This window comes from Amblyomma maculatum, chromosome 8, assembly GCF_055883805.1.
Source record: "Amblyomma maculatum isolate TAMU_Amacu chromosome 8, ASM5588380v1, whole genome shotgun sequence".
Lineage (NCBI taxonomy): Eukaryota > Metazoa > Arthropoda > Arachnida > Ixodida > Ixodidae > Amblyomma > Amblyomma maculatum.
The window spans coordinates 50,227,960-50,372,138 of NC_139351.1; the positions used below are offsets into that span (position 1 = coordinate 50,227,960).

Sequence of the window (144,179 nt, forward strand, 5' to 3'; positions counted from 1 at the left end):
TAATCATCAGTAGATTCTTTGATAAGCGGTAGCTACTGCTCGTCTGTACAGCGTCGTTCGTTGTGACGGCTTCCCACCGCAATAGGCCTTATGCCGTTGCCGGCCGGTGGCGCCCGCTCCTCGCTCGATTTCAATGCCCCCCGCCTCGCAAGAGTTTTTACACCGAGCATTTCACAATAAAGGTTGACTCCTTTGAGGTCGGCAAGCAGGCATAGCTTTCATGTCATTCACAGCTGCTCAGACCACCGTGGAGAGATGAGAAAGTGAGAATACGCCGGTCGTGGCAGGGAGTAGAAGCGGAAACATGAGACGCGCCATAAACGGTTTCGCCCATATCCCCCTATTTCGGCGCAGCAAATATCGCTGCTCAACGCGATCCTCACCTGATCCCAATCTGCCATTGGAACAGATATCTTTCGCTACCATTCTGCCATTGGAATTCAACATAATACTTGGTGTAGCAATAGACTACTTCGATTTACCTTTGCTAGCAGCGTGCTAGCTGCCAGGAAATTCGCTTCTGACAGGTAATGGTATCAAGGCTACATGAGCTTCAGGCAATAGAAACCAGCCAGCCAGGCAAGACAGGTTTCATGGTGGGTGGTGATATAACCAGCTCATTCGTTACGATGTCTGAAGCGCAAAAACAGCGGGGACGTGAGAGACACACAGAACATAGCACTAACTTTCAACTAAATTTCATTGACAGCGCAGAAGCATATATGCACATAAGATAGTACATCAAAAAACAGAAAGATGACACTCATCGCATGCACATGCCATTACCGTTTCACAGATGTTTGACAGATTTTTGATCGTTTTACAGACAATTTGACAGATAAATTGATAGAATACTAACGCACTCAGCTGGTCATGCGTGCCTCTCATTACCACACGCGAGCCTTGATCTTTGTTCCTTGCCTCCACACTGCACTCACTGAACAAAGCTTGCAGGGTTTATTAGGACAAGCACGACAATGTTTTGATATGTTACCAATCCTTAGTTAAGCCACATTACGCTTGCATTCTGCACGTCTATTATTTAAACACCTGCCAGTTTGTCCTATGCATACTGAACCATAAGTGAAAAGAATACGGTATACGACCTCTTGTACATACTGTACACACTTATTTCTATGCCTGTTAGTGCATTCCTTTGAGCGACTTTGAACCGGGTTTGTTATTATTGATACTTTCGACAGCTTTCCTTAGGAAGAGAGAACCAATGTCACATTTTTCTTTAGCCCTCCCATTTTCCTGTTGCCCTCTACTACATAACGTCTTTTTCTCTTTCGCTTCCTTTCTCACTTTCTTGCCTTCTTTTATGGTAGGGTTCAGATTTCAACGGAACAAGTATGGCATATACTGCTCCTTTACTTTCCTGTCAACAAATTAATAAAGCCGCTAAAGGCAAATACGAAACCTGGCAAATAGTAGAAACAGACATGAGGGGCTGGAATATTTAGAGATATTTCTGGTGGTTTTTGTACCAAAAAAGAATATTTTATTACCGAGCGCAAACAAAGATAGGAAGATCAGAAGATCTTTATATGCGGGGCAAATAAAGGGATAAGGCTGCGCTTCAGGAGCCTGGAGCTGCAACAAATAAATATTATAAGGTTTCGCGACAATAGCGTGATCTCAAATTTTGCAGCCACTGTGATACACATGGAACAATATTAATTGAGGCATAATTGTCTACCTTTTTAAGCCTGGAACAACCTTGTAAACATTGAAATCAACATGGTGCAACGTGTTAAAGACTGCAGGAATATATCGCAAAAATTGTGCTGATTTGTTTGCTGTTTTAGGCATTGCACAATAAGTCGTACAGTACACATTGAGGATGAGTGGCTGCATGCTGTCACGCCCAGTGACCGTGATTACGAATTGGCCCAGTTACATTATAAACATATATGAAGCGACAAATGAAAATTATTGGTATACTTGCTTCGCCTTCAAAGGTATGAGGTGGCATCATTAATGGCCTCCACCGGCATCTAATCTTATAAATCCGCGTTGCTACATGCTTAATGGTTAATAGTCTAATTTGTACCTCTATTACCTCAAGCATACTTATCAGCATACGGTCACAACACCCTACATAGTGAAACCTCATAAGAGGACATTTATAAAGCATCGGATTAACCAAGCCGGTCGGACGAGCCTCTGCGGCCTAAGAACTGTGTGCCTTACTAATACACCGAGGCTCCTATAGGTTCGATTTTTATCTCACCCAACCGTCTGAAATGAGAGTCCCGAGTTGGTAGCGCTTTCTAGCGCCTTTCGATTAGGCAGTGTCATGTGTTCTCGTGAGGTCGCACGACATAAATATCACCCTGAGGCAGGCAATACCAATTATCTCCTGTCCGAGCTATACCCGTGATTTTTCTTACAGAACGAAGTTTTATACGTTATCGCACTTATATTACGTTGAGGTTACGACGTTTCAAGGAACGAAGGTTCACTGTAGCAGGCAGACACATTAGGACTGTGCTGGTCTTTATTGCTGCTGTTGTCACATTCGCGTCCAGCAGGAGTAAATAAAACTGTTTAGTTAAAATTACACTCGCCTTAGATAAAACGCATGTTCAGGAACTGGACTATTTACTGGAATTGAGCAGGCCTGAGCGATTCTTGTTTATATTTTATCTTTCATACACGTGCCAGCATCGTGATTATTGCTTCATGAAGGCGAGCAATATGATACAATTGGATGAAAAGAAAATTTGAGACGCTAAAGAAAGCAAATTCAGAAGATTAGGTAAGCAGAAATAAAGAAAACTATGAGCAATGGTTGATGACTGTAGTAGCATAATATTATTTTAAAAATCAACTAAATCACAAATCATTGATTATCATTATGCTTTGATGAACATTCGATTTACCTCTGTGTGAAACAAGCTTGCCCTTTGAACGCTAGTGTTTTTAAGACTATGTGTGCTGCATTAAGGTTATCGGAGAGCATTTCCTACACTTTCTTAAAAACTGGCTCCTGCATTATTACCTGTACAGCGGCAGGCATTAGGAAAATGCTGATCTATGATGATCTAATTAACGGTTATTTTTAAGCCCTCTTTATTGTAAAGCTCTAAAAACGTAAAACAGAATGAAAAATAGGTGAGAGAAAATCCGCATCAAATTAGAGGTCATCGCAACAAAAGCAACTGACGATAAGGAAAATGGGGCTGACACGAAACCATCAAACATTTGAGAAAGTGCAGAGAAAAAATTAGCAGACATGTCAGAAATGACAATTGAGAAAATTAGGCAGGTAGGCCCGAAAATCTAAACCATTATGAACGGAAAGACAAAGAAATCATAAAGCTATATCTAGAGATCCCAAAAACTTGAAATGCGCTAGGAGGTGGTTATCAGAAGGGAAAGTGTGCCGAAGCATTGGAAGGAAAAGTAGTCAAGAAACTAACTCATATTGAAAAAGTCTGAAACACAAAAAAGACAAGGACGCGAGAAACACAGGACAAAGCGCTTTATCCTGTGTCTGTGTCAATTATCTGTCTTCTCTGCGCCTCAGGCGCCGCCATTGTAAGCAAGCCCCACTGATTAACTTAATAAACAGACTTGCTGAACTATGTTCCTAATACATCCATCAGTATTTTTCAGCTCATTCATCAATTGTTGTTTTACTTATCGCATGTGCCTGGTACGGAAAAGAACGCTTCCTTAGCTCTATGTCCTGTGTCTCTCTGTCGTCCCTGTCCTTTTTGAGCTTCTGGCTTTGCGAAAAGGAGTAAACTCTAGCAACTAGCCCTTGAAACAGTCTTGCGGAGTCAAGAAAAGAAGACTATTGGAGTAAACACAAAAATAGGTGAAGCCAAATTGGCTAAAGAAGACAGAATGCTACTGGAGACACAAATGATGGTGAGGCATAATTCAAGCAGAAAATTAACATGTAGAGAGAGCGTAGGATAGACTTTTAACCAGTCAAACAAAAGTCAACAAAAGGAAAAGGTGTCATAGCAGAAGCAAAAATATCAAAGAAAAAGTGAATACAGTTGTTTACCTAACAACCATAAGCACGAGTTATTTTAGAAACAGTAATGAAAAAACAAATTGCGGGTATACGCAGGGTTAGGCAACAGTAAATCTCCTTGTCCTAATTCCAGGGGCAGGGCCTCGGCATACCTAGGTAGCAATGTAGGCCATTTGGTGCCTCCAACCACATACGACATGGAGCAGACTGGCACGTAGGCGTACAAACTGACGAGGGAGGATTGGACACGTATTACAGGCAGGAGTAAAAATTAAAGGCGAACAGAAATGTGAGTAAACCGTGCACGAGAACGAGGGCAAGGCTGTAGAGAAGGAAAGTCCTCTAGGGAAAGAAAGTTTTAGTAGCCGGTAAGCAGCTCTTCAATTGAAAAGGTGGGCAGACAGGCGCTTAGGTAATTAAGAACATCTTCAACAGCGTCACCGTGTGAACAGGCAGGCATAGAACGAAGAGCGAAAAGATGAAAATATGAGGGAAAGCGGGCTTGGTACGTTAGATGAGCAAAAGAACAGGGTCGATAGAAAAAGGAAGCGGAGGACGTAGCGAACAAAACAGACAGGAGAATTTCAGAGTGATCCGAGGTCCAGCTGAATGCCCAGAACCAGAGGACAGTTGGATGCATTGTGTAGCGCACAGACAGAGCGACAGTCGCGGCGACCACAAGAGGCCTCGAATTGAGCCACACAGGTAGCGCTCTCAGAAAGATTGTTGCTGGAGACACCACAATGAGCAGGGACGTAAGGTAGGAATACACAATAATTAAGGCAGATGGTTGCAAGATTGCGTTTATATTTCGGATACGGATGTCTAGTAGAAAAGGATAGACATCTGGAAGGGGACAGACGCAGTAGAATATAAGTGCAAGGGCAAGGGACAGGGAGCACGCTGAGTATAGCAACAGACTTCATGAAACGCAACAGCCTCTGCACAGAAGGCACTAGAGGCCATCTCGAGACGACACTGGGCTAAGGTACGCAGCGCGCACACGACATGAATGCAAATTAAGCAGCACCCACTGACAGGTAGGTATAGGAGCTATCTGTGAAGATATGAGGGCTGGGCGGGAAGGAATGCAAGGTGAAGTCAGAAAGAAAAGACAGGTGAAGGGAAAAGCAGAGACGAAAATTGAATCGGTGCACCATGGATTAATGCATCGGAAAGAGGAAGAATATCAGATGGTAGACAAATATGACTTCCAAAAGTTATGGGATCCGTACCGAGTAAAAGGCTGTAATCCAGACATATGTAGCCTAGCTCCAAGGCGAAAGGAGATACCCGGAGGGGCATCTGAAATCCAGCCGTGTGCGTTGCGTAGAAAGCTCCCACAACGGCCAGAAGAGTGACAAGTTGTATACAAATGACCTTCTCCCGAAAACGTGAATTAACGCGGCGAGACGACCAAGCAGGCACGTCAAAGGTAGAGGCGGGTTGTATGACCTAGAAATGAAGTCTGCGGAGAGAATGTGGGGACGCAGAATACTGCAATAAAAGAAATTAAACGAGGCGCGATATAAGAACCTCTGTCTCGTCTCGCAGGAAATATGCGGTAGAAATGAAAGGTGGTGGTAAACACGACGTCTGAAATTCTGAGTTCCTGTTTATAACACAGCGGCGGGCCTCAAAGCACACGGCGTGATTAGGCTTTTTCATTCTACCTGCGCCATGCGAAAATAGATTGCAAAATGTTCTCTCGCGAGATGGTAACACGAGAGTGCGCTGCCCAGCTTGCAATCATGTTGAGGACACCCGCACAGGGCTGCTTGAGCTCCAGGCGCTTTCTGGCTGGTATCACTACTATGCTGTCATCAGCCTATAAGCCTCTGGTAAGACGCCAGGAGGCGCTGGGAGCCCGAGGCGGTGGGATATTAAAACATTCCAAATCAAGGGAGAAATAGGGTACCCCTGAGGGTAACGAGAGTAGTGCTGGCAGACAACGTTTACCCTGTGCGCGTGCAGTTCACCCCGGTGCTTTGGGTAACGAAAGAACGAGAGGTGATGCCGGTTGGACGGGAGGTCATGGCAAAAAAGTAGAGAAGGAGAAGGTGTGCAAATTCAATCTGAAAATCGAGGGAAGGAAGAACCATATGCACGCAAGATGTGAGGAAATATTAGAGTTGCTCGCAACGCGGCTAGGTTTCACACGCCCACTTCCCAATTGTGTACACCTACACTTGTTAGGACGGTGAAGGCACCTACCGTGCAAAAACGATAATGATGACCGTTTAGTAAGAGTTCTAATAACTTATCGAGTATATAGTTTATTACTAAGGGTGGATAGGAAGTAGGAAGGGTAGATGGACGACCAGGCTTTGGCAGGAAGGCGATACGGCTCTTCTACCATGCGGAGGGAAGACTACAGAGACGAAGGGCACTGTTGAATAGGGAGTGGAAAAATGCCGAGTGGACATAAAGAGGGCTGGTCACCCCGGGCGTCATCAGCGCATCCAGACCAGGAACTGTGCACGTACCAAGTAGTTTCACGAGCAACTGAATCTCGGTATGGGAGAATAAGACATCTGGTGGTATGAAAGGGTGGTAAGGCGACTCAGCCAATTTAAGTATCAATGCAAGGAGTTGGAAAATTATCAAACTTTTAGATTGAGCATATGGCTGGCTACAGCGCATTGAAACGGTAAAGACATTGCAAGAATTTTCGCGGTTACCATTGAAACATACGGCTGTGGTTTCTTGCCTAAATGATGTATATTTGAACGTGATAAATAAAAACGTGGAGAGTAGTATCAATTCAATAATTGACACAGGCGACCTGGGTCCGGAGCAAGAGTACCGCGGACTCGGGGATGGAGGTCGTCAGAACGCCTCCTCCTGTATCCAGAGGAGGTAGAAAAATCGAGCGCGCAAGTTGACAAATATTTGCTTAAATGGTGCACCGGAAATGTTTTTACGAGTCGGAACTCAACATGCCTGCCGTGCCGCCGAGTCCTTCGCCCCCTAATTATCCACCAATAATAGGAAAGAGCAGCCTGAAAGGTGCTGTGGTATATAGACGGGTCTCAGCTGCGCCGAAAGCGCCGGCGAAAGAGGAACACCAAGGATTTAGAACTAGAACTGAAGGAATCCGCAACCCTGCCTTTGTGGCGCTATGTTAGCGTGATAACCTGTGGTGCTAAATTCGCGGCAGAACCCAAGTCTGCCCCAGCGATTCGGGGAAACAACGAAACTGGAGAAGCCGCTAAAATAAAGCATGAAGCGGCAAATCAGCTAATAGTTATGCCTCGTCTTAAAAGACCTTCGCTTTGGTTAGCGACTGGGGTCGTCCATGTTTCGTGATTTCGCAAACATTTTGGATATGACCATTGAGAATAAAAAAAGTGGCACAATCAGATCCTAAATTTCATATCTTCCTTCCCATTAAAAGAATGCCATTATTTTTTGTAAGCTGATTCAGTTTGAGACGTTAAACTTCATAAAAAAACAAAAACATAAGTTTCACCTTCAAAACAGGAAGAGAAATGGACGATATCTTGTATCTTGTTTCATCACCACGCGCCTTGCCCCAAGACACGAATGGTCAAAATAAAAAGATAAAGTACTGCATGAGGAGCACCCGAAGGCTTCTCATTTTCTTAGCAGTTCTTTCAGTATTAGTAAAATGTCTTTGGGCTCTCGAGAAGACATTTTACATTTAGATTTCTCGCTCGGAAATATTTTTATTTCAGGAAACATTGGTGAAAGTTTTGAGAGAATCGGACATAATAAAAAAAAAATGCTTCTCAGCAGTGCAGATGGCCAGGTAAAACTGCGGTGGTGAATTTCAACGTAGTGGTGAAATATGTTGATACATCAGTACAAACAAATGCAGTTCACAAAGCACATTGCAGAGTGCTGGACTAAATGTGTGGCAAGCCTTGTAAACCTTGCAAACATTTTGTGCGTGCGCGCACCAAACTGCCATTTCAATTATTAATAAGTGCAATTGTCCAGCCCTGTACGCGTTAAGATTAAAATTTTACTCTTTTCAAATTCAACGGAGTGCATGTCGGGTTGAAAGCAGCACAGAGCAATTCTAGAACATGCACGACGCATCCTCTGATCATCCTGCTATAAGGGCAAGCCCAGGACTAACTAAATCAAGACAAGCTTTTGTCGATACTCAATATCTGAAAATAGGCAAAAGCCCATGACAGACAGTCCATCTAGTGTAATATGTTGTCACTTTACACAACAATGGATTGAACTTTGGGGATAGTTAAATAATTTTATCTCCAATTAACTCGGAACCGGGTTTATTGGGAAAATGTGGAAGATGCCTTCGCCCTGCCGTGGGTATAGTCAGGCTGCTGCTGATGATGATGGCATAATTTCATCAGATGGGCTTGGTTTCCTACTCCCTTAATGTTCTGTCTCCAAGCTACCGACGTATGATTGTCCATTGTGCCACTTAGTGCGCTTGCTGCTCTCCTGTAAAGAATGTCAGCAAAATGCTAGCGCAACCTCACAGGGACCACTGTTTGACTTACCTTTCGCAACCGAAAATGTTACACTGAGAGATGCGACCACCAGGAGTAGTGCCAAAGAGACGACTGGCATCTTTCTTGGCTTATAAGCTTTCTGTAAAACAAGAATAATAGTTCAAAGCAACACAGAACGTATTTATTTTGTTAAAAACAGTGGTACCTGAACGAAGCAGGCTCAGAAGTTTACGATGCCGACTAGAAAATTGCTTTGCCCTAAAATATATTCACGTTGTTCGTTTGGTAGGTCGTGTCGCAAACACCATGGCTAGCAATATTAATTCAAACGTTTTGTCTCTCGCACCAACACGTTAGCGTCTTTCACATATAAACAATAGAAATTCCACGTTAGTTAGCATCCCTTCATTCCCTAGAATGCAGACGTTGCCGATTTCATTTTAGCTACAGCGAGTTGAACGTAGTGTGAGCATCATGTAAGATATAACAGAGCAATTCTACAGAGACATATATCACCAGCTATCGCATAATCATGCGTTTCAAAATCACTTTTTGTTTCTTAGTTCACAGCGGCTCTCCACAAGCGGCGAGCATTGCTACACAAATCCTGTCTCTAGGCCCGGCGCTTTGCTATTTTTGCGTTTTCCCGATGTATGAGAGCAGTGCGTAAGTACGAGAATAAAATATTGTTTATCACATATACTTACGACTCTTACACCACTATGTGCCTCTTCGTCGAATGACCAGAATAATTCGTCCAAGAGGAGTACATTTTTCAATAAAGGAATGATTAATTATTGCCACCCACCGAAGCGCAGTCTACGGCTATAAAGAAGCCTATACAGCCTCCTCAAAAATTTAACAGTTGACGAAAACATCGTCCTCGTCTGGAGTTGGAACCAGAGATCCCCGCCGATTACAGCGCCGCCAAAATTCCTCAAGAAATTCGTTCGGAATGCCAAGTCTCTATAGCACACCAAATACGCAACGGAGGTGATGCACGACCAATGCATCTTTCGATAGGCTTTATGAGGAGCAGCCAGCGTTCCGATTTATAGGCCATTACTATGTGCGCCTCTTGTGAGGTCTCTGAGAAAGCTCCACACTCACAACAGAATCACCTGCACCGGTATCAACTAGTACTGTCCTGTCGTATTCATCGATGAAAACATGAATATTTAGAACACTGCGCCAATAGGTTTTAATAAGCGTCACCGGAAACGTCACTGAGAAATCGGGGAGAAAGTGGTCTGTCCGCGATTAGGAGCTAGGTGACCTGCATGGAAATTCTTGAACAGGCGTGGGTTTGGCCACGCCACCTCTAGAAGGCGCCAGACATGGTTTTCGTGACGAAATGGAGAGGCTCACCCACCTAATGATACTGCCATGAACAATTCAAATATTTTTGTTCATTTTAAATTCTTCGGGAATAACACAAGGACAGCGGAGACACAACACACACAAAGCGCAATAGTTTTTGTTGTGTCTCCACTGTCCTTGATTTTATCGACCAGTATTGAAGACGAACGAATTTCATCAATTAACCCGCCAGATTTATCTACTAAACTTTGTTTGTTCTCTCCGGACAGTCGCCAGCATCCAGCCTTATCAATGTGATTGTAGCGCACAGATCGATTCTATGCTCTGTTCATGCTAGTTGTCGCGAAACGAAACTTTATCATTTGCTTTTTCGCGCAAGATGCACCGGGACGTATCTTGAAGTGTTGCAGCCATTCGCGTTTGTTTTTACAATTTTTTATGTTATGCTAGTCACCGTGTGTGGCTTTATGAAGTGTTTTGTTTTCGCCGCTTTTCTAGTGAGCATCGGCGAGTGCGACAGACCTTTGTAGTTCAATGACCGGCTAGCACGTTTACTTCTATCGCCGGAGCATGCTCCTTAGTTCTTTTGCGGACGCAAGCAGGCCAATAAATATTCAATTTCAGTGATGCTACGATTGTCTGCTCATTTGTGGCCCCGGAATTTTCACCATCACGTAACATCGGATGGAGTGTCTGAGCCCTGATATCATCACTTACTCCCGAAGATGGATACCGTTATTCAGAAATCACCTGTGTTTTTTATCCAGGCCTGAGAGCCCCCTTCTTTAGACTAGTGGATGACGATGCGGAAGACTGGCTCCACCTGTTTGAACGCGAGTGAATGTAAAACAAATTGACGCTAAGGGAAGTCTACTTTACTCTTCAATGACCTGCCCGAAGCTGGTGCGGAAATAATAACACTTTTGAAGGATTGGGAGACATTTAAGGCAAACTTCCTAATTCCTAATAAAACGTTTGCAAATAAGGGCCGAAAAGAAAAATGCCAGGCGCACCTTCAGTCTAGAAATAAAATCCGGAATGAGTCTCTCCTGTCTTATACAGAAGAGATGTAACGTGGCTTGCACGTCACTGATCCCAACATGGCCAAGGTGAACAAACTGAATTCATGATGTGCGGTGTAAAAGAAAAACATTTTGGAGGTCTCTTACGCCACCACTAAAAATAATTGCGGACTTCACCCAAGAACCAGCGACCATCGAGAAACCACTTGATGCCCGAACCCGCTGGTACAACTGGCCGCTCAGATCTTCCCCACAAACAACTATGACGCATGACCTACATGCGGAGATAAGCTGCGCTAACTTATCCACGATATCGCCTGCGAAGAATTGCGACTCCTGCCATCGTCTCCCCAAATAGCGATGTTGCGTACGTCACCCGCGACGAATTAATCGTGCAATTGGCTCTCCGTTATCGGTGATCGCAACTGAACCCGTAGACATAATCTACGGTAGTGCAGTACGTTCTTCTGCGCTCCGACGCGAGCTTCCAGTAACTTCTCGACGCGAACAGTGTATTCCTTGGACTCCGTCCGTCAAGCCTGCAAACAGCCCTCAAGGCACAGAAAGTGCAACTCGGCACCATTGAATTTGGGTTGCTTCATGGTGAAAAATGCAGATCATCGGATGACAATTGTGACGATGCCATCCCTCTTAAGCCGGTGCTCCTTATGAAGGCGCCCTCGACGACCACACGCTCAGATTTATTTATTTTGTAAAGAAGAAGTTTCAACTACGCGTACAGATCGCGGCGAAAAAGGAAGTTATTTTGCGGGCTAGCTGTCTAGAAGCTAAGCCAACATCGCTCCAGTTCTGCTCGCTACCAGTTCCCGGTACCAGTGCATGGATCCCATCTTAACACTTGGTGCAGGTCGCGGGATTCATCTTTCATTTCCTCGCCCTGGAGCCCCTCAGCCGCCGTATTCCGACCTCAATGACTGATTCTAAAACCAACACTACCGGCGCCGCTCCCTGGGACCATTCTATTCCATGCACAGGGGTGCTTTAACAGCGGGACCAGCCGATCTTCAACTGTACCTACGAAGAGGACGTGGAGAACTGGCTTGCCTCGTATGAACGTGTAAGCACCCACAATAAGTGGAATGACGTCTTGAAGGTGAACAATGTGATCTTCTCCAATGTGGGTCTCGTTCAAATCTCGCTTTGCAGAAGTCTTCGGTGGCTCTGCGGTCTGCAAGTTGCGCGTCGAGCACCGTTTGCGCGCGCGGTTGCAGCAGACAGGAGAAACATTCACTTGCGATATCGAAGATGGTTTAGATTTGTGCCATCGTGTAAATACATCGATGCCTGTAGCCGAGAAGATTCGCCACATCATGAGGGGCATCCACGAAGGCGCACTCAACAGACTCCTGGCCAAAGATCCCCAAGATCCACGCACTGTAAGTGGTGATGTCACACTATGTGAAAGCTACGACGACCTTCTTCGCCAACTCGTCGTCCTTCGACAACGTGAAGCCACGATCGCGACTGTGCTGCCACTGCCAGCTCCGCCCTTATTCAAGAAATCAGACTTCGTACGACAAGAGGTTGCACGGCAACGATCACTAATTCCAAACGTTCCGCAATCCAGCTCACACCTGGCTCCGACCATACGCCAGGTTATTCAGGAACAAGTTGCCGAACCACTTCCGCCCCATAGAAGGCGAACTATCTATGCGACTCCATTCACAGATCCGCTCACGCATGCCGACGCTGTCCCAATACTCGGACCCACAACACTATCTTAAGCGAAGTTGCTGAGAGACAACCCCCTCCTAAGCCTTTTCCATCATAGAGTTCGCCTCAGCGCTCATTCTTCAATCAGTGCCGTCTGCCACCTATTCTACGCCCTTGGCGGACATCTGACAACCGGCCGAATTGCTTTGCATGTGGTCTCCCTGTTCATGTTGGATGCCTGTACCTGTGCCGCAGTCGCCCGGCCCCGTACGTCTTTGATCAGAGGCCGGTCATCTACGCGCAGCTGGCGTCTTCTCCGTGTGCGTCACTTCAGCCCTTGTCCAACTGACCAATGCTCGCCGTTGCTCGCCGTCGCCTATGCGTCGTCGTTCGACCTATCCAAAGCTGTAAAACCACTAGACGTAGTTCCGCAGTCAAGAACTGCGCTTCGTCGACCAGTAAAGGTCCTGCTTCGCCACCGAACAATTTGATCAAACTGACCGTTGAAATATTTGTATTCTTGAGCTTGTAGATACTGGTACTGCTGTGGCGATTATTGACGTTAGACTGTGCCGCTTGCTACGAAAAGTTATTCGACCGTATTCTGGAGTTTCTTTGCGCACCGCCATTGTTCAGCACATCGAACCGCTCGGTACCTGCACGGCTCGAGTCACAATTCAGGACGTTCTCTACGTAATCAGTTTTATTGTTCTCCGTGACTGCTCTCATGACTATAGTTTAGGGGGGGACTTCTTGTGTCGCAATCGCGCCATTATTCATTGCGCTCGGCCTGAAGTAGAGCTTTATCCGCTGTACACCGCCCCGATCGCCGCTGACGTTCTTAGGGATGTCAAATGCCACCAAGCGGATGCTACTGATGTCCCGTTTTCATGTGCTGTGATTGTGCCTCTAAACTTTTCCTCCCTCCGTGAATGTACTGTTCTCTTCACCACATCTTTCCTTTACGTCTCGACACTGTCTTTCCCTGTTCTGCGCAGTCAATTGTGTAAAAAGCAGCCGCACCAAACGGGTCATTAGTAACGATTTGTTCTATCCACTCACTTTGCAACGTAACGAGTGCGGTGAGCATGCTGACCTGTTCAATCAGAACATGTTGTTTCCGTTCCGCTGCTTCTCTGGCAACACCTACCGACGTGCACACCGATGCCAGCAACGCAAGCCTTGGCGCTGTTCGTGCCCAAAGAAAATCCGGTGTTGATGAATACGTTGTGGCGTACGCAAGTCAAATGCTGACCAATGCCGATACCAACTACTCGGTGACAGAAAAGGAATACTTGGAAATTGTTTGGGTGCTCCAGAAATTTCGCTCATTCTAGTATGGGTGTCCAGTCGATGCTGTTACAGACCCCCATGCTTTGTTTTAGTTGTCTCCACTAAAAGACCCTACTGGCCGTCTTCGCTTAGACTACACAATTATGATACCCGAGTCTTTGATCGTACAGGGTGCAAGCATTCCGACGCTGACGCTTTGTCTCGCTCGCCGGTGCCTCCTGACACTCCATTGACCTCTGCCTCAAGCTCCGCCCTGACTTCTCTGTTCATCGACGATATTTCATCAGGACAGCGCAAGCATCCGCGGCTAACGTCACTAGTCGATCTTCTTACGAACTCGTCACTTTCACCGGCTCCTCGCTCCCTCCGTCGTCAAGCGCAGCATTTCGCCCTTCGTTCCCGGCTCCTCTATCGACGCAATTATATGCCAGATAGCCGTAAGTGGCGGCTAGTCGTACCTCGCCACCTCCGTAGTGATATTTCTGAATCTTACAATAACGATCCTCAGTGCGGCCATATGGCTGTATAAGAATTTTGAACGGTTGCGCCAGAGCTTTTACTGACGCGGTATGTATACCTTCGTCAGTACGTATGTGGGTTCGTGCATCAATTGCCTGCGTCGCAAGCCTCCTCCTATCCAACAGCTGTCTCCACTACAGCATCTTCTGTGCCCATACCGACAATTCGATCGTGTTGGCATCGATTTGTATGGACCTCTGCCATAAACACCTGCAGCGAATCGTTGGATCATTGCGACCGTCGATCACCTTACTCGCTATGCGGAGACAGCAGCACTTCAGGATGCCATTGGACCCAATATCACGTCCTTTCTTCTTCATCATTTCATTCGGCGGCACAAGGCCCTTCTGGAACTTCTCAGTGATCGAGGCAAATCTTTCCTATCTAAGGTTGTCGAAGCGCTCCTACGCGAATGTCTGACCGTCCACCAAACAGCCAGCGCGTACCACCCTCAAACGAACGGCCTCACCGAGCGCTTCGGCCGCACACTCGGTGACATGATGTCCAAGTACATCGTATCCGACCACTCAGATTGGGACAAGAATCTCCAATTTATAACCTATGCCTACAACACCGCCGCTGAAGCAACTACCAGATTCTCGCCATTTTTTCTGCTGTATGGGCATGAACCTTCGTCTCCACTCGACAGCATCCTCCCCTACCGTCCTGATATCTAAGGGTTCATATCACTTTCAGCAGATGCCAGGCACACTTAAGAATGCCGCAAGCTGGATCGCTCACTTAATTCGGGCGAGTGAGCCCAGAAGAAAGCGCACAACGACAGCAGCCACTGTGTCCACCAATTCTCTCCTGGTGCTCGCGTTTGGCACTGTGTCCCATCGACACCGCCAGGTCTGACCAGTAAGTTTACTGCCAAGTTTGGTTTGGTTTGGTAAAACTTTATTTCCCACAGTAAGGGTTCAAATCTATCTAGTGCTCCAACAGACGTCTCCCGTCAATTGCCTAAATGAACCGCTAGCCGCTTCCTCCGACCTTCTACGCCGTGGGCGTGAGATTGTTCACGTCGACCGTTTGAAGCCTTATTACGATCGCTATCCTTGAGTCGCCAGGATCGCTCCTTTTTTCTGCGGGGGCCAGATTATAAAGGAGTTCCGATTAAGCGGACAGACAGCCGAGAAAGAAGAAGAGGAAGTTCTTTTGCGGACCAGCTGATTCCAAGTTAAGCGATTACAAATTCTAACTGTTCAGACGTACCTAAGGATACATGAATCAGTTTCACCGATATATGTCTATTTTTTGTTGTCCACCAACCTCCTTTTTCGATGTCCATTGGCCCATATTTCACACCCCGCAGGTAAATGCAGTCAAATATTTTCTAGACCCATTACATTTTTCCCTTCCTGGTATTCTACCCATACAAACCAGCGGGTCGTCAATTGAACTTGTCGTTGATGACATATTCCCGAACAATGCTAAAGACTTATCATCAATAATTCTAAACAGAATATTAGAAGATCATTTAAGAAGCCTTTCTGCTAGTTTAGTAATAGCTACTGACGTGTCTGAAGGTAATGAAAATGTGGGTGTGGGTATATATTGTCCGCATTTAGACTGGTCTTTTCTTGTGCGACCTCTGGACTTTACCCCAATTTTGAAGCAGAGTTTCTGGCGGTGGTACCCGCTTTACGGAAATTAGACTCCTTTTTTTCTAAAGTGGCTATAAATTTCGACTCGTTATCCTTGTGTTCATTCCTCTCTTCCTCAGTGAATTCTGCAATAGTAAAAATCTTTTTCTTCCTAATTCATCAACATTTGAAACTTGTACATAATATATATATATATATATATATATATTGTTAAGCGGGAATTGAGGCACTAGTAGCGGGCACTAGCGAGCAGAACTGAAGCGAAGGTTGTTGTTTAACAATATATATATATATATATATATATATATATATATATATATATATATATATATATATATATATATATATATATATATATAGGGGGGTTTTACTGTGTTTTAACCGGGATAATCGCCCTCTCTGAACAGCAAAGCTAATCATACAAGAACACAGCCAGTCTAGGTACACACAAGCGAGCTCGAGCAGCGCAGCAACACTTCGTCACTCTCATCCTCGTCTTCGTGATATCATCACATAGTTCACTATAATTTCCTCCAGAGCGAAGAGGAGCCACCCTGGCGACCTGTGGTGAGGGCAAGAGGAGCGGATCGTAGTACATTTTTGGGCGGCTCACATGCACAGTTTCGCGGCCGCGACGACGCATGTGGCGTCTGATCTTTGTCGTGATGATGATTTTGACGGCCTTGAGATTCCGATTTAAAACGCCGGGTCAACAGGTGACATTCCTACGCATGTTTGGCAACGTCTGAAAGGGGAGTCCACTTTGAGGATTCGGGACGATATGGTAAAATAGTGTCCATCGTGAACGACACGTCACGCCCGTAAAGGAGGAAGAAAGGGCTAACTTTAGTGCTTGACTGCGTGGCGGTATTATGTGCGTATGTCACAAAAGGAAGAACAGCGTCCCATTTGAACTGATCAGCGGCAACGTACATTGTGAGTATAATTCAGAGAGTACGATTGAAGGGCTCAGTCAGCCTTTAGTTTGAGGGTGGTAGGCTGTTGTGGTACGATGTATGATACGACATTCGGTCAGTAGAGCTTCAACGACGTCGGAAAGGAAGACGCGTTTTTGGTCACTCAGCAGCTCTCGCGGCGGGTCGTGGCGAAGAACAAAATGATGTAGCAAGAACAGGGCAACTTCACGGGCAGTAGCGGCGGGTAAAGCGGCGGTCTCGGCATACCGGGTGAGGTGGTCGATGCCGACGATAATACACCGGTTCTCAGAGACCGTGCTGAGAAGTGGCCCATAAAGGTCAACGCCAACGCAATCAAAGGGACGGGCCGGGCATGGAAGTGGTTGTAAGGGGCCAGAAGCACGAGGTGTGGATGACTTCCGGCGCTGACAGGCGATGCATGAGCGCACGTATTTGCGAATATAGCCGTGCATGCCGCGCCAATAGTAGCGTTGAGAAATTCTCTGAAACGTCTTCACTACACCAGGATGGGCACACTGAGGGTTGGCATGGAAAGAGGCGCAAATTTCTTGTCGTAAATGGCGGGAAATGACGGGAAGCCATCGTCGACCACCGGGCATATAGTTAACGGAAGCAGAGAAGTGCGCCTCGTATTGGGAAGTGTAGCGCTTGACGGCGTAAAGTCCGAGAAGGCGCAGCAATGGGAGAAGTAGACACGATGTCGATTAAACATGCGAGCCACGGGTCTTTTCGCTGCTCTGCTGGCATATCAGCGATGGTTAGAGATGAGAGGGTGGAACCAGTCGTCGAGGAGCAAGCAGCGTCGCTGGATATGGGAGAACGAGACAGAGCTTCGGCATGTATGTGTTTACGGCCACAGCGATATTTAACGCGAATGTCAAATTCCTGAAGGCGAAGGGCCAATTGTGCGAGGCGGCCGGACGGGTCTTTAAGGGAGGACAGCCGACATAACGTGTGGTGGTCCGTGACGACGTGAAACGGGCAACCGTACAGGTAGGGTCGGAATTTTGCTAGTGCCCACACAATGGCCACACACTCCTTTTCCATAACTGAGTAGTTGCATTCAGCTTTAGAGAAGACCGACTCGCGTACGCGACGACGTATTCGTGAAGGTCGTTTTCCCGTTGAGCCAAGACCGCTACGAGGCCAACGCCACTCGCATCAGTTTGGACTTCGGTGGATGCTGTGGAGTCGTAGTAACGAATGAACCACGCAGTTAAGTCACTCTCTCCATAGAGCAGCTTCGTCAGGGGTGCAATTAGAAAAGCGAAATTCTGCACGATGCGCCGAAAATATCAGCATAGACCTATGAAGTTTCAAAGTTGCTTGAGCGAGACCGGCTTGGGAAACTCCGCCAGTACGCGCAGCTTGGCCAGATCAGGGCGAACACCTTCCTTAGAGGTGATGTGCCCCAAAATGGTCAACCCCTGGGCACCGAAGTGATACTTCTTGAGATTCAGTTGTAGGCCGGCGTCAGTAAGACAAACCAAAACTTGCCGCAAATGCTCTAGGTGCGTTGCGAAGTCGGTGGAAAAGACAACAATGTCGTCCAGGTAGCAGAGGCAGATATGCCACTGGAACTTCCTCAAAATGTTATCCATCATCCTCTCGAATGTGGCGGGCGCATTGCATAAACCGAAGGGCATCACATTAAATTCATAGAGGCCATCCCGGGTCACAAATGCGGGCTTAGTCCGATCTTCGAAGAGGAATTAAAACTAGTTGCGACGCATCAAAGGGCAGTCTCCCTGTAGCATTATTCCAAGGATACAAGGGTGAATAGAGGTCTGTTCTATGCGCATCTTGTGTCTTAACGCAATCTGAGAACTACGCGCGAATAGAAAAAAGAGGCACTGGGGATTTGTTTGGGCTGCGAAGGCTACCACCAATTTGTGTGCGTTCTAATAGTGCAAATAAAAATTGACCACAATCCGCTGATAGCGATCGCGCAAAAAAGACATCTCTGATATGCCACTGCGACTCCTACTATTCATTTTGCGTTTGCTCAAATACGACTCACATTATGTTTAGGGAAGCAACTTGTTCTCGCTGGAATGTCTTGTGCAATGGCACATCAGACTGACGACAAAGTTGGCAGAACATATGACGAGTTTGTTTGCTGTGCAGTGCTTAGGCTATGTGGTGGCCTAATCACACTTTGTAATAACTGAGAATGAATATCAAGGTTGAATTTAGGTACAAAAGTGCACTTAATATCGCCTCTAGGTAGCTCTTCTGGTTCCAAATTACCAACCTGAAAACAAGCTTGTCGTACTCTTTGCGTATGCTGTAATTGTCACTGAAGATGTCGTGCACAGTGATTTTTGGGAAAAGGAGAGTATGTGCTATCTTCTGCACAAGCACTCGACTGTCAGTGTTAAAACAACTGCGAATTCCAAACACGTTTTTCTCACTTTTGCTATGTGATGGCACTCTAGAACAAGATTCACCAATGATGTCTTGCTGGCCCGCCTTAAACGCCTGCAAACTACGATGGAAGATACGTATATGACAACGAATTCCCGTAGACTTACTGAATCTTGTGGTATGTGTCGACAAGCTCTTATTAAGTTTATTACAGAACTTTTGCGCAAGCGACCTATCAAGGGTACTATCAGTAGGTACACGGAAAGAATGCCCCGGTAGCTCCCTGAGCTTACAGATTGCGCTATGCAGTGATGCAAAGTTGAAACTGCGTCAGCAAATACTAATAGAGAAGCTATTCTTACTACTACGTCTTTGGCAGCTTGTCGTGTGGCAAGCTAAAAAATCTCTTTTCTTGCACTGCGTCCCCTGCAAGCCTATGACCCTTCGGGCCAACTTTGCAATCGATGATGACACGAGCCTGTATTGGTCAGATAAGTTCGGTGCAAAACTAGCACCTTGTAGATTTAGATGGTTGGCCAGTGTGACAGAGAACTTTAACTTAACCTCGTTTCTAACTTTCGCTCATAAACGCAGGATAGTCCTGATGCAGAAATCCCAACTGTGAAATGGCCGCGTCTTACCGGCAAGCAAAAAGGCACAATGTATCCAATGAGAGATTTTTCCGTCGCTCGTGCTTACAGGGTAGAATGAGCTCCTTAGCTTTTATACAAGTGCAGCCATCAAGCTAAACAATAACCCTTTGGAAATATCACACATAACATGGAATGAACTTTAATATTAGCAATGCTTTTGCTATAACAAACCGCCGTTGCTTGGTGCACTCCTGCTCTATAGTTAGCGCTGCCTTGTTAAAAGTATAAAATAAATACCTATCAGTTGTAGCAATGAACAATATCTTTTGGAAAACGACGACCTGTCTATACTTACATTTATTTTTTATTGTTAGTTTCAATCGCTTCTACTCTTCGACTTATGTAAACAGTTGACTGCAGCATGCAGAAAAAACGTGCTTACTTGGTTGTTTTAACAGATGTTGCGAAATCGCTGAATCAAAGAACGCTGCTTTGTTTTAGTTTAGTTTTCATAAATGTGGCTGCAAAACTTTGACGCTCATTCGTAGCAACAACCAAGATAAGGGCAATGTAAGTGTTTAGAAACTTGAGGTCTTTTAATGACGGAGAGGGTATTTATTACTTAATCCTTACAAAAACTTTTACGTCCTCGTCACGGTATGCATCGTACAACTAAGAGCAAATCACTATACATAGACCTAAAGTTAATGTTTTAAATTTCCGCCGCATATTTGAGAAATATTAAGCAATTAAAAAAATATAACACAACATAGATTCCAACACAGTCTCAATTCTAAACTGGCACACGAAAGTTGGAAGCAAGGAAAAAAATGAACTTTCTTCGAATGTGAGCCGGCCGAAAAGCAAGAATATTGAGAATAAGAACGGCAATGAAATGGAACCAATACTTATTTTGCCCCGAATGTAGACTCGCTAATTCCTAATATTTGTAGATAAACTACCTTCTGGTCCCTCTGAAACTCATACGCTCTCTTTACTTCGCTCAATTTTATTCGAAAGGTAACACTTTCTGAAGGAGTGTGTGACCAAGAGTTGTGGATGTCATCCGAAGAAAAGGCTAACCGACTTGCTGCTTTTTCAAGCGACGCACTCATCATGCGGCTGGTTGGCGTTATATCACGCATTTAACGAACAAGTATGCAGAAAATATTTTAGTGGATTCTTAGGATGCTTGTTGATGCTCGCATCAGCGGCAATCTTTAATGATGCCGTCGTCAGTAGAGAAACCTTTTAGAAAATAAAAAATTATAGGCACGTCGGCAATTCTTCTGAGCACCTTTCCTACCTTGTTCATCTCACTCTTGAAGGTCTCGACTTTGTGGATATGTAACAGGAAGGGCTGGGTATGGGCCAAATAGGTTTTGCTCTAAGACAGGGCGCGACGCACAAGCTGTTTTTTTCTTCTGCGAGCAGCTGGATCATTCGGCTCTCCGAGCAGCACTAGAAGCCACTTTTTGCAAGTATCAACTTGTTTGCTCTTTCTAGGTTTCACTTCGCTCGCTCTTTAAATAAAATATTGCGCGGAACGAATAATTGAATCCTTCCGGTTGGAGTCACGCGTTTATAGACATTTACCTAATACTCGATATTCGTGCGGTCAGTGCCAAAAAGGCGCCAGGGACGCTATTACCTCGAAACGTGCCCTATTGTCGCTCCGTGATTCCCCGGCCGTTGTGAAGGGGGAGGTCTCGGTCAGACGAACACGGCGGAGCTGTGTAGTGCTGAGTGTGCACCCCGCGATTTCATCAATATCTTGTTCGTGCCCCTATAATATGACAACAGGATGATGCTGTAATAACTGCCTCGAAAATCATTGGAAACTTCTACCAATAATCTTGCGTTAGTTCAAAAATCCCTGTTTACTTGTAAATCGCAGGTTCACCTTTTTTTTACTATTGTGTTGTTGCGAGAGCTACGCTGGTCAGTCTCACCATTTCGCCGCGAAAAAAAAAGCAAAGGAACAAGAAAAAGGTGAAACAAAAAAGAAGACATAACTCGGTAGATGGTAGAAGCAAACGACAAAAGCGAGTTGTAAGGACAGAAGGTTCGTTCAAACGTTTTGACTGCAGTGTGACCCGGAGTTCGGCATAGAGATGTCAGACCACTACAAGTTATCTACACCGGAATGAGAATGGTCCACGACAATAGGCAATTGGTGCTCATACGTTAAGTAATTCCCCTATGGCATTAATAAAGCTGAAACCATAGAGTAAAAATACCGTGTGCAAAAGCCATTTCTTCACTTTCAAGCCGAACCTAAGCGTAGCCATGCAGATTGCTCTGGCGTAGCTCCAGGTTCAAGTAGAAGCTAAACCACAGTAAATTGTTTATGCGGAGATCATTTTTCTTGACGCTGCAGAAACCTTTGACAGAGTGCTTCAAAGTTCCATTTTGAACAGATTGTAGGGTGTGGACATACAATGCCATATGCGAACGTTCATTTACTCGTTTGTCAGCTGCCGTATCGCTCGAGTGCGGTTCGATTACGGTTAGGGAGTCTCATAGGCACCGAAATGGCTGTATTATGAAGTGTGCCTCAAGACAGTGTTCTTTCTCCCCGCTCTTTAGCGTCGCAGTGCTAGCCTTCCCGATTAATTGCGAAAAAATTGCAGGCAAGTACATATGGTAATATATGCTGACGACATTTGGATTACTGCCTACCAAAAAAATCGCTTAGCCTGCATACCTTGACAGGCTCTAATTTCGGTACAAGCTTACCTTGAAGCTGTGGGATTGTCTCTGTCAGTGGAAAAAGCCGTCTTTGTTCTGTTTTTAGGTGTAGGAAGATGGCATGCGCGGTTAAATGTAGGCCTTGGTCGCTCTTCCATTAGGCATTTCAATCACATTTGTTTTCCAGTTGACATCATTGACTCCCGTGTACAGTGGCGAAAAGCTGTCGACGTGATTGTTTCATCTCTATGTTCGCATCTCAATGTGGTTCGTATAATGGCAAGTGAGCAATGGGGAAACCATCCTTCTTTAATGATCAAATTTCATGAAGCACTGGTGAGTCGCAAGATGCATAAATTACCTTTAATTTTCTTCTCGGCATCACAACTTACACATCTTGACGCTTTCCATGGACAGTGCCTAAGAAATGCGATTGGAGTTTCTCAGGCGGCCGAGAACAATGCAGTACTTCATGAGTCACTATCGAAACCTCTAAGCCTTGTCTCTTCACAGAGATGACTAATGCAACTTGGCCCCCTTGGCGAGAAGGTAGCTGGGCAATCCCTTCTCCAGCGGATTCGTTAGAGATCTGAGAAGCGAGCCTACTTGGCACTTAATACACTTACTTCTCCAGGCATTAAGGTTCACCGGAACCTTAATGCCCTTAACCCCTTAATGAACCTTAATGTTGGCGCCCCCTGGACTGGGGGCGCCAACCGCTCGTCAGCCTCGGTTGAAGAGGCGAAGAAAAAGATCCCCGAGCAGTTAATAAAGTTCACTCACTCACTCACTCACTCACTCACTCACTCACTCACTCACTCACTCACTCACAGGAAAAAGAAGACGGTTGAAACCACCCTGCTCATTTCCGACCCTCGCTGCATGGTCACGATTCCCCGTGTGAGCGCAAAATGCAGTTCTCCTTTCGCGGCAATGCGTTCGCTTGTACTTCAACATTTGGAAAGATTGCATGCTCCGTCATCTTTACATTTTCCCTGGTGGTTCTGTAGACAAGGTCAAAAACCTAGCTCAGTGGCTTTTTACGTCACTTCTGTGGACTATACGTGGTCTGCACGTTTTCCTGAAGTCGTATCCTCCACACGGCCGAAAGTGTTGCTATTGGCGTGGCCTGGCTCAACCTGTTGTCATCCTAACAGATTGAAAATCTGTCCTTCAAAAGTTAGAGCATGGATTCTCTACTGAGGCCTTATCTATAAACTCTATAAGCATGGTGCAGAATCTGCACAGCAGAGCCTTTATTTTACACATCTAATCGGTGCCCTCGCACATTGGTGCCAGAGGCAACGAGGCGCCAGACAGTCTCGCCCATAAAGCTCTGCTAGATACTTCCTCAAAATAGTGCAAAGAGGCTGTACAAAAGTGTCCAGAGAAGCTGTACTAAAATATTTTAGTACCCCGTGGAGTGCGCCCCACAAGCCATATGTGACCACGGGACTGAGAAGACATCAGGCCACTCTACTACATTGAATTCGCACGAGCTCTGCTCGTACTCCTGCCTGAATGCATAATACGGGCATAGCATTGTCTCCGCTATGTTCTATATGCGGTTTGTGCGGGGATAGACAACAGTATAATATGTGTTGTCCAGAGTACAACTTAGAAAGGTGTCTGTTGATCGCATCCGTCAAGAAGACAAGGACCCGTCAAAGCACACTTCAGGATATTGTCTACCCTAGTGGAAACCAGACTTGCAAAAGGAAGGCTTCACGCCTTTTGCAATTTCTGTAGGACACTGATCTTGGCTCTAGATGGTTTAAGCTGGAATAGACTATGTTCTACTATAGGTGAATGTGTGCAAAGATGGCGACTCTGAAGTAGATTATGTTATACTGCTAGTGAATGTGTGTATAGATGGGGACAGCTGAAAGGACTGCATTCACGGTGAGCGAATGTGTGCATAGATATTGACTTCTGGAGAGGACTATGGTATACAATGAGTGAATGTGCGCATAAATGGTTACTGCTGGAATAGAATATGTATTGTTATAAGTGACTGTGCGCATAGTGGGGTAGATAACTCATAAGTGGCACTACGGTGGAGCAATTACCGGCAGAATAAGCAGGGCTAATCTCCACTTGTATCATGAAACACAACTAAACTCATTCGAAAGTAATTTAGCCACGCACGAATACTCGATAAAATATCCTGAAAAGTATAGCGAATAGGGAGCTTGATATACTCGCTAAAAGACGTTACCACTCCAAAAAACTATTTTGTAGTCATGTAGCGGTGCTCATCAGTACGAGAATGAGTTTTTTCTCCTCTATTAGAAATGTGTAGCAAAATATCAGATTTTGCTAAATAGTGAACTTCGTTTGTTGACGATCACTTTTTTATCTCCAAGCAACTCATTGGAAACCCAGAATAGCCTAGGCAGCCTGTAACCTGCCCTTTAAGGTAACTCACCTGCGTGTCATTGCGGATGCGTTATAGTTCCTTTGTCAATTTATGCAGTGCTTATATGGGACTGCCCACATGTGGAGAACGTGGGTAGTCCCATATAAGCCTGGAGGCTGAAACGTGGAGGCTAGCCAAGAGAGTTCTACTTAAGTTGAGGACAACCCAGAGGGCTATGGAACGAAAAATGGTAGGGCTAACATTAAGAGATAGAAAGCGTGCAGAGTGGGTCAGAGAAATAACTCAAGTTACCGACATTCTAGTGGAAATTAAGAAGAAGAAATGGGCATGGGCAGGACATGTAGTGCGAAGAGAGGATAACCGATGGTCGCTGAGGGTAACAAACTGGATTCCAAGGGAAGGAAAGCGTAGCAGGGAGCGGCAGAAAGTTAGGTGGGCGGATGAGATAAAGAAGTTCGCAGGGGTCAAGTGGATGCAGCTAGCACAAAACCGGGTTAAGTGGAGAAATATGGGAGAGGCCTTCGCCCTGCAGTGGGTATAATCAGGCTGATGATGATGATGATGACATGTGGAGATTACCGGCCGCTAAATAGTGTCGCTGTGCCCGACCGCTACCCTGTGCCACACATTCACAGGATAACGACCCACTTGAAAATTGGTACAATATTTCCCGAACTAGGCCTAGTAAGGAAATACTACCCTTACCCGTGGCCTCAAAGGACATCGCATATCCCGTCATCAGAACACCTTTCGGCCTCTTCGAATTTCTTTGAATGCCTTTCGAACTTCAAAATGCCATGCAGACGTTTCAGCGGTTATTGGATGGCGCCTTACCTGGTCTAGAATTTTGCCCAGTCTACATTGACGATCTTCGCATTGCTAGCTCCACTCCATCTGAGTATGCGCATTGTGTTCCGACGCTTCTGGCCATTTATTGTTGTCAACACAGCAAAATGGACGCTGCTCAGGCGTGGGAACGAAGAATGCGTGCGCTGCCACGGCGAAGGCTGGTGCCGCTGCGTCGCAAATAGCCGCTTGTCTAACACTACTAGAAAGAAATTAAGTTTTTTATAAACTGTTAGAGAGAAAGAACGTAATTTCTAGTTTGAAATACCCTCGGTCTGGTCGCAATATGTTTTAATCACATTCCTCAAAAGCATAGAGAACATTCCAAAATTACTCCATCGGAACAAGCATTTAAACACGTGATGTTAAGCCAACTTTGCAAATATATTCGAAGCAGGTCATGGGAGTTATACATGTGCTTAACAGCGTTCGGAAAAAAAAATAATTTCCTTGAAGAGCAGCAGAAGCCAGTTAACAATACTTTTATTAAAAGTGTTTCGGGGAAGAGCACGCATTCAAGTTTTTTTTTCTTTGTGTAAAGCGAAAAAAAATCATTGATACTTATTTCCAGCCCCTAATTGGGGGGTTGCAATGTTTAAACATTCTTCAATATTTTCTCTTTTAAGTCTTTACCAGCAAATGTTAGGTCCGAACTAGTTAAACAGCTGCCACAACAAGTACACGACTTGTAGTAAAACGTTGGGCAGCGCGTGCAATGTTATTGAATTTAAATACACTTCAATCCAGAACATCTGAGAAAGCTACATTTTTTTCTCTTCCAGGAGGAGAGGTGAAGTGAATGCAGCTAGCACAAGACCGGATGAATTGGAGGAATATGGGAGAGGGCTTTGCCTGTCATGAAATCGGCGCACGTTTTGGTTGATTCAGTGCGGCGGGAAGCAAGACTACCTAGTCTGCTTAGAACATTCCAGAACATCGGAGAAATGTCTCCTTTTCCGGGCGAGGAGATCACATAGCCTTGCGGGCATCCACGTTACTCTCTTCACTCGGCGACAATTATCACTTTTCCAGGGGAGAAGCAGCTCGTCCTCTCCAGAACGTTACGCCGAAGTTGGTCAATGACGCGCATCTCGACGTGGAGTGGAGAAGATGCTTATACAGTGAGAGTTACGTGTATGCGGGCGCCTGTCTGGGTATGTTGTAAGAGACAGCCGGGGTGCGTCTTACTTATTGAGGTCGTGTCGCTTCGGCAAGCTGGCCAAGGTTGCAGTCAATTTTGCGGCGAATGTTACAGTGATTTTTGAAGTGCAAATGCTGGGCTCCCAGGTTTAACCCGCTGTTTGGCGAGCGCAATGATCTCCAGGAGAGGGACCCCCGTCTGCTGGACCGCCACATCGTGACTCTCCAGATGTCGGTCTGCAAAAGTGCCCGGTGAAAAATTTGGTGTTTTTTCTGACTTTTTCGTGCATCGTATATACTGTTTTATATACTCTCTTTGAAAGCCTCTTATTCGCATGCATTTCATTGTCTTTCTGTAAACCTCTTGGCTGTGTATGCTTACTAGTATAAATTCCTCTGTATCCTCTCTAGCTTTATAACATGTGTTTGTCTTTGTTGATTATCACTCCGACCCTTACTCTGGCTTGAACGGCTGAATATGCTGGGCACCAAATGGCCACCTCCTTCATTCAGTACTGCTAGCTGAGCTCTGGCTAGTCGAGAACTTCTCTTTTGAGACTGGCACGTCTACCCCGCCCCCCCCCCCCCCCCCCCCCCCCCCCAGACTGAGATGGTGTCTGGGGCTGTGTTCGCTACAATAGTGGCGCATCAGTGATAAATTGTAGTTATTAATAGGTTATACCTTTCCTGCAGTGGGTATAGTCCATATGATGAGGGTGATTATTATTATTATAACAAATTGCAATGGCTTCTCCCATGTTGCATCTGCCTTCGTGAACAGTGCAGCATTGCTTACCTGCGATATCTCACCCCCCCCCCCCCCCCCTCAAAAAAAAAAAAAAATCCTGCCCATTCTGATGCGCGAATGCTCAGCCGAAGTGGATCCACATGTCTAACCCGTCATCTCCACGTTCTCAGCTAAAATCAAGAAAGCAAAATCTCGGCTAGGCTAAAGGAAAATATATTTTTGGTAAGGAGTTGATGCCACCCGGATTTGGCTGGTCGAGTTCATCTGTGAATCACTTTTTAGCTTCAACAGATTTACCTCACCTTTTGTTCAAAACATAATCCATACGTAATTATTCTCCAAGGCACTTTGCCTACAAGTGAAACAAGATTTTCATTTGCAAAAGTATCTGTCATTTCAATAAGATCGCCTTTCAAGAGTTGGAAGTTTACTATTACTAGTTGCTTCAAACTTAGGCCACGGGGCTAAAATTTTATTTCAGTTTCCTGCTTTAGAATGTGAGCTATTGAATTTAGACTGAAAATCCAGGGTACTGTTAGTCTGTTAAAGTAGGGTTATTCAACTTGTGGTTGTCAGGATACCTTACAACCTTATCTCGTGCTAGTTAATTGCCAGAACAGTGTTCTTTTGGCTGGAGACTATAATTCAGAACATGTGTCATGGGGTTAAACAAAAATATCTGCGGCAAACGCCTCTGGGATTTGGTACAGATAATAACCTTTTCTGCATGAATTCTAGTACGCCTGCATTCGTCTGCGGCCACACTCAATCTGTGTTATATTTAACTCTCACCAGTCCTTGTGTTCCTGTACTCAAATGGTCGGCAACTTTATGGTGGTACCTCTAGTGATCACACGCTAGTAACTGAAACTACAGTAAGAAATCTGAAATCGTTGTGTGTGCGTAGAAGGGAATAGGTCTAATAGATGGTGGATAGCAGATTGTTCGCGCCAATATAGATGAAGAAAGGTTGAATGGGAAGCTCCTCCACAACTGATGCCTTACCGATTGGCATGATTTTAATTTTATTGCAACTACGTGTAAATGCAAAGTCTTAGAAGCAATGAAGATTACGATTTTGAGCATTTCGATTGCGTGCCGGAATAGTATAACTGAGGCACACATTTCGGGTTTCTAAGAATAGAAAAGAAGATACCGGTTACAGAAAATTATTCTGATCTGTTTTCACTCCTCCAGAAGCGATCTAAACAATACAAACAATTGCTAAATGTTGGGAGAAACACGTTTTGCATGTACTGTATTTGAATAGAATGTAACATCAGTAGATTTGGTTACGCATGACCCCCAAATTTCACTTTCAGAGCCTTCTCCGATAAGGATGAGGCTTCCAACTGCTGCTCCTCTCCCTGGCGGAGTAACATCGAAAAAGGTAAAGATCATCTTTGAGGAATCTCTTAATTCGAATTACCTTGCAAATTCATCATAATCATCATCATCAGCTTGACTATACCCACTGCCGGGCGAAGGGCTCTCATATTTCTTCAATTAACCCGGTTCCGTTCTAGCTGCATCCACTTGACCCCTGAAAACTTTTTAACCTCATCGGCCCACCTAACCTTCTGTCGCCCCCTGGCAAATTACTCAATAAATATTCTTGAGTACCTCCTAAATAGCCACTAGCCAAAGTGATCCCATTACTGAAACATGATGGTGATGTGTATAATTTGGAGAATATTAGACCAATATCATTTAATCCAACATGTTAACTATAATTGACAGTGCCATACTCCAACGTTTTGCGGAGGTCTTGCCCAAAGCAAATATCCTGACTTCCTTTCAAATTGCGTTCCGCCGAAAATGTTCCATATTGAATGCGCATACCGACCTCAGAGTCGAATTCTCCTGGCGCGGAACCAAGAAATGCATGCTGCTCTCGTGACACTAGATATAGCCAAGGCTTATGACAGTGTAGAGGTCAGCTTCTTATTGAAGAAATAAGAGTTTGTGGTTTCCACGCAACTCCTCCTAATTAGACAAATTTACTGTACATTAAATGCGTCCATCGCGACCGATATCAACAAACCACGATATCCCCCAAGCGGGCATCCTTGCGCCCGTGCTCTTTTAAGAGGGGACTGATTCCGCGAACCATTCAAAACTTTATTTCTTCATTTTCCTACAGCCGCCGGCATGCGGCCTTATCACTGTGATTCCCACGCACGCATCGAATATGTATCTTCATTTTGCTACATTATTTTCTCGCGAGAAGAAAGCTTGGTATTGCAATTGTCGCGAAAGATGCGCCGATATATATTTTGAAGATTCCATTCATTCGCGTGTGTTTCTACAATGTTCTAGGGTGTGCTAGTGACAGGTTGAAGGCTTTTGTCGACTTTTCTTCGTAGCCTTTAAACCGAGCGCTGACGCGCGAGACGGGATTTCTTCGATCGACGACCGCAGAGCAGGCTTAGTGCTATTGCCGCCACCGATTGGTTTGGCCTTTTGCTGGCGCAAGTTAACCCAAATAAAGAATTTGTTCCAGTGAATTTCAAGCTTCCTCATTTGTCGCCAACGGCATTGTCATAACTACGTGACAATATTCCGACGAAAAGCTAAACTTTAGTCTGAAAGCGGGTGACTATGAAGTATTAACGAAGCAAGACAAAATGAACGTATCTCTTCTGCCTATCGCCCAGCCGATGAAAATGTCAAATGGTTTGTAGTGTTTTATGAAGCGTTATTAGAATATGTTCGCAATAACAGTCTAAATCTCATTTGTGATAGAAATATTAATGTTCTCGAATGGACTAACTCCGCTGAAAATTCGTCCGGGTTTAGAAAGACAAATACCACATCAATTCTTATCCCTAATACTAAATCAGTACTCGACCTTTTTAATGCGAAAGCAATAATCCGCTATGTTCATAAATTTTTGTTCGCAGAATGCGTCCGCACACCGCGTCCGTAGAACGTGTCTGCAAAGTCGTGTCCGCAGCTGTTTTGAGTAATTAAGCAGCGATAAACGTTAATGAGTGGAGCCAATCGACAGAGGGTGACGTAATGTTGTGACCGAAAAATATATATTCCACTAAGCTTTTGGGTAATTTTTTACGGGCAAAACACAAAAAATCGTGTCCGCAGCAGTTTTAGTGATTGAGAAGTGGTAGAGGTTAATGATTGGTGTCAATCGATAGAAGCTGACAAAGTGTTGCGTTCTAAAAATAAAATTGGCCAATAACTTAATTAGGTAGTTATTACAGGCAAAAAATGTAAAAGTAATGGCGAAAATGGTCTCTTTATCTAATGGCTTGGCACCACATTTGAATCTAATAAATACTAAAATAGTTAATTAAATCAGTCAGTAAAGGTGACTTCAAGGATGTTATGTCACGCAACCTAAAGTCAAGCCAAAACAGGACACAGGAAGGGATTGGCGCGCAATTTTATTGTACCAAGCACTAAAATAAGTGAACAAGAAGTGAATTAAGCAACCAAAAGCAACCAAAAGCAACCAACAGCAGCATCCGTGCTTTCTGATTACTGCAATGCAGATTTTGCAGTGCTCTTTAATATTAGCCTGAGATACTGGTTAAAAAGTTTTGAATGCTGGAACAATTGCTTCTGGTATGTGACCATATTCCAGTGATTGCAGTACATAATGTGTATTTGATTGAAAAGCTCCTTAAAAACTTTGTAAACATCCTCTCTTGAACGAAGATTGGTCTCCTGTGTAGCGTAAACCAAACGCAGATGATGCCTGCGCTTTCCGCGTAACTCTATTAAATAATTCATAATGAAAATAATGAAGCCTTCTAAAAAAGCCATAAAACTATGGATGACCTTTGAACGTTTAATAGTCACCAAAATAAATATCGTCTATAGCACTCATTTTTACGAAAGCGCTCCGAAATAACCTTGAAAGAATAAAAGAAACTACAGAACGAACTGGACGGTGAACTCAACCGGGCAAAACACGTGACTATAATAATAGACGTGACTATTAATAATATCAGCAAACACTTGTTTGCTGATATTATTTCTCGGCGCTATAACATTACCTGGAAGGTGATAAATATTGTTCTAGGTCGGGAAAGCAGATCGTGTATTCCAGACTTTGACAATAAATTGGACCACAAATCGCGTACGAATTATTTAGACAACCTTTTTGCAAACATTGCTGTCCCTAAAAATTATCTTCCTGAGGCATCATGTCTAATCAGAAGTATTAATGAGACCATTTTTTTTACCCACCAGACGAAGTCAAAATAAAAACCATTTTTCAGCTTGAGCAATAATGAAGCAATAAATATAAATAACCTACATAATAAATTAGTTAAATACGTATTGCAATCCTAACCACAGTACTTACACATAGTTTTAAGCTAGTTTTTGAATTGGAGAGTTTTCCTGAAGCAATAAGAAAGCCAAATTATATGTTCTCCTTAAACAACAACTACTGAACGGTATCCGTAGAGCCAACTTTTACAAAGGGAATATAAAAGATAATTTCCTTTCGTGTAAATATATTTTTTGAATTAAGAAACATTATCGCAAACTTTCAAATTTGCTTTCGAAAAGATAGTTCAACAAATAGAGCTCTATTACAATTAAAAATATATTTTAGAGAGAATTGAATAACAGATACTTAGACTTGGAATATTTATCAACTATAGTAAGGCTTTTGACTTCCTCGATCACGATACTGTGTCCGCTAAAATTCAGGCTTACGAAATTTGATTAAATTGCTTAATGCTTCTAAAATCCTACCGATGGGAAAGTGGACGGTGCGTGTATTAAATGATCGCATGTCATTTTTCCTGTCCATTTCACTTGGTGTTCAAGAAAGCAGTGTAGTGAGTCCTGTACTATTTAATTTATACAGGAATGATATAGTAAACATAGGTAATATGGTTCAATTTAACACATATGCCGACGACAGCACCATGCTTATCTCCGGTTCTAATGATTATCTTATAATAGTAAATGTCATGAAAGGCATAGGTAGTTGTCTGCATGGTTGAAATTTATTCGAATAAAGGTTGCCTCATCTAAAACATAATCTATTGTGTTTTATTCTAGAAACAAGCCGATTTTAACTAGGGAAATAAGTTTGAAGACCAGGTGTTAGCATTGTCAAGCTTCACAAAATATTCGGAGTTCATTTTTAAATCCCATTCAGATTAGGCATGAAAGTGAACATCTATTTCATGAAAATTTCTTCAATTGCTGAGCCAGTATCACACTGTCGCAGGTTGCTTCGATTATCAGTGAGGCTTATAATATACGAGGCATTATTTACCTCCCACTTAATTCACTGTTTTTAGTTTGGGCGCAACTGCGAAATCTACCTTGAACATGCTTTCACTCATTCAGCAGAAGATAGCACATTACATTGCAGGTATTGCTAGCATGTCATCTTGTAAACAATTATTTTTCTTCACCTAACACCGTCAATATAAATCATTTGTATGAAGTCGTTTATTACAGGCAGCCTCCTATTATTGAGCAAGAAGGAAACCCTATAACATCGTTGGCGTCTTTAGAATGGCGCCTTCCAAATCATAACCTATACTCTCAATAAATAGCATCACATATTTGATCTGTGCTATTGTTTATTTTCTCTCACGTGCCATTTCATTTCTTTTTCCCAGCGATATTTTATTTTGAATTGCACATTGGATGACTTGAACTTCTTTTCCGCGCTTTTATTTAAATATGTTTTCTGTACATTGGTCTATGATGCGTGTAATGAAAATTGTATTTAAGTAACTTATTTATGAACTTCCTGGGTAAAAGTTTGTCTGATTGTTTTTTAACATATATTTTATTCATATATATTGGGTATCTGTCAAGCTTTTACCTCAAGAGGCCTTTCTTTTTCTGAAAAAAAAAACATATGTGTGTAGGTATACAAGACCTCATTAGTGACGATGGTTTTTTATCCCCTTATTCCTGTCAGTAATATCATGGCTCCAATCTGAAGAGGTGTTTTTTGCTTATCGTAAACAAATTGAAAATAATGTGACAAAAACTTTTTGCCATTTTCTCAAAACAGTTAAGGATTGCCCACAAGTAAACAGAGACATAAATAAATTGTTAATAGACAGACAGCTTTAGTAGCGATCTTTGTCTTGCGGCACTTGTTTTATGAACCTGATGCAAAAAACAAAAAACAGAAGTATCGCAGCCTTTCTCTCACTCTTACAAGATTGATCTGTTGAGTTGGGAAGGGAGCTCACGTAAGTTGTATGTGTGCAGAGGGAATAATATTTACTCCTAGCTACACGCTGGGAACTTCAAAAAGTGATAAAATGCCGATTGGGAAATGTTTCAGGGTGAAACGGCGCGTCTTTCCTTCCTGCTCTCAGCCGTTTGATGTGAATAGCGTAGGAGATCGTTGCACAAAATGAAAATTAGAAAAGGTTATGTTGGCAAAATTTTTTCTGGCCGCTTAAACACCCTGTATATATATATATATATATATATATATATATATATATATATATATATATATATATATATATATATTACCTACACTGTCCTTTCTGCTCTTTCCCACCTCTTTGACTTCGTCTACCGCTTCCTCACTATCCCTTTATTTCTGTGGCCCCAGTTGAGGTGTTTCCGATATCAGATAGCAGATACCGCGACTGGCAACGACCTTTTTCTTCCTTTTGAATATATAATAAAAAAATAGCCACGTAAAAAAACCAAACGCGAAATATAAAACGTTTTATTTTACTTTTGTTGCTTTGTGAATCAGCCTGTTCGAAGTGACGCCATGAATTTTCGAGCAGTTGATGACAGACGAGGATGATACCAGCTTCATCAGCAGTTGTATTACTAGAATGTTAGCTGGCACGGAGGCGTGGTACGCGATGTGCTTCTTTTTTCTCATCATTTAGCTTAGAGAAAGCTCTGGACACACCCCAACTCATGCGGGTACCATCTGCTCATATTTTGTTTATTTATTTTATTTATTTGTGCCTACTATATCTTCTCATGATGGTGTGGCTGCATGCCGCTGTGTCATCAGATAACAAATCCCTTTTGAGGGAGGCTTTCGCAGAACGTCTCGTCTCATAAAATCTGTCAAGTGTCAAATGTGTCTATGCTATTCCAGCCATCGCATGTGAAGGATTAATACTTCTTTACGTGCAAAATCGCCTTTGTGACAGAGCGGAAAGACTTCAGACATAACAACAGTGTCGACAAGCAAAAATAAAAAAAAAAACATTTTTTAATAACATCACCAGTAATGATATTTTTCTGTTAACGCCTCATATTGGTCGTTCAAAGCTGCTGACCTCGCTGCAATTCATATAACCAGTGAAGTGCGGCGATTGTATTTCTGTACTGTCAGGTGCAAGTGTCAGGTTGGTTTGAGTATCCGCCGTTAGTGGTAAGCGTCTCGAGATCGTCGTGATTGATATCCGTTTCATCACCAGAGCATTCTGTCTGTGGCCTCTCACTTGCATGCAGCCGAAAGGGAACGACGTTCTTCGTCCATTATATCAGCTCTTCTCCACACAGTGCAAATGAGCTGCTATTTGTCGAACCAAATTTGGCAAAATGGCAGCCATCGGTCTGTGCATGGCTCATGTCGGAATTCTGTTTTTTTTTAATTTAGAAGCATGTAGCGAGCACGGGTCGAATATAGCACCTTAGCAAATTTGGTTGACAGCGGTGGTCATTTTGAAGCAATCTCAAGAATATGGCATGTCATCTGAGTACTATCTTCTCATCGCCGTAGAAACATTCTTTCTGTGCATTGGAATATTTCTAGTGTCGGAAAGATCATGAAGCTTCGGGTGATTTCTGCTCGCGAATTGCGGAAACACGTCTCTATACTCCCGAGCATTTGTGTGTTCCTCCTGCCAAGAATGATCGTCTAGATGTTCCATACACGCTAAACGAACTCAAAGCAGTGCTTTCTGCTTCCAAACAATCCTCCTCGCTAGGACCGGATGACATCACCCACAGTGCGGTTCGGCACCTGAGATCAAAAGCAGAAAAAACCATTTTCTCTGGTTTAACCATTCGTGGCTCACTTCCGTGCCTCACATTAATAGAAAAGAAGTGACAATGTTGCTTTCCTCAAAGCAGATAAGTCGCCCCAGACGTGTAGCTCTCGTAAGTTGTGTCATAAAAATAATGAAGCGCATGATATTAACACATATTTATTGCTTTCCTTGAAAATTGCAGCCTGTGTTCAAAAGCAACGACCTGATGTACATACCAAGGGCCGCTCTGCTATCGACAGTGAACTTGATGTGGTGTTTAAGATCGAGCACAAAAGACGCAGCCAAAGATGATCGCTGCTCTCTTTCGAGATATAAAGGGTAATTGGATATGCTCACCTTAATGCAATACTAGACGACCTGAAAAAATATGGAATTGGCGGGCGTTTACAGCAGTGGCTTGCAGGCTATTTGACAAACCGGGCAACCTATAATGTGACTGATAAAGGTGATCGACATGGTAGTGTCCCTCAGGGAGAAGTGTAAAGTCCAACATTATTTATTCTTATGCTAATAGGTGTAATGTAAGAAGTTCCAAGCACAGCTTCGGCATCTGCGTACTCCGACGAAATCTGCATATCGACGTCAAAGGTTACGCGTCGTCAAATGTAAGTGAGATTGCAACGTTCGTGTTCATTCTGTCCACGTATTTGCGCTGTCAAGGGCTTGATCTGACACCAATTGAAAGCGCCTCTTTAGCTTTTACACATACGTTGATGATGGTGTACCCTATTACATATTACGGTCGGGTCATACAATACGTAACACATCATGCATTCTTAGGTGACACTAGAAACCGTGACTGGTACTAGGTGAATAACGTCTCTTTACTCAGAAGAAACCTTGGCTCTTTTCAAAGCACCGTAACGTTCATAGCGAGTTAATCCTGTAGTCAGTCTGAGCGATGCTTACTTCGCTTGTACCAGGTGCTAGTAGTTGTCTAAATACTCTGCCACGGCTTTTTCGGGAATAAGCACAAATGTCCTGCAAGCGCTGGAAAGCGTGCAGGCGTGTGTTTTAGGAGTAAGCTTGGGTTTACATGCAAGCCTTCGATATGGGGCAAATTTTATGAGGAGTGCGCATGCCGAGCCTGCATTTATTTTCAAAAGGAACCACTGCGGGAGCACTTGATACATTTAACAAGACAAGGTTTTGTCTGGGCGGGTATTCTAATACTGGCCAAGGGATGGTAAAAAATATGTCAATTGGATACTGCGCCTATCTCTTCCTGTGAACCAATTTACATATTTTTTTACCATCCCTTGGCCAGTATTAGCAGTGCCCACCCAGTCACAACCTATTAGAATGTCATAAGAACACAATGCAAGTGACGCCTCAATGTTATGATAGAAGGCCGCCATAACGGCGTTTCCGCGTCCATTCGCTTTGTGCAATGTACCTTTCATTTCGATCACGCCTCTTCCCGAGTTAGACAGGCTTCTGTTTAATTATTTTATTCCTTAGGCTAATCTGGAGGCCTTAGTGCGCATTACATTCCGTGATACGTAGAGGCTACGTGTAGTAAAGTCAGTACTCTAGTAGTAAACGCACATATTTAAGAAATACAAAGAATACGAATGTCTATGTTGAGTACATAGGATAGTATTTGATGAAGGAAAAAATGTGTGTGTGCACAGGGCTTAATTTTCGAAAAACCAAAATTCTGACAGCGCAGTATTGAGCTCATTCTCAGCGACCAATGTTTGAATAATTTTCGTTCACAAATAACATATTTAATTCTAATGTTGTTTTTCAAGAACTAGATAAATTATTGTGAAACTGTGGAATTATCAATTAGGCGACAAGTGTAAGCTTTCATAGATATTATAAGTAATGTTTTATACTTCAGCGTTCCAGCAAGTATGCGTAGCACCTTATTTAAACATTAGCGAAGTAAGAAAATGAAGTGGAGATGTGAGACCAGGCTCAAATAGGGAGTCACAATGATATAATGAAGAAGAGAACTGGCTTCTAGTGACAATGTCGTGGGTGCGCATAGTTTACGTCAGTAGTAAAGCACTTGTACCATGCGTACGATAAAAGCAGGACCCTGAGAGGAAGATTATTCTACACATAGCAACGTAAACCAATCCCATCAATAAATTTACAGCAACACCTTAGAACATTCCCTATTTGCAACATAATTAAACTTTATCTTCAAGAAAGCCGGAAACACCGGTGGTACGTCGCGTCCGGCAGGGGGCTAGAGACATGCATGCTAGGCATGTGTTTGAACGCAATGCATACGCACCAAGATTTCCCACTTGCCACACCCTTAACCAATGTTTGCCCCGCCGTGGTAGCACACGCGTTAAGGTGCTCGCCTTTTTTGCTCGAGGATGCAGAATTGATTCCTAGCCGCGGCGGCCACATTTAGGTGGAGGAGAAAAGCAAGGCGCCTCTGTACTGTGCAATGTCAGCGCGTGTAAAAAAAAACCCAGATGGTCGAGTATAGAACTGAAAAGGAACTGAGAGGAACAACTGAGAAGAAAATGGCAATTTTCATGAAATAATGAAAAAAGTATCAAACTATAGTTTATAAAACCAATAATAAAGGAATGTAATTCATGTGACCATCAGGAGCGCTTCAGTCAAGTAATCTTTTGTCGCCTTCGTATTAGTCACATGCATTTCATACACAACTTTATTCTTATGAAAGGAGATAGGCGATATGCAAAAGGTGTGGACACAAGATCACTGTAAGCCACATATTATTCTCCTGTATGAATTCTAGGAGCTGAGAAACTGCAGTTTTACAGCAAGCAAATCGTTTTTTTACCCCAACCTGCTCCTCGAAGAAAATGCCCTTGTGAATATCTCTTCCATGTTTACCTTCGTAGAGGATGCAATGATCCTAAACAAACTATATTCTTGCAACTTTTTGAAGTTGCAATCTAATGATAAAAGAAATACACCTCGTGTTTGGCGCATGATAGCCTCAGTAGCTTATGCTCTATAAAACAACTTAACACAATTTCCAAAGCGGTTCATTACAGAGTCTCTAATAGCGTGAGTGGCTTTGGGTAAATAAGCTCATAAGCCAATCCTTAAATAATATTTTCGTATTTTCCTGGCGTTATATATGTAAGACACCACTCTCTTACAACGACTCAAATGTAATATTGTGCTTTTATATATTTTGTTCATATAGCAATGAGACTCTACAGTTTAAATTTTTTTTCCAGTAAACATGCACAATCATACAGTCTGATCTTCCTAAGCACTCGTACTGCATTTAGGATGGTCATGCAGCAGATGCAGCATCATGTCACACATTATAAAATTATCTGTAGTCGGCCGATATTTAATCCTATCTAGCCATCGTCGATACCCAGGTGCAGCGACTCAGAGTCTATGCAGGGCGGAAATCGGGAGATGGAACGAGGATACGCATCAGTATTCTGCTGTAGCCGCCAACCTCGCCATCTTGTCTGTATAGCCACGTTCTGATTCGTACGAGCCAATAAAGCTAAATAAGTTCATGGCCGATTCGTGAGCACCTTTATTTTGTGCGCAATCTACGTCGTCAATGTTATTTTCGTGTAAGCACGTAACGTGCCCCACCCAACGCTAGACTAAAAATGGTTACTCACAGGTGGATGCCGTCTCCAAGGCCATGGTCACCTCCTCGATCTCTTGAAATGGTCTGCTGGAGATGGAGCACGCAATTAACGGCCGTCAGCAGTTTATTCCAGCAAGCGAAAAAGCATCGCGATCGGGGTATTCGGCTCCTAAGATGATTATCGCGAACAGGGGCTCGTATGATATATAGACCAAAGTCGTGCTTACAAACAACGGGGACGTTCGCGGCGCCGCAGCCCACTGGAGGTGACAAGTAGGGTTAGCGTCCGTAGGAATACATAGAATCGAAATATTCCAAAGCAGATTTCTCATTTGACAGGGTACCTATGATATTGTTATTGAGTACAAAGCAACTATGAACATTTTAGAACAGATCATAAAAATATGAATACTCATTTATTTATTTATTCATTCAGGTTACCCCTAAAGGCCCTCCAAAGGAGGGTATTACATAGGGGGGGGGGGGGATACAATTGTAAAAAAAAAAACACGGCGCAATTAGCAACAGATACAATAAGAACCGTTATATAACATCAAAAGAGGAAAGAAAAACAACACCAAATATTCTACACATTTCCGTCACAGCGAAGTAGGTCTTAGAATTTATTTATGTTAGTTTCTGTAGCGATGTGCGATGGCAAGTTATTCCATTCAATGATAGTGCGAGGTATGAATGAATTGGCATAAGATGATAAATGATACTTGGCGCGTTTAACTTTGAAAGCATGATCAAGTCGTGGAAAAATGACATCAGGTGACTGAAACAAATCACTGCGCAGTAGTGGATGGTGATAAAGCTTATGGAAAAGTGTTAACCGAGCCTGTTTACGACGACATGATAAGTCTTCCAGTTCAGCACGTTGTTTTAATGCTGTGACGCTAGTGAAAGGTGAGTAGTCTGAAAAAATAAAACGCACAGCACGGTATTTTAACTAGGCGAAGTATTTTTAAAATACCGTAAACGCATGAGGGTGTGAGACGGGATATCGACTCATATAAACACATGTAAACACAACTTACCGCAACTTTTTTCTCTTTTCTCAGAGCACCAGAAGCGGTGGCCGGTCGTCAAGCGTTGGCAAGCGCTTTGAAAAAGTGTGGGACAAAGTATTCCGCGTCGTTGCGGAGGAAGACTACATTTAAAACTCTCCGATTCATCTATGTGATGAATCCATACACCACCAACAGGCAAGCTGGGTGTAGCGAATCCCGAAGTTTTGTTTGCAGTCTGATATGCTGCCGCATAGGGTAAATACGTTTGATAATATACTGTCGCTCCAGTGATACGTCGAAGACCGAATTATATTTAAAAAGCAGTTGTCAAACGCCACACGGCAATATGGACCAAATGAACATACCCACCGCAGCCGCCTCCAGCTGAGGAGCGTCTGCTAGCGACGCCGCCGGTGGTACATGGTCGTCTTCAACTGTGCGCTGTCCGTTTATCGTTCTGTGAATGGTCCCGTAAATCGTCAAAGTTGCAGTACTTGCTAGGGAATGTGGTGTACGATGCAGCAATGTCGGACAGCGTCAAAAGATTGTCGAAATCAGGTTAAGAGCGCAACAATGCAAAGCTGCACATTGACGCTGTTGTGCACCCGGACCTATTTGCTACGCCTGAAACGCATTGGGAAGTCCTCCAGACTGACGCGGGAGCTCTGGCAGTATTTGGGCATGGCAAACATTGTAGTGTATTTGATTTTTTCTCCGAGTCGCTTCACTGGAGACACCGTCCAGGCATATAAGTTCCTGGAGGCATATAATTATTTTGAATCAGATGGGTACGCGCAAGCTCATCGACGGGCATATATGCTAGCTAAATGTTTTTTTTCTTTTATTTTCTTTTTCTCAGTGGTATTGCTATGGCTCTCATATATTATTCTGCGCTTTCTGGGGGGTTTCCTCGTCTTATTTTGTTTCTCCCCGTACGGCGCAGACTATGCAGCGCGTGCACGGACGTCAGAATATAAAGCCTGACAATATCTTCGCTTACGACTTGGTCACCGCATGCATGTATCGCGACTCAACTACATATTGATTCATGTTAATGCTTACCGCCTTTACTTAGCCACGATCGATGCTTTCCGTACGCAATTACGTCGTGCCCGTTATTTAGCGTTTTATTTCTCTCAATCTACAAAATGAACCGTGTCTCGACGGCATCATTACTGCCTTAAGCGGCTTGTGCGCGTCGCCAGCCTATGCAATGTTGTTTTTTTAACTTCTGCCATGCAACATGATATCGGGGCGTGGTACAAAATGTTTACCAAAACAAAAAGAAAGACAGCCGCTTGTGCGTCTCACCTCCTAGACGTGGAGGTTCGTCTGGAAACGCGCCGCATATATTTATTGATAAATGAGTTTTACAGAGGCATCAGACGCGAAATGTTGTCGCGTACATAAATTCATGGTTTTAAAAAAGTGCACCAGCTCTTAACAAAAAATTGCTCTCGGAGCTGAGAAGTCAGCTTTCTTGCGAACCGTTCTTTACTTATATTTTGTTTGGGCCGCGCTACCGGAATGCAATTCTAACTCGGATTCTAGACAAAGAGGGGTTTTAAAAGTAGATTATCTCCCCAGTGACGTAGCCCACTTTGTCACACATTTCTTAAAATCACTGGCCGATGTTGAACGACCCGCCAACACGTCTGGTAATCTTCGAAACGAGAAAAATGTTGCGGCAAGTTTGCTTGCATATGTTTCCGTGTCTCGCCCTCCCAACTCGCACCCCCTTACGTTTCAGTATATTTTAAAATGACTTCGCCTCGATAATGAAGTTTCATACTTTCGCGATCCGTTCCAGGATGTTCATAGTTCCTCTGTGCTGAATAAAAACATCATAGGTGTCCCGTGAAATTAGAAAACTGCTGTGAAATATTTCGGTTCCATGTATTCCTATGAGAGCTAAGCCTACTTTTCCCCCCAGCTGGCCAAGCCTGGCAGCAGAAGCGCCACCGCATCGCGTTTACGTCACAGATTGGTGTTGGTATAAATATGCGCACCAGATAAACGCTTAATGCGCAAATGTACAGGACGAACACGGACAAGATCATTTTGGGAATCCGATACATAGCAACCGATCATGAGCAGAGGTTTAGTCGCACCTATAAAACCTTCCTAGCAGACGCCGCTCATTATAACCCTTACCCTCTCAGGCTTTTCACTTTAATTTGTCTCCCACTGCCGCAGAGCGCTCGGTATTCGACGTTCTCGCGTTAGTTTAAAAGAAGGTGGCAGACTGTAAATGCATTTGTTTCAGTCAACATATAGAAACGTCGATAAATGTTAGTACAAATAACTTACTGAAGAGTGTGAAAGGCTATATACTCATATTACTTTGAATCCCACGTTCAAATTTGACCCCCCCCCCCCCCACACACACACTTCGGTATCCCTGAAGAAAAGCAAGCCATTACTTTCCGATAGTGTAACGAAACCCTAACAAATGACGAGAAATCGAATTTTAAAATGAATATTGCATAGTGTTGCTCAACATGTAAAAGGTAGCCAAATAGGCGTGTATCCATAACTCTAAGATGACTCAAAACTCAATGTAGTGTTATATACCTCACAATAATTCGATTTTTCTCAGCCTAGATGTAAAATAAAAGTTCAGTATATATACGTTTGTTTCAACACTCGTTTTAATGCACTTAGGCATCGTCTAAACGACAAAGGCAGTAAAAGAGTGTGGAACCCTAAATAAATAAACTTTAAACTTTATTTTTACATAAAGAAAAAACTTTAATCGAAACTTTTTAATTATATGTGTTGAAGAGGTGCGATATAATGCGTGCATTTAACACTCCAACAAAAGATTTGACGTCAAAGCTCGGGAGCTTTCGACGCGCGAAATGCGTCATTCTTTTTCCCAGTGACGTTATAAGCGCCACATTACTCAGAAAAAACGCCGCTCAAAAGTAGCGACTGAAAAGGTAGAATACATCTTATACGTATATTTATGTATTATCCTGCGCCATTGAAGCTTCGTGTATATTTCTTAAAACATTACGGAATTGCCCAGCGGCTACAAGAAACGTGTTGTTTTTCAGCTATTTTCGACGAATGCGCTAAAAACACAGAGGGATGATGAATCATAGAAGTGACTGTAAACAAAGAAGTATGGTTAGGACAACCTGGTAAATATACACAATGCCACAATACCAGTAAGTAAAAATAAGCCATAGGTTGGCATCGACAGGATTAGTAATTCTAGCTCTCTCGGGGGCGTACATCATATTTTTATTCGCACTTTCTGCTTATTTACCAAAAGATGAAACCCATGACTTTCAGCTTTGAGTTCAGCGATTGTGTCTATTTGTTTTTCTTCAAATTCTGAGTAAATGTTTTGGTTTATGCAATAGCCGAAAAATTTATCTTGGTTCCTAACACGCAGTAAACATGAGCGGAGCCATGTCGACTACTGCGGAGCCAAATCAAGTATTATTCTTGCATTAACCAGCATTGCACGGTCAATCCCTACGCTACAATGAAGAGGCTTCAAGGAGTTGAAACGAGGGTGATGCGGAATATTGCATTTGGACAGTAATTTGCGTACTTCATGCTTTACTGCCATCCTTGAAATTGTTTGCAATGCAGGAATAAAAATAATTCCCGATTTCTAGCTAACTGAATACATTATTTAGGGTAATATTCCCCTAATCGTTATTGCCCAACCAGGATGCTTTTCAATGTGCGGTACGTTTGGTCATCCGTGCTGCATAATGTTTTATATGCGCAGTTTAGTTAACAGTAATAATGCAACAGCGCTGAAATGTTTCTTTTTAATAATGGTAAATGTTTTTGGGTTATAGCGCATATGTTGGCTACATTTACAAAATATACTAATGTCCTTATCTTAGCACTGAGATAAACCCGTCAAATCCCGAATAAAACATGCTGCATACACGTAGAGATCTAAACACGTTACTGAAACGCAATGAAGCAATGTTGCTCAAAAGCGGCACGTTTTCCAGCATTTTTGCGGAACATTTTATGTAGTCTTCACCAGTTCTAAGCTGTAACGTCAATGTTTATGTGAAGAATACTGCGTACAGAAGTCTCTCACGTGAAGTTTGAGATAGGATTGAACACGAAATATTTCCTTATGTAACATTAATGAGAAATTTTGCGATCAGTGCAGAACCTGCACTGGGACATTGCGAAAGCCTAGCGTTGCTTCTCTTGCTGCTACGCTAGATGCGTCATAACTTTTATTGCATTGCATACTTGATATAACTTGCTTACGTGACATAATGATGCCTACACTTTGTGCCAGTCATCCTTGTCATGTTACTTCGTACGCTGAATTGATTACATGATCAATTTTCAGGAGGTCATTCTCATCATGTGACTTGACAGCGTGATCCACTTTTTGATAGTGGCATGCACCCTTATTTTCAAATATGACCCATGTCATATCATGCCACTAATTCCGTCATGCGGTTGACAGTAATGGTGGCCGTGAGACTGTCATATTGGAGTGACGACGTGATCAAATGCTAGTTGGAACATATTAATGTGCTGTTTTGACAACTCATCGTTTTCATATGTTTTTGAAATGACAATAATCCCGTCAATATTTCCAGCAAGTCTTCGTTGCCATGACTTTATATCTTAAAATGCTGTGACGTCTTCAAGTGCTAGTTCCAGCATACTACACAAAATATATTAGTCTCACGCTTTTCCGCCATCATACTCACCATCTTCTCGGACTCTCGAGAGGACGTGAGTGGGCAGAATTTCGGGTCTGCGGTCCACTACAGGCTTCATATTTCGCGTATTGTGAGCCCTACAAGACTTTCGCCTTAATGCACCAATGTGAAAAATACTCTCAGGTAACGTTTGAGATGGGATTGAACACTATATATTTCCTTATGTAACATTAATGAGAATTTTGCGATCAGGGCAGAACCTGCACTGGGACATTGCGTAAGCCTAGCGTTGCTTCTACTACTGCTACGCTAGATGCGTGATAACTTTTATTGCATTGCATCCTTGATATAACTTGCTTACGTGACATAATTATATCATATCATTTTGAAATGACAATAATCCCGTCATTATTTCCAGCAAGTCTTCGTTGCCATGACTTTATTTCTAGGCGCATTTACACAGCGAGCGCATTAAACTGATTTTAGATACATGCTTACGTTTGATTGCTCAACACTCATTCACTGACTGCAATAGCTTCCATTCGATGGAAATTTCGGCATGGCCCTTGGAATGTAGGAAGAAATCAAGCCACCGCAGTACAGCCTTCAAATATTAGCCTACTCTGCCATTCGAAACGTCCTCGGACTATTAACGAACGGAACTTCTAAGGCATGTGAAAACGGCAACGCCTTAGCCTGGACGAGCGATATTTGTAATGAGTTGTATTCTTTTTTCCGTACCCTAGTTATTAGTCAGTACAGAGACGCGGGAGGTGTAAGTTAAACACGCAGGTCGTTGAAGCGCTATCCGCTGCGACCATACTGGCAATAGGAACAGCGGGCCCACTTTTTGCTTACGTGCCTGCTGAGCAAGATACTGGGTCGTGCTTAGCGTTTGTTTTGGGTGCTCTCCTCCCCACACACTGCAGCGGCGCCCTCGGCAAACACGGTTCAGCGCGTGGGCGGCCGGTTGGAACCGGTTCACAGACCGGGAGGACGCTGGCGACGTCTTCGGTTAATAGAAGAACGCCAAAATCGTGTGTGTGCGTGTTACGCCACCGAGTTTCCGAGAATGGGTGACCAGGAGGTCCCCGGACCCAGATCGAGAACGCGACGTCGTACGACGCACTCGGGTCACGCGACCCAGCTGCACCCGGTGGCACGTGGCAGGATCCTTTGTGTTGGGGTAGCAGCAATAATCGATTAGGCCGCGGCAGGAGCGAACTGAAGTGTCGCGTGAAATGACGCAATTGTCTCCGTCTTCACAGTTGCTAACCGTAAAAAAACATAGTTGCGATTTAATCAGTTAAATCGTATTAACTAGTCTAGTATCACGCCATTGTATTGCGAGAAATATACGAACTGACGTTTGGGAGGAAATCGTGGGTAGAACTGGCACAGGACGGGTTGCACTGGAGATATACACCAGTGACGTTTGCCATACAGTCGGTATAGTGTCTCTGATGATGAGGATTATGATAATATAAAAATGCAAATGAGCGCAAGCAGAGTGGTACGGTGAATAGCATTCTACCAACTGAAGGTTTTAGCAGGCTAGACCAAAAAACAAAATGTAGTTATAAAAACTAAATCGGTGACGAATGCAAAATTATTATGGGTTTCACTGTGAACAACTTAAACCGACTATTTGATGTTGTCGTCAGAATGCCGTTAGAAGTAGAAGGTGATAGCGCCAATACTTCCCTGCTAACTCTAGGCTAATACGGCCTCTGCGGGGGATAAAATATGTTTATGCATGCATATGGTTTCGGAGGAAATATGTTTGGAACGTACCTGTTCGGAAGGTTTTCTTTGATCTTTTCTCGCATGCTTTCTAATATTCACAACTACTTATCAAATTTCGGTGTCTTTCTCATGGTTGCTGGTTCGTCAGATGCCTCCTTTTCCAATGGCGCTGTTGAGGCAACGCCGTACTGCCCAAATCATAAAATCACCTGACGCACAAAGCGTACCTTCATACACCATATGCAGAATAGACCTCTTTAAGAACTCCCGAAGTATTGCCCGCGATTCTTTCTTTTTGCAAACCGCACCATTGACAGAGACTACAGCAACGCATGATGAGGGCGCAGATTCCGTCATGAAACTCGATGTCACTGCAAACTCTCACTGCCCATATTGTCCTTTGAAATCAATATTTCACGTATGGATTGAGCTATTTAGCGACCATGCGTAAAATAGGATAAAAATTAAGATAACAACATTGTTTCTTTATGTTTCGCAATACCTACACAGCGGGCAAAGAGCGTGAGCTTTCAGGCGTGGATCGAGCCATCGATTGTGCCACGCTATTTCATCATCGAGGATAGGTAGTGAGAATTTTAAAGAAATTGGAATAGCAATCTTTACAGCTCTTGAAGTGCTTTGGCAAGCGTCCGCAAGGTTGTTCACGATGTGTAGAAATAAACAAGTGAACGGACTGCTGAACACTTGCCAGAGCACTGTAGGTAAAGTAAAATTACCTTCCTTTTCTAGACTCCACTCATACCTTAGGACATTGTAAAAATTAAGTAATGAGGAAAATGTTTGAAACCTACACAATTGCGAAATGCAGTAGTGGAAGGTGCATTAGCAGATTTCCTGGTTATCTCGCTACAAAAGAACGAAATGCATTATTGCGCATTTACTTTTTCACAACAATCTTCTTGAGCTAGCTCTGTTCACAAATATTAGGTTTTTTTTAATGTGGATTTTGGAACTCATCAAAAATCTGCGCATCTGTGTGGTTGTTTAGTGATTGGACGTTTTTTTCTTTAGATTACATTCAGGTGTAAATGTGGCACTGGTACCATCCTGTACTTCATTCTACTGTCAAAAAGGAATATTGTTATAGAGCATAATTTTTATTACCCTTTTTTCCCTCAAAAATGAAGGCTCTCTCTTTCCCTTCTTTAAAAGCACGTGACACCTTTCAGGTATCCTAGCTAGCTCCAATAATTCACGAAGTAAACAAAGAAACATCGCGGGGCGTACTGAAGAAACATCGTGTACTGAAGCAACGTGTTAGATGGGCTGCTGGTTGAAGTACCATAACTCCTAGGGTGCATTGTAGCGGCTGTAGAATAGATCAAGTGAACGCAGAATTGCTTTACTTGCAGGAGGAAGTATATAGGATCCAGATTAGATATCTTGACGGCTGTTTCAGGAACAAGGCGCATACCGATACCGCGTATCATAATGACGCGATCTGGATGAGCAGCTTGAATGTATTTCGCTGCTACGCGATCACTTTATGTGGCAGTATTTCAATTGCATGGGTCAGCAACACGGAGGAAGACAAGTTTAACAATGTCTCATTTCATTTTCTGTGTGTCCTGTGGCGTACCCTCCTTTACACTGTTTCAAAATCAAAGCAATTATTTCTTGTCTAGATATAACTTGGTGGTCAGGAAATTGTTATAGCGAGCCTCTGCTGCGAATGTTTAGTGAAGGTCACAGAGCCCCTTTCCGAAGCTGGTAGCTCTAATTCCTTAAGCGTTATCTCCACAGAAATTCACCTCTGCTGTCGTCTCAGTCTTTCGGTGGACTACTTATTTTATTTGAAAATTCTCACAAGTTATAAATATTTGAATAAACTTTGGATTTGGAGTTTTTTTAATTTACCACTCTTCAATAATTCTTCACTTTGGTTCTTAGCCACACTATATGTATTCTAATCGACAGCTAAGCTTAGTTATCAGTATTCGATCACGTTTTTAAAAGCCGTTGTGAAATTGGAAACTATAACACTCTTCCACGTGTATTGGGTCAATATGAGAACCCGAAGTAAACATTGCTGTGATTACAAGCCCTGTCACTACACAGGCTAACTTTGAATTCCTCAAAAAGCTGGGCAAGGGCACCTTTGGCAAGGTGGTGCTGTGCCGCGAGAAATCCACGGAGTCCCTGTGCACGATCAAGATCTTCAATAAGCAGGTGTTCATTTACACGGACCAGGTGGCACACACACTCACCGAGAATCTCGCCCTGCACAGCACTACGAACCCGTTCCTCATCTAGCTGCGCTACTCGTTCCAGATGGTCAGCCGCCTCTGTTTTGTCATGGAACGTCAACGGTGGCGAGCTCTTCTTTCACTTCTCCACTTGTAGAAGCGCGCGCGCTTCTAGTGGACCGAGATCCTCCTAGCGCTCGATTACCTTCACTGTCCGGGCCTCATATACCGGGACCTGAAGTTGGAGAATCTACTGGTGGACAAGGGAGGGCATGTCAAGACTGCCAATTTTGGCCTCTGCAAGGAGAACGTCTCTTTCGGGACAACCATCAAGACGTTGTGCGGCACGCTCAAATATCTGGCACCCGAGGTGCTGGAGGACACGGACTATGGCCACGCATTCGAGTGGTGGGGTCTCAGAGGGGTCATGTATGAGATGACGCGCAGCCGGCTGCACTTCTACAGCCATGACCACGACGTCCTCTTCGAGCTGATCCTGATCGAGGAGGTTACGTACCCCTAGAGTATGAGCCCCAAGGAACGCCACCTGCTGTCGGGTCTGCTCGTCAAGAACCCCAGTCATCGGCTCGGTGGATCTGTCAATGATCGCCGCCGACATCAAGGTGCCCCTCTTTTTCTGATAAGTCAATTGGGGCGATGTGGCGCAGAAGATGTTTACCCCACTTTTAAAGCCACTTGTGACCTCCGACATGGACACACGCTACTTCGACCAGGAATTTGCGGGTGACACCGTCGAGCTCACTCCGGCCGAAGAGGGCCCCTGAACTCAATATCGGAGGAGTTTGAGTAGCCCTACTTCGAACAGTTCTCATACTAACGCTGCACGGGTGCCCTCTGTGGGAATAGCCGCGGCTACTCGGCAAGCGATCTTAAGGCTATCCTTTCTTGAGCAGTGAGGGAAAGGGAGAGACAGATTTTGTGCCGTCGTCGTGGAACTGCATTCATGAACAGTGTGACGGCACAGCTGAGCCAAAAAACGCGTCGTTAGGGCCATCATTGTGGCCGCGTAGGTTGGGCCACAGTGGAAAAAAGGCACAACCCCCGAAGAGCCGGCACAATCCATGAAGAGCATAGGGGTGAAGAGCACTGTTACAGTTTGGTTTCGGTGCCAGCAGTGATAACAGAGGATGAGGTCGTTGGAACCATGCGTACAGTACTACAGCTCTGGTGTCACATAGTGCTCGAACCAGCAGTGCTCGTGTTTTTTACATAATTCTCTGCATCGCTCCCCGTCATTGAAACCGTAGAATTCTTCATGTGGCAATAATTGATGGCGAAACGTTCCATTTATAGCTAATATCATCTCAACGACTGGTTTTGATGCGCCGTGCTGTCATGTATCACATTTCTATGTAGTCCACATCATTTTCACTTGTTAGAAGGAGAGAGCTCTGTAGATGGTGAGTTGTTGCGTTGTGCACATTATTGCATTTTTACATTGTCTTTGAGAATGTGATAAATGTTTGGAAGAGAATGGGGTCTTACTGCACAAGTTCTAATAAACTTATAGTATTGTTAATTCCGCGGTCTCTGGAAAGATCTTTAAGAGGGCAGTGTAACAGAGCAAAAATGAAAGCACTTGTTATAACATGTAAGGTCAGTCTTTTGTTATGCTGTTATGAGATGGTCTTTGCATGCTAAGAATAATGCTGTGTGTGGTTAGGATAATGCAACTGGGATCTTTGTAGTGGGGCAGCTTTTTGCGACCCTCTTTTAAAAGCTGCCTCTTACCTGCACGGGTGCATTTTTGTCCGCACTTGGACGCCTTTGCGTATTTTTTTCCGCCTCCACTGTATTGTAGCAAATCCTGTGCTTAGATGCACTTGTTTCTGCCCATCTAAAACTACGATGGGGGGTTGGATGATTTGTGCTGACTAATCAGTCACCCCGCATTGTAGTGCTTCCTGATACTGCCGCTGTTATTTCTTGTTCAGGCCACAGGAACACCGGTTTCATGCTGAGAAATACATGGTGAAGAATCTTTTTTTTTATTTTTTTTTCCCTCCATGACCTACTTTCTTCTCACTGCTTCTCCCTCTCCCCAGATTTTTTCTTCGGAAGCAAAAGCGTATTGAAACCCCTGCGAGTAATGATCGCTCTGCCCAGACGAAGACAAGTCCACTCGTTGAAACGTTGGCTCTACCTGCGAACTGAAGCTCCCCCCCCTCCCCCCTTTACCCTTGTTCAGTGCTGTCTCATACTGTCTAAGCCACCTTCTTCCTCTCGTTCTACACTGATCTGAAATAATAATATAACTTTTGGCCATGGATTCACTGAAATCATCAATGGGGTAAAAGCACTCGGTGTTTATTTCCCAAAAATATCTCCTGGGAGACTGAGGTTTGGATCGCTAGCGTTCCAGGTCACTCGCTTCACGAATCAATTCATGCTCCTTTACACCGCGCATGCGCATGTATATGGCTTTTTAAAGCACTGTTTTCAGTTCAGTCAGTTCAGTCGTTCAGTCGTGTCCGACTCTTCGTGACCCTATGGACCATGTCACGCCACGCTTTCAGGTCTCTCACTATCTTCCTAACATCACACAACTTCATCTGCAGTGCCTCGAGGATGCCATCTAACCATCGCGTTCGCTGCCTACCCCTTCTCCAGCGACCCTCAACCTTTCCCAACATCAAATCTTTCTCCAGCGACTCCTCTTTTCTCATCAGATGACAAAAGTAGCTGAGCTTTAACTTTAGAATTTGACCATCCAATGAGCAGTCAGGGTTTATGGTCGACAATATTGACTGATTTGATCTTCTGGCAGTCCAAGGAACTTTCAAGAGTCTTCGCCAGCACCACAATTCAAACGCGTCAATTCTTCGGCGGTCAGCCTTTTTCACAGTCCAACTCTCGCATCCATACATCACAACTGGAAAGACCATAGCACGAGCTATACGAAATTCGCAGACTAATGTTTCTGCTCTTTACTAGGCGGTCAAGGCTAACCATTGCTCTCTTTCCCAGAAGCAGGCGTCTCCTAATTTCATGGCTACAGTCTCCTTCCGAGGTAATCTTGGAGCCCAAGAACACAAAATCTGTCACAGCTTCCACTTCATGTCCATTGATGCTCCAGGACTTGATAGGGCAAGACGCCATGATCTTTGTCTTTTTAATGTTCAGTTTAAGCCCAAACTTCTCACTCTCTTCTTGTATGCGCATCAGAAGTCTCATGAGTTCCACTTCACTTTCTGCTATTAAAGTGGTATCATCCGCATATCTAAGGTTGTTGATAAGTTTTCCAGCAATCTTCACTCCAGCTGAAGACTCGTCCAAACCGGCCTTCCTCATGATGCACTCTGCATATAGGTTAAATAGGCAGGGCGACAGTATGCAGCCTTGCCTCACTCCTTTCTCAATAGGAAACCAATCAGTAAGACCATGCCCAGTTCTGTCTGTGGCCTCTCGTCCTTCATACAGGTTCCTGAGGAGACAGATGAGGTGAATTGGAACTCCCATTTCTTGGAGAGCTTGCCCCAATCTGCTGTGATCTACGCAGTCAAACGCTTTCGCATAATCAATAAAGCAGAATTATATGGGTTTCTGGAACTCTCTTGCTTTTTGATGATCCAGCGAATGTTGGCAATTTGGTCTCTAGTTCCTCTGCCCTTGCGAAACCCAGCTTGCACGTTCGGACGCTCCCGATCCACATACTGCTGCAACCTTCCTTGGAGGATTTTCAACATCACCTTGCTAGCATGCGAAATAAGCGCGATCGTGCGGTAGTTTTACTGTTTTACCCCAAACGAAAAGGACCAGTCACTAATACCCTAGTTATATATCAGAGTTAACGGCGGTTACGTATACGTTATTTAAATCGAACTACAGTGCGTGCAGTTAGACGGAGAGCCTAACTTCAGTTATGCCGGTGAGCATAGATAAACCTTATAATTTTAACTACGTCAGTCAAGCAACTCATTAACAAACTGCTACCGCCATGTCGATCGAACAGAAGCGTATACACTGGTCCAATGGTTACAACAGAAGCATTATACGCATCCTGCAGGACAACCTGACAGTTCTGCAGGTCTAATACGCGCAAAGCGCAGATTTATTTACAGTGACGTTAAATGAATGAACAAAGCCTATCACTTTTATTGTGACCTCAACTTAGTTTAACATGGTGCAACGCATGGACCAAGACACTATTTGGTTTCGGAATGCAATTTTTTTCTTCTACAAAGAAAAGGAAACATATAGCTACCCAGTCCTTTCAAGGTAACTTAAGCATCTCATTTGTTTAAACTTACAAGTTATTGCGTGTATTCATCACTAATAATATCTCTTGGAATGGTCAGATTGACCATATCTCTGCTAATGCTAGCCGTTACATAAATTTTTAGAGCACAGTTTCAGACAGGCGTTCCTAAATTGAATAACTGGTTAAACATGACTTCACGAAGAGTTCTTCTCAAATATGGAGAAATATAGTGCGGCCTCCATACAAGAGAGCCAGAGGGACGCCAGTATTTGCGACTGAGGGTTTCTACACTATTTTTATAGGTGCATTAGGCATAACAAGAGGTGAGTACATCCGGAATTGTTTGCTAAGTGTCCTCACGTGTAGATCTAGTAAGAAGGTCGAATACATGTGCCGCAATACGGATTTACAAACTATTTCCACAAAAAAACAGTCTCTGATTTAAATAAATTACTGGAAGAGGTTGTTTCAATCCCGACACCATTTGAAAATGTTGTGGCGTGCTTTTTGTTGAGGTAACATTTTTTCACTAGTATGCGATTTTTCCCAGTTGTACTTTCGAGCAACATGTGGTTCCCGTCTTATTTTGATCATGTTTGTAGCGCATCATGTTTAAGCTTGAGTGCTAGAGTTGGCTGTATGATCGTCTTATCATAGCTTCCGCTGTATTAATCTGTTCTAGAAGTCGTTGTGTTCAGAATGTGATACATTGCCCCGAATCTTTGTCGTCTTATAATTGTTTATAATTCCATTTTTGTGTGCAATGTAGTATCTTCGTATAAATATATTTTTCTTACTATCGCCCCTACAATAATACCCTACGGGCCCTGTAGTAATCATAACAAATTTATATAGAGAAATAAAAAAAAATGAGAATGGTTCAACGCTGCTAAACCGAATGTGGAGCCAACGTATTAGCTACGGCTGAGCGAGTGTTCTTCCTCTTCGTCTCCTTCTCCGTCGTCTTCTTCTTCTTAGTGTTTTTCCTCTTCGTCTTCGCGACTGTTCGCAAAGTTGCTGGATATAGTTTGCAAAGTATTTTGATATTCTTCATTTACTTCTATCCGGTGTGCAGCACTTCTAAACAGTGGCGCTGTGGTGCATCGATCGGCATGGCAACCGATTGACCGTACGTGAAGCATTGTTGCTCTGAAACCAGCGTGGAGTAATCTGGTTGCTCGGCAGCATTTCCCGATTTGGCTCATGTGTAGCCCTTGATGATTTACGCCAGCTGCAGTAGAACTGTTTCATTCCTAACAGCCATGGAGTGCTTACCATAGCGTACACCCTTCTGGAAGCACGCAAGTCGGCAAGGCAGCTTATGCGCGCCTTGTAACGGCGATAATCCGGAAATTTGACTAAGTTTGCACAGTAAAGTAGTGTCCTCTAACGCGCAAGCATTACCTGCTACCTGTGTCCCAGACCACCAGCTCATAATCGATTAGCGTGCCTCTTTTTAAGCTTGCATGATATAAATAACAGTCTGAAGAACTTTGCAAACCTGATATTCAGTGCATGTTTTCACTCCCAAAAGAACCCTGCCGACTCTAAGATACCTGAGAAATAAGGTACCTCCCCTAATATGGACGTAATTTAGATCTACGCACATTTGCTATCGGATGTGTCAAATATATAAAGACCGTCCTTCTATTCTGCACCATTTTAGTGAATAGCTTAAAGCTGATGTGATAAGTACATGTGCATAACGGTACACTGTTCTGACTTCTACCCTACCTTTATATTCAAAAAGAATGTTGATAATTCTATATTTGAGAAATCCAAAAATTCAGGTAATAAAACCGGTTTTATGCCTAGAAACCTTACGAGATCAGGCCATATCAGAATACGTTTTATGTATGCCCGCTTTACTGGCTTCTTCATGCGTTTCTTGGAACACTGCAACTAAATAACCATAACCCGGTTGTAGGAAGGTTCGAGGTAATCCAGTTTACCCAGTTCAAGACCAGTCAAACTCATATTGGAATATTCTTATTGACATGGGCCAGTCTTCCATGCTAGCGCTGAGAAGCCTTCAAAATATTTTATACTTTCTCTCACAATGCAAAAGTACTGGTCTTAGTTGTGAAATTCCCCCTCATGCCTGCAAACAAAAAAAAAAGCAGACAACCAAAAAACACAAAACCACATGTCTTATCTACGTTGTTTAACAGAACCGAATACATCCACGCTCATGCACGCACACGCGTGCATAGCATAAACGGGATGTGTGTTTTTTAAGTGCCTGTGTGGCAGTGCGTAAAGAAAAGAACGGAATCGAGGTATCGGGACAAATTCTTGCCTGCAAGGAAGTTTTTATATATGATGGGCGAATTTGTCAACTGGCTGGAATGACGCTTAGATTCGCAATGTACGGGACAGTTTTCTCGCAAACAGTCCGGCATCACAAAAGGTGGAAAACACCATTTGTGTTCTTTCAAATTGGTAAGCTTGGAAACCGGCTGCTCGCGCTTCCTCGCAATTTTACATTTACATTTTACATTTTACAATTTTTACACATTAAATCTCTTTTTTTTTCATATAGAAATTCTTTAAAACAGTCTTCTTTTGCCGCCTTTCGCTTAGGATAATCTCTCAAACATTTTCGAAGGAACGACGAGTTGCAAAAAAGTCAATTTTCAGTTTTACATTCTGCACGGTACAGCGAGTTATTACCGCCTTAATATTTTTCTGTATTTTCAAAGTAAGATTTTTTATTCATCTCAATTTTGTAGCTATAGACCAGTAGTTATTGCCTTAATGCCGCATGAAATTTCTAAAAAAATTCGAAATGTCAATAAATGGCCGACTTCGATTGCAATTAAGAACATATCTCATGTTCATTAATATATTCCTCAATAATAGCCTGTACATTGCATATGTTAGGAATAAAAAACTGTTTCATGATATTGTTTAAAGTTAAAAACATAGATAGACAACTGAGCATCTCTTCTGCAAATATGAAATTTTTTTGTGTTACATTGTCGTGCGATATTCCCACTGAAACGTTTTCTTTGTATCATGCAGGTCTTGTTCTTAATTAGAATTAAAGTTGGTAGCTCTGAATTGGGTGCCTATGCTCGCTATTTTGTGCACTGGAATCATTTTGACATGTGAAGTTAGACATCGCTGGCAAATTTACCAATGCCGGCTCTTGGGTGCTGCTCTGCTACCGTGGGCGTAATTTTCGCTGAACACGGAGCTTTAGTAGAAGCCTTCAAGGAAAAACGGGCGACCAAGCTTCAATGCAGGCAAGCACAGCAGCGACGACACTATATTGCGTGTAACTAAACCTTATTTGTATGTAAACATTGCGGGAAGCGTAGCGATGACCGAGGGCTCGGCTGCTTGATACGCAGAGTAAGAAGGAGCGCAAAAGCTTGAGAAACACGCCAAATATTATGCATTACAAGCGCTGTATGGTGTTACTTTTCTCTCATGGGCCCACCGCTCGGTAAACTATTCTCTTCCTGGTTTAAGTTTTTCTTTCTGCTGTTTATACTGGGCCGTGGTGCAGGCTACGCTCTCCTGTGATTGAGCCCGCATTGAACATTTTGGCAGTAATCAATGTGTTAGAGTGCCCTTAAGATCAGCTGTGAAGTTGGTTATGCATGGTAGCCCACATTATTCAATTCCAGCTTTAGTTGTGCGTTAATCGTCAGTGTGTCATGAGATTGAGGCGCGGTGGTCGTTGTCTCTCTCGAAACGCTCGAAAGGACCTATGGAAACATGGAAACTCTAGAAAAAAGATACTGCCTTTGTTTTCTTACAAATGCGCAATGACTTCGCAGCAAAAAGCGTTTGCTTGAACCCTTGTTTTCATATGCCCCCGATGGTCGATTCAACGTACGCTGTTGCCCTGTTGGCTCCTAAAGGATGCTACTCCAGCTGACGCCGCAGGCCGCACCTGCTATACTGGGGCACTGGGACCAGTGCGGCCCCAGCGCACATACAGCGCTTCTCCCAGTGCATCGCGGATGCCAGCGACACACCAGCGTCAAAAGGCTAATCCCAGCGTTTTTCTCCCATCGCATCAGTGCAGACAGTGTCTTCCCGTTACTGCTCCAGTGAATATCGCAGACCTCCAGTGTGCCCAGCAGATCCAGTGCAAAACCAGCTCGAAAATCTTACAGGTTTCGCACTAGAGACGCTGGTTTTTGCAATAGGTATGTTATCTCAATTGTAAAATATTTCTGAATAGCAATTCATTTTATTAAAAAGTAAACACAACTATTTTTCAAAAGAAAAATGGAATGACTAGTCTACATTTGAGGAAAAAACGGGCTTGTGTACGCATTAATTTATAATTTTCCAGAACGTTTTTAGGAGATACCTTTTCAGCCAGATAGCGTTCATGCGATATTGCTGCGTAGACGATATACGTTTTTCAGCGTTTTCCTTGGTATTGACAGGTGTGGAGAGGCTCTCGCTCCATTTTCAATTGAAGCTGTGGACTAAGGTGCAAATGTAAATACTGCAGTCAATTTAAAGCCTCGGGAATGCAACTACAGCTACACAAAAGAAGGAAGACCCCTTTTATAGCTTTTAAAGAAATTGATGATAATGCCAGCGATCATGCAGTCGAGGCCGCCAAAAAAAAGCAGCAAGCTCAGAAAGCCGCCATTCTAATTGCCTAAATAAAGAACATCCAAAGAGGAATCTATGATGTAATGAGGGCTACTTTATGCTTAATAAACATCAGGAATTACACATTCCCTCTATTAAGTACGGATGCTCTACCAGCTGCAACACTGCAAAATGTTTAAATGCTTATGCTGAGACCTATTTCAACTACTGTGGTCCCAATTGCCCACAAAAACGGTGATAAACCATTACCTTCTTTAATAAAAAAAATGCCTTTCCATCTTTTGTCGTGCAAATATGATAAAACGAACATGTCTTTTCCTTTCATTTTTTGCTAGAAATTTATAATACGATATTCATGGAGAGCTTTAAAAGTATAAAATATCTATGCAGCCAAATGAGGAGTAAGTCCAAAACACCTGCGCCCTTTTTTAGGCACACATAGGGGCAGCACTTAGTATTATGATGACTGTTTATTTTAGGTAACACGGGCAACAAGGAGGTTGCATCTGGGATTGTTGCTTGGTGCAAGGAGCTGGACTATTTCGAAGTGCGACAGGTGGTTCGATGGACGGACATAGCTTCGCAATTTTATCCTAACTTGTATGTAAAAAAGGCTTAGCTGAGTCATTAAATGTGGGTTGATCAGTTACGACTGCCAAGTAAACTGCACGGCATGAACGCTGCGTTCTTTTACTTCTTGTATAAAAATATAGAGTAACGGATCATTAACAATGCTTTTTAGTGGTAAAACTGTAAAGAGTCTCAATTATGTGCTAATAACAAAACCAAAATAGAGAGATGTCAGTTGAACTCCACATAGTACCACAGTACCTTCTACCACGTTTTAATGTTGCGAATATAAATACTTAATATGGGAAGCGTTCTGTGTCTGAAAACATTTCTATTTTCTTTGAGTGCCACCGAGACGACAGTTTCGGTAAGTACGATTGCCTAACATAATCTGAATATAAATACTTCATCTCTTTGCTCTTTAGAACGTTCAGCAATACGTAAGCGCAAACATTGCAGTTCGTTCTGAAGAATGGTACTTTATGAGGACGTTTTCGGCAGGCACCACCGAAGGCTCCTCTTGACTACTTGTGCAGAAGGGCTGTTGTCGTCTCCCGTCCTCTACGTTGATTGCATGTAGTCATTTTGAGTCGCATCTGTCAGTGAGCTCCACGCAAATGTCGTGAAAGACCCAGTAGCACATAATGACAGTGTTGTCTACTACATTAGATTTTCTACTCTTCCACAGAATGCGAAAACGTGCCTTGAGTCGACCGAAGACATTTTCGACTACACGCCTGGCACCCGAAAGATGGAAGTTGAATGCCTTTGCAAGAGTCCCAGAGACGCCAAATTGGGATATGGCTTCATAATATCGTTTTTCAGTGAGAATATTTGAACAGCAAGCGAAGCGGCCGAATGCGCACACCTTCAAAAATTGTTTTCAAGCGAGGTTAATTCCACCTAAGCAGGGTATAAGCTACCCGTTGCATTTTCGCACCCGTTGCGAAGTGGAGAAGAGGATTATCTCCCTACCCATCTGAATGGGATTGCAGTATTTCTATTACTCTACACTGCTAGGTGCATCATTTGGTGTTTTCTGCTGCCACTACCTGCTACGCATGGCAGGTCAACCTTATGAAGATTAAAAGGCGCAATTCAAGAAGAATCGGCAAGAGCGGCGCTCTAATAACGCAAATTTATGGGATTAGTATTAAGGTGGTAGCAGTAAAGGATGTACAAAGATCGGATTGTGTTCCGATAAACTGATATCTTCCGCTTGATGGCAATAGGTGTTGGCAAGGAATGCACACATAATTTTCATGGACATGCATCAGCCGGCTGAACATTTTCTCGCAGACAAAGTTGCTTTCCCTGCCAGAGCCTCATGTATTGCATTGTTACTGATCAGGGCATAGAAATGCAATGAAGCAACTAAGAGGCTATAGAGCATGCATGTGGTGCATCACTGGTATTTTTGCATATCTGAGGGAATATGGGCCAATCCCTGGCACAAAAACAGTGCAGACGGCACGATCACATCATCGACGACATTCAATTGTATCACACATGCAGCCGAGAAAAAATTAGAGGGTCTCTTCGATGTCTCTTAAGACGAGAATGGCGAAAGCCTGCGCTTCCTATCCTATAATTTGCCTCCCATTGTTAGCCTCTTGTCGGCATTCATTGCAGTGCTACATATAATTATAATTGGTTTAGAGGAAATAAAGGCGCAGTATCTATCACACTTTCTCCGGCAAGTGTGAGTTTGGATTGTACATTATCGGTCCTGTGGCGTGGCTCTCCTCGGCGTGCATTCATGTATGGCATTGCAGATGGAAGGGACGCATCGCACCTCGGCCAATGAGAACTCCTCAAAAGCGGGACGCACTTTGTCCACGACAGCATGAACCATTAAAGGCTTCTCCTTAATATAGCCTATTTGAAGGGCTAAAGCAGAATCTGTGAAAACGCTCCTAGTAATCGTGAATCTCCATTCTTGTGTCTAAATTGTAGCTGGACGCCACCGCCAATCGAGGGGTTGCTGGCGCTATGTCTCCCGGGCGGCAATTATGATGAGGTTGAATCTAAAACCCTTGATTTCACACTCGAACTGTTGTAATTGCTGCATGGTTGGTTGGTTCACAGGAAGGGAAAGCCGCAGTACTGTGGGCACCTCACCCGCGCCGTTAGGGAAGGGAGGAAGGTGGAAGTGAAAGTGGAAAGAGAGAAAGGGGAGCCGTAGTGGATGGCAACGGAGTACTTTCGACCACCTGGGGATCTTTAACGTGCGCTGACATCGCAAAGCACACTGACGCCACTTCGTTTCGCCTCCATCGAAACGCAGCCGCCGTGGTCGGGTACGAACCCGGGAACTCCGGCACAGTAGTCGGGCGTCTTACCACTGCGCCACCCCGGCGGGGCTGCAATTTAGTACATTGTGCGAAATTGAAGTAGTGTTCCTATATCCGCGTGAGATCCGTAACGATATTAGGGTTCATTCTTATATGTCTGGCTACTGCATGGAGATGGTTTGGTTTGTGGTTTGTGGGGTTTAACGCCTCAAAGCAACTCAGGCTATGAGAGACGCTGTAGTGGAGGACTCCAGAAATTTCGACCACCTGGGGTTCCTTAATGTGCAATAAACACAGCCGCCGTGGTCGATTTCGAACCCTGGAACTCCGGACAGCAGACGCTCGTCTACTGTCCGGAGTTCCCGTATTCGAACCAGACCACGGCGGCTGCGTTTCGTTGGAGGCGAAACGATGTGGCGTCCGCGTGCTGTACGATGTCAGTGCACGTTAAAGATTCCCAGGTGGTCGAAATTACTCCGTAGCCCTCCACTACGGCTCCCCTTTCTCTCTTCCTACTTTCACTCCCACCTTCATCCTTTCCCTTACGACGCGCTTCAGGTGTCCACAGAGCAGGTGTGACAGATACGGCGCCTTTCCTTTCCTGTGAACCAATTACTACTACTACTACTACTACTACTACTACTACTACTACTACTACTACTACTACTACTACTACTACTACTACTGACATCGCACAGCAGACGGGCGCCTTGTTTTCGCCTCTATCGAAAAGATGCCGCCGACTTTTTATGCTTATATTAAGGCTCCGATCATGAAAAAAGCAAGAGAGTTCCAGAAACCCATCTACTTCTGCTTTATTGATTATGCGAAAGCGTTTGACTGCGTAGATCACAGCAGATTGTGGCAAGCTCTCCAAGAGATCGGAGTTCCAATTCACCTCATCTGTCTCCTCAGGAACCTGTATGAAGGACAAGAGGCCACAGTCAGAACAGGGCATGGTCTTACTCATTGGTTTCCGATTGAGAAAGGAGTGAGGCAAGGCTGCATACTGTCGCCCTGCCTATTTAACCTATATGCTGAGTGCATCATGAGGAAGGCCGGTCTGGACGAGTCTTTAGCTGGAGTGAAGATTGCTGTAAAACGTATCAACAACCTTAGATATGCGGATGATACCACTTTAATGGCAGAAAGTGAAGTGGAACTCAAGAGACTTCTGATGCGCGTACAAGAAGAGAGTGAGAAGTTTGGCCTTAAACTGAACATTAAAAAGACAAAGATCATGGCGTCTTGCCCTATCAAGTCATGGAGCATCAATGGACAAGAAGTGGAAGCTGTCGCAGATTTTCTCTTCTTGGGCTCCAAGATTACCTCGGAAGGAGACTGCAGCCATGAAATTAGGAGACGCCTGCTTCTGGGAAAGAGAGCAATGGTTAGCCTAAAGTTAAATTAGTTCACAGGAAGGGAAAGGCGCAGTAACTGTCACACTTGCTCTGTGGACACCCGAACCGCGCCGTAAGGGAAGGGAGGAAGGTGGGAATGAAAGTGGAAAGAGAGAAAGAGGAGCCGTAGTGGAGGGCTACGGAGTAATTTCGACCACCTGAGGATCTTTAACGTGCGCTGACATCGCACAGCACACGGACGCCACTTCGTTTCGCCTCCATCGAAACGCAGCCGCCGGGGTCGGGTTCGAACCCGGGAACTCCGGCACAGTAGTCGGGCGTCTTACCACTGCACCACCCCGGCGGGGCAACAATGGTTAGCCTTGACTGCCTAGTAATGAGCAGAGACATTAGTCTGCCAACCAAGATCCGTATAACTCGTGCTATGGTCTTTCCAGTTGTGATGTATGGATGCGAGAGTTGGACTGTGAAAAAGGCTGACCGCTGAAGAATTGACGCATTTGAATTGTGGTGCTGGCTAAGACTCCTGAGAGTATTCCCCTGACTGCTAGAAGATCAAATCAGTCGATATTGTCGACCATAAACCCTGACTGCTCATTGGAGGGTCAAATTCTAAAGTTAAAGCTCAGCTACTTTGGTCATCTGATGAGAAGAGAGGAGTCGCTGGAGAAAGATTTGATGTTGGGAAAGGTTGAGGGTCGCCGGAGAAGGGGTAGGCAGCGAACGCGATGGTTAGATGGCATCCTCGAGGCACTGCAGATGAAGTTATGTGATGTGAACGACTGAACTGAACTGAAGGCTCTGAAGCACTATCAACAGGCGTGGTGCGCTCATTGACCAACTCTATACAAATCACGACAGAGCACAGAGTGGTAGGCAACATCCATGTTAATAATCAGCACTCGCTCGGCCTGTACTGCACCTGAGTTTCTCTCCCGGCTTGGTCGTGTGGTCGGCAGCCATAAACACGTGTTTAGCAGTATACCTGACTTCATTCTGCAGCACTGCGACACCAGGTAGCGTGGTTTCACTAGCCGTATAACAAACCCTCTGTGATTGGAGAATATGAACGCTTAAAATATCGCACAGGTTGCTGCTTTGCGTGGTATTCGTGCACTGACTTGAGGAAGCAGGTTGTATTTTCATTCTATATTTATTTATTCAATTTACTCCTGAGATATTGCAAACAAACCTTGAAGTAAGCACCTTGAAAAGGCTTTCACCCTCCTGCAAAACCAACTGCGACATCATCATCATCAGCCTGACTATACCCACTGCAGGGCGATGGTCCTCCCGGTCCTGTGCTAGCTGCATCCACTTGACCCCTGCGAACATCTTAACCTCATCTGTCCACGTAACTTTCGGCCGCCCCCTGGTAATCTTTCCTTCCCTTGGAATCCAGTTTTGTAACCCTGTGCGACCATCGGTTGTCCTCTCTTCGCACTGCATGTCCTGCCCATGCCCATTTCTTCGTCTTGATTTCCACTGAATGTCAGTGACTTGAGTTATTTCTCTGACCCACTCTGCCCGTTTCCTATCTCTTAACGTTATTCCTACCATTTTTCTTTCCATAGCCATCTGCGTTGCCCTCAACTTAAGTAGAACCCTCTTTGTTAGCCTCCACGTTTCAGCCCCATAGGTCAGTACAGGTAAGATGAAGCTGTTGTACAATTTCCTCTTGAGCAATACCGGTAAGCGGCTAGTCGTAATCTGGGAGTGCTTGCCAAATGCGCTCCATCCCAATCTTATTCTTCTTGTTATTTCCTTTTCATGGTCCGGATCTGCGGTTACTACCTGTCCTAAGTAGACATATTTGGCTACTACTTCCAGTGCCTCGCTACCTAACGTAAATTGCTGTTCCTTCCCGAGACTGTTGAACATTACTTTAGTCTTCTGCTAATTGATTTTTAAAGCTACCTTTCTAATTTTCCTGTCTAGGTCATCAATCATTATTTGCAGTTCATCCCCCGAGTTACTTAGTAAGGCAATGTCATCAGTGTATCGCAGATTACTGAGGTATTCTCGATCTACCATTATCCCTAACTGCTCCCATTTCAAGTCTCTGAATACTTCCTCTAAGCAAGCTGTGAATAGTACTGGGGAGGTCGTGTCTCCTTGCCTAACACCTTTCTTTATGGGAATTTTGTTACATTCTTTATGCAGAACTATGGTTGCTGTGCAGTCCCTATATATATCTTCCAGCACATTCACTTACGGCTCGTCTACGCCTTGGTTTCGCAATGCCTGCATCACCGCCGAAGATTCAACTGAGTGAAATGCTTTTTCGTAATCAATAAATGCTATGTATAAGGGCTGGTTATATTCCGAGCATTTTTCTATCACCTGGTTGATGGTATGGATATGATCGATAGTAGAGTACCGTTTCCGAAAACCTGCTTGATCCTTTGCTTGATTGCAGTCTAAGGTTGTCCTGATTCTATTAGCGATAACCTTAGTAAATACCTTATAGGTAACAGACAGTAAGCTTACTGGTCTGTAATTTTTAGAGTCCTTAGAGTCCCCTTTCTTGTGAATGAGGATAATGTTTGCATTCTTCCATGGTTCCGGTACCGTCGATTGCTGCTTCGGTACTGTTCCGGTACTGCTTCGATAGCTAACTTAAACTGCTGTTCCTTGTTTAGGGACAGCATTACCTTAGTCTTCTGCATTTTGGTTTTCAAGCCTACCTTTCTAATTTTCCTGTCTAGGTCATCATTCTTTGCAGTTCATCCACTGAGTTAGTGAACAGGGCAACGTCATCCGCAAATCGCAGATTACTGAGGTATTCTCCATCTACCCTTATCTCTAACTGGTTCTATTCCAAGTCTCTGAATATTTTAGTTTTCGCGATGTTTATTGCATCAGGGCGTAAACATGCTATGATGGATGAAGGCTGTGGTCAAATTAGTGAAAAAAGGTAGACTGATGGAATCAAATCGAGGAGTGTATGATGATGTGGTCCCTGCCTCCAAGCCGCATATGACTGCGGATTATGGGGGGAGAGGCCAGCTACGAGCAGATGCCGGATCCGCGTTGGCTTGAGTGCTGGACATTCAAAGAGCAAAGTGATGGATGTCAGCTTCTGTATTTCTGGATTTACAGAGGGGGTTACCAGGGTGCGGATACCAATTTTGAAATTGAGGCCACTTTCTGATCACTGCCGGTGTTAGGGCCCCCCCAACTCTAATCCTCCGAAGCGCTGCCTCCTCGCATGGGTAAGACAGTGGGGGACGCTTACCGTACACGGAGGTATACGAGCACGTATACGGCGTCAGAGGTCTTCCTTTCTTGTCCAAAGTAAAAGTAGAGTAGCACTGTCCAATTTTATGAGGTTCGGCAATGTCGAGGTTGAGGGTAAAAGGCGTTTCGCAGATTCTGCCTGGCTTCGAGCACTTAAAAGGTCGCGCGGAGTAATAATGCCTCAGAATGTAAGTTTCTGTACACTTCTTCTAAGCAAGCTGTGAATAGTGAGAGGGAGATCGTGTGTTCTTGCTTAACATCTTTCTTTATAGGAACTTTGTTACTTTTTTTATGCAGAACTATGGTTCCTGTGCACCCCCTATATATATATCTCCCATCACTTTCACGTACGGCCCGTCTGCACCCTGATTTCGCAATGCCTGTGTTCGAATTTCGCGGCCAAAAAAAAAAGGGAACAAGTTTCTCAGCACATTATTTTAAGGTATTTGGTAGCCTAAAATTAAACCGGAGGTTTCAACATAGCAACAAAAAACCATGCAAGGCAAAACTACATGTTACCTAACGCGGCGGAAAACAAAGTGCCCTCGCAATTGAATCATCAATAATTGAAGAAAACACGAAATTGGCAGACTAGGGTTCATCGGAAAGAATTTGGTGAGAAAACACAGTGAAAAAACCGCAATCTAAATATGAGAAACACACTAACGAAGGTGCGCTGTGCCAAATTAATATTGTTACTCTTATGCAATAGTACTGCAAAGAAAGCTTCAGACTAGATATCGAAAGAGAAATTTACTGAGCTACAGATTCAGGTTGTATTTGATATTGCCATATCAGTTAGTTGTCAATTTGTAATCTGTGGCTGCTTTAACCTCAATAAGCGGTTATTTTCACATCTTTACGTGGTGGCAAGCAAGGAAAAGGCACCACATTGCGACAGGATGAACGATGATTTAATGGCAGGCCTAGCGCGAGGGCTCCTTTCGCGCCACTGCCAGTCTTCTTCGTAGCACTTCCCGAGGCCACCGAGCGATTGTCTCTATCGGTTCACTGAAGTTGGTGGTGACACTGACGGTGAGAATGTTCAAGAAGAGATAGAAGAGAATCATGCGCTTGCCACCACGATGACGATGATCATGATGATGATTGGGTGATCTGCCTCCCCTAGAGCTATTAGCCATCCGCCACAAAAGTGTCCATGCGACCGATGGCTCGAGGTCCGTAGGGCGGCTGGGTGGGGCGGGGACTCCGTGTTCGGGTTTTTCGGTTCTTCAAGTCCGTCGGGTTTTTGGCCATGGTCTCTGGTCCGTTCGCGTGTGCGCCTTGTCGTCAAATCCGTGGCTGGGGGCTGGACGGCGGTAGGTGCTCGGGTCTGAGCAAGAAGGGCTGGGGCGAAGTTGCGCGGCGATATGCCAGGGCTCTCTATCAGTGGTTCCGGCGTAAAGATGGCGTCGATACTCCAAGGCGAGGATGGAGATGATGTACGCCGCACTTCCAATCAAATTTTTAGTAGCGGAAAGCAAGAGAATGACACAACATAGCGGCATGATGAACGATGATTTAATGGCTGGCCTAGCGCGAGGGCTCCTCTCGCTCCACTGCCGATCTTCTTCTTCGTGAAATATTCTCATTCCAATGAACTATACCAGACGCTCACTATAGATATTTCTGCATTTGTTTGGATAAAATTAGTTTAATGCGTGGCTAATTTTACTTGAATGATGGATGCGTGCTCTTAATTCAAGGGGAGAGGTAAGAATAGTCATGTCTTTATGAGAAGAGAACTTTATAGTTGCGCAAGGATTAGTAAGGTGGGGCAATGTTAGCACCGAAAATATTACTGCTACAGTCATCAATGTTACTAGGAGTCACTGCACTTAATACCTTTTCTTGAAGATGATGTCAAAGCGATAAATATGCTTTATATTTTGAAACCAAAATTAATAGCTCTAATTTATATGTGAATAAAAGAACAAAAAGTAAACAGAGCGTCGTAATTGTAAAGGAAGTAGTATATCTCACATTAATTAACGTTTTCCACCCAAAGGTCATTTTTATATTCATTCTCAAATATTATTTCCATTGTAAATGGCCAATAGAAATACGTATTTAAAGAAAGAAACTGGTTTTATTAGTGAGTTACAATGACCAAGTTCAAATGCACCATTGTTTTGTGCCTAGACTGAAAAGGTGGACAACGGTGCATTTTGAATATTTTGCTTACCTTATTTGTTTTCAATTGTCTATTTTTCATAAAATAAATGAGGAGGCCAAGGAAAAAAAAGCTGCACGGAAGTAGCTTGAAGGGCGCTTGGCCCCCTTACAAGCAACAGCGCAGGACTGATGCACGCCCACTCCCCGAAGGCGTTGGCAATTTTTATTAGATGATACCTAATCTAAACATACACAAACAGTAAAATTAATACACAATCATAAATGAGTACACTTACACTGACCAGTCAGTATTTTTTCACGTGTAAGGTGTTCAAGAAAGTCTAGTTATCAGTCAGTATTTTTTCAATTTATTAGCACAGAATAGGAATATCTTTTGCACCTCCCCTACTTGCGGACAGATAGGTGCTAACGCTCTACCTTCAATGCGATCTCATATCGCACAGTGCTACAGTAAAGTGTACATACCCCCCCACCCCCCGTGCCCAAGCGCAGTGTTCGGGCAGCACGCCGACATCACCGCATATCTTATCTGATCAAACCAACGTTGCCTAATCGCAATGCAGAAAAATGCAACAAAGCTCTATTGATAGCATGTGCGTTCAATAGTGTCTCGCGGAGCGTAGACTGCAAAGTGCCGGGCACCTGTGGTAAAGAGTTTCATAGCTGAATAGAGCGCAGGCGCCTTTTAACTTCTCTGTGGCACGTAATGCAGGACACTCAGCACGAATGTGTCAGTAAATATGCATGACTGAGTAGCGTGATATAAGTCATCAAAGGCAGTGGTCAGAGGCCTACATATTCCCGTTGTTTGGAACAGATGCAGCTCACTGGCGTTCGTTATTCCATGAATAGTTGAGAGAACACTTTCACAAAAGGGACAGAATGAAACCACAATGCTCTTTAATAATGCCAAGAATAGCTAAAGGGAATAATGTTGCTACTAACAACTGGTAGTGGAAGCGTTGCACGTGATTGCACCGATCAATATGTGCATGACAGCGCACAGGTGTGTATTTCTGCATTAGTACAGAGACTTCAAGAATAATGGTAAAGTTTGTATGCACTATATATATTTGCATGTGTGAAAGTGCAGTGCCTAGAGCCTATTTACTGGCGTTTCTGCTGAATGTGCCTAAAATGTCGCGTGTTGGGCAGCACAATAATCCTGCTAAAAGTGAAAGACACAACACTTCCTTTTGAAGAATTATTTTTTTTATGTATAGATGCTAATGCCACCTCAAGATGAACCATGAAAGGGAAGTTTGGTCGTACCAGCGTCATGTTTTAACCGTAAATAAATTATCAGTCAATCAATATTCATTCAGCCACAAAATTATTCAGAAATAATGAAATCAATCTAGGCAGTATAGTAAATTTATCCGCGACTTAAGGAATGAGATTATTATTAAACAATAACCTAAAAACCCGTATTTTCAACCAGCCACTAAAAGAATAAGGAAAGTGTTAACTAATCTATTAGCATAGTACATATGCACGAGTATAATTAGCCGGACATGGGGCATTTACCCAGCAAATACTAGATACGTTAACGTGACCAGGAACGAAAAAAACTAATGTGATTTAAGTCTCGCAAATTACTTTTTGAAATGCCCAATGCGCTATCCACAGTCCCCTTCCCTTCGCTAATAATGTACTTGTAGTAAAGGCTCAAATCAGGGCCAAGCACAGAATACGGGAGAAGTATACAGTAAGAACGCAATTTCCGAAGGGCACCCTAGAACACTGCCATCACAATTATTACGCTGTGTACTAGACAGAACGAAGAATCCAGTGAGGAAAAAGCACGGGAGAAACAAAAAAAGCAAGTGCCATTTTATTTTTCTACTTTCATAAGGAGTTTACAAGGTTAGCGTTTAGTTTTATTCGGCATAGTTAGAAAGAGGAATGAGAACCTCCTCCGCTAATAATATCAGTGAATGTCACTGTATGCTATGACAAGATAGTCAGAAGGCATGGCCAATCTTTTGTTTATTTATCGCTTAGCACGTAGGTAGTTGTACATGCTATAGTGGAATGCGTGCCAAACACTTGTTCCATCATCATTCAGATGTACTCTGAAGAATAAAAGCCTGTCCTGTTTACCCCTTATTTCTTCCCTGTTTTATATCATTTAGAAATTTTATTCATCCTCTTCTGTTCGTGATGAAGGGAACCAGTGTTATGGGGACGTTGTATTACATAGTCTTATTGGTACCGGTATAGGGGCGGACTAAATTGAGAAGTTTCACTAAGTGGTGCATGTGGCTGTCGCGTTCACGCCCTCACCTTTAGTAGCCCGCCTATTCAGAGAGCTTGTTCGTTGCTGTCAACTAAGCCACATTTGTGATATCGAGGATCATTTGCAAACTTTATTTCAGTGATTAGTATTTTTGGTTTACATATGAGAGCAAGTCATGTTTGAATGCGCCATTCGCGGATAACAAATTGGATTGAATGTCTATAGGAGTTCGTGTTACTCCGTCAACTCAACAGACTTTCCACTCGAATGCCGCTAGAGCGCTATAGGATATGTGCTGTGAACTCTTGAGATTTGTTACTTCTCCAAGCTCGAAGACCGATAAGAATCTTCCACGCAACAATTATTTATTTTTTATTTTTTTCATTGAGATATACAATCAAACATATATATATGGGTCACTTAAGGATCTGCTTTTAATTAAGGTCGTATTCAGCAAGATTGACCGATGCCGTTTAATGGCTGCCCTAGCTAATCATCGTTCGAGCTTATACCCTTGGCCGCTCGCCTAATTGGCAATTTTATTTCATTTCAATAATTTACCATTCAGACCAAAATAGGATATTACATAGGGGGCAGGGTTGTAGGAGAGACAAATACAGTAAGAGGTACAAGTAATCACTTACTTGGGCATCTATTATCGCATCTGCAATCATTATAACATAAGTCTGCAGATACCATAATAAGTTAAAACCTCCCAACATTGAGATAAATCTCCGCTTTAAGACAGTCGTTCAAACGTTCCTACGTGGCCCATGGGCAGTGTTTGCAATCCGGGGTCGAAAGGTACTGAAACGCTGCGTAGCAATTTCATCCTACCGATCTCAAGGCGAAGCCCAAATTGACACCACCTGCAAACGCTGCCATCTCGTGTCACCTCGTGAGGAGACGCAACTCGACGAATAGTAAGTGCAAAGCCCCGTTGCTCGGCAACTATCACGCAGCAAGTTATGCCATGAAAGTTCGATAAAAACAGTGGGGTGCTCTTAAAAGAATGAGGCCTTTAATGGCGCTAAACTTCAAAATGTCGGCACATATACTCCCCCACTTATCTTAGGAGGGGCAGCCCGAATGCTTCGTTCATTCAATTCTCCTTAGACTAAATACATGTGATACTAGATGTGATGGCCGAGATTATTCATTAGCTTTAATAGTTTGATTTATTGTTCCTATCCTTTTTCTCGCCTCTCTATTTCTGTGTCCCTTGCTCTGTTTTTATACTGTTTTCCTTCATCCCGATCTTCTTCCCTATCGCGTGTTAATGCTTGTCTCTGCTTTTCCTCCTTCTTTCCTTGATCTGTTCCTCCGACCCTGCCTTCATTGTTTCTTATCTCTATCCTTCGTCTCAATACCTGCCCGCCACCGTTCAATGATCCCTGGCTCCCTTACTTATTGTATAACCTTGATTATTACTCATCTGGGTTTTACACATTTTCTTCCCCCTTCCATTTTCGTTCTTTTATTGCCGCAGTCTCTTTTTTATTTTATTTTTTATTCTCTAAGAAAGGACGTAATTCTAAAACGATGGACAGCACCATTTTGAAGGCGATAACCAACTCTTACATTTACTGAATATGCTCGATTGCTCGAACAGTCAAGCTAAGAATCACCCGCGAATTATGTCGGCTGCAATGCCTGGATACCGCCGGCACGCCCCAGCCGTGTGCCCCGGATAACCGCGCTTGCCTCCCATAACGTAATGGTGCCGTGTCCGCCGACGGATAGGGGACACGCTTTTGTGATGGATGGACTTCCGTGCTACCGCGCACAAGGGGCGATTCTGAATGCGTCCCCGCCCCACCCGCATCGAACTCTCCGGTGCGCTGCTCTGTGCGTGCGTGAGTCGAGCATTTGGCAGGACACCGTTATTATCGAGTCCTGCTGTGACCGCCCCCGGTAGATTCGTTGCGCGAATGCAACCGTATTGTGTCTGAAGGCGTAGACCAGAATCGCGGTACTCAGAGACACAGTGCGTGAAGCGTGTAAAGCTGCCTCGGTGCTCCTTTATTCAAATGAATATGTGACGCTTCTTGCAGTTTGCGTTCGATTGTCTGGCTCATCGATCTCTTTCGTAGTGTCGCAAGCGTTTATCGTCAGGCGCACATCGCCTGAATGACGGTCAAGGACTGAAGAGAGGAGGTAAGGTAAGCTGAGATTATGTTAGATGCTGGAAGCAGTGCAGTTTGTCATGGGGCAATTGCACAATGAAATTAGGCGGCGTTTACCAGAAGGTAATTCTTTCGTAATCTTCATTTTATATTATGTCTTTGTCGATGTTATTGAAATAAATATATAACTTGAAGGGCCTGCAGAAAAGACACTGATAGCAATCGCATTATTAGCAAGTCCACCTGCACATGGTCCTTGCAAAACGCGAGCATAAAGTTCTTTGAACCCGTTAGGCGTCTTGCAGGGCGTATTGAAAGAGAAAGGGATACCACGATCTACATCGTATCAAAATCGATCCTGAATTCGTAGTTAGGCCGGGAAAACCTGTACAATTTTGCCTCACCTGTTGAGTTACCAACAGCATTTGTTATCGATGTAAGCGTCATGGTTTTCTATCCTGCCTGAATGGGATAATATAAAGTTAGGTCAATTACGTGCAGCGCATAATGCCAAAAATGTCGAAAAGCCGATCGATTTGGGGTAAGTTCTATGACTGATTATTCCTTTAACAGAACACCATCTACATGAAACACCTGCGAACCAAGTTAAACATTTCCGGCTACTGCGACGAAACAAATTTGCAAAGGCTAACGCAGAATGTTTACTACTCGTCACTTGATTCCAGAAAATGCTGCAGTTGCACGCGTACAGAAGTGTGATACATTTAGTAGTTATAACAAATTGTTGGTCCGATCTTTGAAAAATACGTTGGCGCAAGTAATACTTAGAAATTGGGCGAATAATAATTGTCCTTTCTTCAATGAAACAAATGAAACAATCTTCAATGAAACAATCTGAAGACTGCTGCAAAATACTACCGGGTGATGATTGCGACATAAGGGTTCTTTTCTGGAGTCATTGCGTTCGTTTAAGACCTCAAGCATGCGAGTTTGTGCCCAGCTTGTTATTGGCACACCCATATCAATTGGGCGGCGCCCGGTTTCGTTAGCTTAGGCCTTCAGTGTACGAAAACGTCACTATCTCCATTACGCTAAAATCTGGCTATGATTGCTGGCAACACATGATGGTGCCCATAAAGTTGGCCTCAAAAGATCTGTTGTCTAGCCACTCAAATAGCGCGTAATACGACAGTACGGATAACAGACATAGGGCTCCGCGAAAATGCTAATTCCCAATATGATACCACCGGTTCTAACCTAGTCGTTCACCACACCAAATGCAAATGCTCTCCCTTACTTGAAAAAGCCCCGCATTATCAAGAAGTATTTCAGCCAGCATTCTCGAAAATTTGGGCAGCCTTTATCATCAATAATAAATATCACAGTTGTGTTAGTGCCTCATCTATCACACTGCTTTCAAAAGAAATCGCTATTCTTGAGCATCAGTCCTGATACCCGCCAGTCGCCTTTACGATGCGCCTTTAGTATTGGTCGATCATTTCCGTTTTTGATCTCGTTTTATCCCCTTTCTTCTTCGTTCGGAAATGAGCACGTGCCATTCACCTCGCCTCTTACTTTGCATTTCATCCTTTACCTGCGCCTTTAGCAAGTAAATACTTCATTTACCCTTGTGATCATTTTTTCTCTCGGGTTTTCACCTGGTCACTCTTGTTGCTCTCCCTTTCACTTTTTGGCCGGTTCATCTCTAGTTATGATTGATTTGTAATGATCACAGCACGCGCCTTTTGTCTTCGCCATCTTTTCGCTCAGGAAGGTGATGCTATATTTATTGCGGGGTGTATTTCTCTCTCTCTCTCTCTCTCTCTCTCTCTCTCTATATATATATATATATATATATATATATATATATATATCTGTTGACAGTCACCGCCTTTGTTATGTTCTCGCTCGATCCCGTGTTAGCACTGTCACCACCATGAGCACAAACCAACTAGCCCAACTCGCCACTCTTTTGAAGGAGCCACTCCTCACTTCCTCACTTCTCGTTTGAGAGAAAGAGAGAACTTTCTAATTAAAAGCAGAAAATTTAGCGGGCGTTTAGCGTTCGCTGACGTGCTACTCTGTGTAAAAAAGAGAATGGGGGAGAGGAATGCGGAATCAGAGAGTTATTTAAAATCAAAGAACCGAAAGTGGGGGCACAGAATGCGACCATTAAATGCGTATTAATAAGTTTCATCGTCGAGCAATGTGAAACATTATCCGTAGTCCAACAAATGGTCTTACAAAGTTCACAATGCAAAAAAAGTGCGAAAGTGACCAGTAAGCGCAGGAAATTCATACCTTGAAAGATGCGTGGAATTATATCTTGTTAAGAAGTGCAATGTCTTTTAAAAATTCAAATAGAAAGTTCATTGCTTTTTTCTGCCGCCTAGGGAAGGTTAAGACACCTGAACCCTGTACAATGCTAGAGGCAGTGGAGAGAACCTACATATGTAATGAGCATAGTGAGCACGGTCGTCAGTATACCCAGAACACTCAATCAAGATATGTTGTACAGTTTCGACCATACCGCTGTTGTCATAATGAAGGCAGCTCATCTGACCAAAGCGGCGTCGCAAGTCATCTGTAAATTACCAGTTCAAGCGAAGTCAGTGCTACAAAGTCTTAAGATAGCGTTTCGCCTACTATATGCTCATAGGCATCACTGATGGACATCAATGTGGCGCCAATAGCTTTCTTAATTCTTTCGCATAAAAATTTTTTGCGCAACAGTTCTTCCAACAGCGCCTTCGTGGCTGTCATACCATTTCGCTTCCAATTAAATATAAACCTAATAATAAAGCAAAAATTATTTTGTGATAAAAAGTCAACAGACAACATAGAACGTAGAATTATTTGCCTTCTAATTAATGTTTCGAATGGATAAAGAAAGAATTACTGTATTTTTACTGCAATTGTTTCAGTAGATCGCGTCTAAGAGACATTTTCTCCAGGCAATGGAAAATGTTCTTTACAAACACATTTAGTTTCACACACAATTCTTACAGCGTACGCATAGGCGAGAGATTGACTTCTTGCGTTGGTTATTCCGCGTGAGCTGATAAACAAGAGATGCGCAGTACACCAAAATTAGCAAAGAAGAACGCTGACTGTCAATATACAGTGCTGCCGTGTACGCAGACAGTGCAGCATTCTGTGACTTGAATAGTGCGTTAATCTGGTTTGGAGGTAGGTTCCCTTCGGTCAGGAGTAGACTCGCACTAATGTCGTATCCCGATCAGTGCTAAGGGAAGGAAATTTATAACGTTTCCCTTATTTATTAATTATATTCATTTTTCTTCTTTCCATTATCGCATATTATTAGGCTTAGGCTTCGACACGTTCCCCGCGCTCGCCCGGATCTAACAATTTGATGGGAAATCCAGTCGGCAACCCAAAAAAGAAAATTATAATACACTGGACGAGAATGAAGTGCGACTGCACAATTGGTTTGACGGCAAGGATTTGGAGGGGGGGGGGATAAAGCGAACTTTCATGAATGAAAAGCAGCTTCGAATAAATACGTTCTCACAGCAATTGCAACCATCACCCCTACATCCGCCTTCCTAAACAGTCACATCGCACTTGTCCTCATGAAAATATGTTTTATCACTTATGTTAACCCAACGCCTTATAAAGGGAGCCTTTAAGAAATTAAAATTGAAATGAGGTTAGTTGCCTTTAATGCGCGGCGTCCTAGCAGCCTGGTACTGCCGTATGCTCTCGTATTTAGCGAGTCTGCAGAAGTGAACATACCCCTGGTAAGTCCCTGTGAGAAACAAGCATGAAATGCTTGTTTTCCATGTACAATTAGCGCAGTAATTCATGAGGTTCAGTACAAAAGAGCCAACTTTAGAAATACTTGCCGCAGCTGACCTGGATGATGAAAAAGCGCATATGCAAATCGAGCGCTTATTGCAAACAATAATGATTCTAACGATCCTATATATATATATATATATATATATATATATATATATATATATATATATATATATATATATATATATATATATATATATATATATATATATATATATATATTTATAGTTTGGGATTGGGCGAGTTTGTTTTGATGTTTTGACAAATCAATTTTTTAGTACTAGCGCTCAGTCTTGCAGGTGGGCCAGACATATCTTGGCGATGGGCCAAGTCGCTTAGTCAAGCAGTCTGTACACGCTAACTGAGAGATAAAAGTGAGAGCGGTGTGTTTGGATCTTTGCCACGTGACTGGCTAAATACGTCGAAATGTAGTCCACAGCTCAAAGAAATGGCAATACCACAGTCTTGTTGTTTTCAGCGGCTATAGGTGCTGGATTCCGCATTTGCTTTCCACGAGAAATTCATGTGCTCTAATTGGTTGCCTTCCAGTGGTTTCTTTTTTCCTGAGCCCGGCAGAGGCTTCACACAAGGCTTCAGTTTGAATTTAACCGTAAAAGTATTCACTAAACTGTTGCATAGCGGTTTCTCCGGGAATAAAAACATTAATAACTCAGGCCTAAGAAATTAGTTTTTAGACAATCAGGTTTCAAAAACACCATGTTTGGCGCCAATATTATGTCCACTCCGGTCAACTGGCTGGTTTTTCAAAAAAAAGCACGAATGCTAAATTTTGCAGTAAGCACGTAAGAAATATCTAAGAAAGTGTCAAAATTGTTAAAATTTTATATTACCTCATAGGCTTCAATAAAATGAACATCTTTTTGCGTTTCAAAGATGAAAGTGACGTAAGAAATTCAGAGATATTGTGGTGTTAGTGGAGGAGGAAGAATGAAGTACATGTTAGAGAAACCTTTCCGAATTTCTGGAGTCGTTCACTATGGTTTCCATCATAGAGTCAGTTACGTTTGGACGTTAATCACTATAAAGCAAGCGAAATTAATCTTACCATCATTATCCTCACCATTTTTATATGTTCACTACAATTATTCACTGTATTCACTGTATATTTTCACTGTAAGATACTGTATTCCTGATTTTTCGTGGATCCAGAGGCACCCTGTAAATTTCTTATTCTTCTCATGGAACCCAGTCCGTAGCCATTAACAGTGCTTCTCTAATCGTACTACATTTCCTGCCGATACACATTTTTGCTTATTTATTTAGCGTGCAAAGTCATAGTATAACAAGAGGAGCACGACGTGCTCGAATTCGAAGCCGTTGGCAGGCTCAGCTTAGCGGGGCTTCCTCGCCAAAGCAGTTTGTCCAGATGTTGGCCAAGGTCAAAGAAGCTCAGCTCGCTGACTTCGGTCCAAACTTAAATGTCGACAAAATCATTTCCAAATACATATATAATAAGCGTTACTTACACTACCACGTGTGCGGCTAGCATACGATATTTTCACGACTACGCACTGCGTAAATCAAGAAATAGGGGATGATCCGAAGCAGTAGGAATACACAATCCTTGCGCGTGGCCTAGAATGCATCAATGGTGGTGAACGTCATGACAAGAAAGCAAAAATATAGGATTCATAACTTTTGCAGTTGCTTACAGAGAAGCTTCACGGCTCATTTCAAAGTTTAGCGCACTTTATTGGCTTTAAAGATTTGAAAACATTGTAGTGCGTTACGCATATCTTGCACCTAGTTATAAGATGTAAAGCTATTAACTCTAGCTGGATTTCATTCTCGCTGCCTGGCGCGCGCACCCTCTCGAGAGACTATATCTCTTACCCGTCACTTTCCGGGGTCCGGGGATGAACAAAAAAACATCGAACGGGAACCACGAGTCTGCAAGCAGTCTATGGCTCTTTGAACCTGAAAATTGAATGTACCTGCTATGTAGACTGGGAACACATTCGAGTGCGTCTGCAGACAGCGGTGGTTCTTTCTTTCGATCTCTGCGCTTGCTGCCGCTCTCGCACAGTTATTTTCGTTTGCAGGCGCAAGACCACACAATAACTTTACGTTAAAATTGGAAACATGATTGCTAGCTTTTCCTGGCGACTGGCTGCCGCCGTCAATATGTCAGAGTATATGCATCTAGATTAAGGTGCCTCCATGGTAGCCCAGTTCAGCTTAACTTAATTATACACGACACAGAGCGCAACTAGGCGAAAAACTTCCGGTTCGCTTTAGACCAAACTCTGTATTGTAAAGCTGCTAATTATCTTCGGGACTTTATTGACAGAAGTACTTGTGGAAACCAGCTAGAGTTGCCCACTCCGAACGAGTGCGTCCGTCAGCTGAAATCGGGGCACCTCAATGCTGTGCTAGATAAACGCTGACACCTCGCGACCATATTATGCTGGTCCCTAATTACGAGCTTGTACAGTTGGGTAATTTTTCTTAGACCAAAACAGAGGTGAAAATAATAAGGGAGTATTTACTTATTGACATCCACAGAAGCTCGGTCATACAGCTACAAAGGAAAGCCATACAGCTTTCTCATACATTTCGTAGATAAAGAAAAATTCGCCCTGGTCCGGTGACTGAAACCGGGACCACTTTTTTGGGGGCAATCGCTCTGCCATGACATATCCTTTGGAAATCCGCCCTGATATACTGGCAATCCTAGTTAGCTCAGTCGATAGAGCGACTGCCACAGGAAAGCTGTGGTTCCGCGTCGGATCCCCGGACGAGGGCGGATTTTTCATTACCTACGCAGTTTCTGAAAAAGCTGTATAGCTTTCCTTTCTAGCCATTAGGCTGAGCTTGAGTGGATCTCAGTGAGTAATTACTCACTTATTACAAATCTACTCCACCTTAGGAGATTCTCCTAATTATTCGATCATCAAAGGTCAAGATAAACCACAACTTTTCGAAATCTGGCCAGGTTTTCTACGATCTGTAATAACATGTCTGAGGTTTTCCAACAAGGCCAGAAATGTGTGCATATAACTTTAAGTGGCACGTTTTGTTACGAAAACAACACTACGCCAGCCACCTCGGCTCATCGCGTATGCTCGTATGCCGTAGCCGCAAATGATAGCAACTGCCAACTTGGGTCTCTCGTTTCAAATCGGACGGTTATGTCAGAATGAGCCTGCCAGGACCCTGGTATTCACGCTACCCCTATAGGTCATTAAGGCACGCTCATAGGGATTGGTTAAAAAGTGATTTTATGTGTGGGCTGCAGCCTACGTTATTGCGTCATACCCTTAAAGGTGGAGCTTAAGTGCCTCCCATATTTAGAAGCAATAAACGGCTTTACCACCACCACCTAAAATGTCCGTGAAACTTTACGTATTCAACGAAACGCTGGTTGTGTTTGATGGAACCCTCGGTCGCGCGCAGCCAAAGCTTTCGCTCTACACTCGTATACCGTAGCCACAAATGACAGGTGCAACGAAACCCTGAGGAGGCAGCGTGCAGAAGAAACGGATGAAGAGCGCGTTGGCATCTCAAGAAATGAAGGAAGAGTGCTTTGGCCGATTTAATCATTAGGCCTGGAGAAGTCGAAGGTGCTCTAGGCGCAGACTTTGCACAAGGAGTGGGCGAGCACGAGTCGGATATGCGAGAGTATCACCGCCGCTTCACAAACAACCCCATTTGTAAGTGTTTGTTCTGTGTGCGACCGGCTGTAGCATAAAAATTATTTAACACAGGTGAGCGAACGTATGCATCCAACTGTTCATTTGACCACATACGTAGCCATGAAGCCTTTGCTTTAGCAATTCAACTAGGGTTAACCAGGGCTAAACCACAGCCGATTGTTTTCTTCCATTGTTTATAAAATTGTTTTGTTGAGGTGCCACCAGGCACGCATCTGTTTTCAGTGTGAAAAAAATTTCCCTCGGCCTGGAGCTCGGCCCTTCTGTGATGAAATACTTTGGAAAGGGGTCATGAACAAGAAAGTCGCGCCGATGGATCAGTGATTCGTTCCGCCGTCAGACAACCATAACTCCGCCTCGAGCGGCAGAAGCTCATACGGGGTCCTCTCAGCCGAAAATCTTGCGTCGGCGTCAGTCCACTAGTTTTGCTTCGTTGGCGAAAACCAGGAGTATGGCCCTGGCAGACGCTAGCTGACAACTGACGTGGTCGAGCACTCACTGGATGTAAGGTTGCCTGAGATTAGGTTTGATTGAACCTGCCAACTCGGGCCTCTTCTTTAATATATAGGAGGGTGATATCAGAATCAGGCTGGCCGGATCATTGAATTGACGTTACCCCTAGGACGCGCTGGCATGTTCATACGGCTTGGTTAAAGCAGGCTATATATGTGGGCTGGTAGCCTACGCTATCGCATAAGACCCTTAAAAGCGGAGTTTAAGTGTCCCTCATTAGGTTTTGCCAGAAGCGGTTTCTTAGTGGTGGAGCAGCCGTCTCACATTCGGGATACACCATGTTCGATCCCTGGTGCCTCCTTGTAATCACCCGTTCCACCAGCCTCATGTTAGGCTCTTCAGAGCGGAAAATGTTTGGAAAAGGGGTAGTGAACCATGGACACGGTAGCTCTAACCATCTTTGCAGCGGAAATGTCTAGAAAAGGGGTAGTGAACAATGGACATGGTAGCTCTAACCATCTTTGCAGCGGAAAATGTTTGGAAAAGGGGTAGTGAACCATGGACACGGTAGCTCTAACCATCTGTGCAGCGGAAATTTTTAGAAAAGGGCTAGTGAACCATGGACACGGTAGCTATAACCATCTTTGCAGCGGAAAATGTTTAGAAAAGGGGTAGTGAACCATGGACACGATAGCTCGAACCATCTTTGCAGCGGAAAATGTTTGGAAAAGGGGTCGTGAACCATGGACACGGTAGCTCTAACCATCTTTGCAGCGGAAAATGTTTGGAAAAGGGGTCGTGAACCATGGACACGGTAGCTCTAACCACTTTTGCAGGTGTTCGAAACCGAGTTTTTTCCCTAAAGGGCACTGAGGAGTTTACAGAGCCATTGCGAGCGGACACCCTGGTGAAAGTTGGGCATCGGGCTCGGAGACGTTTGTACCTCTTTTTACAGGCGTGTTGGCACAGCGATGGGTTTCGCACCAACCACATCCCGCTATTGTCTGGTAAACACAAGTCAGAGTAAAAGGACCACGTCGAGGCGAAAAGCTAGGTGTCCGTGTATTTTACAAGGCCAGTGCACGCTTTAGTAAAGAACCCCAGGCGGTCAAACGTGGGCCTCCGCTACAAAGTATCGCAAAGCCTGGTTTGCTTCGGGACGCTGACCCCTTAACGGAAGCTAAACCATCATAACGCTATACAACCCCATCCCAATCGAAAAATACTACAGAACTTTGTAAAAAATACGACAAAATATCCTGTAGTTCTGTCGTAACCATCAAATTTTTCTGTAGTTCTGTAGTTTTTCTGTAGTATATTTCTGTTGTCTGTAGTTCTGTAGCACTTTTCTGTATGTAACTACAGAAATTTCTGATGTTACTACAGAATGTTCTGTCGTCACAACAGGTTTCCCGTCAAAAACCGCACTAAAATTCTGTCGTAACATCAGAAAATGTTCTGTAGTTTGTTTCAACTGTTTCAGTTTTGGTGTTTAAATAACATTTGCAGTCCTTAGTTGGCAGTGAAATTTGCGGGCACCCTGGAACCAAAGAAACAGCCGAAACCGAGTTTATGCAGATACGAGCTCTTTTTTAGGAGGCACCAATCTTGTCATCAATATGCATGCGCCGAAATAAAACCGAAGTTGCGTTTACCATTGGGCAGCCGCCGTTCAAAATTTCCCGTATGCTGTAACAGACAACGCGGAGGGTGACCCATCTAAGAAACTCAATATGCGTACGCAGTATTTTCACGGGCATCCGCGAGAAACGTTTTGAGAACGGCTGTTATCCCCAATTTCACGTTTAAACCCAAAGTTTACGACCATATAAGTTAAAACAATATTTATATTTTAATGCAAGAAAAGTCTACGCGACCTTCTTTTTTGTCGGCGAATCAAGGATATTATTCAAGTTGCAAGGTTACACGACGGGGTACCATTTAACGACATATTTGTGCTGGCGTAAAAGTGTGTTTATATAATTTCCTTGACCTCCCGATATACCCTTCACCACAAGAAAACTGAACATCATACACTAGGCTTTGAGCACACGGCACGAACTTAACCTAGCAATTTATCTTGCAGGCTCCATTACTTTTTGTGACATTTTGTTTTTTAGCCTTTGTCACTCTGCTATAGCGCATACTTTTTAAGTTGTTCTGCGGTTGAGAACAGTAGAATACCATATCACTTCTTTAATTCTTCAATGATGCACCAGCTCGGTCAGTTTTCGGTTCTTCAACAAAGATATTATTGGTATTGAAATACTTGCATATTAAACTAACGTTGCTGATATTTCTCTCTAAAGCTAAAATAGAAATGACAATCTGAGCAAAACTAACCGCAATTTCATTAGCCAATTCCATTGTAGAATGCTGTATCAACTTTCTAAATGCTTAAGCGACATCGCGTTTACATGAGTAATATGTATAGCCCTAATATAGCTTCTTGTTTCACCGCCAAACATTTCTTGAATTTGGCATTTTATTTCATTTTTCCTAAACGTCAGCTAACTATAGGCGAGGTTTGAATACGCGTGATTATGCTGTGGGCTCATTACATATAAAATTGCATCGTTATAGAGCAGTTTTTCGTTATAGCTTATATGTTTTGAATGTGCTACATCACTAGATGGCTCCCCTAACGCCTAATGGAGCAATTCGCACATAAAAGTTCGTAATTGAGCCGACGTTTTATTTTTCGTGACAATGGTTGGTTAGCGAAACAACAACCATGGAGCACACATAATGAGTATCATATTTGAATCTACGCAGCGCAATCTCCATCTGGTGCATGTTCTTAGCATACTAACCTGATTCGAAAAAAAAGACACACATTTTATGATTCTCAAACTCCGCTTAAGGGAGAGCCACTGTAACGTCGCCTTACAGCTTGTCGTTCATTACCGCTATTTACTCAGAGAACCTCTACTTGCTTTGCTTTAAACATTACATTGCTTTTGTTGTATTTTTATTCACAACATTTTTCAGCCTAATGACGCCGCTTTGCACGTAAATACTATCGTATTTAGTATACTCCAGCTTATAATTAGCATTAGTGTATTTACTCTATACAATTTCCAAATGAGACAACACAGCGGATTCCCCAACTTGTCTTTTAATACGTCTGCGCCAACAAGTCATGGTGGCTTTTTGTAACGTGCTCGTCAACCAGCTAGAATGATCGGCGTTCGACCCCTACTCGCTCTAGCTTCCAGTTATTTTTGCCGGTGTTGTCTGTATATGTCACAGCAACCTGCTCATCAAATTTCACCTCATCTACACATATCCTTTCAATGTTTTCACTTTGCATTAAGGCTTTCCGGATAGCGGCAATGAACGAAACATTCTGTGGCAACGCTGATGACCACAGATTTTCTGGGACATGGAGACCATATGCATGCTTCCCACTAAGAACGCCCTACTTAGCTTCGAACATACATCTGATTGCAGGTTCGAACATACATCTGATTGCAGGTTCATCATCCTGAAATGCAGGGGTACAGAATTTCATCAGCGAATATTGTGTACATCGTTTCCTACGTATAGCGTCAAATAAGTGCAAATTACTTCTTAGCGCATTAGTGCTTTAAAATTATTGAACCATTTATTCCATTTTCTTTTCTTTCCATGATAAAAAAAATAAAAAACACTTGATCGAAGACTGGAGTGGAAATGTACCTTTTAGTTTCAGAATTTTTCACGCTAGATTCCTGTAATCACTGCTGTATTCCATGTTTACACCTCGATGGCACTAATATAGAACCACATCCGTCGTTTATAAGTGTACTCCTCCTTATTAAGATGTTTCGGACCAAGTCTATAACTGAAATGAATAAAGGAATATCAGCAGCCGGAGCCAAGCAGAAAACGTTAGGCAGCTTTATTTGAAAGATGTAGGAGGGCTCCAAACTATTCCACGTCAACTGCTCTGAAGTGTTCATGCATTTTGTAGACGTTGGGCAAAACATGCGCCATTGGCAGATCGAACACCGTTTCCTGTTTACAATTTCGGCCCCGAATTATTAATGAAAACGGCAGTCGGTTCAAGAAGAAGAAAAACATGTTTGCTGTTTTAGTCGGTTCAGTACAGATTACTGTAGACCTTGTTGACTGGCTGGATATCGCATCGCTACATTTACTGTCGATTTGCTGCACGGGCTCTGTTTTCACCAGCGGCCACTGTTTTCCCTACAGGTTCCGCGCGTGCGGCGTACCGAGGCTTGTTGCCATCTGTCCCTGACGGGAGTTCTCACGCACCTTCCTTCTCTGACGCACAGCCACAAGACCTGCCTCCTCGCACGGAAAGCCATCGAACTGTCACGCGGTAGAACAAAAAAGGAACATGTATGAATAGAAAAAGGTATTACCGAGAGAAAGGAGGAGACGAAACAAGAAACCACAAGGGGGCCCGAAAACACTGTGACGCGTGGAGCTTGAGAATCGTTGGCTTCCATCGTTCTCTTTCGCTGCCTCTCTCACTGTTTCTCTTTGCCAGAGCCACAAGCGAGAGAGGAATCGCGCGACGGTCGCGTGGCAACGGAACGCGCCGCGTTCTCTCTCATCGACAGCGTGTGCGAGAGGCAAGCCCGTTCATTGCGCGATGAGAGATGGCTGTGGACGGACCCCGCTTGTATGCTGACTTCCTCTAGCCGCTCCAAAACTCGCACCAGGCAGAAGCGACCCCCTTCTTCTTAAGGTCATCGCACTTCGGCAACGCACGCAAATTACGAACCGTTGATTGCATCGGTGGAAACGGAGATGTGGTGAAGGCTTCATGACCTCAGCAACTGGATCTCCACGTCACATCATGGAATCAGCCACAGACCTAAGGTGCAAGTGACAGCCTTGGACTGCTCTTTTAGGCAGACCTCTTCACTCGCGCTGCGGAGACAAATGTTTGGAATTCGCTTCAGTCAGTCGCAGAGTGATCGCAAGTGAAACAAGAAGACAACTGTACGATATTCCGTCTCTTTGTCACTAACAAGCTGTTTGAAGTGCCTGCAGAATGATTACTTCGACAAAGTCATTCGAAAAAGGGTGAAAAGTAGGATGGCAGAAAATTCTCAATGGTGCCGTGAGGAAATTAGACTGAGAATCGTAGATGAGCGGTGCTTTTGAATCTGGATAGGGATGGACGCTTGCCGTTGACCACTTAAGGGCTCCCCTTCTGTAGGTGCTAATGTCTTATGTGAGTTTGTTTTATCTTGTCAGCAGGATTCTTAGGAATGGGACACGTAATAGCATACTTTAACCATCGTGTTGATATTTCCTGAGGTGGCAGGACGTTAATATGAGTGCCTGCTTTGCATTATTCGGTAGTTACATATAAAATATATGGGAGGCAATACGTCGGCATCTATAAAATGCAATATATGAACTGAACACAGAACGTATAATCCACGTACTCAAGTGAGCCCAGCGTAGGAATAATAAAAAGAAAGCTGCCTTTCGCGGACAAAGTGCTCGAGATATCCGTACTTGAATGCATCTACCGGCTGTATATGGTGGGTTAGAATACGAAAACAGTCATTCCTGAGCAAGCAGCACGGCATCTTGCAGAAGCCAAGGAACATCCCAGCAGTGCATAGCATGGGCTTCCCAGCCAACGAATAGGACTGTCCCAAGCTAAGGGCCGACCTACTACGTCTGCATCTTCCCTTCGCTTGTTTTTGTTCTTATAGAGAATAGGGAAAGAACAGAACGCTCCTTCGTTGACGACGGCGCCGAAAACGGAACGGGAAAATAAGTGATTAGTCAGCCGCGCGCTCGTCGTTGCTACGCCAGCGATGTCCACGGCTCAGAACCTCCGGGACGCTGAACTACTGAGGACGTTCGTTCGCCTTCTGTTGCTGATCCAGCTGCAGCTGCTGCCGGAGACCACCGTGAAAAAAGGTAAGAGAATCGGGTCAGTAACGCAGGGGACGGTCTTATGTGCCGAACATTGTGTACGCGATGGTTGTCGCCCAGCATTGAATGGTAAAGATTTAAAAAAATTGTATATTAAAACAACGCTAGAAGCACGGACATATAGGAAGACAAATACAAATTGCGCTGAACTGGCAACTGAGGTTGTATTCATAGAGCATGTCTTTATATGCACAGAGAGTGATAGAAAGTCAACAATCAGATCAGTCGGGTGACATAAAATGTCACCTTTTCCCTTCCAAAAAAGCCGTTTCCTTCCCATGAGGTATTAGGGAAATGCTGTTTATGCATGTTTCTTTACAATCTGCTATGCTTACTGCCTCAATAAGTTCTCTTACTGCTTCGTCTCGGAATTGGCCAATTACTTCCGTTTTTTTTTTGGAAGTACGCTAGCACTGTTTTAAATAATGTCCAACCAACTCGCCCAACAATCCACTTTGCTTAAAAGAATTTCTTGGCCTGGGAATGCTAACCAGAAAGAATCATTATAAGCGTGTAGGATCGTCTTAGTGGGAGGCCTACATGAAGCTAGCTTAACTTGGAGCAAGTTGTGCAATACAGAGCCGCATCTCCTAATAGGCTCCAGCAAAAGATTAGAGGAGCATCGGCTGGCGATAAGGAATAATATTGGGCAGATTTAAGCAGGCAGCTGCTTGTTAGCAATACGAGCATGCCGCTACCAGTAAGCAGGGGAACACAATTCTGCCACGATTCTGCCAACGGGCCGCAACCTGAAGCCTCAAGCAAGCAGTTGATAATAAACTGCGAACACAGCCGAACGGGGCATAACAATCGCGCTCCAATAAATGACACTAACAGTTAAGACGGTGGAACATGGGCACAGAGATACGCAAGACCAAACACATATCAAATGATCCGGCTATATGTTGTAATTATCGAAAATAATAGGGCAACAGACAAACTCGCTTCCAGTTTTTACTAATGATGGCAATAAATGTAGTGTTTGTACAGTTGGGCTGTGAGAAAATATGTCGGCGTTGTTGGCATGGCAATTATGTAAAAAAAATTCGAAAGTGTTCTTTACGTGAATGCCACCGCGGGCTGCTGAAACTTGTGGCGCACATCTTAACATCAATCAAAGCGGGAGCGTTTTGTTTGTGCATATTTAATAGAGCAAGAACTTTTGCGCACAACTGAGCTGGTGACTTGGGTTGAGCCCTGCCGTCGGCGGCCTCGTTTCGATAGAGGCGAAACGTGAAGCGCTTGTTTTACGGCATGCAACGCCCGTCAGCGAATCGCAGTTTAAATTGCTCGGAGAACTTCACTACGGTGTCCCTTATAGTTTTAGTCACTCTGGGAAGTTAAACCCCACATACTAAATACAGTCAATTTTAACATATTTTTTTAACCAATTTCAATTTTTGAAGCAAAACAATTTTACCAATATTTGAGCTAATATCTTGGTGAACGGGAATCCTGACGCTAGGATAGTAGACCACTAATGCTCTGTTTCAGTAACTATATATTTTCTAACTGTTAGTTATCGCAATGAAAGAAAGATGGCATTTTCTTGGAAGCGACAGCTAGGAAATGAGTATTATTCACTTTATTTTAATGCTTTTTGAATACTGCTTTTCAGTCCTCGCAATTATTTTGTCCTTGCCAGCAAATTAATTACTTGCAGTTTTACATTTCTAGTTTGCTACCAAAGCAGTAAACACATTTTGATAAGAAAATCTGAAAAAAGCAACGTGTGGAATGTAGTTACAGCTCTACCTGTATTAATGCAGGCTTCTACTTTTAATTACGGGGTAATTCGTTTCAGCGAATTCATTATTCAGTTTGAATAAAGCCTTTTGAAGGAAGGAAGTCTGTATTGCGCACATAATGCCCATTGGAAAATAAATGATCGTACATTCCTATTAAGATATTGCCTGTTTCAATAATAACTGTTGTGCAATTGAAACGTAGTGCATTCACTGGGAGTAGGAATTAAAGTGACTGAAACATGCGGAAGTGTTTTGTTTGAAAGCAGGCGCGGCGCTCCATGAGCTAAGAATAAGACCAGCTTGCTGAGGCTTCGCTTTAGATCTCGATCATGGATCTGTACCAATTGCTGTCGAGGTTGCTCACGCTCATTCAATATCGACCGTAAGCCGCAGCTCAACGGGCATATAGCGTCGCTCACTGAGGAAGACTCGCAGGGCTCTGCCTTTCCATCAAGCGTTTCCTTGACCCGACTACGAGGCGTCGAGCGCCGGCTGTCGTCTCCAGTTTATCTTCTTGTTCTTGCCTAGTTTGCGTTGGTGCATCATCCGCCGCCTGCTAGCTCATGGTTTGTGCATTAATTTGTCGCATCCGTCAAGCGCTCTCGTTGACAGCTGCGGCGGTTCGCGCGCGCTTTCTGCGTCGTGCGAGCGCTGGCGTCAGCCGACGGCGACCTCGCCGTATCAAATTGGCAGTGGCCTATTTTTGGTAATACTTTGTAGTATGCGGGTCGCTTATTGAGTTTTAGCCTGTTGTGTAGGGGTTTTCGCACTCAGGCAAGTCAGGCCACTGTGTGCCAAATGAAATGAGGTCTGACCAAATGTTCAGTGTTAAAGAGTTAAGCTTTAGAAGAAAAAAAAAAACAGCAATGGATCTCCGTCTAGGCATAATTTTGATTTCTCCCTTTTTATATTTAACAATTTATGTTTTGCTTGCAAGTGCTTTTCGTTGGTCCTGATTACTTGACAAAGAGAGGAAATAAAACAGGAGGGACAGAAATTTATTAAAAGGTGCTGAAAACGCTACGCGTTTCTTGAAATGGTGCAAAAGCGCCAGAACGGGCAGCTATGTGTGCGGTTAAGGCTAAAGGATAGCATAGACAGACGTGAAGCAATATACGTTACAAAAAAACAACATTATAGCTTCACTAAAAATAAGAATGAAAGCACCAATTGAGGCCCGGAAAATGAATAATTTGTAATAATTGCTGCAGGTTTAGTTCGGTGACGCTCAATCAATCAATCATGAATATTGATTGACTAAACTCCACATGAATAGGGCATGAAAATCCAGTGTCGTCCCATCAATGTATCACGCTCCAATGCCTAAGGTATTTCCCGTGCTTTGTTTGCTATTTTCCAACTCATACTGTTAATATCTATTAAATCAATGTTGTTACGTAATTGTTAAATTCGTATATTTAGTGCTGCGCCAAACATTGGTGTATTTTGTTTCTCTCTCTAAACTATATTTATACCCCCTGTTCAAGTTCAATTTTGCTTTTATGCATTCATTGATATCTTGACGAGCGCAAATATTTATAACTAATGTCCCCTTTATAGGTAAAAGTTTAAATTTTCTACGTTTTATGACGCGTTGTTTTTATATAATGCTCCGTTTTTCGCTTCCTTTTGCTTTTCTTAATTTGTACTTTCACCCTGCTATGCCAGCAGTCCTACTTGTTGTAAAGCAGGTTATCCCATAGACATGTCACAGACAGGCGATCGTTGTTTCGCCTTTTGCCTTTCTTCAAAGGCAGTACTTATATAGCGTCAAACACATAACAAGCAAATGACAAAAAAATTTTATCAGAGCAAAACCTTGTAGCAGAAGGCCACGGGATCATGTTCAGAACATATATTCGCGTTCAGCATAGTGAGGGCAATATTTAGTATTAAGTATAGCATCAAAGACCACGAGCAAAATGGTATATATCTTTAAGATTATAGTTGTCCTAGCCGGCATATATATCCTAGGTCAATTGCTTGTTTACCTGGTCGATATCAGAGTACGTTTGAGAGAATGCAGGTCCGAATACAATTTTAACCCAGCTTTGTTATCGTCAAGTAGCAAGGGAGTACTGTTGATGACATTGATTTACGGATCATAATATTGGAAGCTTAAAAAAATAAGAAGGCAGAATTACGTCATTGTAAGAGCACTATTGAAACATTCTTGCTTCCCTGTTTTTCGAACACAGGCAGCTGTGCCAAAGTGATAATATTCATTACAACATATAAAAGTATTTGCTAAAGTCAGGAACAACTAGAAAAAATCCTCGAACATGGCATCTATTAATTCCTTTATGAGAATTTTTAATGAAGCCCAGTACTTCTGGTATAGCGGACTCAAAACTGCTCCGTTCCTGAGACGTATACGTCATCTTGGCTACATTTGTATCGTTGTATCATGCTCATCAGTTGACCAAGACGTCATAAAGAGCTCGTGAAAGTAACATAAAATCTTTTCTAACTCATTGATTGACGAGATTTACGAGGTGTTTTTCGCTCGCACTAGGCTACAGTGCCAGAAGCAACTGCCACAGCTAGGCTTTCGCCACTTAACCAACTCTCGCTAGTCATACAGGTCCAAGCTAAGAACCACGGTGTCTCAATAGGGCATGCAGTGATGAAAACGCGCACAAAAAGCGCAACAAGCAGAGATAGGGGTCCTGGCATAATACACGAAGCACGGGGTAACTTCAGCAAATCTTCCTCGCGCACCAGCTCTTTACAAACTAGAGCGAAAAATTTCCGGGTGCCTTTTTGTATGTATTTTGCCCCAATACAGCCACAATGACCAGATCATAAACACTAATATTGAACAATGAATTGATCTTATTGGATTTATGGTGCGTAGGTATGTTCAGCGGGTAGCAATAGCGTCAATAAATCTGCCAATGGTTGGTTGGTTTGGTAGGTTTGTGGGGTTTAACGTCCCAAAGCGACTCAGGCTATGAGAGACGCCGTAGTGGAGGACTCCGGAAATTTCGACCACCTGGGGTTCTTTAACGTGCACTGACATCGCACAGCACACGGGTGCCTTGCTTTTCGCCTCCATCGGAAAGCGGCCGCTGAGGCCGGGATTCGATCCCGCATCCTTGGGAACAGTAGTCGAGCGCCGTAACCACTGCGCCACCCCGGCGGGGCAAATCTGCCAATGGAACATGCAAGGCAGACACCCCACTTCTTTGTCAGAAGAGGTCACATAAAGATGGCTGAGTCATGCTGCACCTCCTTTTGAGCATGGAAAGACTCCGTCGGTCCGCATGTTAAACATACGCTATTGTAAGAATGAATTTGTGTTTGTGTAAATTGGCGCGAATTTGAAGTTTTTGCACTAAAATGTAGAGTGGAAAAAAGGGTCACCTTTTTTTCTCTTTCTTTTGGGCTCTTTCTATCCCCCTGTTTGCATTTTCCGCATTGCACTACTGCGTGTGAGGGGGTCATATTTACTAGTATCTTAAACCTCTAGTACTAGCCTGTTCCCTGCTTACATCGCCTGTTGTTTTGTCAGCAATGTTTTCTGTCCTCGCTCACTTCCATCTCAGGCGCACTGCAAGCGCAATAAGACGTTCTGAAGAAGTTGCTTTTGCCATGGCCTGCTTTGGGAGAGTGAGAGATAAAAGGTTTTTCGCGGTGTATTGCGTTGAACGCCGTAGCTTCACCAGGGCTTTGAGAGATGCCGTAGTGAAGGACCACGGATGATTTAGAGCACACATAGGGTTTAAACTCCACTGATACCCACAGTACACGAAGGACTCACTTTTACACATGCATCGAAAACGGCTGCTGTGGTTAGTATCTAACCCGCTAACCTAAAATTAGAAGTTGAACGTCCTACCATTGAACTACCGCGGCGAGAAAAAGTAGAGTACAAGAAGACGGTTGCAATGGCATGTCAGTAATGGCATCAACTGGAAAATATGGGACAATATTAGAAACTATATAGTTTTGGTTTGTTTTTTTGCGGTAATAGGGATTGGCAAGATTGTCGCTTAGTTCTATTTTAATCACACGACGTTCATCTAGTTGTACGAAGCGCTAAAACCACCGAGAATACTGTATTTTCTCACTACCTACGAGCAAACATGCCCCTGTTACATGCAGGTATTGGTGATCTTTAACATCATCGCATGTATGAAAAGCATATGATTATATGCTGAAGTCGTTCCGCGTGACAAAAAAAAAATTAAGGGAACGATTTCGCGCTGCTAACCAATGCACTATCGTGCCCAATGCCAGTCATGAGCCAGGATTTAAGGCCAGGATACATGAAACGCTATCACGGCATACGGCCATAACCTTCTGAGGCCAATGCAACAGCGGTGGAAGAGGATGAAGATAACGATATTCAATGCCTAACAGGAGAGAGGGGCAGTTAAACATGCTTGCTGTTTGGCTACGGCGACAGAGTATAGTGTATCGTTATGAAGCCAGCGAAAATGATTTTTGTCTTTCTGCGCGCTGGCCTGGTAACGAAACCTATAGTTGTGGCCGCACTTATTTTCAGCGTTCATTCCTTATGCACCCGTTCGACGTTTTCGCCGCGTCGCTGTTGGAGGCGTTGTACGACCAGAGATGCTTTTCCGCAACTGCAGGGCTTGAGCCAAAGGAACATTCTGAGAATACATTGAATACACACGAGCTCTGCGCCGCTCGCTCGTGTCTCCTTGACTTCTGCTGAGAAATTCTCTTCGGCTTGTGTGAGAAAAATAGCAAAAACTGTTTTTGTAACTGCATATACATATATATAAGCATCTCTCAAATTATTTACCTCCATATATTACAGTAACGTTTAAATAGCTATACTCAAATTTCGCCTCAAGGTGTATCGCAATCATTTAAAAATTGGGAAAACAGCCTGGCGCAAACCATTAACGCACACAAAAGAGAGAGACAAGGGGACAACGGACAACGAGGAGACAATGGATAGGTCCCCATGTCTGTTGTCCCTTCGTCTCTTTTGTGTGGGTAAATGTTTTAGCACCAAGGTCGCTTCCCAATTTTTACAGATGCTGACCGAACTTGCCCGGCAGCATGCTTTACTGAGTATCGCAATTGTAACTAAAATTGTTTTTCGTAGTCCCAGAATTCAGATATAGCCCGAAGTTTTCAACGTCACCTTAAGAAGGAATGGTTTCACCCTAAACAACTGTTAAAAATGGTGGAAAAATTATGTAAACATAATGGACGAAAGATTACCAAGTGAATTGAGCATGTAGATGTGTGCAACAGGGATGGGCGCCAGGAAAAGGCTTCAAATGTATGCGACCGGAAAGTTTTTCCATATGTTAACCTTTATTTGGTCGGAGAATAATACACTGCGCAGAAGAACTAAGTTTTTTGTTTGCGGCCCTCCAAGCTACAATCGTCCACGCGCCCAACTAACATCGTAACCTCCAGAGCCGCTTACGCCTCTGTTTGCATCCTTTTTAGAAATACGCGTTATTGACCCCTCCCAAAGCAAACTCTGAATGCGACGTGGCCCTTTCCCCTTTTTTGACAAAAACACGGGCATCGGTCAGTTGCCGCTGCTGCGTCGGGCAGAACTGCGTTCAACCACGCGCGACCGTTTCCGGGAGGAATTTGGCGTGTCGGCCATTCGCTCCAGCCTGCCGGCTCCCGTCCGCAACGTAGCATATAGGAATGACCCGAACACTTCTGCTTTGTAGCCGTCGAGCTTTTCACAAATAGCGTACCCGCAGGTTGGCGCGTCCTACGTGTCTAGAAAGTCTATGCGGTCAGTAGGTGACGTTGAACACGACTCTGGCAGAGTGCAACATAGCGGCTTGGGCTGTTCTCGTTGAGTCACGTGGTCTCGGGAATCTGACACACAGAATTACGACCGTCGTTGTTCGTATTCTGTCCCGTGACTCGGTACTCAGGAGGGATGAGTGGGGGTGATCAATGTAGTCGTGTACCTAACTAGCGTGACTAACCGCAGCTACCACAACCCAACCATCTTATGTCGAAGGGCTGGCAACAGCAAGGGGAAGCAGACCAAGTCTCTGCCGATATGCATGTCACATACGGCGGTTATCTAGAGCTACTTTCTGTCTTCTTCGATTCGAAGCGGCATCGGTAGGGGTTAGCAACGCCGCAATGCGCAGTGGCCATAAGCACTATAGCTTACATGCTTCTAAATGAGCATATTATTCATGAGCGTCGTGAAACGGAAGCTCTTGGTGGTCTCAATATTCAACTATACAACATCATTAGGCAGTTTATTTTATAGTTTATGAGGAATTTGACGGAACTCCAGCCAATGTCCACGAGTTTTATTGTGTATGGGGCTTAAACGGGGAAAGTCCCATTTTTTAAGTAAGCAGTATATAAATATAACGGAAGCGATTTCCACATCACAGCAACTTGCTATGTTGTATTCCATCTGTACGAAGGAAAAGATATCTCGGTATGTTTTCGAAGAAGCGCATGGGAAATATTGAAAACCTAGGAAGAGCGAGTGAAAAAAAAAGAGGAGAGGGGGCGTATGTAGGCGTCACAAAAAGTTTAAAAAGGCTCTTAGAGCTAAGAAGCTGGACAGGAGAGCATTGAGGCTCCGTTCTCCAGCATCGGCTTTGTGAGCGAAAAAGTTCGAGCTTGCTCCTGAGAGGTAATATTTGGTAGGCCATATGGTCGGCCAACGATTAGTCGCCGTGTTTAGTGACGTCAAAACAGCTCATGACATGGGCGAATTTGGAGGAGCAGCCAATGTGGACATCAAAACCACTGATACATTGTGAGTCAGGCATGCTACTCCTAGGCCATGCAGGAAGATTCGCATGGCCTGCTTAAAATGGGGCTTCGTATCTAAACCGGTTGGATTTTGACATAATGTGGTAGCTTACCAGTGCATTGTAATGAGTTTGCGTGGCAAACGAAATTCTGACATAAAATATTGCTTATGAAGCTAGTAGCAAATTGCATGTACGCACACTTGGGTGCGTAAGGGGTGGGGGGGGACTGCAGACGGGAACGCCCCTGTGGTCGCCTCTTACACCTTAAGACGGAGGGAATAGGGACTGAGTGTTTTCTTTCTCAATGCCCTGTATAAAAAAAAATTACGAAAACCTCCTCAATTTGACAATTTCACACCACAATATCCCACCTAGCGCTGCAAAGGGTATAGTGCAAATTTAAGTGTCCAAGAGAATCGCGTCATTCTTCCCAGAGCCCACTGATCTAGCACGCTTCCGTACTTATCTTCGCGCCCAGACTGTTACATGTTTTGTTTTTCTTTTAAAATGCTGCCGTTCATTTTTTGTCAGGCTAAGCCTTAAGATAAAGCGGTAAGCAAGTTTGGTCCTCTCAATAAATTTCATTCGTGTGAAATAGCGATAGATTTCATTCGTGTGAAAATGGGAGGCAGCGAGGACGGGGTGGAAATAGTACATCCATAATTTCCACTTCATCTCAACGATGGGCTACAAGGCAAGGCAGAGTTAGTCCTCACCGACTCACGCGCTATTCTTAAAATGAACAAGCACATACATCCACCCATTTAGCACGTGTATTTCTCTGACACGGAGATATAATGCAACGGAATCACGCCGAAACTTCATATTGTGAGCAGTCACATAAGAAGCGCAGCTCGCACAAAGCTTTTTCCAGACAATGCGGTGGCAGGTCAAAAATGCTCTGCACGCTAGCTCGCTCTTTCTGTTAGCAGGTTGATGCTGCTATTGTAGAAATGCAGGGATGACTATACCTTAAAATTCCACTCACAACATCTTTATAGGAGAGGATAGCGTATGTACCATACGTAAGCAGCACGTCTGCAAGCAACCGGCGTCAGTCGCGTCTAGATAACGTTGTGTAATGTGGTTGTTTTAGTCTGCGTAACCGCGCCGACTGGCTGCGTAACACAGGTGTCGTAACAAGGTGCTCTCTATTTGGTTGCTCAACGAACGCAGCGCACGTCCGGCTGTGGCTCCTCGAAAGTCACTGCATTTTATCGCGGAGTGCGATGTGACGGTTGATAGTTTTCCAATGAGGAAAAAGGGGCAGTCAGGGAGGATTGACTGAGGAAAAGCACATAGGTTGTTTGCATGTTCCACTTATCAAGGTTTCCAAATGTAGCGGATTTGGATGATGGGCAGCGGAATGGAAAGCACACCTAAAAACCATGGGTATGTTATGTAGATTATCAAGGCTGATTTCCTTTCTTGAGCCTATAATCATTTTGAATAAATTCTTTTATAAATGTTACAAATGTCGCCGTAATGAAGAAGTGGCATTTTGAAACTAATTCGAAAAAACTACCTTTATACGAATCAATGCCTCTAATTTTCCATGCCATGTGATGGCGCTGGCTCTGACAGAATTCTAAGAACACTTGATCCCTTATGTTGTATCACCGTATCTGGTTCACATTTTTGTGAACAGAGTTCAGTTATGTGATTTCTATTATCCCGTTCAAAACAAAGCTCTGAAAAGATGTTGGTGAATTCGCATGCAAAACTAAGAACGACATAGCTATTACGAGTTGTATAAACGTACCCTAGCTATGTTTACGCTTAGAAAATCAGGATTGGTTTTAAATTGACCATGTCAGCCTAGTAATCTCAAAGGAGGAGTTCGCCACATATTTCAGGTAATACGAAAAGTCTACGGCCATTGCGATCCATAATTTTCTGGCCACGATTCGTCTTCTCAGCTGATCACCGACCTCATAAGCATCGTTTATATGAACCCGACGCTAGCGGTTCGGGTCAGGGAGAGCCGGATGGCTGGGTGAGCCAGCCAGATCAATCAGTTTATCTTATTTCTGTCTGACCGAGATCCACGAAACACTTGTCGTCCAGGACGTAAACCATGCGCAGATGGTTGAGGAGAACGAGTGACGCATATAGTGCTCTTTTTCTTCTCGGCCCATGAAGTGTCAGTCCAATGAAAGAGGATGCAAGAGAGGATGCATTAGACCGACATGTCAGCGAACACTTGGCCCTCCAATGTGCTCCTGGATTTCTTGCAGCTATGCCGTTACAGCTACAAAGCCGAAACGCACCTCTTCACTCCGCTGCAGAGTATAGGCCCCCTATAAATTTTGTGGATCGCATTCTGAGATTATGTAATATTGTGGAATTATTACATCAAGATTATACTAAGCACAAATCAATACAATGCCATTGCTGAGAATAACATCAGCGAAATAAAACGTTTGCTAATGTCTACGGCTGCGCAATCAGTCGGAAATTCCTCAAAAGTTAAGTGGTCTGTGTCTGCTCCATCATCTGCCCGCCGGTTTCTCTATGCTTTCACAAATCGCTTGTTACGACAGCGTATGTAGTGTCGGCAATTCATTAACCGCCAATTTACGTTTCATTAGATTGTCAGTGTTGTAATTAAACGCCTTTCCACGTGACTTCCGGCTAGAAAACTTATTTTAAGCAATGGTGTTTCAGACACCAATACTTTAACCTGAACTGAACTCATAAATACTATAAATATAAATATTCTAATTCGTAGGCAGCTCTGTGACTAGACACCTTGGTGCAGTAGCATCGTAACGAAACCTCCACTCCGTAGACGTGACTGCGTAGCCACCAAAGAAAAAAGAACAAAGGCTGTTCCCGTGCTAGCTATCCCGACTTAGCGGCTCGATCCGAGTGGCTGATATAAGGCATGAAGCTGTGCAAGAATTTTTTAAAAGTACGAAGTTCAAGGAGTTCTCCTTCAGCGACAGGCTATGTTCCACGCAGTGAGGTAAATTCTCGAATCTATTAAAGAAGAAAAGAACGCGCATTCTCTCCTCTCTTAAACTGTACTTTCACCGATGCTTCTCAGAGCCTACAAGTTGGCTTTGGAGCAAATTCTTTGGCATCTTTATTTTTTCACAAAAAGCTGTGCACCTTGTTTGCTATGACGCTGTTAGGTTGATTTGTACAAACCATTCTATGCCACCAGGCAATCACATTTGCTTGTATTCCTGCTCATATAATTAACTTATCTGAATCTGAAGAAACAGGATTCTTTAAATGGCGGCGGATGCGGCAAGAACGAAAGAAAGCCATAATTGTTGGTGGCTGGCATATGCATGTGAAAGTATTTAATGGCTGAAATAAGCCTAATTTTATTACTCTTTAGCCGGTGTAGACATCTCGCCATTATTCTGGGCGAATATTACCTAGCAATATGCTAATACAAAAAACACCTGTACCAAGGTAAGAGCGCGAACCATTTAGCTTTTAGTATGGAAGCCGAGCAACAAACGTTACAGGAATCGGGAGCAAGACATTGTTCTGAAAACAGTCTACTTGACAGCGGTTCATTGATGTAATTTGCTGTGCGCACACATTTAGAGGATCCTGGAAATCTGCAATTAGCGATAACAAGTGGTTGCAGCAGTACCGGGGTTTGATACAGACTTCCAGTGGCTGCTTCTCGTTGGAGGCGAAACCAAGAGGCGTCCGTGGGCTGAGCCAGTGCACGTGAAACATCCCCAGGTGGTCGAAATTTCTCAGTAGCCCTCCCCTATTGCTCATCTTTCTCTGTTGTCACTTTCACTCCATCCTTCCTCCCTTCCCTAACGGGGTTGTTGAACTGTCCGCAGAAACCAAAACAAGTGTGACAGATACTGCTCGTTTCCCTTCATTTGAATCAATTATTATTATTGGTCTGCGAAGGATGGGATTATCCTCCATTCTTCCAAACCTAGGTGTGCCATAGTTACTCGTAAAACGCACACTTTTCTCTGCCCTTGTTCTGTGAATTCTGTGCTGCTGGACGGAGTTGGTTAAATTATTAACCTTGGTGTACCTGACTGCGCACCTTCAGCTTTTCATCTTAAATTAAATGCATTGTTCTCCGGGCTATGCACACGCTTGCTTTCATCTGCAGGCGTTCGAGAGAGGTTGGTGCCCCACTTTCGTTCTTAAAGCTACATCTGTCCATATGTTAGCCGTGTTTGGAGTACGCGTCTGTTGTTTGTAATTGCTCTTACAAATGAACTGTGACGAGGTGTACAGAGTACGGCAAACGTTTTTACGAATATTTCAATATCACTTTTCTTGCACAACGGTTTGCTCTCACTCCACACGGTCGCATCTTACTGCTCTTAATGCCGTCTTGTCACGGCAGGTATAATGTTCCTGTACAAACTTCTTCAGGGCCGAATTCTGTGATCTGAGATCATAAAGTGCATCCTACTGCGCTTTCCTCGAAAGAGCATGAAGAAATTCAGACGGTTCCAAGTTTCTCGACTTCAGCATTCCCACTTTCCTGTAGGCAGAATGCAGGGATTAATTATTTTTGTTCTCACCTGAACATTTCCGAAACTCGGTCTCGTGGTTTAATTCGGTGTTCGTAGGGCGGTATTTTAAACGGTATTTTATCACACATAACTTCCTTATTCTAGCCTAAATATTGTATTTACTTTAGTTTTTTCTCCTGTTCCGTGCTGTCTGTATCTTTAACTGCATTTTTTTTATTTCTTATTATTTATATTTTATATTTTAAATTTAAAATTTTATTTTTGAACCTAACCGCCCCGCAGTCAGTTGTAATTATGATATTTCAATTCATTTCTAGCTTTTGTTGTAGGTATTTCTCGCTTTTGTTTTATGCGCCTGGAATGGTTGTTTATTTTTTGTATACTTCAGTATTTCCATAGTCAACGAGTGCTATTTGTTTGTTTTTTTATATTTAGCGTTTTCTTCGGGGGCTGTTCTCTGCAAGATATGCTACTCGCTAATTTCATTCTCTCCGTGACTCGTTTTGTCTAAATTCCATTTCATGCATTATATGTTTTCCTTTGTGTACTATTTCATTGTTCTTTTTTTGTGCTGCAGCACAACGACAATATAGTTGTTCTTAGGTACATTAAATAAAAATTGATTGATTGATTGATTGATTGATTGATTGATTGATTGATTGATAATGTTATTATTATTATCGCGAGTTACCCATCCTTTTTCTTCTACTGAACCTAGAGAAAAGAACGTTCAGTAGTCAGTGACCCATTTCAGCAAATTCTGAGATATTGTTTTGAAAGTTTCTGCAATCTATAGAGTTGATAAATAATGATAAAAATATTTGTTTTACACGAAAGGAAAGATGCAGAATCTGTCACACGTGTTCTGTGCACACCTGAACCACGAAGGCGGTGTGAAAGTGTAAGGAGGGAAAGAAGAGCCGTAGTGGAGGGCTTCGGAGTAACGTCAACCACCTGGGGATCTTTAAAGTGCGCTGACATCACACAGCACACGGACGCCTCTTCGTTTCGCCTCCATCGAAAAGCAGCCGCCGAGGTCGGGATCGAACCCGGCTACTCCGCCACAGTAGTCGGGCATCTTAACCAGTCCTCCATTAAACGTTTACTCGAATCCAGGACCTTTCAGTGTCTTTTGGTCACTCGCTCGAATATGGCACTTCCTAGGCATTTACTTCCCATTTGTGAGCGCGTCTCAGTGTGCGTGCAGTGAGCAAGTGTATGCCTTTTTGCTTGCGCACATGGGCTGACGCGCGTCAGCGCGAGTGCTCGCATGTTACATGAATATGTCTATATGTCGTGCTTGTGTTTATAAGTGATTCGTGAGCAGTGAGGGCTCTTGATTTACTTCGAAAACATAGTTTTCTTTAAATTTGCACGAATGCAACTTGGACTTGGTATTAAGCTCAGTAATTACGCGAGAGGCGTGTGAACGCCTCTCCTGTACACAGGGCAATCGGCATCTTTGGCGAGTATTTCACGCCATGGAACACCCTTTTCAAATAGCTGACTACACCGAAATCATTCGCCTTGCTCTGAATGTAGGTGAACATCATTTGCACAAGCATCTCGCCAGTTTTTCTCAAATCACGATTGTGTTCCTACTCCTCCTCCGGTGTTATCAATAGCTGAGCCCCCTGATGACATTACTACAGAGTTCACTAAGGCAGAATCGCTGGCCTCCATACACCGCCCCAAGACAAACACTGCCGCCGGACACGATGGCATACCTAATTTCTTGTTTCGCAATTAGAATGGTCGGGTTTACAGTCTGTGCTTTGATGCATTCAATGAAGTGTGGTATTCTGGAGTAATTCCGGAAGACTGGAAAATTCTATTGTTACGCCAATACCAAAATCAGGTCAATCTCCTCTAATGGCCCTCCGCCCTGTTTCCTTACACCTACTATCTGTAAGTTTTACGAACACATTCTAGCAGCTCGCTTGTCATGGTGGTTGGAACCAAATGCTTGCTATCAAGAATCTCAAATGGGGTTCCGTCCTCAAATTGAAACAGAACACGGCCTTCCAATTTTCGCTGCTAACGTACTTTACCATTTTCCCCAGAGTCATTTTGTTCGTACTGTGATCGCTACAGACATTGCAAAGGCTTATAACAACGTCCTTCACTCTGCAATTGTGGCACCCTTCAGGATCTCGGTTTCCCGAATAGCTTTCTTATATCTATTCACTCCTTTTTAACAAATAGAACCTTTAGTATTCGTGTCCATGGGAAGCCTACCTCCCACCGGGGAGTGCTCCAGGGCTCCGTCTTAGCCCCCACATTATTTCCCGTTGCTTTTATTCCTCTTGTCCGAGCATGCCTTCTGTACGCGTTCTTGCGTATGCCGACAACATGACCTTGTGGCCCTGTCATTGATCTCTTTTGGAAGCTACCAGTCGCTTTTCAGCAGCAAAAATCTACCCTTTCCCTCCGAAGTAAAACCTAAAAAAAAGTTATAGAATCATTCGACTCTGTTTAACAAAGAGAGGAAATTTGAAAGTATTTTATTTACTATGCGCAAATAATTATTTATTCAAAATCTATCATCTTCAATCATTTCCTGCAGCCAACACGCCAGATTTGAGCAGCTCAATCTAGCCTTCCTGGCCCAAGAAAAACGCCAAATAAAGACATTACAAACCTTAAGTTCAGCTTGGCCAAAAAAAAAAAATTAAAGCTCTTTAATCCTTGTGTGCCAGAAATCAGTTCTTGAAATTCTACTGCCGTAGCGCGTTTACCGCAGCCATTTACCGCAGTCGGCAAGGGGTCAGAAAAATGATCTCTCACATAAAAAAATAACATATTTAGAAACGCTTTTATTTTTTAAGCAGGCTAGAAGGTATATAAAGTAATTTGATGGGTATTTTTTCTTAGGACACAAAGCGCAGATTTTTGTATTTGAAAAGCAACGTGTACTTGTGGGAAGTGCCTGAAAGACTAAACTTTTAACACATATTATCTCGCATTTAAATAATTTTTTTTTCAAGCACTCACAGATTATGACTAGCAGCTTAGCGGTACCGCTCAAGAGGAACGTATACAACAGTTGCATCTTACCTGTACTCACCTATGGGGCTGAAACGTGGAGGCTAACCAAGAGAGCTCTACTTAAGTTGAGGGCAACGCAGAGGGCTATGGAAAGAAAAATGGCAGGGATAACATTAAGAGATAGGACGCGTGCAGAGTGGGTCAGAAAAATAACTGAAGTTACCGACATTCTAGTGGAAATTAAGAAGAAATGGGCAAGGGCAGGACATGTAGTGCGAAGAGAGGATAACCGATGGTCGCTTAGGGTAACAAACTGGATTCCAAGGGAAGGAAAGCGTAGCAGGGGGCGGAAGGAAGTTAGGTGGGCGCATGAGGTTAAGAAGTCGGCAAGTGGGACGTCGATGAAGCTAGCACTGGATCGGGTTAATTGGAGGCTGGGAGAGGTCTTCGCTGTGCAGAGGGTATAGTCAGGCTGATGATGATGATGATAATGATGATGACCTTTTTGAAGCTTTCTTTATGAGTTCTAATGGGCATAATGGAAGGTGTTGATTTTATGGTTTTCTTGACATACCAAGAGTACTTTTTCACAGCTCAAAACGGTTAACTTTCTTATGATAAGCTGTTTAGTATTTCTTTCTCATAAGTGTATGAGCTATTTTTGTTCGCAACATACTTTTTTTTCTGTTGCCTGTTTCATGGACCATTAGCATATTTTAAAACATTGCCTCTCTGCTTTTGAGCTTTTTCTAAAAAAAATTCAAATCATCTTTTTTAGCATGTTTTTCTCTGTTCCAGTTTTCCTTGTTATGAACGAATTGGGAAGAAGCTTTTTTAGGACTATCTAGGCAGTCTTTTCTTTGCATTTCTACTACATAAAAACTTAAGCAATTATTGTTACTAGTGCGAAAAAATGTTGTTTATGGCAGTTTCTCAAAGTTAGATTGCATACTATATGTTCCGTGAGGACGTGAAACTATTTTTGAAAAGAAAAAGTACGCCGGTAAATGTAATCTTAAATTGTACGAAACATGTGAGTTGTTTCCCAACGAAATCCATGTTGGTTAAAGAACACTGGAGCACTTGGCGTGGAATGACCCATTTACAAAGACCCATCTGCGCCGATACCAGGCAGCACTTGCGTGCTTGTTTTTGCTGCATAAAACGCTTACACAAAGCCAGTATTTTAGGCCGAAAAAATATACAGGCGCATGGTGAAGATCTAGCGTCCGCGATATTTGTTCTTGCGATTCCAGGAGAGGTGTCGACAGACGTCGCAGCAGATTCGGACGTCGATATAACTTTTCTGGTCAGGACGTCGGAATGCGTTAAGATGTCGACATACTTTCCCCGTTCGACTAGTTAGTCCTAGTACCTATAAAGCGCCCCGCAGGGTGATGCGTAATTCATCTCAGTCTCGCATGTCACCGACAGGACTCCAGAGATGCCGGTGTCGCCGGCAATGAAACCAAAGAAAAGAGTTAAAGAAATGAAATTATAACAAGTACACATACACGCGATGTAAAGGTAGAAGAGAAGAGGTAGAATAAAAGGAGGAAAAGCGTTCGCCATTAAGCTGCCCATCGAAGCTAAGTGCAAACCTACCATTTTTTCAACCGTTTATATACAAAAAAAAAAGAGCACAAAAGAAAATGTCTGATGATATCTTTGTATCTATTCATAGGAATACGTTTGGCCCGGCCTTGATGAAGGTCGTAATCTCAGGATTTACAATTCCACATAAATATTTGAGAAGGTGGACTCAGACAATTTTTGCCCTGATAACACCTAAGCCTGAACAAGTTCGGCGTATTTTATTTTTTGTATAAATCTGCATACAAAAAGTATGTTCATTGAATAGATTATTCACGCGCGAATTGATATTCTTCAGTGTATAGATTTTGCAGGGTGAAATAGCAGCGTTTTAAGTTATCGTAATTGCGCGAAATATAAAGATACGCATTTATTTCCTTCAATTGTTCTGCCACCGGCAGTGCTAATAGCAAGGTTTAATTTGTTATAGCCACTAGGTACACTCTTCAGATGTGGATCTATTTTTTCTGTTGCATAATATTGCGGTCTTAAGGATTCATGTTTTACAAAAATCTTTGCAAGCTGCACATCTCAGCTGTCCTAATACGTGTTTGAGATTCGTGCACCACAGCTTAATTTGACTCCGTTTTAAACAATAATGATTATTTGATATTATCTATAACATGTATCCTTTTTGAGTAGTTTGCATTCTTCTAGATCACATTGGCTGCTTGTTGGCTACCTTTCAACTTTTTCTGGTGAAGCTTCGTTTTTTGTACATGGCAACCCTGCTTCCACTGCTGTGCAGAAGGATGTAGAATCGACTCCTGGCTTCAGCCGGCGCTTTTCGGCGAAGAAACGCAAGGCGCCTTTTTGCTGTACCGTCAGTGCTCATTAAATAGCCCTCGGTGGTTGAAATTTCCGGAGCCGCCAGAACTATGTCGTGTCTCATAGCTTCAGTCACTTTGGGATATTGAACCCCATAAGAAAAGCCAAAGCGAAACGGGATGTTTATAGAGCTTATTAACGCGACGTCATTGCAGGTGGGAGCATATCGCCGGAGGCAGCCAAAATCCGCATCTAAAGAACGCTGAATTGGAAAATTCAATTACTTGGACACCCGCTCACGCTGCTGTTCCTGGTAACGAGGCGGCTCACGAGCTAGCCCGAGCGCTCTTCTTCCAGGTAGCCGCCGAGCCCCCCGAACACTGGGCATACGACGAGCGTCTGCAAAATTGCGGGAAAATCATCGACCATTATAAATTGGGACGTAGACTTTTAACCTCATCCAGATGTTAGCCTAAATAATAGAGAAGCTGTCACGTGGAGGCGGCTACAAACTAATATGCTCATGAACCCGGTCTGGGCATTTCACGTGCTACCAGACCTTAGCGACAATGATCTGTGTAAACACTGTGGAGCGAGACGGACCCTCGACCACATAATTTGGGAGTGCCCACAATCTCCAGGGATAGGACAAATATTACAAGTAGAGTAGCCTGGGATACCCTGCTGCGAAGCGCGGACCCTGCGATCCAGCACCGCACCGTCCATCTGGCGGAAGAGGCCGCAACAAGCCAAGCGCTGCCTGCCAGCCTCTAATCCGCGGGCACATGACTCCCCGTCTTCCCAAGCATGCGTGCCGAGGGCGGGAAAAAAGGTCCATTGGAAATAAAATTTGTGCAACCAACCAACTGGCGACCATGGCGCGCATCTCAAACATCAGTATGAAAAAGCACTTAACAAGGGTAGTGGCGGGAAACCTTCGCAGTTCGCAGGTAGATCCTGGCTCCACCTGCGAACTCAGGCTGCTACCCCTCTGACCTTGATCAGTGCTCTTTCATACCGTGTTATCCATCTTCTTCCTCTCGTTCTACCTGCATTCGCAGCATCAGGTAGAGATAACAGAGTATGTTGACGACGCGGAATGATTTAGTGCGGTATAATTCAGTGCTATTCTTCGGTATAAAATTTGCGGGATAAATCAGTGAAATTCGAGCTCTGGTTTCAAGACTGGGCGGCGTTGAAAAGTGCCTCGGGTGTCGGAGAGGCGAGCTCCGTGTAACAGGCGGGAGTGGAATTATTCGAATATTGCAGCGGCCGGCAGACTGACGCCGACGCATCAGAAATACTTTTGCTGCTTTTTAATGCGAACCTCGCAATATTATGGCGCCTGCCAGAAGCGGGTTGTCGTAGATTAAGCCCGGGAAATATGATAGTGAATGGGTCTATGCATAATAACTATGTCCTGCAGCCGTCTGTGACCGATACGAGAAGCGTTCTAGAAAACTCGAAGGATCGATATCCCACTCTACCGGGCTGACCCAGATAAGCAGCACAGAACATGTGCTAGCTAGGTTTTTATTCCGCAGGGTACCGTGCTGGGTTGCTTATCAAAAAAGAAAGCAGACGCGAAAAAGAGATTAGACAAATTTGTAACGTACACCGAAGTTGGTAGCAATTAGTTTATTGATCCGGAAGCAGCTTTACTTTGTACAGAAATATTTATTTTTTAGTAAGACATCAGACACCCAAATCGGAAACGCCAGAAGCAAAAAATATCAGTCTGGGCCCTTCTCTTTTAGCAGCTACGGTACCCCGATCGATTTAAACTCTCTGTCTCAAACATCAACGACTGCGGACACGGTTTGCTTTTCTCGGTTCACCAATCTTCATTTGAAGCAGTTCATTGGTGCTATCTTTCAAAACCATGGGCAGATGAAAATGTAAATGGTGGGTTTTTTTCTCAGTGCGCCCGAAATAGGGTCTAAAATCATTAATTCCAAGGCTAAAATATAAGACGTAGGAGAGCAAACAAGTTTAATTGAAAAGACGTATGTTTTCATTGATTGGAAAACATTCCCGACTACATAAAGCAAGGAAGTAAAATAAAAGTTTAAAGAAAAATACGAGACGAAAAAAATGCATAGAAACGTGACATGCTCAAGTTTCCATTCTGCCTGCTTATGATTTTCGAGGAATCCACAAAGCCAGAGGTTGTGTAGTGGGAGAACGGGAAGCACTGTCGCAGTTCCGTCAGGCCTCAGTATATCAACAGAAACCATCAAATAAATGAGCTCGTCGATTTCGCCAAGGAAGGGAACTTGCTGCGGGTAATCAGCGTAAATTAACCATAAGCGTTAGTATTCCGCAGGTTACTTTTTTTTTTGGTTGGTTGGTTCATAGGAAGGGAAAGGCGCAGTATCTGTCGCACTGGCTCTGTGGACATCTGAACCGCGCCGTAAGGGAAGGGATGAAGGTGGGAGTGAAAGTGGATAGAGAGAAAGGGGAGCCGTAGTGGAGGGCTACTGAGGAATTTCGACCACCTGGGGATCTTTAACGTGCGCTGACATCGCACAGCACACGGACGCCACTTCGTTTCGCCTCCATCGAAACGCAGCGAAACGATCAAACAAGATTTTTATTCTCACTTTCGAAGATAACTTTCTCTCTACGAAAGCATGAACGTGGCATGACTAGACGAGTTCCTGGGTTCCTGAGCAAGCGGGTGCATTAGGAATTGCTTAGTACTTTGCCAATTTATCGGAACATTGTTGATTCCCATCGAGCGCAATTAATCACGTACACAAAAAGAAGGAACACGCAAAACACGGACGAACACAGCGTTCGTCCTTGCTATGTTCGTGTGTTCCTTCTCTTTGTGTTTAATCGCTCCGGTATGAATGAAAAATGTTACCAACTTGTCCCAAAACTTGTTTTACTTTATCGGAACTTATCTGAAAATATCTCGCCTTAACTAGACTTGCACGTCGTTGACCCCTTTTTTGTAGCAACTTTGACAATGGCGCTTTCATGGTTTGGCTGTGTATGATGAGAAACCATATCCGTCTGCGGCGAGAATGAGGAAGCAAAAGACGCGAACACCAAATGTCCGGCCAAATGCAGTGGTGGAGCCATCTGGCTTCGGTGCTGGGATGCGCCGCAGCTAAAAAGCGCTAGGGAAATCGTGCCACATTTTCGTACTGATGCTAAATGCTGCCACCAGTGCCCATCACCGGAACATTGGCTGTCCGTTTTTTGGTCATTATTCTCGTCGCAGACGCTCTTGGTTTTGCATCATGCCGCCCGAACGAGCTAATTACCATTGCCAAACTTGCTAGGCGACAAAAGGGCCGATATCGTGCGAGCCTGTTTCCCGGTTTTCCCGCAAACGATAATCCGGTTGAGACAGGAGAATTTTACTCACTTAGTTACTTATGATAGTGACTTTTAGGCAAAACTATAATTTTCGTCTTTTTGTACTACTTTCTGCGAAGGTTATAGGCTGTTACAAAAATTTTCCTATCTTTGGAAGTCAGGACATTTTACCAAGTGAGGTATTTGAAATAGTCCACTCTGGCCCAACAAGAAAAAATGGACATGGCAGGGCATATAGTGTGAACAGAGGATAGCCGATGGTCATTAAGGGTAAAAAAAAATGGATTCTAAGGGCAAGAAAGCGCACCCAGGGGTGGCAGAAAGTTAGCTGGTCGAATGAGGTTAAGAATTTCGCAGGGGTCAAGTGGATGCTGCTAGCACAGGACCGGGTTAATTCGAGTAATATGAGAGAGGCCTTCTGCCTGAAAGTGAGTATATCTATAATGAAGCATTTGTTCTGATGCTTGATTGTGCGCTGTGAGTTTCCTTTGTGCAACAATTAATAAACCAATTTATTCTACTGGTATTCGTGAATATTTGCCTAAATTGTTGTTAGTTAGGGAGTTGCTCTTACGACGAATCATAGTACATCTGTTAGCTTCAGTACGTTTATTTTTATTCGTCTAAACGTTTTTCGTATATTTTTTTTCTGTAAAATTAACTTGCGAGGTTCCCCTTTTGTGCCCTGTATCTATTTGTATTCGGCTAACGGTCCCTGCAGCTCAGGACGGCGCATGCAATGGCAGCGGCGTGCATGCTTCATGTGGTGGTTGTCCAGTAATAAAGCGAAGAGGGCACCATCGGCTGTGACGCGGTGGACGACGACATAAAAGGGAGCGGCACAATTGGAAAAAACGAAATAAAAACAAATAGACAATGAAAAACTCACCGCAAAATGAAGTCAGTTCACGCGATTGCACCGCCGTACTTGCAACGTTGGCGGAATACGGAATAGGCCCAAGTAGGTTGACTGACCGCCCGCCCTGTAGACTGAGCGCCGAATTGATTTCTGAGGACAATAAATAACCCTATCCTGAAAGGAAAAGAAAATGATAAATTGTGGCACGAGCAAGCACGCTAATCGGCCGCGCTGTCGGTCGTTCACTGTTATTAACACTCTGCTTCTATTTGCCCTGGTCGTTGTTGTTTTAATGTCTTTCCTATATGTGTCTGAGTTTAAATAATTAGTGTGTTACAACATAAGCTAAGGATATTACATTACAAAAACTCAGGGAGTGACGGGAATAAAAGGATCTCTCAAAATTCTACTTGTCTTTTTTTGCCCATAACAAAAATGCAGTAATATATGAGCAATTGAAAAGTAAACCAGAGTAACACAAGTTAGTCCATTTTGAAGAATGAGGGCGCGTAAAATGCATTAAGACCTCTTCTTGGGCCAGTTGGTGCAAACTTGCACAGGCGAAAAAATTGCGCCGAAACACGTACACCACAAGAAAGAAGACCAGACACAGGCGCTCGTGTCTCCGCCTGTGTCTTGGAGCCCCTGTGTCTCGTTTTCTTTCTTACGGTCTTTGTAGTTTTGCACAATTGGTTTCACCAGTTCAAGTAAAATACATGAGCGTAATATCAATAATCATTAATAGAAAGAAAGCCCGAACAAGGCAAACTTTTCTTCATTATTAAACAGCGCAGACTAAGCAGCAAATTGCATAAATAATTAGCATTTCCGAGTGCAACATACAAAAACAAGTAACATAAAACACTGAGGGATAACCATAGTTTCCACGCTTACAGTTCTGTGTGTCGCGATGCATGTGATTTTAGTGCTGGGGGTCCCGCAGGGAATTTACGCTGCAGATTGCACACGGCACTCTTTAGAAGGGGTAGCAATGTCCTTTATATACTGGTCACGTATACTGCGCTAAGAATTAGTAGGGCCTAACTAGAGCATGTTGGCACCAAACGTGCTCGCAATGCTGAGGAGCAATGTGGGAGCAAAATGTAACTCGTCATATGAAGTCATAAGAAGGTGTAATTAATGGTTACGCCTAGGTGTGTTGATGTACTATGTAAATAAGCGGTATGTCGTGTTACTGTTGTGATCGTATACTTCATTAAAGTTTAACTCATGAGTCATAGTCTTGATGTAGGAGCCATGATTAAACCCATGGTTTAAGATTTGTGTTCACTTATAGAAATGTCTTGAGTCATACCCTTAGCTTGGGGCTCAAAAACCGGTAAGCCATAGTGCCGTGTGAATTAGGCCACAAAAATTGTTGAGTCAAGGGTTCTAAACTGGGTAAAAAAGGGCTCTGTCATAGATCACTAAATTGAGTCACAATATGTGCTGACTCATGGGTCGAAAATGTCACGTTACTATGAAAATATCACACTACAAGTTCACCTGAAAGTCCAATTGCATGATACTATCATGTGGTAATGAGAATATCATGTAACCGTCAAATGTATGAGAATGTCAAGTGGCTATGACAACGCCACGCGACAAGGTCGATGTCTTTCTGACTATCTCACACTTGCAGAAGCACTGCAACGAACGCGCGCGAAGGAAAGGAATTTCCACTTTACAGCACGAGCTCGGGCATTGGTAGCAAAATCTTACAAGGGGTGCGCGATGTACCATCTGCTCAACGCTCAAGTAGCAACGCTCAAGGTTTCACATTTCTCCTCTGTAGTCTCTGCAGCGCTCTCGGAAGCTTTTAATTGAGCACTTGTTATCTTATTGCCTACTGAATTGTTACGGTTGGTACGGCACTAAGTACGTCACGTGCCTTCAGTAGGCAATAATTTACCAAGTACGTAGTTGACGCTTGCGACGGTAATAAAAACAGTGCGGCTATGGTAATGGAAGGGTTAGGGCGTCCACCGCTGTGCCCGAAAAAGCTTTATCGAACCCCGGCCGCGGCGGTTGCTTGTCATTGGAGCTGAGAAGTGAGACGCCCGTGTGTTGTGCGATCTCAATGCGAGTTAAAAAACTCCACGTTGTCGAGATTTATACAGCTTTGCACTACCGCGTCTCTCATGCCCCAAGTCAATCTGGGATGTTGGACTTGGTAAATCAAACAAAATCGATACTTAAACCATAACTTGGTTCAGCTAAATTACAGAAGCTTTTTAAAGCAGCAGTGTGGATCACTGCAGAAACGAGCTCCTGTATTGGCGCAAAAAATAATGCGGTGACGAGATCAGTTGATTATATGTGTTGAGGCAGATTCTCTAAACTATATGATGCTAATTTTCGCAAACTCTTCAATTCTCGGGAGTGGAGGCACAAATAAAATTTCGCTCCTTACATTTTTTCCCAGGCCGCCTCTTATTCTGTGATAAAACTCGTGATTTTAACACGGGATGTATGCACGAGTATGTGGTCATGCTGCCCCTCTCCGGTTGTTGCATGCTTAAATGTATAGCACGAGACAAACACATAACTTATCGATGCCACAATTCCCTGGTACATCCTCAAGCACAAGTACAACCGTTATATTTGTGAATCTGTATTCCTAAATTTCTGAAAGCAAAAGCTCCTGGAATGCTGTTTGAGCCGAGAAAAATACTAATTTTAGAAAATATTGAGAAATAGGAAATATTACTCAGTCCTACTATTTATTATCCAAAGTAGTTTCATAAAATGAGGACTTTAGTTCAAAATGAGAATTTAATAAATATCTGCCATAACTGCAGGTTAAAATATTCACAGAGCAATGCTGACTTTTCAAAATGTTCCCACGATAAACATAAAACGTGCTGTACCCATAAAGCGCTATATAGCATGGAACATCCTCAAATATTAAAAATTCAATTAAACAACCATGACCGAATTGCCGTGCGCGAAGGCGTTCCTGTGGCAAAGCAAGACTAAAAATATTTTTGCAAAATAAACCATGCAGATCTATTTGTTGTGCTTTTATTTATATCTTCGCAAAATTTATTGCCATTTATTTTATCTCTGTTGGTACATTCGGTATGGTAGAAATACAGTCAGTTAGTTTGATATGGATCATCACAGTGAGCGTTACTGAGTTTTGAAGACCTGGGGTCTTTACCTAACTTAATTCTCTGCTTCAAATTTGAAACACTCATTGATTCTGGGGCAGATTTAGGAGGTACGACTCGATACCGCAGTGAGGAGACAGCTGAAGCGGGCAGCGACTGCAGTGCGCCATCAGTCTGAAAGCAGTTCAGGATCCCACCAAGGCGATCAGAGGGCCAATTAAAAAAAATATAAAGCTTCAGCCAGTTATCTACATATGAACAGTGTTACCTGCCCTGCAGCCCTGCAAGAGATACAAAATACATGCTAACATGCATCGAATACACATCGGATGTTTAAGGCCGGGGTTTCGAAATAGTGAAAGTGCTAAAGGAGAAAAATATAATGTAAGTGTAAACTCACACGAAGTCTCTTTTTTTAATGCCTTTATGAACAGCTATGTCGTAAAGGGTACATAGGTCAAGTTCAATATGTTGAATTTTTTTTTTTTCTCTCGATACAACGGCTGAGAGTCAAGATGTTTCTCATTTAAATTTCCACATGGCCAAAGCGGGATCATGCATTGGAAATTTCGTCCCTTTTTGTTCCAGCAGCATACAGTGTCCATGAATAATTTCACGTGTATTTTTAATAGAATATTTATAGCAGTAAATTACACCAGGTGTTTTTTAGAGGATTATAAATGTGTGTAAAAAAAAGGAAACTTGCTTCCGATTTATTTTAGCCCTGGGGATGTGCTAAGGGCTACTTAGGGAACCATCACCGCTGCATTCTGCACCATGGGACATCGCTGAAGCCTGATGTCACTTGCTCGCCTTTTTTGCGTTGCCGTCTTCACCTCGCTTTCGTAGGCAAGTCAGTTCGCTTCAAAAGCATGACCGCTTCGAATCTTGCAATTGAAAGACAGAATTCGAATGCTGGTTTGAACCTGGTGTGTTGTTTCCATTCTTCATTTTCTTCTTTTATAATTGTTCGTAATGGCTCCAAGATTTGGAATATTTTGGGGTGGTTTTTCGTTCTCAAGTTTTGCTTCCTGTCATGATTAGTCTTCGCTTGTTCGTTTTCTTCTTTCCTTGCTATTGTTTCACTTGTTCCGTATCATTTCAACTGTCCGGCCTCTTTCTCATTTCTCCTTGCTTGTTTTACATTTCTTTCTGTCGTAATTTGTGTTAAACTTTCTGATCTGCCGTCCTTTTTGTTTCCTGTCTTCCTTCCTCAACTTTAACGCATTGACACAAAATCCCAAACCAGTCCTGCTCCCGACCACTTGCGGGCAAATTTGATGCTCCAGGCAAGCGGGATGCAGCCTAGATTTTTTTTTTTTTTCGTAATTTTTAATACTTTTGGAGCCTCTCCGCCCAAAAAAGCTCTTTTTCTTGCCTTTATCTGTGCCATTTATTTCTTCCACTTGGTTATTCCACAGCATTTTTTGGCCCTTATGTTGTTCCATCTGTCCATGTTTCTAGCGCTGTTTTACCATAATGTTTAACCAACTCGCCCAAAAAACCACTTTGTTTCTTGGCCGTTTGATAATTTCATTTTATTTTAAATGTTTTGCCTACGATAACATCTGGTTCGGTGTAGGAATTGTCTCCGTTTATTTAAGGCATTTATGCTGCCTTGAGAGATTTACAGTTAAGATGTGCGAACTCATCGGGCTTGTAATTTCACTCTTCCTGGCTGAATAACTAAAGCAAACAATAGTCACCAGGGCCCCTCTGCTTTATAGCGGTGGGGGCGTGTTACCACGTGGCACACGTAGAACGTGACGAATAGGGATAACTGGATTTTCGTGATAACTTATAAGACTCTTACGCTGCCTTTAGCTTCAAGTCTGCCAGAATAGACACCTAAACATGTAATTCAATGAGAGGAATTTATAAACAAAAACAAGGGGCTCGTGAGATGCAAAAATTAAAAATGCCATCATTCGGCGAGTGTTAGAAAATACATTGCTTAAATAATGTTTGCTTGCTCTGATTTACAGGCGATTGCTGTTCCTTACATTCAAATGACGATGGGAGAACGCGTTGACTTTTAAAATCGAATATCATTGCTATGCCAACTGAAGTTTAACTATCTCCCTTGGTGGCAGTGTCCTAGCGCCCTGTGGTACAAATTCCGTCGACAGTTTAAGAAATATATTTTGGGGCAGTCCAGAATAGGTCATAAGATTTATTATGGACGATGATAATAATATAGTAATATAATATAGATGTATATAATAATAATATATTATTATTATAACATGCACAATACTTATTTGTGTGCGCTCCTGTTTGTTTGAATTGAATCCTTTCAAAACATTCCCCGCTCCATTGCACAGAATCCATAGTGAAAACAGCTCATTCTTGAATTTAGGTATCATTTATAGATTTTGCAGCTTTACACTCCATGACCAACTAGCATACCTTGTGCTCCTTCATTGCCTTTTATTTGTAAGTCGGATTGTTGTACCACCGATGGTAATATAATCTCTCTTCTTTTACTTATGGGAGTGCGTGTTTCCAATTTTATCTTTGGTCCTGCTTATGTAAATAAACTCTATTCACTGCGTTTCGATGGAGGCGAAACGAAGAGGCGTCCGTGTGCTGTGCGATGTCAGCGCACGTTAAAGATCCCAGGGTGGTCAAAATTTCCGGAGTCCTCCACTACGGCGTCTCTCATAGCCTCAGTCACTTTGGGTCGTTAAATCCCACAAAACCAAACCAAACTGAATGCACTGTACATGGGCAAAAAAGTTCGGACTAACAAATATTTAGATTGTTTCGTTTTTCAGCTAAAGGTTCAAAACCTTGACCTTGAAAGCAGAAGTGAGATCGATAATACAGTTTCATGAAACACCACAAACGTTGAGAAACTTGCGATGCTCAATACATGTAAAAAGGGCTCCAGAGCACGGGGGTACAGACACACGTTAACAGAACATGGTCTATTAGTAAAAATGTCTTCGTAATGTAAGCCATGTTTGAGGCTTTGGATTGCCTGATAACATCATCCTGTCCTGTGTTACATCCCTTTGCTGTGTTTATTTTGTGTTTGTTGTTCGCACAACTGCCCAATTCTGTTTCTGCTTGGCCATGCAAAGCGATTCTTTTGTTCTCTTGCGTGCACCTTCTATGCCTCGCCTGCCCTGCTATGCAATAACGACGCATTCGACCTAAGTGGCTTTTCAGATATGTAGTTAAGAAGTCGACTGTAATGATTTTACTTCGACGAAACATTTCAAAGCTTGTACATTTTAGAGGCACTAAATAAATGCATAAAAACAGTGAGCCGCGAATGTCATTGGAGGCAGAAATTGAGGCTGTACCAAGACCTGCTAAAAAGCTGTTTTGAAGATTTTACTGCCAATGAAATCATTGAATGGACTGTGCACAAGTCACTACATTACACTTTTCGCAGTGGACCCGTAGGTTATTAACCAAAGGAGTAATAAGGAAGCAAAGCGAAGCAACGCTTGCTCGATCAGAATGAAAATTGGTTGAGGTAACAAAAAAGGGTATTAAAATTTTAGTAGTGGTATATGCTACGTCGACTGTCCATGTTCATTGCTGCTCGATAGATGCGATACGTTTCACTCTGTGCATTGTGAAAAGAAAGTAATCAAGCCTCAGTCCGCCACTGCTCAAGATCTGCAGTGTATTTATCAATCATATCACAATTATCTGCCCTTTTGCCTTTGCAGGTCCTTCCTGATGGTGCGTCTAGTAGCCAGGGATGACCATTCCCTGCAAGTTTACACGGAAGTTGCTTCTCTGCATCACAACCTGCATCGCCGCTTACGTCGTCTTCCTATGGTATCTCCATGCCTCTGACGTCAACCGCCGCTGGGATATTATTGGTCTTGCGGAAGGAAGCGACGGGTTTTCATCTGTGGAACCCACAAGAAGTGAGCACTCCACAGTTGAAGACAGGTCAGCAGCCGAAACTGGAACAATGTTTTCGTCAATGCCATTACATGTGAAGGACATTGTGGATAACTACACCTTCCGATACGTACTCAACAAGCCTACTTTGTGCTTAGGTTTTGAGAAGACTACTTCCGTTCTTATTGTGGTCATGACTAGCTCTATAAACTTTGCACAGCGGAACGCTATCCGCAGTACGTGGGGTCAAGCAGCCCGCAAGCGTGGATACAAACTAGTATTTCTATTGGGCACTCCCAAACTCAAGCCATACCAAAGTAACATCGTCTACGAGGACTCTCAGCACGGGGACATTCTACAGGCTGACTTCGTGGACTCATACCGGAACCTGACCCTTAAATCAATAACAATGGTTCGCTGGGCGAGTGTCTACTGTCCTAATGCCAGTCTTCTGCTCAAGATTGACGACGATATGCTTCTAAACGTGTGGGACCTAGCGTCTCGTGTGCAGTCGTTGAGTGGAGTCAAGCGCACGCTGTGGGGCTTGTTGGCCCAGAAGTGGTCCCCGCAAAGAAACCCCCGGAGCAAGTGGTACGTGTCCGCCAGGGCGTACCGTAATACGTCTTACCCAGACTTCCTGGCAGGACCAGCGTACCTCCTGTCCGGGGATAGCGTCCCACTGCTAGCGAGCGGCAGCTCTGGGATGCCTTACCTCTACCTGGAGGACGTGTTTCTCACTGGAATTGTAGCTGAGAAGATGGGAGTGAAAAGAGTACACGACGAAGGTTTTCTGAATTACAGGAAACTCTTCACGCCTTGCACCAGGCCAAGAATCTTGGCGAGCCACGGCTATACGCCTATTTACTTGAAGCATACTTGGAGAGCATTGTTCGCGACCGCAGAGACACGCAATTGTGACGATGGAGGTCTTGTAAACAGGGGTGCCGGGGTCCCTGCAGCGATGAAGATAAGCGCAATACGAGCGGCAGCAGGAGGTGACGTGAGTGGTCGTGGACTAGTCCGGCGAAGATGATATAGAAAAAGAAACTTTCAAAATTGTAATGTTGTTTTGTCGTGACTGTGACACGTGCTTTGTACAGATTTCATGTGGAAAATAAATTCCAAACATCATAGGAACTATGCGCATAACACTATAGATGAAGGATGTGTTACGTTTTCTGCACACGGTCGGTGAAGGCTATCCATGTGGCACGTGGGGTATTTTAATGAGGATTTATTAGAAAATATTCCCAGTCACTGGAACGCACCGACGTCTATATATCTACATAGAATACAGCTAGGAACAGTGTGACGGCACGTGACGATGTTTGCTCGCTGACAGCTGCTTCTCCTTTTCCTTGTTATTGAGTTCTTCAAGGAGCCAGTTGAAGAATGCGATCTCCATGGCCTTAGGAATGAATGCCTGCCGAGTTGAAGAGGCGCGTGGGAAAGCCTGCTGCTTCATTAAGGATATAAAGATCGTCAGTTTTTGTGCAAGGCAGACGAGAGTAATATGGCGATTAGTGGGTAAAGCATTATAGGTCTCTCAAGCAATGTATCTTGCGCTGTAAAGAGGTCTGGAGTGAGCAGTTACTGAAATTTCACGTGCAACAATGGATGACCAGTGATGTAAAGAAGTTTGGAGGCACTGACCATCTCTTGTTGCGCGTGAGAGCAATTTCAGTAAATGCTCACTTTCTGCTGATAACTACAAAACAATTCTTTTGCTGATGTCATTAACATGCGGATTTTAATATGAGGACTACAGCACTGCTGGGACATGATAGTGCATGGGCCAAAAGTGCAAGTATAATATAATAAAGAATAGTATGGAAATATAATTAGTAAAAAACGGCGGAGGTTGAATGCAATTTAATCTGGTTATAAAAAGCTGAATCACCCGCAGCGGTGGTGCACTGGTTGAGACGCTTAGCTACTGAACGTGAGTTCCCGAGATCGAACCCTACCGAAAAAAATTCTCCGCGACGCATTTTTAGATGTGAAATATCACTCGCGCTCCGCCAAATCAATGACACACTCTCTTTAATTGCATCTAGGTCATGTTATGGACTGAAAGTAAATTTTTTGTCTGATATAAATACAAAAATAATTAACTGTTGCTCAGTTAGGGCTACAGAACGAGTAACACGCGCTACTTGAGGCAGTGACCGGACGTGCTTAGATGAGCCTAATAGCTTTTTACGGCGTTACCCTGGACCCTGACCTGAAGCTCCGGCTTCCACCTGGCCTACCCCGACGTGAAGAAACTTTGCTGTGCCGCCTGTGGGTTGGTGTAGCATTCACAAACTATTAATATTTTATGATAGGTATTACAAACAGCCCTGCATGTACAAACTGTGGGTGCGACGAGAATATAGGCCACATTATTTGTTAGTGCCCCGTATACAGTGAGTAAAGACAGTGTCTATGCCGTGCGCTGGAGCTTCTAGATGGACGCCCATTGACTGAAATTAAGATTTTAGGTCCCTGGCCACGGCGATCATCTGCGGCGAAGGCCTCCCAGGCTCTGCTCCGCTTTATAAAAAGCACAGGCTTAATCGAAAGGCTATGATTTTGCTGTTACGTTACAGATTCGACTGTGACGTGATATGATGTGATATGTCTGTGATGTGACTGTACTAACTTCACCCCTCCGTCTCTAGGAACTTTTATATCCCCTCACCCCTTTCGCCCAGTGCAGGGTAGCGGTTTCTTTTACGGGTTTAACCTTGCTGTCTTTCCTCCTCACCTTCCTCTTCCTCCTCTTTACCACAGCAGCGTAGATACTGCCTGCTCAGCCGCTGCAGGCATAATTTGTGTACATATGAAAAATGAAAAAAAAAAATATATATATATATATATATATATATATATATGGCACATTGGAACACTAAAGGGCGATAAGGTGATAGCCTTTGTGTGAAACATTGCTGATTCCTGGTTTTGCTGCGTCTGCCTCTGTAGGAAGAAGGAAACGAAAATGCACGGGCCTGCTACTGGCTCTCTAGCTGAGGCACCTCCGCTGCCTCGTGCGGACGGGAGAAAGTAGGAAAGAAAGAAAAAGGAGAGCGAGTGAAAGACCACCTAAGCGGTGGCGGGTACTATGGAGGCCTACAACAGATAAAAATTCGATGGCAGGCTAGCCCCCGCCGCAAGCGGCGTTGACCTACCAGTTCCAGCCCCGTAGGGCCTGGAAAAGCCACCCTTCAACCCATGCTTCTGTAGGCTATGTGGTGCGGCGTTCGAGGAGGTGCCAAATGAAAGGCGCCGCACGGACGCCTGGATCGGTATTGACGCCTCAGCATAAGCTGCGGCGAGCCAACATGTTAACTTGCCGAAATCATCGAGGCACAGCTCACGCCACAGATTGCACGCCTATTAAGCACGAAAGCGGGCAGAGAGATTCTAGTCAAGCTCGGCCTGAACATCATAGCAGAAAGGGACAACGTCCTGCAGTTACCTTAAGTTGTACGAGAAGCAATCAAAGTGTCCCCCTTCCCAAGAAACGTACACCCGATTCACAATCAAGGAAGAAGGCTCGCCCGCGCCAAATCACTCGCTGCGGACGCGGCACAGTTTCCCGACCAGATAGCTTTCGTGGATGCAGCGTTCATACTGGGAAAGCCTGGCTACTCGGTAGCAGTAGTCGACGGACACCAGCTTACGCGCAACTCACTCACACTTTACACCAAGAAGCCAGAGGTAGCTGAACAAGCAGCGATAGCACTAGCTCTAAAAGACTCGAACTTCACAACTGTATGCAGCAACTCGAAGCCACTCGAGCTGTCGCCAATGGCGGGATATACAAGACGACGCTCTGGATCTTAGGTGGAAGTAACATCACCGATCACTCCATCGCATGGTTCACGGCACACATGGGCAGCTTAGGGGGCGGCCTGTGGAATCTCAACGAGATCGCACACGAGGCGGCGCGAGGACTCATCGACCACGTCCCTCCGGTTTCCCCCGCTACTCCACATATCGAGTACAGAGATCAATTATTCACTTACAACGAGCTCACTAAGCGCTTTTATCTAGGCAGAAGAGCATTCCCCTCCCGAATAAGAAATTAACCCGCAGCCAGTCAGTCACGTTACGCTTGCTCCAAACGAACTCATACGCCAACCCCTGGCGCATGAAGCACATCGCCCCAGACTGCGACGGACATGTGTGTAAACGGTGCAGTGACCGTGTAGACTTAAACCATATGCTGTGTGGTTGTGCATCGAGCGACGGCTACTACATGATCAGCTTCGGGCTGTCCAGAAGGCCCGCGCGGCGGCAGAGAGCTTCGGGCTCTCTGTGCCGACGTGGGAACAGTCCTCTACACCTGTCGCCTAGCCAAGTGTCCTTCAGTACCCCTAATGTGGGAAATGAAGTTTTACCAAACCAAACCGAGGCGTATGAACGTGCCTGCGTGACCAAGAGATAACGTGAACGCAAATGCCTTGGCATGCTGATTATGGTACCACCCGCCCAAATTAAAGGAGAGACCCGAGTTGGCAGCACCTGCCAATCGTAATGTGAGGAAGCTCTACATCCAAAAATGCTCGGTCGTATGTCAGCTGTCAGGTACCGCCTCCCACGTAACGAATGCGTATTGAAGCGATTCCCTACGAGGGTTGGAGCAGAGCTTCGCGCATGCAGTATGCTGTGACGTGCCAGCCAAGGCCGGCTGTGCAACCCCCTCGCCAAGTTTTGCCGGCGTTGCCTAGCAGTGCTTAAGAAGTGTGCGACTCCTCCTCTTAAAAAAGATTAGTCTCCATCCGGCAATGGAATCTCCATCCCTTGGATCCCCAGCCGAGAACTTTACCGCTGTGCCACGCCCCAGTTCTTTTTTTTTTCAGTTTAACCAGGTCGCATTCCGCAACCTGTCAATACACAGTAACACCAGCATCAAGCTCTCACTTTGATCACACATCAAAATTCCGGGAGACATATACATGCATCCAGTAAATGTAACCAGGCAGGAGGTCGATCCTGCACAGCATATACCCCCCGCAACATAGCACATTGCTCTCTGAATACAGACTTCGATAAACGTGGTGGCTCTGCGTGGCGATCGGTCATGCGGCTCTTCCACTGGCTAGAAAGTCCCATGAGCACAAAAGTTCACATGGCTCCTTAGAAGCTTCTTTTGTAGGCAAAAACCTTATAGTATAGGGCGTAATATCAATGCCCTTTTTGAGAGTCCGTTGAAGAATGTTCCACGCCAGGGGTCTTGAAGCGCTCTTCATGATTCAGCTTGTATACAGAGAGGATGATAGCGGGATTCCAAGAGTGACAGATACTGCAATCCGCCTTTTTCGCGAGGATGTGGCGCCATCATGCGGGAGCGGGCGGGAAACACATTGAGCGGCAGTGTAGCAGACGACACGAAAGCGCACCATACGAAATGGCCACGCCAACGCTGGTAGAAAGCGAAAGCTTCCCCCCTTTTTTGGCCTCGGAGCGGAAAGTAGTGACAATGATTGCAGCATATCATGTTCACGCAGTATGGGGGATGGTAGAGCGTTTTCACAATCCACTCATAACGCACGTACGCATATACTATCTTCGTATTGTAAGAGCGTGTAGCGCGGGCCGTCTTCGACGTGACAGAATGAGACGCTCTCAGCGTGCAGGTTTTCGGCAGACAGGAGAGCGTGGGGCAGAGAGAAAGAGAGAGAGGGATCTCAAAGGGCAAAGCAGCCAGGGGTTTGTTGATGCTGCAGAGCTAGGTGGAATCGTCTCCTGTGACTTTGAGCGGCGCATATGCCCGGGGTGTCTTGAGTTACCGAGCACAATGCGGTCACCGCGGCGCCGGCATGGTGCAATGGGCGTCGCTTCCTCCTCGCGTCATCTACGACCGTGCAGCTATAGGATTTCATCCACGAAGATCGGAAGAGAGGCACATATACACACTCCGTGAAAAGGGCATTGTCCCGGCCGGAATGCACACCTGCAGGAAACGCGCTGCATTTTTCTGGCAATGGATGATTCAGAGCTGTAGCCGGTTTCTGGCCTCAGGGGTCAGAACGGATGTGGTCGTAGTGGTGAAAAGGTTCTCGGTGCGCAGAGAATGGTCATTCTGTTGTGAAAGGATCTCCAACGTTTATTTCTGCCTCCACCGCGATTTCTGCGGAATCAACAACTTAGTGACACATGTGAATCTCCATATCGGATGCGCATCTCAGTCAGGAACCAACCCTGTTCTACGTCCAGAGCGATCCACTCTGCAAGTGAACGAGCATGAACCCTCCAGAAGACTCATTTATTGTGCCGGGCGGTTTCCTTGCCGTTTGAAACGGTTGGACGTAGACGACGATTATCAAGCTCCCTAACGAAGTGCATCTGTTTGCGTACACCAAAGGAACAAAATCCGGATGCTTTGGCGTGCACGAAGGCGAGCCTTTAATTTAAAAAAAAAATACTGTGCGTTGTGCAAGAGTGTCAAGTGCGTCATATGCTCCGAGCGGCAAAAACACAGATACTACATGTATGTATGCATCTAAACGAAATATGCATGATGAAGAGTACCTACTGGAGTTTTCGCCCAGGCTGTAGCGCACCAGGGATAGCTGCAACGAGGATTTTTTCGGTGCGTGATTGCTTTAGTTGCGCCGGGGCCTGAAGGCGATTTATTTATGTGTATTTTATGTGCGAAAGGGCTAGGTAGCTCAGATATCACAGGCGGTTCTGTGCGCTAGGCCGTAATATTTAGCATGTTTTATCGTGACTGCCTAACAAGAAAAAAAATACGGCGTTTTAATGCACTGCCGTTCGCGAGCCTCATGACCAGCTCAACCACTCGGCTCGCGAACGGCGGTGCATCACAACAAACGCCCAATTTTTCTTTTCTTTTTAGTCAGGCGGCAGTCGCGATTAAACATGCTAAATACTCCGGTCTAGCGCACACAGCCACCTGTGATATCTGCGCTACTCGGCCCCTTCGCACATAAAGAAAACAAACGACAAAATACATCGCCATCAGACGCGCCGAACAAATGCTCATTGCGGCTATCACTGGTGGGTTACAGGCTTGGTGCAAACTCTGGTAGATACTTTTCATTATGCACATTTCCTTTAGATGCATACATACCTGTAACGAAGTGTTTTTCGCACAGTCGAGAGTACGCAGTAGGTAGCTAAGGTCGGCCATTCACATCTTGACGCTTGGTGGCCCTAATTGTTGCTTCACGTCGTTGTTGGCCGCGGCTCGGTGAAGGAAACCTGAAAAACCGCGTCTTCCCAGTCGAAACAAACTACAGAACCGTGTCAAAAATACCACACAATACTCTGTAGTTCTGTCGTAAACGTCAGATTTTTCTGTAGCTCTGTAGCACGTTTCTGTAGTTCTGTATTTTTCCTGTAGTATATTTCTGTTGTCTGTAGCTCTGCAGCACTTTTCTGTTGTAATTACTGAAATTTCTGATGTTTCTACAGAATGTTCTGTCGTCACAACAGGTTTTCCGTCAAAAACCGCACAGACATTCTGTCGTAACAACAGAAAGGTTTCTGCAGTTTTTTCCGACTGGGTTGCATCTTGGCGCGCTTAGAGAGTGGCAACCGTACGCGGCAGATGTGGTTGGCATCGCTTTGCCAAGCCTGTGACGGCCACCGTGCCGCCCGGTGCCGCCAGCCCCCGTCCACTGGCGGCGCCGAGAAACGCCGTCGACGCCGCTCAATGTGTTTCCATCGGTCGCCGCTACGACTTCGCGCATGCGCACAAAACTCGCGCAAAAGGCGGATTGGCGCGAAATTTGAAAGCACGAAAGAATAAAATAGTTATGTCACTCAAATAGGGTGACGTCAAAGACGTGACGTCACACATCTGCCGTTATCTGTGAGGACCAAGCGGTAACGAGTGCGCTCCAACGCCGCCGGGCGGCGCTTCTTGCTTTCCGCGAGTGACAGATGCTGCGCCTTTCTCTTTCTGTAAACAAATTATAGAACTCCGGCGAACTTAGACGCGTTCGACATGGAAGCCAAGGAGAGTTTAGCTGCTGGCGAACGACGCAGAAGATGGAAGAAATGAACTTCTTATCTCGAGGTAGTCACTGCTTTTCGCTACGTATATACAGGCATAGCAGAGCTAAGTCATCTGTCAATTTCTTAATGCGTACACAATAATACGTCCGTCTTTGGGGGGAGTGGGACCAGGGGGGCCACTTTGACCTATGATGGCCGTCATCTTGGATGCAATCACGTGACCTAGGGTGGCCGCAAATTGTGGCACCTTCTGTGAACTAGATTATCAGCACTTAAATACTTTCGCCTTAAAAGCGAGATTTTTACAAAATGGACAGCCATTCACCTGCTTCAATGCCGTAGCGATAGAAGTCCCAAAGTGTGAGACAGCGAAAAGCTCAAAACAAAAACGTTATTTTGGCTGATGGCTCTCCGCAAAGAAACGTAGACATATTAAGTGGTGGCTGTAGCCAGAAAGTGTTTTGCGATCATCGAATAACTTGTCTGCTATTCTCGGCCACGCTCAATTTAAAGTTGATAAAGCACCTTGGAGACACGATCTCCAAAGCATTTCAACAATCTGGAAAAAGTGAGGAAGCACTTCCAAGTTGCTGCTATAACGCGAACTAAATCTGGTGGCACCATGGCTCAGAAATAAATTATTGAAGGTATATGGCTACAGAATTAGGCAGTGTTTCCAGTAAAATCTCGCACATTGCAGAGGCACAAGTGCCCCGCTAACTATGAACTTATTTTCACTTGTGATCTGCAATGTATCAAAATGCTTCTAAAAAAAAGAAGCATGTAAGAAAAACCAAATCAGAAGCCAACAACACTGAACACGAGAGTGTTAAAGAGCTGGTTACAAAGGAAATCTGTTTGGCGTCGACCTCGGGAGCAAAAAATCACTAAAAATGGCGCTGACAGCTGACATGGCCGACCAATGAGACTTTGATAGCTCGTGTGACTAATGAGACTACGTTATATCAAAAAGGTGGAAGGAATTAGCACCTCAGGTTACTTATATGAAGTAGGAAGGTAGCATGAGAATCAACCTTCCAGCTCTTGTTTGCCGCCTCAGGTATACTACTCTTGGGCCCCTCAGAGACATTCATAAGGCTTGGCTCAAGCGAGGCTTTATACGCCGGATTGTCACCTACGCTATCACGTAATGACGAAAAAGTCGGATTTTAAGTGCAGCCCTAATACTTTTTAAGATATCACGCGTCTCCAATTGTTTTGTATTTCTGCTTGAGACTGGCAACAAAAAACTGATAACTTTCCACGGGCCATGCTTTCTTATCGTTCCTCTCGTAGCCGAAGCGGGAGCATTTTACACATGCTGACGGCTTGGTGCACAAACCATAATGGCCTTTAAAAAACACAGGCATTCATATACGCCGACACTGTGGCGGGTAAAGCGCTGTATAAAGCGAACACCACAAATTTACCCCATTAAGCATCGCATTCTACATAGCTTGGCTGTAGCCGACGGCAAACACATGCTTCCTGATTGAATCCAGCGCCTCTGTGCCACTTTCGAAAGCACAACAAGCTCCTGTATAGAGTAAGGGAGTAATTTCACGATGTATTGGGTTGGGTTGGGTAACAAACGCTCGGCGTAAGTGCGAGGAAGTTCGGCTGCATGCGGAAGAGTGGGCGGCGCTGGGAGGCGGCAAATAAGCAGTCGCATAGAATCAAAATTAGAAGCAGTGACTTCGTCTCTTAAGCCGGAATTTCAAATGCGATAGCAGGAAAGCCTTTGCAGAAAAACATGAGTAACCGTGAAAATGCTGCTATGATTCACCCGACGGAAGTGAGGTCACTAAGTCTGGCCACTACACGTTTCGATGAACGCTTACTCGTTTCGTGCTTCCACATTAAAAAAAATTTCGAGACATCTCACTACAACTGCGATGACCGTAGAGATGGCTAGTGATGTGAACAGAGATGCCTGGGCCTAAAATTTATAGTGACCCAAAATTCAAGTTTGGTCACTCGACGACAGTGCCGCTCCTCTCGCATTGTGGCAAACCGTGAATCGTTGGAGCGCCACTGGAGCGGGAGCTGGGCTACCTTGCTGTGTACTTGCGTCGAAGGAGTTGCGAGAGGCAGTATTTAAGCGATGACAAAAGCGGTCTCCCTGAAGCAAAATGGAGGTACAAAGTCTGTTGTGTCGTGAGCTGCCACAATTGTACATAAAATAATAAATCACTCAATCAACCTCTATGCAACGCTTGCTTTTAGCATAAAATGCTGTTGTTAGAGACTCCTTGCTTTTATTGCGGGAACAAAATTTCCAAGCTCACTCTCTTGCGTAGGCAGAGAAGTGTGGTCAGTTAAAGAAGGTGGCTTAGAGAAAGCTGCTAAAAGATAGAATGGTTCAAAAGGAAGGGGAAAAAGAACGGCTCTACGTATCGCTTTCAGAGTGGGGCTCGTTTTGGGCGCTTCGTTACACACTTTTATTTCTCTGTTAGTGCTGTGAAACCTACCGAATGGATAAAAATCGCTCGTTTGTGGTCCGCGTCTTGACAGATGTAAATATGCCCAGAAATACATGCCACTTCATTTCCGTTACGACCAAAATATTGTTTGAAAATAAAGTTTTGTTTGGAAAATAACGCTCGCTTAGATTTATAGTAGGCACAGTGGTTTATTAAGAACAAGGGAACAGGTTTTTTTCCCCTGCGTTACGTTACGACTCTATTACATGGCCTAATGCACCGAAACGTCCGTTTCCGCGGCGACATCATCCCTTCTCACTATTTTATCTCCGACCGCATGTAGAGGCGCTGGATCTGCCAAGTAACTGACGATACTTGATAGAGGCCCGAAGCACAGCGGAGGAGAGCTCGTCTGAAATGTTCGAGGCTGGAGGCCGAGGAGCGCCTGCGCCGCTGTCGACGTCGGTGCGCTTTGCATTAATATGGGCAGTCTGCCGAAGGTCCCTTAAACATTTACTTAAGTTAATCAATCACAAAAAACAACAGTAAGATTCCTCTCGTCAGAAGAGTTTGTGAGCCATTTATGGCCGTAAACGTGCTGTGATAGAAGAAATATCTGTAGTAGGATCAGAATCTTGTGTATTTACAACAGAAGAGTTCTACAGAATTATATTGACTACAGAAAAGTAGTACAGCAATCTCTAAAGTCTACAGACCTACTGTCAGCAAAGGTCGTGGCACAGCATGAGCTCAAATGTCAGCCCTTGCATAGCTTTAAAGGGGATTTCTCCCAGTTCGCGTTCACTACACATTGTCTAGAGACCATTGCAGCGGCGACGGCCGTAGCGGTATACTCTGTCGACACGGAGCTCGCAAGGTAAAAAAATCTACGGAACGGAGAATAACTTATGATCCTAATTACCTTGTTTGCCTATCACGCAATAAACCGGGCGCTGAAGCATACAAAACGCGTGCATTTCACACGTGCTAGGCGAGCTTCCGATGGTTCATAAAACGTAATTACAAATATGAACACCTTCTTCAGCAAACTGAAGATCCGAAAGTTGACATCGAAAAGTCCTAATGCGGAGATTAAGATGAAACTCACTTCAAAATGTGTTCTAACCCCGCCATTAAGCAGGATGTGAGGTAACCAGAAAGGTGCGATGTAGTGTCCACAGGATGATCAGGTATCGAATGTCTAAATCTGAATGGGAATGAAACAGATTAGTAAAAAAGAAGTTCATCATCAAATTAGCGGTGATGGGGGAGGGAAGTACTATTCACAGCTTGCTTAGAGGAAGTATTCAGAGACTTGGAATGGGAGCAGTTAGGGACAGGGTTGATGGAGAATACCTCAGTAATCTGCAATTTGCTGATGACATTGCTTGCTAAGCAACTCGCGGGATGAACTGCAAATAATGATTGATGACCTAGACAGGAAAAGTAGAAAAATAGGCTTGAAAATCATTATGCAGAAGACTAAGGTAATGTTCAACAGCCTCGGGAAGGAACAGCATTTTACATTAGGTAGCGAAGTACTGGAAGTAGTAGGCGAATATGTCTACTTAGGACAGGTAGTAACTGCAGATCCGGACCATGACAAGGAAATAACAAGAAGAATAATATTGGGATGGAGCGCATTTGGCAAGCACTCGCAGATTATGACTAGCAGCTTACCGGTATCCCTCAAGAGGAAAGTATACAACAGTTGCATCTTACCTGTACTCACCTATGGGGCTGAAACATGGAGGCTGACCAAGAGAGTTCTACTTAAGTTGAGGACAACCCAGAGGGCTATGGAACGAAAAATGGTAGGGGTAACATTAAGAGATAGGAAGGTTGCAGAGTGGGTCAGAGAAATAACTCAAGTTACCGACATTCTAGTGGAAATTAAGAAGAAGAAATGGACATGGGCAGGACATGTAGTGCGAAGAGAGGATAATCGATGGTCGCTTAGGGTAACAAACTGGATTCCAAGGGAAGGAAAGCGTAGCAGGGAGCGGCAGAAATTTAGGTGGGCGGATGAGGTTAAGAAGTTCGAGGGGGTCAAGTGGATGCAGCTAGCACAGAACCGGGTTAAGTGGAGAAATATGGGAGAGGCATTCGCCCTGCAGTGAGTAAAGTCAGGCTGATGATGATGATGACTCTGGGACACCTTTTCTTGGCAATAAAGCCAAAGCTACAGAGCCAAAACCCACTATCTTCCTACGCAGCTGAATATAGTCTCTAGGTACATGAGTAGTTTCTGCAAAACCAAATTGAAATCATAGCGCTAGTTATTTACGGTATATTTTTATAACGGAACTGATTTTCCGAAATGAAGCTGTTATGCCTAAAACACTTGTCTTGGTTCCACCAGGTGCTCTTCTGTGATGTCTGTCGCGGGTTTTAGAGACGCCCCAACTTTGCAGACAAGGTGGCGACTGCCGCCCGCTCGGGTCGTTCCGGTTCTGGTTCGTTCACTCCGCAACGACTTGAAGCGTCTTCATCAGACAAGATTCGAGTCAAGGTCAAGAGACCGCGGCTGTCGAAGCAAACGAAAGATATGTTCTGCAACGTCTGTGCAGGCCGAAAGCCGCGCGGTCGAACTACATGGCGGAGCGACAAGTTTAAAAGTCTCGCCCCCTACCTTTGCGCCCTTTGCCAAGAAAAAGTGTCCCCCAGTATAGCTACAGAATAGATATTTATCTCTAACCGAGAATGATTACATTAACCTAGAGCAATGAACAAGAATTTCAGATACAATCACTGAGTGGGCTGTAGAAGTAGGCTGCAGGGTAGTTAGAGAATATACTGGTAAGGTGTATAAGTAGACGAAATATTTGATTAAAAAACGCCAAAGTAGGAAAGCTTCCAATCCAACAGACCAGACAGAATTGGCAGAGATATCAAAGCTAATCAATATGCGTAAAGCAGCAGATATAAAGAAGGACGTTAAAACAGAAGCTTGGGCACGTTGGTAATCCATTGTGTAGAAAAGTGCGAAAAAACGACAGGGACGAAGACAACAAGACGAGCGCTGACTTTCAACTGACAAGTTTACTGCATGCCTGCATCCATATATAAGAACACGTTCACACAATAAATGAAACAAGAACAAATAAACAATTCACCAGAAAACGTAAGATATGGGAGAGAAGCACGTGCCATCCAAAATTTCACAACGCGTCATTCTCTCGTGTTCGTAAATCTTACTTCACGTTCCGATAACGCTATAGATGGGCTGCTGATACAAGTTTCCTTTATCCTGTTAATTTCTTTAGCTTCTAAAATTTCCCGAACTGTCTGGTCATTATGCCTATTGATTATTTTTGCTTCTTCTAGAAAAGGCTGGCAAGCGTCGCTTTTACAGTCCCTGCAGTGTATTCCCATAGTTTGTTTTACTGCACCGAAAACATTATTGTGATGCTCCATTAGTTTTTCGTTAATACAACGTCCCGTCTGTCCGACATAATGTTTTCCACAAGGCAGTGGAACAGAGTACACCACTCCCTTCTGGCAAACCACATAAGGGTCTTTGTGTTTTATGGTACAGCCCTGACCAATGCTTCTCGTACCATTAACTCTCTTGTTCATTTTCTCTGATTTATTGGTAGCCGGAAGCACAACTTTCACACCTGCCCGATTTCCTACATGTTTTAGTCTATGCGAGAGGTGATGATTGTACGGAATGACCGCTATCTTTTTTTTTGTCCACTGGTTCATGGATGAGCTCTCCTACTTTGTCGCTATTTGTCACTATTTGGGGTCTATTTTGTCAATTATAAAGTCTTCTCAGGCTAGCATGGAGAGCTCATCCGAGGAGTAGTGAGAGCAGCAATAAGTTCCGAGAAAGCTGCTACTTGTTCAGGCCCCCAATAGAATGAAACGTCTTTCTTGAGGAGGTGGGTTAGAGAACGAGCAAGGGCTCAAAACTTCTGGACGAGACGTCGGAAGTAAGAACATCGGCGAATAAAGCTTCGAACATCGCTGGATGAACATGAAGTGGGAAAATGTCTGACGGCACGAATTTTGTAAGGGTCAGACTGAACGCTGGCAGCATTACCAAGTGGCGAAGGACTTTGATTTGTCGGTGACCAAAGCGGCACTTTTTGGAGTTTGGTTGAAGTCCGGTGAGAGAGCAAGGATTGTAGAAAGGCGAAGGAGATGGCTTTTAGATGTAGAAAAGAAAACTATTACGTAGTCAAGATCCACTTGAAACCTCCACATGAGCGGCCCACTTGAAACCTCGGAGCAAAATAGCCATGCGTTCGAAGGTTGCTGGGGCGTTGCAAAGGCCAAAGGCATGACGTTAAATTGATAGAGGCGTCAGGGGCGATGAACACAGTTTTTTCACGGTCTCTCTTGTCGACAGAGATCTGCAAGTATCTAGAACGAAGGTCGATGGACGAAAAGTAGCTGGCCCTGTGCAAAGTATGAAGCGCGTTGTCAATACGCTGAAGTGGATACACATTTTTTTGGTTATCTTATTTAAATTATGGTAGTCAACGCAGCATCTCCATCTATTACCTTCCTCTTTGAGCAACCCAACAGGGTATACCCAGGGGCTACTGGAAGGCTCAATTATGTCGTTCGCCAACATTTTCTCGAACTCCGTTTGGATGACACGTCACTCTGCAAGGGAAACACGAAAGGGCCACCTGTGAATAGGACTGGCATCACCGGTGTCAATGCAGTGGCTGACTACTGTGGTTTGACCTAATGCGTGGGTACCGAAGTCAAAAAGGTCACTGTAGGTGAGCAAAAGCTTATTAACTCTGCGGCGAATTCAGGCTGAAGATCAGCTACAATCATGCTATAAATTATCAGGACGCGGTATAGAGGACGAGGGAGGGGTTGCAGGGACGGCACTTGGATTATCTGTGGTCAGAGCTGAAATGGCACAATCGGTCATCGGGGACAGCGCAGCTAGTGAGATTCCTTCGGCAGAACTTGAGTTGACAAGCTGAAGTTCAGGACCGGGCGAGTAGTTTGGTTCTGGGAGATATACACAATTAGATGAGGAAGGGTAGTGTGCCGCAGCAAGATGACATCAGCAATGAGACACCCGAGATAGTAGCCGTCTAATACGAGTGGGATTGGCGACATAGGAACGTAAACGGCAGCTTCAGTAGGAAGGCGGCAGAACTGCTGATCAAAGGCGGGGTGAACAGGAGGGCTCTTCAGAGCAGAGCGGAAAGCACAAGCGAAGTAAGCCGGCAGAGCACTCATTGATGGCAGAGTGGGCTAGTAAAAAGTCAATGCAGGGACAACATCGTGGGGGCATTCTTGTAGGACAGTGAACAACACTGGGGCATAACAACCACCACTGTTAATTCGCACTGTGCACATGCCAACCACGGCAACTGGGCTGCCATTGGTGACGCGAACTATGGGCGAGATTCCTGGAGTAAGGACTACTTTAGGGCGACGGCGAAATCAGGAGCTAAGATCGAACAGTTAAGAGCCGGTATTAATGAGAGCAGAAACGGGAACACACCCAGCAAAGTCATTATTTTGTAGAGCAGAGGTCAGCAGAGGTTTTTCAGTATGGGTCACAAATGCAGCGTACCCGCCGGAAGCTGCATATGGCGTGTTTTCCAGTATGTGGCTGGAATAGAACAGTGACGAACTGCGGAGAGGAAGAAGAGAACGCGATCATTGGGTTTGCGGGGATGGTGAACGATTTGCAACACGAACAAGGACACCGGGGTCAAAACGTGTCTGGTCGGGGCGAGGTGAGGAATAGCGAGGGGCATAGTCTCCGGGGCGATAGACGGGTGTAAACTGGCGACGTGGCGTGTACCAACGGCTACGGCAGTGACGCGAAAGATGCCCAATGCGTGAACAAATAAAGCAGATGGGGCGACTGTCATGGGTACACCATTCATTCGGATTGCGGTACCGATATCGGGGCGAGAAAGCGGCGTTGGATGAAGCAGCCGCAACCACTTGAGAAGCAAGTCCGGATTCCATGGTGTCGGTGGCACAGGTAGAAGGGAGACCTATATTCGCAACCTCAAGCGAACAACAGCCTGCATGAGTGATATTGTAGCCAAGGTGTTGTCGGGGGATATGCGATAGTGAGGCTGCGGATGTCATTGCCTCAAGCTCTTGGCGGACGATGCAGGTCAACGTAGTGTCATTACTTAGCGGTCAAGGATGCGGAAGCTCGACACAGGAGGCGCTGGCAGCCGTTTTCGGTAGCCGGTCTAAACGGTGAGGTATGCTCCTTTGTTTTTCTGGCTCGAAACGTCGGCACACTTGAAGCACAGAGTCCATGGTGGATTAATCCCTACACAACAGGAGGTTGAAGGTATGGTTGGTTTTGTTGGTTTGTAAGGTTTAACGTCCCAAAGCGACACAGGCTGTGAGAGACGCCGTAGTAGAGGACTCCGAAAATTTCGACCACCTGGGGTTCTTTAACGTGCGCTGACATCGCACAGCACACGTCGGCAATGCCTTTTACTATGGGGCCGAATTTATTCTCCTCACTGCATGACATGGTCGACTTTGCGGCACAGGTATATGACGTCCTGTTGCAAATAAGACTGCAGATGCTTGGACGCAAGAAGCGAGCATATTTTTCTGCGGCGAGGTGACGACCATAACGCATTCCGAACAGGTCGTGGAACTTCTGCTTGGAAATATCCCAAGATGTTAGGTCATTTCGTGGGTTTTAAACCACACCTGCGCGGTCCCAGCCAAGTAAAATATCATATTCGCGAGCATAGGTGTGGGATCCCACCTGTTGTGCTTGCTGACGCGTTCGTATAGGGCCAGCCAGTCGTCTACATCAACATCGTCAGTCCTACAGAAGGTTTAGGTGTCACGGGGATGGCCTATGATGACAGCAGGTGCAGCGGCCGTAGATCTATCGGCGTCAGTAGTCATAGTGGTGGTAGCGACGTGTCGGCCACTGCGGAGATTCAGCTTCTGAAAGGGATCAAAGGATTCACCTCTACCAAGAGATGTTACGGTGAAGATTCACAGACCAATAGCTGTCCGCACCACTCAGGATGATCGCAGCACAGATCTGAGCACTCGTCTGCCTCGTCTTTTCCTGGGAGTCTATTGCACTCTTTTATCCACAGCATGACCAGCCAATACCACTCAGTAACAATATTTTCATGGACGGGGACGGGGGGGGGGGGGGGGGGACATCGTGCTAGAAAAACTGGCCACCTTGTATACGTAGTACCTGGCGTCTTCGGCTGTACCGAAACCAAGGAAGAACGTAAAAATTATCTTTATTCATAAGAAAGGGGATGCTGAGAACTTGAAAAATTAGGTCAGTCAGCTTAATGTATGTTATATATAAGATATTTACCAAGGTACTCGCTAATAGAATCAGGACAACTTTATGCTGCAACCAAGCAAACAATCAAGCAGGTTTTCGGAAACGGTTCTCTACTATCGATGATGTCCATACCATTCATCAGGTGATAGTAACATTGCTCATAATATAACCAGTTCTTATACATATCATTCACTGATTGCGAAAAAAGCATTTTACTCAGTCGAAACATAGGCAGTCATGCAGGCATTGCAGAATCAAGGTGTATGCGAACCGTATGTGAAAGTGCTTGAAGGTATATATAGGTGCTCCAGAGACACCATATTTCTGCATAAATTAAGTAATAAAATTTGTATAAAGAATGGTGTTATGCAAGGAGACACAGACTCCCCATTACTACTCACTCTTTGCTTAGCAGAAGTATACAGGGACTTGGAATGGGAAAGTTAGAGATAAAGGTACATGGAGAATACCGCAGTAATCTGTCATTCGCTAATGACAGTGCCTTGCTAAGTAACTCAAGGGATGAACTGCAAGTAATGATTCATGACCTAGACAGGAAAAGTAGAAAGGTGGGGTTGAAAATCAATATGCAGAAGACTAAGTTAATGTTCAACAGCCTCGGGAAGGAACAGCAGTTTACATTAGGTAGCGAAATACTGGAAGTAGTAGGCGAATATGTCTACTTAGGACAGGTAGTAACCGCAGATCCTGACCATGAAAAGGAAATAACAAGAAGAATAAGATTGGGATGGAGCGCATTTGGCAAGCATTCGCAGATTGTGACTAGCAGCTTACCGGTATCGCTTAAGAGGAAAGTATACAACAGTTGCATCTTGCCTGTACTCACCTATGGGTCTGAAACGTGGAGGCTAACCAAGAGAGTTCTACTTAAGTTGAGGACAACCCAGAGGGCTATGGAACGAAAAATGGTAGGGGTAACATTAAGGGATAGGAAGCGTGCAGAATGGGCCAGAGAAATAACTCAAGTTACCGACATTCTAGAGGAAATTAAGAAGAAATGGACATGGGCAGGACATGTGCGAAAAGAGGATAACCGATGGTCGCTGAGGGTAACAAACTGGATTCCAAGGGAAGGAAAGCGTAGCAGGGGGCGGCATAAAGTTAGGTGGGCGGATGAGATTAAGAAGTTCGCAGGGGCCAAGTGGATGCAGCTAGCACAGAACCGGGTTATGTGGAGAAATATGGGAGAGGCCTTCGCCCTGCAGTGGGTATAATCAGGCTGATGATGATGATGATGATGTATAGGGAAGGAAGACACAAAATGTACTCCTTTTTGGCCACTAAGAGTGCGCGTGCGCGCCACCGAGAGAAATAGCCATACCTCAATCAGGTGAATCAGACATAACTTAGCTGTCATGTGCAAACAGATATAGGGTTCCTTTGGACGCACGAATCACGATTTTTTTGAACCTGCTACCCTGAAAGCAACGATCTCAATCCTTCTACTTTTATGCTTGTAAATGATCGTAAAAGAAATGCACCGGTTGCTAGCTAGACAGGAGGGTTACGACGACCTCTCCGATAAAAAAAGCTAGGTTTCAAGCTAGAACGTCCTCCAAAGATGTGTTGCTCATGCAGGGGGGCACATTTCTGTTTGCCGCTGTCTACGTGTAACGTATACCTATGCGCGCGACGTGAGGTTTACACTAGATTGTACTGTTCGTCTGGTTTCGGAGACAAGGAAAATATCAGGAAGTTGCAATGACATGTTTATGTCAAGCATAAATTGTTAAGCCACTCCAGACCGCCCGGCATGCAGTAGGGCGAGCTGATTCGATCAAAACACGATATCGATGTTTTTACTGAAATAACCTACGTGGTTGACTGCATAATACAGCTTTCAAAGTGAACGAGCACGAAACCGGCTTTCTTCGAAAGCTTTTCAAACGCTGCACGCAAAAACGTGTGCACTGGTTCCACATGCTTGGAAGTTACGTACATTAATTAGAACAGGCAACTGCCACACAGAGCAACGTTGCTCCTACAGTTTTGAGGAGAACGAAATCCATGAGAGAGACGGCGATAGCAGGCCAACTAAAACTTTTTGTCCACTAAACTTCAACACTGGCAAAAATAAATAGAAGCTCAAATTCTAGCAAGGGCAAAATTTTAGGCGCAAATGTACAAACCTAAAAGAGGGCTATTTTATATATATATTTCTTAGTGAGACCGTAACGCACATCAATATCAGAATTGCAGATTAGATAAAAACTTAGATTTTTTTTCATATACTGAATGGCAGAACATTAGACACATACCGCAAATTCGGCGCATTTACTCATATTTTGACTAGCATTTGACTACTATAGTAGTCTTATTCGCGAATTAAACGAAAAAACCCATTCCTAATTTTTCTTAAGGTCAGGATCAAGTTTCTATTAGATGAGAAAGAATATGCGACAGCATGTTACGTTGAATTGTTTGCAATAACGTTATCTAATCTGAAACCTGTGTGAGCATTGGGAAAAGGGTATAAATTGAAGGCACAAATTCAGCAAATAGACTCCCCGCTCCTCAAAATATTGCCAATACACTAACCCTGCGACCTTTACCATAAAAGAAATCACACTTGATAACATTATAGTGAGACAATTTTGATCTCTTACGAGCGCAAGCTGTGGCAGTGCCACTATTCATGGGTGTGGATAGCTGATCGTGGCACCACCTTCGGCAATTCAGTAGTAAATGAGTTTTCAATGTAATTTTTTTTTTCAAGGTGCATCTATGATGTCTTTCACATCCTCAGATGAATGCTTTGTCCTTCTGTGGTTCTCTTGCTTTACTTTTCTTCTGTAACAGGCATTTATTAATAAAATACATGTTGGGGAGCTTTTTAATCCCATTAGCTCAATTTATTTGTTTATTAGTAGCTTTTCCAGAACATAAACACTTGCTTATTTTTCTTTCGTATCAGGCATTTATTAATGAAATGAACGTTGCAGATATTTTTGCTCCTATTAGTTAAATTTATTTGTTTCTTCGTATCCTTGCTAGAGCAGGCATTCACAATTTATTTTTTAGTTTCCTGTTCAGTTTTGCCTATGAGAAGTACTACAAGATAAGGTAATCAAGTTAGGTTCAAATAGCGCCTAAACAAAATCTAGGCATGTGAAATATATGTGACAAGGTCATATTGGAATGATATAAGAATACTGGCTTTGAAATGACATCTTACACAACTTATTTCTTCTCTAGAATCCAGTTAGGTTTGGTTTCGTTTGTGGGTTTTAACGTCCCAAAGCAACTCAGGCTATGAGAGACGCCGTAGTGGATACACCGGTGGTTCTTTAACGTGCACTGACATCGCACAGCACACGGGCACCTTGCTTTTCGCCTCCATCAAAAAGCGGCCGCCGAGGCCGGGATTCGATCTCGCGTCCTTGGGAACAGTAGTCGAGCGCCGTAACCACTGCGCCACCCCGGCGGGGTTAGTAGACTGCAGTTTTTCATAATAAATGAAGCAAATTCCTAGGTGCGGTCTGAAGCTAGAAAATTTCAAAGCAGTTGTTTACATGTATTCATTAAGGGCGTTACTTCAAGCTGCTACCTTCACCCACAAGTGGCAGTGCCGCTACGTCCTGCTTATGTAACAAACAAGCAATTGTCCATAATAATATAATCACATATGTTATCCCTTCACAGTTTAAGTTGCAGCATTAACATGAAGTTCAAATTTTAGTAACGGGCGTTGAGTTTGCTATTGTTGTACCTTCCTTAAAACAGTGGTGACAATGCTTGAGAAGCTACATCTTTAACTTTTGATAACATTGTTGGAAGCTGAACAAAGCAATGTGTTCTATTGAAATCTTCATCCCTCTTTTAAAAAAGGCTAGATCCTGAAACATTAAGACACTTTATGGAGTAAGTTATTGGGCGATGAAGTAATATTTCTTTGAGTTTTGAATGAGTTTTGAACGATGGAATATTATCAAAATGTTGAAGAGAAAGCTATGTATATTGCCGCGAACCTTTCAAATCTTTAGCCGTTCTTTTCGAACAGTCGCCAGCATGCAGCCTTATCACCGTGATTTTAGCGCATGGATCGATTATGTATTTTTTCTTTGTTCGCGTTCTTTATCGCAAGACGCAACTTTATTATTTCCTTGATATGAGAAGCTGCTTTGAGATGTATCTCGAAGGACTGCAGCCGCGCGTGTGTGTTTTTACAATAATACATGGTATGCTAGTGACTGCTGCTTTATCGCCTTCTTTGGCTCCTTTAAATCGAGCGCCAAAGCAGTGAAAAGGGACATTGCCTCTTCGACAACCAGGGAGCCCGTTTGTTGCTGTCGCCACCGCCGAGTTACTCAGCTGTTTTGTGGGCCCAAGCCACTTATCTGTTTATTTGTGGCCTATGGCATTGTCACCATCGTGTGAGATCTATTGGAGGTTCTGTCTATTCAGTTGTGGCCTAGGACATTGTCACCCACGCTTGAGATCTGGAAGAGATGCCGGATAACGGTTACAGTACCTCTCGCATATCAAGCGAGGGTACTGAGATGCGGCCTTATCGCCGTGATTGTACCTCACGGATCGAATATGTACTCTTTCTTTGTCGATGCTGCTTGCCGCATGATGCAGCACTATGATTTCTTTTGTTGTATAAGATGCTTGCAGATGTATATCGAAATATTGTAACCATGTGCGTGTGTTTCTACAATTTTCGTGGGTAGCGGGACCCACGAGGAGGAACTAACCAGTTGGGACCTCTGCAAGCCAAAACTTTCTGACTTATTTGGCAATCCATTTGGACGTCACCTGGCTGCGCAGAAGCTCGCGTGCCGACAACAATCGTCCGCGAATCGTATGTGTCATACATTCAGTACATTTGGGCTCTTTGCATGCAAGTTGACTCCGAAATGTCAGAGACTGCTAAAGTTGGCCATGTAGTAAAGGGAATAGCAGATGACGCATTTACCTTGCTCGTGTAAAAGAACTGCGAAACGATTGACGCGATTCTAAACGAATGCCGCTGGTTTGAACAAGCGAAAAGCTGCTGAATTTTCTCTCAGTTCACGTGGCTGCCGAACACTGTTGCGACGTCGTCCTGCGTAAACCCGATCCCACCTTGACCTTGCCAACCACTGACAGCCTGACACGACTTGTGCGTCGGGAGCTAGAAGCAGTGTCTCCCGCAGTTTCCCAACTATCGGTGCAAAACAGCGCCCTTACGGTATCCCTTATACAGGCTGTTGTCCGGCTACAATTTGCCAATCTCGGGGTCTAACCTGCATGCTCCTTTAGCTCCCCAGATGCTCGTCGTGTGTCCCCGGTTTTTAGCACTGGACGTCCGTACTTTACTCGCCGCAGCCGCAACCCAGATGAGTGGTGAACACCTGTCACCAGGCCTGTCTGCTTTAACGGCTCCCGAGTCGGTCACATCTCTCGACAATGCCAAACTCGTCCACCATCCACCTACCGCCGCTACCCGCATTATGTCTATTCCCGCCGCTGTTCATCGTCCTCTGAACAGCAATTATCAAGTTCCGACACTCAGACTCTGCCCACTAACTGTTCGTCACCTCCCTACCGCCGTCATTCTCTGTCGCCTCGATCTCACCACCCGTCATCTCCGTAGGCTCAATGTCTTTCGGAAAACTGATGGCCGCAGCGTCTGGAAGTGATGCTGCTCGGACGACCCGACCCAACAACCCTCCAATTCTCCAGGCCCGAAGGAACGTGGTTACCGTCGACGTATACAGAATCACTGTTACAGCTCTGATCGACATGGGAGCGAGCGTCTCCCACATGAATTCCTGTCTCCGCCATCGTCTAAGGAAAGTGCTCACTTCTGCCCCCTCAGCTGTTGTCCGTGTCGCTGATGGTGGCACTTCTGCTGTCGTGGGATGTGTGCAGCTTGCGTATCAATAACTGGCCGTAATACTTCTGTTCCCTTCACTGTCCTTGAACACTGCCCTTATGAGCTAATCCTCGGCCTTATCTTTCTCTTTAAACATTCTGCCCTCATTGACTAGCCGCAAGTCTCATTCAGCTCGACCTACCTTTTACGCAGGAGCCACCGGATCCAGATCTGTACCGCTTATGAACTGTCAATTTTCACCGCCTAGACCCCGAAGCCTTCATTTATGTATCGTTCTTCTCCGTCCCAGCAGTCCCCGATGACCAGTGCATCATTGCTCCAGCCCTTGATGTAGCAACGTTGCCCTTGCTTATAGAGCCCCGAAGCCGTCATATATGTATCGTTCTTCTCCGTCCCAGCAGTCCCCGATGACCAGTGCATCATTGCTCCAGCTCTTGATGTAGCAACGTTGCCCTTGCTTATAGAGCCCCGAAGCCGTCATATATGTATCGTTCTTCTCCGTCCCAGCAGTCCCTGATAACCAGTGCATCATTGCTCCAGCCCTTGATGTAGCAACGTTGCCCTTGCTTATAGAGCCCCGAAGCCGTCATATATGTATCGTTCTTCTCCGTCCCAGCAGTCCCCGATGACCAGTGCATCATTGCTCCAGCCCTTGATGTAGCTACGTTGCCCTTGCTTATAGAGCCCCGAAGCCGTCATATATGTATCGTTCTTCTCCGTCCCAACAGTCCCCGATGACCAGTGCATCATTGCTCCAGCCCTTGATGTACAACGTTGCCCTTGCTTATAGGGTGGTCCCTATGTCTGCCAATCAAGTGTCGCTTCTGGTCCTCAACTTTGTATCGCATGTTCAGACTTTTCCCCAAAGCATATTTGCGTTTGGCTACTAATCCTGTCCAGTTAATTGTTTGTAACTACATGTAACAATTTCTCAATGTTTTTGTCTTTACACTTCCTATGCAATTGAGAAAGCAAAATCAATGTGAAAACATGCTGGCCGGCATGGTGTAACGATGTTTTGAGGGCACAAAATATAAAAAACAACTCGTGTGTGAAGGTCAGAAATAACATATGCAAAAAACTGTAATCACAATATTACCATAGGCTTTGGGAGCTATGGTGAGAAGCATATCATGTAATGTCTCAACCGAGACCTTTGAGGAAATAAATAAATAAATAAGTGTAAATATAGGTTGAAAAAGGTGATGTTCACAATATTTGCTTGTATGTGCGCCATAAAGTAGCAGGAAAGTATTCCTGTATGAGCTTTTAACACTCAAATGAAATTTGTGTCCTTTATAAGTAGATACATAGACAAAACCTCAAATTTGCGTTCTGTGTAGACGGATGGGCGAGATTTCAGGAAAAATATTTGCCGTCAAATATATCTTGTGATGCCCCCTTTTTAATGAGGAGTTATGCATTATTGAATTAAGTATTCAGGTTCAGTGCGTGATAAGTATAGCATGACACAAAGCTATATATTATGAAAAAGAGGCACACAAGGACACAAAACGGAAGCGAAAAGGGCATAGCACTAGACGCCTTTTTTTTTAAACGTGGGACTCCGCGGAAGTCGCTTGCGGAATTTGGCCGTTATGTACAGTTGAAACGTTTCACGCAGCACAAACGCTGATGCACTGCTTCGCTATAAATATAATGATAAGCTTCAAAAGCAGTCAAACCCTCCCCCCCCCCCCCCCCTAAGTTAAGCAAGTATAGTATTACAACTTTCGACTTTTATTAGTACAGTTGTTGATGTAGTGAGATGAAGAAAGGTGACAAGCCGCAAAGGAAATAAATTGTCTTTGAAAGAAATGCTCCGTTAGTACAATGAAAGAGCAAAAATAAAACGACAGAATTTATTTGTATTGATAATATTCGAATTGATTCACAATGATAATACGCATTATCATTGTGATAATGCGTATTTTGGAGAGTCGTGAAGTGCATTGAAGTCAAGCAGAGAGTATATCGGAGAAAATTACTCATTCACTTAATTTTAACGCCCGACCAACCGTGGAGATAGGGTTATGGTTGCAAATTCAGCATAGAACGGAACAAAATTATATGCCTGTTTCTATTGCAGCCCAAATACTACAAGGACAATAAACTTGTATGTTTTCCAGCAAAGTCACAGAATAAATTGCTGAAAAGTTGCTTGCGAGAAATAAAAATTCCTTAGAATAGAAAATGGGGCCTAAATATGGAGTTTTATGAAAATATATCAGGAAACCGACCATGTATAAATAGCTGCATAATCGCTACTGCGCGGAAGAATTATACGGATTGCTTGATTCCGCCCTGCACACAATGCGATGTAGAAGAGAAACCAATCAAAAACATAAAAAAATTGACATTGCATAAGGAAAGGAGAAAATTGCTCAATACTCGACGCCACTGAAGCGGGCACCCCAGATGAGAACAAAGGCTCTTCATACCCGAAAACAATCGCAATAAATTTATTGAACTGTTTAGCTAACAAACAAAAGTTAGAAATATTTAGCAGTGCACGTATTCTCGCGCCATATTGGCGGGAGCAATGTGATGTCTCGCTTTATTTTTTGAAAGCGATATCAGAATCTTACCCCTAAATTTTTCGATTCGATTTCCCTAATATTCTCTTTGGGCGTCAATTACTGAAGAATTTCTATATGTACAGAAAAATTCTGCAAGAGCCTGTAAGGAGTATACAGGTCTTCCCTCTTCATAATGAATAAACAATAATTTTCATCTGGATTCTCGCAGATCATTTCAGTGCCATAAGCTCCATTCAAATTTGGGTTCTTTTTTAAGAATATAATCAGTGAACGATATAGCTCTCTTAGTCTGCTTCAAAGATCAGGCATTTGGCCAAGAAAGGAATCGAAATTTAATAGGACACTTAAGCTCCATCTTTAAGGGTGTGATGCGTCAGTGTTAGCAGCACCCGTTTGCGCACAGTCCCTTCGAATCCTTATCCGTATTTCGGATATTTGTACAAGTCCTTGTTCGCTAATTTGTCACAGCTTAATTTTAAAAAATCTCCAGCGTACTCTTTGGCACACAGGCGTATGTGAAAGAACTCTGTGCACAGATGTAACGTCCCGTTTAACAAGCCACAGTAAAGTGCCTGTGTAGCATAGAGGTATAGCTTTTCTACTTGAGAATGCAAGAGACACTGATTCTTATATCAGTACCCCATCTGAAAGAAGACGTCTCAGTTGCTAGCTCCTGTGAACAGGGACATGTCACCTGGTCGTGTGAAGTCGAACCAATCAGTGGCCTTCAACCATTTAGCGCCTGTCAGAGACAAACATATCATGTCTCGCTCACAAAGCAACACCCACGCCTTGTTTCCTGAACTACTGGTAATTTATAGCTGTCTCAATAAATCACACACTCTGCACGGGTTCCTTTCCGGAAACGGCTATTTAAAAATAAAAAAATAATGTTTCGGTCTCGATTATGATGCAGGGCTGGTTTTTATGTATAATTCACATAAATCAACTTATTATGTTGGGATTCTATTTGGCGAATTGCGAATGGTCCCCAGGCCATCTGACAGTGGCAGGCCACGTCCATAAATGTCGAACCTGAACCTGATGCGAGTATTTATTGGCAAATGGCAAGGTAAAATGAGAACAAGCGCATCGCCGTGCTAAACTGTTTAGCCAAGGGTTGTGTGTTGAAAAGGAGAGAGAGAGCGCAATTAGGAAAATTTCAAGAAATCTTATTCTTTGCGACTGAGAGCATATTTTGTGAAAAACAATTCAGATTCAAATTCAAGTCGGGCGAAATGAAGGAGGAAAATTAATTCAATGCTTATGGAAAGTAAGCGTAGTTGGCTTCCTTATGAAAATAAAATATATTACTTAAAAATACGGATTGTAGAAAAGTATAAGAGCGTAGTAAATATTGCGCATGAACAATGTTCTTTACAGTCAAATGATTGGTGAAACCAGGTAGAACTGGTGACATTGGAGATAATTAAAGAGAGTTCTGCGGCCATGTAAAGATACCAGTCAACATCGAAGTAAAATTATGCGGTGAAAGCGTAAAATGTGTCTGCCATAATTCCCCAACGCGCTGATTTTAAATTTAGAGGTCAATTTGTTTCCCATCAGTCGTCATTAGAATATATAAAAGTTGCTTCAAAATTAGAGAATTGCCTCAAGAATAAGTGTCATATGTTCGCTTCTATGGCTTGGATATATAGAGCTCCGCCGAACAAGAGCTATCAAATTTTCAAATGTGTATGTAACGTGTCTTGGGAAACGATGAGAATAGCCGTAGGCTCTCTGCTGCAGTTGCCAGTTGCTCTGCTTTTACTGTGAGTATAAAGGAGCAAATAGGGTGCTACAAAATGTCGGAAAAAAATCTGGTCGTGCCTTAGACACGTATGTTGATGTTATAACTTTGCCGCTGAAATGAGTTCATTTTTAAATTTAGTGTTGGTACCGATTACTAAATATTTCCTTAAAGTATGAGACAGGGAATTTCATTCCTTTGGCCGCGTGTGTGAGCTAAACTACAATACAATGTGAGTGTGTTCTTTATTTATAAGTACATTGATTGGAGACCACCCGGGCACCCTTACAGTTTCGCAGAAATTAAAACACAGCTGATGACTGAAGTTTTCTGCTCTTTCCATATGGCGGAGTACCATAAATGAATGTTTGTTTCCGTGACTTGCGACTCGTGTAAAAGAGTGATCGAACGTATCTAGAAAAACGTCGTACTCCTTTCTTTCTGAACTTATAACTGTATTAAGAAATGTGCGTTCAAGCTCGTTAAGATGGTACTAATATTCATTATTACTATCGCCAGATGTTGGTAAAGTAGGTGTAGTGATTTCTACTATTTCCAGACGTTCCCAGAAGCCTCGGTGGCATACAAATGGCTGTTTAAGATGGCATTGCGCGAACCCCTACTTCTTAAAGGCTACATTGTTTTGTTTCGTATCTAGATTGATTTATGGTCATGATACAATTGCAATTTGAACATAGGTTTTTTTGTTTGCTTTTTATTCTGCAGAAGAAGCCTATACTGCCACCAAGGCGCCATCGCCGAAAAATGCATATCTATGGTAAAACATACATCTGACTATTATTTGTTATTATCTTACTTCTGCTTGCACGAGAGGCTAAACACATGACGCCTTGGTTTATGATTATTTATGGTAAAGCGTCGCTTTTTCTTTTTACCATTTCTAAAGCGTTCGACAAGGTCTGTCACAAACTACTACTTCACAAACTATCAAATCTGAACATTGACTGTAACTTATTGAAATGGATTGAATGTTTTTTTACTTAATCGCTCACAATTTGTCTCTGCTAATGGTTATAATTCTAGCTTTACAGAGGTGTGTTCTGGAGTTCCGCAAGGTTCCGTTCTTGGTCCTCTTTTGTTTCTGATTTACATTAACGATCTTGCCTCTCTTGTAAATTCTCGTATTCACCTTTCGCCGATGATTGTGTCATTTATAGAAAAATAACCAATGCTAACGACATTACCTTACTTCAGTCAGACCTTTCTGCTATTGGTAAATGGTGCAAGGATTGGCTAATGCAGCTAAATATTAACAAATGCAAAGTCATGCGCGTATCTAGAAAAACTTCCTCCCCATCCCACTACTACCTCAATAACATTTCCTTGGAATCAGTTCCGTGATACAAATACCTCGGCGTCCACATTACTGGTAACCTCGACTGGTCCCTCCATACCGAGAACATAATTAAAAATGCTAATCGCATGCTAGGCTACTTACGTCGCAACTTTTATAATGTTCCGTCTCACTTGAAACTGTTACTATACAAAACATTAATAAGATCGAAACTCGAGTATGCTTCACCGGT

At 43.9% G+C, this 144,179-nt stretch overlaps 1 protein-coding gene and 1 pseudogene across 1 annotated transcript; both read left to right on the top strand.

Moving 5' to 3' along the window:
* The first annotated feature begins 12,088 nt into the window (after nucleotides 1-12,088).
* On the top strand, nucleotides 12,089-49,592 carry LOC146181138 (RAC serine/threonine-protein kinase pseudogene; annotated as a pseudogene).
* A 65,083-nt stretch (nucleotides 49,593-114,675) lies between these two features.
* Nucleotides 114,676-115,857, top strand: LOC146181139 (beta-1,3-galactosyltransferase 5-like). Its single transcript, XM_084575714.1, has one exon. The coding sequence runs from the start codon at nucleotides 114,676-114,678 to the stop codon at nucleotides 115,855-115,857; it is 1,182 nt and encodes a 393-aa protein (XP_084431840.1).
* The last annotated feature ends 28,322 nt before the right edge of the window (nucleotides 115,858-144,179 follow it).

Bases quoted from the DNA above. Each gene is read 5' to 3' on its own strand.
- LOC146181139 (XM_084575714.1), top strand. From the start codon at position 114,676: ATGACCATTCCCTGCAAGTTTACACGGAAGTTGCTTCTCTGCATCACA.